The sequence below is a fragment of the Netta rufina genome (assembly GCF_964035555.1).
Source record: "Netta rufina genome assembly, chromosome: 1".
NCBI lineage: Eukaryota > Metazoa > Chordata > Aves > Anseriformes > Anatidae > Netta > Netta rufina.
In genome coordinates, this window is record NC_140123.1 from 68,407,851 (window position 1) to 68,541,563 (window position 133,713).

At 39.5% G+C, this 133,713-nt stretch overlaps 1 protein-coding gene across 4 annotated transcripts; it reads right to left on the bottom strand.

The window, feature by feature from the left end:
• Positions 1 to 205: 205 nt before the first annotated feature.
• TMEM131 (transmembrane protein 131) lies at positions 206 to 97,200 on the bottom strand. 4 transcript variants are annotated; one of them, XM_084287113.1, is made up of 42 exons: positions 96,983 to 97,200; positions 77,626 to 77,687; positions 66,371 to 66,411; positions 58,638 to 58,706; positions 51,145 to 51,268; positions 50,143 to 50,259; positions 49,188 to 49,310; positions 47,956 to 48,036; positions 45,017 to 45,167; positions 44,873 to 44,929; positions 43,824 to 43,885; positions 38,320 to 38,428; positions 36,214 to 36,322; positions 35,702 to 35,855; positions 35,429 to 35,599; positions 34,953 to 35,063; positions 34,732 to 34,866; positions 34,179 to 34,283; positions 32,914 to 33,000; positions 28,010 to 28,162; positions 27,790 to 27,865; positions 27,573 to 27,690; positions 25,495 to 25,633; positions 25,243 to 25,352; positions 24,807 to 24,873; positions 23,712 to 23,857; positions 22,903 to 23,045; positions 21,792 to 21,978; positions 20,489 to 20,674; positions 17,654 to 17,692; positions 17,398 to 17,556; positions 16,272 to 16,867; positions 12,256 to 12,431; positions 10,918 to 11,045; positions 9,306 to 9,430; positions 9,003 to 9,161; positions 8,085 to 8,259; positions 7,632 to 7,753; positions 7,432 to 7,528; positions 6,220 to 6,317; positions 4,760 to 4,923; positions 206 to 1,290 (listed from the first exon to the last, which is right to left on the bottom strand). In XM_084287113.1, exons 1-42 carry the CDS (start codon positions 97,161 to 97,163, stop codon positions 997 to 999), a joined length of 5,706 nt encoding a protein of 1,901 aa, XP_084143239.1. In that variant the 5' UTR covers positions 97,164 to 97,200; the 3' UTR covers positions 206 to 996. The 4 variants fall into 4 exon arrangements, with proteins under 4 accessions (XP_084143239.1, XP_084143238.1, XP_084143241.1 ...); XM_084287112.1 differs by having other exon boundaries at positions 23,712 to 23,863; XM_084287115.1 differs by lacking the exon at positions 28,010 to 28,162 and having other exon boundaries at positions 23,712 to 23,863.
• Positions 97,201 to 133,713: the final 36,513 nt, after the last annotated feature.

Sequence of the window (133,713 nt, forward strand, 5' to 3'; positions counted from 1 at the left end):
TGTGTAACCCTGAAAACAATTTATAATTCTTACATGCTATACAAACCCATGCTGCTGAGAAACTGGGTTTCAGTTGCAGTGAAGTTTCTGTTAATATAGGCGCTGTGCACAGGAGATTTTGGCCTCAAGGCTACCACCGTCAAGTGGATTCATGCACACACAAGCTTAGAAAATAGTTGGAGAACAGAACTACAGTAGACAGATCTTGAAAAAAGCATTATTTATTTTAAAGTACAACCCAAAGTTGTATCCCTAAGAAATGCACAAGGTATCTTGTTTCTTCCACAAGTCTTGGCTGTGTGCATTTCAGTTCAACTTAAAAATGCATTCAGGTTTACAAATGTACAAACAGCACAGAAAGTGTATTACAGTCTTAACAGAATGCTCTTACATTCAGCCATTTTACTCTTAAGGTTTTGTGTTGTATTTTTTTTATTTTTTTTATTTTTTCCTTTTTTATTTTTTTATTTTTTTTTACATTCTTAGAACCTGTGTTAACAAAGACAGCCTTATTTTAAAAAAATACTCTGCATTTTAGCACAAAGTGCCTTTTTTTTTCTTTAAATTAGAACTTGGAGGGTAATACTGGAAAAAATTTAAAAACCAAAACCGGTACTTTCATAAAAGTATTGCATGCCAGGACCGTTTTATAGTTCAAATTGTTTCCTAAATGGAAGTGGCAGATGGTAAAATATGAAACCAGTGAAATTGTTCAGATTTACAGGCTTCAGCTGCAGTTTGGATTTGTGACCACACCCAGACTTTTTCAAGCTTATCTGCAATCTCACACTACCATATCGCAGGACAGACTTTAAAAACGAGCAAGTGGTGAAAGCGTGACTGGTGGGATGAAAGGGAAGGGAAGGAAAGGGGCGGGAGAGAAAAAAAAGAAAAGCAATGACCAGCAACAGCCTGAAAACGATGTTTCAAAAATCCGCATTCAGAATTGTTTCATGACCTGGATGAGAGTCCTTTCCTTTTGCTTGACTTCAGATTTCAGTTTTCGTGAGGATAGTGTGAATTAGACCAAGGATCTGAACTTCTTCTTCCAATTGTTGGGCTCCAAATTCTCCAAGGATTGTAGGTCTGTCCCATGTCTTCAGCAGGATTGGCAACGGCGGCAGCAGTGGGTGGAGGAGGAGGAGAGGAGTTTTCACTACCCATGAGATCAATACCTGACAAGGCGTTTGTTGGAGTGGTGAAGGGAAGGCCACTGTTGAGATTACTTGACCAAATGGAACTGCTGAATGGAGTGGTGGACCACAGGCCGCTTGGGTTGCCAAGGATCGACTGCAGTAAAGACAAGAGCCCAGTGAGTAGCTGTCAGGTAACCTCTATTGTCACCACTTTTTATTTATTTTTACAGCCCCCCTCCAAAACAAAAGTATCTAAAAAAAAAGCAAGTCCGCTGTGGAAGCCCTTCCATCTTCACTGCAACGTGACGTTTTGAGGTTCCTCTGGGCGAACAAAAAAGGAATCACACTACTAACGTGTGTCCAGTAACTGATGGGCCAAAGAGTGCAATTACATCACAGGCTTTTACACTGTTTTCATTTGAGCTAATACATCCCCATATCATACTAGTTTAAGCACTACAGGTATTCAAGCTTAAACAGACAAAGGCCAAAATGCTTAAGCTTAATTAAACTAGTTAAAACAAGGTAGATAAACATGGTTCAAGTCTGGAAAAAAAAAAACAACAACACAATTCAATTGGAAGTTAGCAGTGAAGTTTATTCCTTGATCCTTTTTTGGCAGTTTGCAAAGCTGTCTCCTTGTATTCATACATAATCATTAGAAAAAATTATAGTTTGGATGACCCTACCTGTGTTCAGCCCCACTGTATCTCCCCATATTCTCAGTATTTGCTCTTTTCTCCTATCCAGATGGAGATGAGATAGAATAACTGGCCGTTTGCCATGGAGTTCAGAGAGTCTGTCTTGGCTTTCAAGACAGGTCTCTCTGACAAGTGGTCATGGTGCAGACACAGCTGTGCTGCTACATGTCACAAATGCACTTAGGAGGCATGGGAGAGGTAACAGCAAGCCTAGAGAATGCACACAGACATGAACAAGGCCCAGTTTCTGTGAACTGCTTCATGACAGCCCAAAGAGCGGCCAGCAACAAGCAGGGGAATCTAACCAACGCTGTTGTGGAAAGTGATACTCAGAGGCAGCCAGAGATGGCAGTGAGGAAGGTTAGCCTAACTTTCGTGCTAATATTAGCACAGAACCTGCTCCGTGTAGGCTTAATGCACTACACACCTCAGTGCCAACAGACTTAGTGCACATATGCTGTAAATTCAATTTGCAAATATACAGTAAACTTGATACAGCCAAAAGGCAGCGGACTTGCTGAGTACGTGCTGTAAGGTACCAACACCCTGATGTTTGGATTTACTGGGTGGAGAGATGGCATCCCTTCCCAAGACCTCAGCCCTCAGATAACGCACACTGAAGGTTAACCAGTGGCAGTGTACTCTGCATCTGAACACTAAAATCAGAGTACTTTTAGAAAAGCAAACAAGGTAAACTCTGATTTTTTTTTACTTATTTATTTTTAAATCTTTTCCCCTGGAATGAAGATAAATTCAACCTAACCGTATCCAAAACTGGTTGGACACTAACACATTAGCAAATGGCCTTCATACAATTTGATACACAGAGGTGGATAGGAATTTTGAGCATCTGAAAGGGTTAAACCAGGCCAGCATCATTAGGACCCTCCAGTGTCACTGAGATGTTGAGTTAAACTGGGGTCAGAGTTTGTAACCATTACATAACTAAATGGTTATATTTAAGCTATGCAAGCATTAGACTATGAAGCCTGCAGCAAGAAACACTCATTCTGCTGCTCAGCCAACATCCCTGACACACTAAATCCACTCTATTTCTTGCTATGGGCAAAAGAGCCAGGAACTATTCCTGTGTATCCCAAAAGCACTTGGGAGAGTCTGATAGAAAGGCGATTGCTCATGAAGTAGAAGCAGCCACCAGGTAGGGGCTGGCAGAGAAAAACACCTTTGATTAGACAGCTCCTCCTTTTCAAGGCTTGTGGAGGGAGGTGCAAAGCAGCCCACACACAGAAGTGCACATATGGAAAATGGAGGGAAGATGAATAAGGGGCTGTCATTAGAAAGAAACTTGGGGAGAAGTAGCACTAATGCAGCAAGGCTTGAGGGGAGAAGAGACGCAGAAGTCAAAAGCTGTTTAGTACAAAAGTGAAGAGTTATGCATAAAATGGGAGAGCAAAAGGAGTAAGGAAGGATAAAGTCAACTCCCCAGAACCCTTCCTAGAAAAGAGGATAATACAGAAGCCACTATATAGCTGCTGTTTGCAAGAAGAGATCTGCCTCTTGTGCCAGAAAGAAGAAAAGCACAGATCCTGGTCTGGTACCTGCTCCCTTATCTAGAATTTAGCTTCAGTGGCAGGAGTAGCAGTTTGCCTGTTCCGGCTCACCAAAAACACTTGAAAAAATGACTAAAAATTATCATCATTAAAAAGGCTCTGAACATTTCAGTCTATTTCTTGCTTTCTTGTTTATCAAGTGATCTTCTTGAATAAAAAGGAACTAAAACTATTCTAAAATGCTATTTTATTTTCAAAGTAGAGACTAACAATTCCTCTACACCATTTGTCTGGCTTCTGTCTCAATGCTTCCTGCAGCACACTTCTAGGTATTTGTCAGAAGTGGCCAGGAAACAGGTTGAGAGCTGGAGTGTTGTAGTTATCCTTGATCCCTCCTTCCATCACTTGATGAGAAATCTGCCCTCCATGTACCCAAAAATCAAACATTTCCATTTGTGTATATTGCACATAGCAATATACATAGTTTGACACAGCAATGTTATAGCTACAGTTTTAACCACGTGACAAGGGATCAGCAAGCACGCATCTTTAAGAAGCTGTGTGATATTCTCTGGATTCCCCTGCCTGCCCCCACTCCATCTGAACTGCTTGCTACCAGGTGAAGTAAAAACTGCATCTTATTCACTGCAGAAATATTTTCAGAGGACAAGATGAAGAACAGTTTCACTTGGCACTGAAGACAACTATTGTGATATAAATTTTATTCTGACATAAAGGCAGAAGGACGAGAGTGCAGTGCTACACTCTGTGTAAAAGCCTTTTTTTCATTTTTGTCTACACAGCTCTTTTGTCAAGATCTTCATCAAACTTAGTCAATTTAAAGACTTCACCTTATGCTCAGTCCCCTAGCATTTTTCTGATGCTGAAAAGCACACTTGAGTTGTTTCGTTGTTTTTTTTTTTTCTCCTTTTAGATTATTATTATTAGGACTTCTGATAATTTACAGGGAGGTGTCACACTGGATTCAGCAAGCAGAATCAAAATCTGAAAGTTATCAGACATTTGTTTTGCAACTGTCCATCAAATTGGAAGTGACAGCAGTGGCATTCAGCCACAGCGCATGCGCAGAATGTCTCCTCACAATCCTCAAGTATGTGGAAACAGAACACGTTTTTGCTAAGTGCTGTATGACACTCTCATGATAAGTTTTATATGAACTAATTGACATGGCTTTGTTATCTGCATGTGAGGAGACTAATCACTTTGGCCAATGGCCATTTCAACTTAAACACATAGAACAATGAATACATTTAATTTTCATTTTCCTTGAAAAAAAAAACAAACAGATGAATTTTAATCTATATTAAAAATCCCCTAACTGAAATTACATGGCAGGTACAGAACAGGTCGGTAACGGTAACAAAGCGCTGTATTTGCACTGAATACTTACTGCAGTTGTATGAGTTGGAGAGCTCGAGCTTGTTGGCCAGGAGGGTACAGAATCTGTAGCTGAAGGATCCCAGATGGATGACGGAACATTATTGAATTCACTCCAGTTTCTTTGAACATCCTGCCCATAAGCAGATCGAGCCGAACCAAGTTTGCTAAAGACCTCTAAAAATAAAATGAAATAAAACTGAGTACATGGCTGTTCCTCCTTTTTCAAGAACAACTGCAGACTAATATAGTTCACTGTTACTTCCCACATTTTTCTAGTAGGTCCTGGTGCAGTACAAGAACTGAGATTAGAAAAGGCCACACACTAACACAGATCTCATCTCACTTGCCCTGTATCAGACACTGGCTACAAAGTTGAATCAAGATTGTGGCGGGGAAAAAACAAAAGTTCTACACTTACTGTGCACATTTCAGTATCGAGCTGTGGAACTGATTTTATTCCAGATACTGATTGCACAAGGCCAAATAGTCAGAGAATCTGGCACAAGCACAGCGATACTGAAAATCCTGCTGGTTCATCGTAACAAGTGAACTCCAGTTGGAGTAAGTGATGGTGCTGAAGCAGCCTCTTGAAAGCACAGCGCTCCCTTCCCAGGTAACTTCTGGTAGGGGACACGGCACTGGCTGTGCCCCAGCCCACCCAGACCCCAGCTCTGCTAAGGGAAGGAAAGGGCAGCACCAGCACTTGTGGTTTGCGCAGTCCCTGCACACAGAATTAATCCCAGGAATCTTACTGCAGTCCCTCAAGTCACTGGTGCCAGGAGTTCTGGGATGAAGGTGAAAGCAGACCCCCAGCATTTTTCAGCAAACATACAATCAAACAGCTTGCAGACACCTTAAAAAATACCACGCACTCCCAAACATCATATGCAAATCTACGTTAAATATGTAGAACATTTGTCCCCTACAATATAGCTTGCCTGCATTAAGGTTTCATCTTATTAGCCACTTACGGAAAGTTTACCTAAATATTTATATATTTAAATGCAGGAATTAATTGCTGGTTTTAATGTGCATCAGTTCATTATGCAGCCATATGAATGCTAGAGGAATACACAAGAGGAAAGCAACGTGAGGGATGGACCATTACCTCATGTATATAGCAATGGTTTTATGCAAGCGTGAACTGTTCAGGAAACCACAGGCTTAGTGGCACACTTCTGAGACTTACTGTAAAGCTTTGGGGGAGGGATGGAGGGGAGGAAAACCAACACAGAAATGTTTCTGAAACTGAGAAACTTCAAAGCAACTATTTTCAGTGCAACAAAATCTGAAAGTTTCCACTAACACTCTCTGGGCTGAAACACGGAACGTGGCACCAAGTTATAACGCATTTTCCTATAAAGTCATCCTTTTTGGGGTTAGGCATGGAGGCAAGGGCCCATACTTAAAATGGTGTCACGGAAACATTTCTTTACCTGTATTTGGAAATACTTGAAAAGAAAACCTCACCTCCAGTTAAGTTAAAAGAATGTCCAAACGCAGAGAATGAATTGAGAGGCGTGAAGTCAGGACTGCTGGGATTGCTGATAGGACTCCACAAACCCGAACTGAATATTAAGGAGTAATGGGAAAGAAATACACAACTCGTTAAAAAAAGCATTACCAACAATTAACAATTGCAAATACATATATATACACAAATGTGCGTGTACACACTCATACACACTTATAAAAACTAAAATGGTAATAAAGAGTTGGAAAATTAGCTTAATTTCTTTTAAAAAAATGATTACAGTAAAACATCATTATTCTGTGTATACATCCACTTTGGAGCAGCACACTCCTCTAGATATAATAAATAAATAACTCCTCTTTAATCTCTATACTGAACTCCAACACAAATCTGAGGACAGCTCTTTTGCTCTGTTTTTCAGAACGCTTGCAGACATAGTGTAGTTTTTTGAGAAGCAGATAAAATTTAGAACTGCTCAGGAGCTGTAACAAATGCTCACACTCTAGCTTGTGGGCTAGTTTATCGAAAATACAGATGGGCTAACTGGAATCAGTGATAAACATTTACAAAAACAAACCAGAAACCCACCCACAAACCTTGCTCAGAAAAGCAACTCCGTTGTGTATTAGAACTTAATTTCCAGTCTCATTCCTATTCCAGAAAGGCTAACAGACACACGCTGCTCTTTACAGACATGCACAGCCAAAATATATCAAAAAAGACACTGTGCACTGGGGAATATGACTGAGCGCAGCAATATTCTGTTTCTACATGTGACAAAAAGGACAGTTACTGTTCTGGTCTTAGTGTTAAAATTGGGAGTGACAGACATTGCTGTACAGCAGTGTGAAAATCTGTCTATGAATTATTTTGAGTCACCCTGGTACATACTCCTCAATACTGAAACAGCAAAGCTGATTTCTCATTTGTTTGGATGTCCAGAGAACACAAAATTAGGAATGAGGGGGGAAGTTCCTATCATATCCAGAATATTCTTTTTTAAGATTTTAAGATTTTAAGTTCTGGTTTATTTTTATTTTGTAAATGAGAGATGCTGTGCCCGAACTTTATATATTAAAAAAAAAAAAAAAAAAAAAAAAAAAAAAAAAAACACACAGCAGAACCAGAATAAACTCTGCTCACTACCTTCAAAATGCTATTAACTGCTTTCTAGGAGCCTAGATATTTTCAAGGGGTATAAAGGTTACCTGTCAGATCCATCACTGTCAACAACAGCGTGGGAAATGCTGATATTACTGGAAACATCCGTCTTACTTGGTGAAACCTTTGGTAAACCACTGCCACCTGCAACAATATATCTAAACTGAGCAAAAAGTAAACCAACCAACTAAATAGAATATTCAGGAAATATTCATAGGTATTTAGTATGCCAAGCTGGTTCTAGTACCTGGGCTCTTGTCATAACCAGCAGCTACAGCAGCAAAAGTGGGGTTACCATTCCTGCCTGGAAGAGAAGCTGCCTTTGCCAGCTTGTGCTTGGTACCACTAGGCTGCTTGCTTTTCATTTCGCTGAAAGGTAAAAGAAAGAAAAAAAAGGTTTAAGGTTTTGGACTTCAGCACTTTGATAAACAACCAACAATCTAATCTGGTAGTCGTGAAAGTGTTAACAACAGTTCAACAGTTTCTCTAAGTGCACTTTTCTCTAATCTACCAAGTTGTAACAAACCCCAGAAAAAAAAAAATAGCATGGTAAGATATGCACAGTAATATCTGCAAAAAGGCAGTTTCCATGGGAAGAGGAAATGGGTACAAGAAAAGGGAGATGAACCATATCGAGCACATCGGTTCCTCAAGTATTCTGTGCTTGTGACATCAGGAGGAAGTACAGATTTGAACTCACTTGCTGCCGCTGCTGTTCACAATGCTGCTGTAAGTGCCTCCGCGTGACCCAAAAGGTAAGGATGCAGGAGGAGGAGGAGGAGATGGAGAGGCAGGGGTAGGTGAGGGCTGTCGTTGTTTCAGGAAAGCATCTGCATTCATGGTTTGTAGAGAGAGTTTATAAAGGTTGTCCGTAGCTATAAAAAGAAGCATAAAATACCTTCCTGTAGTATTTACTTTAAAATGATGGCTACTCATACTCTGCTATTATTCTGTTCAAATTGAGGAATTATTTCAAAGGCTCTTCCTGGTTACTGAGGAGGTGGCTCCTTCCCTGTATTCACCTACTGCTGATCAGGTTTACTAAATACTGTGAGACTGTCCATCAGTGAAAGCACCAACACAAACAGATTTGTACAGAAGAAAAAGAATGAAACTTTTAACTTTTCTAAGTGAGCACTGTGGAGAGAGATGATTTTATGATCACATGCAACCAAGAGGAAGGTGACTTGGTTCCCACAAGGGGACTTACCATGCAACCAAAACTTATAATAGTGCCCCATGCTAACCACTGCAATAAGGTGTTTCCAATGTGTCCTCCCAGGGAGGGATCACTTAATTAGTTTAAACTTTGGCTGCAGCAGACTCTAGCAAACAAAACTCCATCTGCTGCAGAAAATACATTTTGTTTTCAAGCGGCAGTTCTCATTTCCTCAGCAGCTTCTGAAGAATTAGTCATCACTGAAGAACTATGGAATGACCCATATGGTCTTCAAATCTCCCGAATTGTACAGGTTGCTATTAGTATTAGGCCTACAGCAGAAAATGGGAGCACAGCTACGCAGTGAAAAAAGGCTAGGCAGGCTTAATCTGTTTATAGATCCTCCTACAGATATTCATTGCAGAAGACTAATTCTGTCATCCTCTACTGACTACTTACAGCTGCCAGCTTTGTGAAGTGGCACAGAGTCCCACTCCGGTGGTGGAGAATCCTTTTCGCCTTCTGAGCTGCTGGTATTTCCTAGTTCATGTCCAGAACCACTGGGGAGAAATTTTGCTAATACTGATGGCCTGCTCTCCATTAACTTACTGTTTGGACCTATTAAAACAAAAACAAAAGCAAGTCCGTGGATAATAAAGCGAGCAGCCTTATAACACCAAACTGAGAATTACACATTTAGAAGGGGTTACAAACAAACAGAATGAAAGTTGCATGATATTTCTGAAAACAGCCTCATACTACCTCTTGTTTTCGGGAGGTTTCTAGATTTGGACCCGTTTGCCAAGAGGTGCTGTGTAGATATCTTGGATGGAAAGGTCTTGCGCTGCTTGTTTTCCAGTGGGGGAGTATAAGATAATTCCAAGGAACTAAACAGAAATAGAGATCCATTTATTTTTTTGCTCTCTGAAGTGCTGAAGGATTTTTTATTTTTATATACATAAGGTACAATTCATACTTTTTCAAAAACTATATATATATATATAAATACATATGCCTGCCATAGAGTCAGTTTTATGGAAGACTCAACTCCTGTGGCTTTCTTACGTCAAACTTATGCTCACTTCAAAGCTATTCATGAACATAGTTTTGCTGTCATCTCTTGTATTTCTCCTATACGCAGCTCCACCCTTTCATCCTTCCTAACCCCAGCTCATCTCCTTCCCACACTACTGCGCATATGTACTATGGCTCACTCATCTTGCAGGAGCAGCCTTCATCCTGGAGCTCTACAATTACAAAACCTGCTTGATTATGCAGGGGCAACCACGAGATGGCAATTGCTGTTTTACTACTCTCATCCCCCTTGCATGCCCCTCATAAACTACTGCCATGAATGCACAGGATGATCTATTTATCAATGACAAAACTATTCCACCCCACCAGCAAATTTATTTGGCTCTATATTTTTATTTCTCCAGCTATATATGTCTCACTGTAAATTTTCTAGGGATAAACTTTATCCATTTCTTGCAGAAGAATTCCAACTCAACTCTTACTTGAGCCTTTGAATACTGTCACATGTAATAAACTTGTGATGTAGATGATAGAGGAAAGCAGCTAACAGTAAGAAGAAAAAAATTCAAAGGGACTTCGCCTGGCAATGTTCTCAGAAATGTTTTGAAGAAAATGAATGTATACTAACTACTCAAACTAAACCTCAGTCTAGTATTAACTACAGCAACAGGGAAAACAACGCAATATACCACACCTCGGTATGTGGCAAAATTTACTCTTGTGGCACTCTGCTACTGGTCTGACTTTAGAATTTCAGAATGAGATTTCAATATGAACAGGATACAGCAAGACTGAGGTTGTTTGTTTTCTCTACTCTATAAGTTGCAATCAGTTATCTGTCAGTGCAGGAAAGTGATTGACAGCAGCAGCATCTTTCAACAACAGATCCAAGACACTGATTTATTCTGATAAAAATGAAGGTAATTGCATGGCTGTAACTCCACCAAGAGCAACTAAAGGTACTCATGCTAACACTGGCTTACAGTGTTGCCACTAGAAGCTCCTATAGAAATGTTTGCCTTGTTTTGTGTCTGTGATATTTTTTTTTTTTTTTCCAAAAAAAACCTTAACATTGCTTAACCTGATTTTCTTCTCTGGATTTAGTTCTCGTATTATTAACGCACCATACTCCCACCAAATAATTCATTATTTACAAGCTGCAGATATTCCCTGATACCAAGAATGAAGAGGAAGCTGCCTGAAGCTATCTGCTGCTGGCATTAGCCAGACTGGCAGCCACAGAAGTTGAATACAGATTATTTTTTTTTTTTTTTTTTTTTTTAAATCAATCTTCCCTCCAAGCATGATGTCTTCTTACTAATAAACCCGTTATGCTTACCTGGTTTTCACATCTACAGGGATTTCTTTCTTGATACTTGTTAGCAGTTTTTTACTTTTCTGTTTCACTTGCACTGTTTCATTTTCAGTTTTTTCTGGTGTAACTTTTCCCTTTTGTTTTTCAGGTTCCTATAAAAGACATTATAATAGCATATCAACAATGATGAGAAGTAAATGAGAAGTCCCTCTTGCATTGCAACATACACAGTGCAAGTAGCACTGAGGAAAGAATACTAGTTGAAAATAAGAGCAATTTTGAAGCACAGAAGTTATCTTTTTACTTCTTAGTAAGTATTCTTATAAAGCACACTATCCAATTTTTCCTAGGTGTTTTAATTCCTGCTTCTCCAAACAGCAAATTAACACACGCTGAGCAGATCAAAGCCATGGCCTCAAGAAGATTAGCTCTGCATTGAGACCTACACGGCATCCATTGTATGCAGTCCAGGCCATTTATAACAAACTGCTTGATTTAACCAACGAAGCAATGAATAAGTGCACCTTCCCTTTACAATTATTGATTTCTAACTGCACTTCTAAAACTTTCCAAATGCGTGTATACAGTCAAATAGCCATCCTGAAAATCAGAAGTGATTAAATTAAACTGTAATTTTTAAAATGAAGTAGATGCACTATTTTTCCCCCTCCAGCTAGAATGTCCATCTTTTCTAAAGTTCAAATTTAAGACATGCCAAAACTTAGGCTTTGTTTTCTTCTCTCACCAACCACCTTTGCTTTGTTTGGTTCCATAGTACATGCTTTAGAAGAAAACATTCATGACAAACTGACCACTACACAAGTGGTTAAAGAGCTTTTGTTTATTACCTAGAAGCATGTAAGCTCAGTGAATAAACTAATAGTAGAGGTCTGGTTGCATTGGCAGAGGTAATTAATACCTGTTGACAAGTTACCACCAGCAAACTGACCCTTTGTAACCAATTAAACGCATTGTTTTAGTGTACACTAACTATTGAGTGAAGTTAGCGTCCATACCTTGTGTTTTATTCTGCACACAGAATAGGCTAGGAGCATGCACAGAGACGATTACCAAAATACTGCTGACAACTGGTACCTTGTTCAAACCGTAGTCACTCAGGCACTTTGTCCTGAGACTACATGATTCAAGCATGTTCACTTTTCTCTTTTGTAAAGGAAAAAACTGAGAAGTGAAAGCAAGAATTGTGAAAGAAGGTTTTTAACGTTCTTTCTTTGCTAGGTATTATAGTATATGAAGGCTGGGGGAAAAAAAAAGACCCTATTCCCAAGTGCCACGCTGCTCTCTAACAGGTGATGGATCCACCTGCTACACAGGAGTCTCCTTTTTCAAGCAGTGCTGTACCTCTTTGAGAAGTGGTTCTGTATCTGGGTTGGAGGTTTCGGTTGTGGTTGAAGAACTGTCATCATCTGCCAAGGAATCCTTCAGTTCATCTTCCTGTTGCTTTCCTTTCCCTCTTCTGTCCTTTTCTTCCCGTTTCTTCTGTGGCTTAGTCTTCCGCTGAAGTGTTTTCCCTTTCCCTGGGGAGATAAGGATGCTTCAGATTTTCAGCAGCAGTACTCTACGATGGACTAGTTCGTTTCATTTTGGTGGCTAACACATTAAAAATCTGAAGTTAATTTTCTGTTATGATACAGAAACATTTACAACCACTTCACACCAAATGTGAGCAATACCAAACTTGAACTCTTATCACCACTGTTACATTTATGTTCCTGAGCCCTACCTCCATTGCCTCTCTGTAGACATGGGGCACCTGGCTACATGCAGCGCTCCTCTGCTATGTTTCTGGGACTCAGTTTGACTGTTTCACCACGTAAGACTATATTTAAACGAGAACTTCAGAAGTTGGTACAGGCTTTATCATCCCAACAAATGAAGAACAGAAACGTTGAGCATGCTTGTCAGTTAAAACAAAACAAAACCTTACAGTAAGACTAGAGTGGAAGAGAAAGATCACTAGCAGTGTTTGCTTGGCAAAGATGCCAAAAAAAAAAAAAAAAAAGAAAATTGAAAATCTCACACCCAAGTGAACTTTCTCTCCTTGACATGTTTTATTCTTCAGGGTCTACTGTTTTAAGAGCTATAGCTAAGCTGACTGTAAAACAGATTGGCCTTGACACATTTAAGTGTTACTGCATCTCAAGGTAGGGAAAATAATGCATTAAGTGTTCTTGAAGCAATCCACATATAAATAAATAGTGCTACATGAACAATCAATTATGTTTTTCCTGCATTTTCTACAGGCTAACTGAAATGTAGCCCAGTATAAGCTCAAAATGTAGAGGTTTAAAAACCTTCAAAATGAAGCCAGAGGTCCTGGCTTGCAAAATAGAAGGGTATAAAGCAAGCTCCTGGGGAGAAAAGGAAGTTATCGAGAAAAACATCAGTACAGAGAAACTGTGTGTGCCTGTAGAGTCATCATCATCCTACCATCGCCTCTCGTTATTCTCACACAGGATGACAGCATTCACAGTACTCTTATCATATCTTTCATTAGACATAATATATGCCCTTACCAATAAGATCTTTTAGATATTAAACTTCAGACTAAGCGTTTTCATTTATAAGCCATGTGATGCTTGCAGGACAGACTTAACAGTTCACTCCAAGATTCACTTAACCTGTGCTGAATAACTGGGTTCGACCCCTACTGGGATTTGTACCAGCTCACATCCAAATTCAGTTTAGTAGAAGAACAACTGTAGCTGTCATATTTAACTTGACAATATGTCTCTCAGGGACAGTTTGTACCAAAACAAATTTCCCTTCAGTATTTTAGTAAATACCAAGTACATATCAAAGGGAAGTGTCTTCATATTTTCTTTTTCAGACTTAATGTTTTCAGTATCAGTAACAACAAAAACATTGTTGATTTTTTTTTTTTTTTTTTACCATGAATGCAAATAATAGTGTAAATGCAAATAGGTCTGTACATAAATTTTATGGAGGTCAGCATCACACTTATTGGGGGTATTCTACTTTTGCCTCAGAAGGCCTCATTACAAGATTTGCATCAACTGTAGTCTACATTCAGGATTGCTGAGCAGTTTAATGCTCATCATTAGCAAAAAGGAATCTGAAGTGCAGTCATAAAATAAAAATGTAACATGAAGTAGCTGTTCAACAAAAAATCTAGTGTAGCCTTTGCAGCAGTCTACTAGGACCCATGTATTAGGAACGTAAAACAAGACTAAAATCCTGCACAAGATATTCTGACATAGAATTTTAGTTCAAAAGCTGCTGTTTCAGCAAATGTCTGCAACTGGCTCTAGCTATTTATCTAAAGAAAAAGATCGGTATGTGTATGTAGATTCAGACAGATATGGGACTTCCCCTACAGTTTATATTTTTGAAGAGGGCCAATGGAAACAGGCACATTTTATTTCATGTGTTGAGCTTCTCAAGGTCTAGTTATGGTTTATAGATAATGCTGGGGTTTCATATAAAGCTTACCCAAAGAGAAGTCCACGTGAACTTATCTTATTTATTGATCTGAGGTGGCAAAGAAGTCAAAAAAACCTACCTGAATTGCAAAAAAATCTCATTATATATTTTGCAATACATAACATGTTTAAATATTCAGCATAACACCATGCTAAAACACAAATGATGAAAAGGCTCCATAATAGGAAGAAAAAAGTGAATTTACCTGAATGCATTTGTGATCAGGAGAAAGTTGGAAAAAGCATAAAAATGAAAGTTGTGCCAGAAAGTGATTTCCATATAGATTGATAAAGAAAGAAGTATTTTATCATTTTTTAGAAAGCTTTCCAAACTGATAGACAGATCAATAGAAGCATCTATCTCAAGAAAACGTATTTAAATATGGTTGAAAAATGTAATCAAAGGTCCATCAAACACTTAGGAGCAACTACTCGCTAAGACAAGTTTCCAATACATAGACTGCTAGAAACTGCTGTATGTGCAAAAACGTTAATGTAGGTATCTAACCCATGTTACTTGGATCAGGAATGTTTCTGAAATGAAACTCAGTTGTCCCCACATACTGTGTAGCAGCTCCACTGTACAGCAGTCTTGGAGTGCAAGAATCATTTTTTTTGGACTGAACTACAAATGGAAGATCCACTCCTCAAACACTCCCAACCCTCCCTAGCATTCGAGTACATGGACTGGACCAGTCCACTGTAAATCCCCTCAGATGTGCTCCACAAAGATGTTGCACCCTCTCTACCAGCCGTTTTGCTCTGTGGAGCCCCAGTACTGCACTATTTGCTAACGTAGATGCTACCTATGAAACCTACCTATAGTCATGTAATTAGTTGGAGTACCATTTAGCCCTTACGAAGGGGATACCTGGCAAGCTGGTTTTATCTCTCGAGAGCACTTTTCTTTAATTCCTCCTACCACATCGCTCAGCTAAGTTAAAAAACAAAACACAAAGTAGCAGCATGCTTCAGTAGGACCCCAAAACCTCTTGTCACTTCAGTGTCCCATTTGAAAGTCCAAATGCAACATCGTATCCTGCTCATTACTAAAAACAGTGAAGCTTTCTTCTGTTGTTGTGCATGACCATACTTCAGGATGTACCTTCCCCACCTTTCTTTTCTTAATCTGTAATAAATTAAATAGTACCAGTACCGTTTCTGCACAACATTGCTAGGATCAAGTGAAAAATTATTTAGAAAGAAATACATTAGGATTAAATTTGTAACAACATAACTCTGGGTCAACTAAAATGGCTAATTCAAAAAAGCAGAGTAAGAAGTTATACTCTAACAAAGTGATTATAGTAACATGTATTTTTAAGATATGAACATATCTGATGTATGAAATCCAATAAATTGCATTAGACAACTGAAAAGATCCATAAAGAATTAAAACTCAACTCCAACCTCATACAGAGATAATGGTAACATATTAATTTGCTGACCACCTGACATCAAGGATTTTCTAAAACAACTGCAAGCCCGAACATGAAGAATTCCATTCCTGAACAATACCACAAAGATTTATAGATCTCTTCTCCTCTTTCTGTCCTTTCCTCAACCCCCAGCTCCAAGTACAAAAGTTGGAGGTGGGAGGGATTGATGCTAACCCCACAGGGGAAGGGGCTGCAACCAAATCATTTTCTTCTTCAGAGGGTCAGATGTCTAAATATTCACATTTGCTTTCATCAGAATGTTCCAAAAAATGTGCAGGAAAATCTAGCACTACATGGAGAACTTCACTGCTGTAAAATAGAAAGAGGAAGTGTTTCAACACACAGATGCATACAGAAGAGTAGGGAAGAGCTATTACCTTCCACACTATGAAAACATGACCTTTACAGTTGATTAAATCTTGTTCTGTGGCTTACATAATGAATCATCCTGTTAAAAAATACAGAATTGTATTACCTTTGTTTTTTGCTAGCGGAGATGGGGGCTGCTCTGTAAACACATCTGGGGATGGGGTTTCTGGGTGGTCAAAGTCTTTTTCCATAGTTTCTATGAGCCCAGTGAGATCTGAGTCCTCTGAGCTGTGCCTTCTGTTGCTGGCACATTCGACATGAGGTGTGTTGAGAAGCGGTAGCTGTGGCAAAGCACTTTCAGTCTGTTGCTCTTGCTGCTGGGGCCCGGATGCTGGGGCTTGCTGGAGGGGCTGCTCTGCCAAAGCTGGTGCCTGCTGTTGCGTTGACTGCTGGTTCTGCCTCGTGCCCTTGGCTCTTTTGCCTGCAGCATGAGTCTGAGATGTGGCACCTGAATCCAAGGTAAAAGGGCCTGTTCTGTTCACTGTTTGCATGGAAGCTGCTTGTGCTGAAGTCCTATTAGGTATGCTTGAACTGTTTTTGGATTTAATGTTTTCAACATCAGGTGCACTTCTATTGCTGTGAAGGTGTGCTGTTGCATTGCATTGTTTATGATTTCCTGCACTGGATCGTGAAGATGAACTGCCTGCTCCATAGATCCCTCTGGACGAGCCGTGATTGGAATCCGATCCAGATGCATTCAAGCTGAAAGAACAGCAAATGTTTAAATGTACTCCACAATGTTTCCATTCTTCCACATGAAAAAAGAATCATTATGTCCAAAAGAAACCTTTAACTACACTGTTCTTGGCAAATAATCAATAAAAAGGTTGAGAACTTGTTTGACAAGTCAGTAGTTTTTACCATTTCCTGTTCACTTGCTCACTGTACATATGAACAAAAAAAGTAAGATGGCATTCAAAATTAATGGAAGAAAAGAAGCCTGCCTTTAAAAAAAAATTAGACCCCAAAGGTAGGAAATTCTGGCCTGCTTTTTTCTGCAGTTTATACCTCCCATTTTTCTAGAGCATAACCAGAAAAATTTATGGGGTTTGTTTTTAGAAAGAGATGAATAATCCTCTCAACCACAAAGTCCATTTTAGAACTCATCTTCCACCCATGGGAGACTAATAATTCATTCATCTGTTCAAAAGAACGTATTACTTTTTAACTGGCCTTATAACTGAAGAGGAAAAAATAAAAAGGCAAAAAGAAAAAAAGAAATATGTACTTACTTTCCATCAGATGAAATTCCAACTATTCTCCTGAGATCAAGTGGCCTTCCCATATCAAATGGTGGGCTTGAGGCCTCAAAAGACAAGCGTCTCCTAAATGGCTCCCAAATTCCTTGAGCTTCTAGATAGGCTGTTCCAATTACCAAGAGAAAGAGCACACTGCAGAGTAGAGAGGCAGTCATTTAAGTATTTCTATGTTTTGAGTATTTTAAGGTTAATGACGTTAATTACACATGATGAAAAGTTTGTATCTTACATAAAAAAGCTGAAAACTGCATCCAAACCACATTTCTGTCTAAAAGAAAAAAATTACAGAAGTCTAGCATAATATGCACATCAATAATACTGAGAATAAAGGTTAAAGATGCAAATCTGATATGAAGTCCCCAATTATATTAACCCAAATTTTAAAAAAGATACAATCAAAATATTAAAATGGCATCCAAGTGGCCAGCAGCTCTCACAGACCGCTGGTGTAATTCTGTTTTAAAAGCAGAGATCCTCCATAGATAATTGTGCTGCTGTTCAGAGAACTAAAATTTAGCATTATTATGTCAAGTTTTACAACTAATTGCATCTGCTGCAGTCGTGTTTAGGAGCTCTCCACTTACATAACACACTGCAGCAAACTGTATTTCTGATGAAGCCATAAAATCACTGCGGAGACATTCAGCACAGCGCTATGGAGTACATCTTCTAAAAGGTGGGAATTTTGGGGTGATGGTGGGGGTATGAGACACACTGTTGATTACTAAAGATTGACTTGCCTATTACCCTTGAAGGTTTATGCAAAGATAACTTCAAATTAGCAACTTCAGTTTCTGTTCTCAGTTCTGACTGCTGGTTTTTGTAAGCCAAATGTATGAAAGAGCATCAGTTCACAGAATAGGATGAGATACCTCTTGCTTAACTTTAGTTGTCTACAAGAAATTTAGTCTAGATATCATCTTAAGTTTTAACTGTCAGCAAAATGCAAGCAACTCTGGAGACCAACTCAGCTGGTTATAGCTGGTTATCAGTGCTTTTTTTCCACCCCAGGAATGAATTAAAAAGGATCACAGACATATAACCTGACAGCAGATGGTAGGAAATATAAATTTAATCCGAAGTGTCAACAAGCGACAGAGAAGGTAAAAAGAAAAAAAAAAAAAAAAAAAAAGGGAAGTTTTCAGACAAGCTTACACAAACTCCTACGCAAGAGAGCGACGCCTGCCTTGGGTGCTATACCATCAAACATACAATTACTTTTGGAATATAAAGAGTAAGGTATGACCTCATTCACTTTTAAAGTATAATCCATGGTACTATCTCAAAGCTTCATGAGACTGATACCAACAACAGTATTACATCTCTATAGTGCCATACAGACTCGAGATGGAGCACACAGGGGTTTCATACCACACCCCTCAGTGTACCAGTGCTGATCCATTCTGGATAAGAATCCTACTCCCTTTGCGTTAGCAAACTTTGTTGTTTTCAAACAACTTTGAAATTAAAAAAAAGCCACAGAACAAGTCTTGCTTTGTGGTCTTTTTAACTGCACTTTCCTGTCTTGCTGTGGTGGCAACAGTCCATTTTTTATTTGCTTCTTTGATTATAATAATAGAAAAAGATAACTAGCCTAGAGTGTTTATGTCATTTAAACTGGTGAAGAACACCATGCAGTGGGGAATAACATGTTCTAGACACAGTTGTTGGTAACACCTTTTTTCCCTCAAAGTTTTAGCCTGGGGCAAACTATGCATCCTTAGTAAGTTCATAAATAGGACTGGGTCCTTCACACAAGGCCTATCAAGTTGGACTTGAAAACTTGGAGCCACAAGTATGGTACCAATACATGCCAAGCAGTAATTTAGGGAAGGCACCTCAGACAATATTTTATTAAAAGAGAAAGATGAACTAGACAAGCTCGAGTTGTTAATTTCTAGAAATTAGGGATAACGGATAATATGGAACTATGTTAGTGGCAACAAGCAAAACTCTCTATTATGACTTCCTGAAAGTCAGAAGCTATCTGTGCACCCGATCCTTGGAATATTATGAAATGATCACATTAGGACTCCTCTCATTTGCTGAGTTTTGCAAGGAAAAAAAACAGTGAGTGAAAGGATTATTAGTATTCTGTATCATTTTGTAAAGTCTAATTAATAAATACAGTACACATAAAATTACAAACTACACTTAGGAGCTGGCAAACATCATTCACTCTATCAATAAACTAAGCAGATACATAGAAGAAAAATAAGATAAAAACACTGCATTATTTTGTAAAGTGCTGAAGAATAAAAAAGAAAAAGAAGCAAGCTTTATCTTCTCTATTTCTTTTATCAATCCCTAGACAAGGAAAGAGCTTCACCAAATATTTATATAATGCAGGGCAGCAAAATGGAAAAAATAGTATCTTAATCTAAAAGAAACACAGGAATATTACACCCCTGATTTGCTACAAAGGCTTTGGATAATGCTTCAGATTTGCAGCACACAGGAAAACCACTTTTTCGTCACAGCAGCAATTCATCACTCACTAAAATACAAGTTTAACACTAACTAAACAGTAAAAACACTTGTTGCCACTGATTAACTTTTTATTCTATGGTTTTCTCTGGATAAAGGCAGTGGAAGACAGTGTCTCTTATCCAGTAGACAAGTAGGAAAGCATTGTTTCTAACTTCAGATTATTCATAACTTCAGACTAAAAAATAGACAGGTAGAGGTTAGGCTAGGAAAACACAAAGGAACTTTCAACTCAAGTTTCAACCAGTCATAGCAAACGTGTCACTGAGGGGGGAAAAAAGTGCACCAATACAATGCCCTTCAGGTTCTCAGAAACTCCATTATTAGTATCACCAGTTGTCTGTCACTTGCAAGTGGCAGCAAAGTTAAATTCATCCAAGGCATCTGCTAAGCTCACTGCAGTCATTGCCTCATATCTTTCTAAAGCACAATACTCAAGAAGGATGCTTCAACCTGTACACAAAAAAACGGTTAGCAGAGCTCTAATGCCTGATTTGATTCAAGTTTGGCTGAATCTGTATTCAAATGGTGGTACCTCGTGCACATATACTGATAAGAACAAACATATACACACTACCTCATTATTCCTGAGGTAAGGATGTACAGTGCCAATTCCCAGTTGGGCCTGGGTAGCGCTTCTGCACACGTTGCTAACATATGATATGGAAGGGATGCATTCAAGATAAATACGAATTCAGAGCCTCCTGCAGTGATGAATTTTAATTCACGAATTACTCTGGAAGCTGTGAAATCGGGTGTAAACCTGAAAACAAAGTAAATAATGTTAGAACTTGTCATTTGAGCAGCACAAAAATTTGAGATAATATTCAGCCATTTAACAACCCCCACCCCTGCAATTACTGTCATGACTGGGATTCCATTCAAATATTTACAACAAATAATCCTAGCAGTACAAGTAATAATCATCCACACAATTAGCTTACAAATACTTATGAATACCTTTCAAATACTTCAAGATGCGTTCAAAGTTCATAAACACCTATGCTTAACACATCTGATACTAAGTTACCCTGATATACCATAGGAAAATATAACTGAAATCAAGTTTTGACCAAATCTGCTAAAAAAAGAGCTATAAATATAGTAAAAAAAAAAATAAAGAAAAACAAAACCACAACAATGGCTATAGCTAAGCAATGGAACTGATCATTATGTGAGCTATAAAGTTTTTAAACATTTCACTTTTGAATCAAAATTGCATACCTTTCCAAAACATAGCTACGTTCCTGTCTCCAACTAAGATTGTTGCAGAAATACTAGCGAAGTTTCACTGCCTGCAATATCTTGTATGTTCTCTTGCATAACAGTACCATCTCCTGAACTATTTAGATACTGTATTATGAACAGCTAGCTTTAAATCGAAGCAATGTTAAAGAATAATTTTTGATGAAGATTTTTTTTACAATAATAACTGGCAGAATTAAATAATTGTTGTCATTAAGATACCGGATATAATATTTAAGACTGAAATGCTGTGCATTGTGATGCTAACCCTTACACTAAAGGCACTTTTGTATCTACTGCAATGCACCAAAAACATACATAAATCTCCAGCTCATGTACATTCGTAACCCAAATGAAGGAAGCGTATAAAAAGCTGTATATAGCCCTTTTCCAATGCAGGATAATATCAAAAATAATTCTATAGTCAGTCATGAAAACTTAAGTTCTTTAAAAATCAAGTAATTGTTTGCAAGAAGAGAGAGAGGTTTCGTGTTTTGTGTTTTATAGAAAAAAACAAAAACAAAACACTCAAAGCTTAAGTAAAAAACCTTAGAATTTAACTGACACTCACTTCCTCTAAAAACAGAATTTCTCAGGTATGACTATTTAGATGTAAGAAGAAAAAAAATACTTACAATATGACAATGTCTTTAGAGGCATTGGCACTTAGTGCAAACTCTTGACAGTTAACTACTTTAAATCCATATCCTTCACATGTATAGCCACTGATTTCCATGGTTTTCACATTAATCTGCAGCTGCCCTGTATTTTCCACTTTAAATGTTCTTCTCAACGTGAAATTTGGTTCCTTGTATTTCATTTCTGGAAAAAACAGGGAAAAATAATTAATATTGTGCTAAATGGATATCCTTGACTATGCACATCTTCTACACCAGGGCCTATGGAAACCTTTACATAAATGACAGAACAGATATTTGTTACCAGACTCTTGTGCATTCCAACTCATCAGGGAAGAAAACAAAACCCCCAAACGTGATAGCGCTACCTCAGGAAAAAAAAAAAGAAAAACATATCTCAGCTGTAAAGTTCTGTGACGTACTGCTTAGTGTAGTAGTATTCAGTGAAAAGTCTCAACACTTGGAGTATTAAAACTTACTTTATGTGCCTTAAAAGTGAAATCCATTGTTGAGCTACAACAGCAAAAAAAATCCCTAGCTCACAACATGACTAAGTAATGACTAAGCTTTACTTGAAAATTTTATTTATTTATTTTTTTACTCATCCCCTCAAAAAAATTCAAACTAATTAATGGCATATCTTGTAAATACACCTGGAAATCTGTAAAGCAATAAAGCAGATTTTAATATCAGATAAAAACTACACTGCTTTTACCAGTTCCTTTAGAAATACAGGCACTCTTGGCCCTCTGCTCAGAAGCAAGCCTGGGGCATGGAGCAGAAAACCTCTGACCCCAGAAAAAGATTTTGCCTGTGATTTAATTTTCATCAAGGAATCAAGGAACATCATATCCTTCCCTTTTCCTTGTTAGCCATATGCATGCAGATTCTGAACATTTTCAGTTTTTCTAATTTTCATGTTAAAATGAAAAGATCAAATATACCATTTTCTGTCTAAATTAAGAAGCAATTTTAATGTATTTAAAGGTTAAAAAATTCTGGCACACTAGAACAGGGAAAAAAACATTTCCACACATACATATTTTAAGTTGCACATGTAAAATGTCATTTATTTTCTGTTCAGCACAGTAGTTCACGAAGTACTCACTTTCTGAACAGTCTTTTAATAGTGCTTCTGTGATTTTAAAGCGTAAAGAACTTCCAGGACCAGGAGGTTTGCCTGCAACCTTCAAGCTCTCAGTCGTTCCCTGTCCTTGTACCATTATGGCATCTATTACAGTCAAATTATTTCTGTATGCAAAAAAAAGGGGGGGGGGGGGTTGGAAACACTCATGAAAGGAATATGCAGTCTATTGCTTCTGCAAGCTTCTCTACAGAATACAAAGCTATATCCTAGTCCTGAAAGACAGAAATATAAGCAGTTCCACAGGTGATTCCCCACCATAGAGAAGTACTATGAATTGCCATATGTATAGCATTTGAAAGACTAAAGCCTAAGAAAGCATACAATTAACAGAAGGAAGCATACAATTAATAGAACAATGACATATTAGTTTGTCTTTGATCATCATATCAAAGTATCACATGATACAATAGGTAAATAATTATGCAAACTCTTAAAGGGAAAAATTCCTCTTAAAGGGAAAAATTGAAATTGCAAACTCACATTGCAAATGGCATCTATAAGAAGATACTTTCAAAGCAGTACAGGATGTATTTAAGGAATTGAGTCAAACTATAGCTATGCTAATATATCTGTATTAGCAAGTACATACCAAATACAGCTTAACTACTGCAAAACATGTCAAAATTACATTTAAAGTAAATTTTTCTCCACACACGATTCTACAATTAGTCTCGTAAGAGTGATAGTTTCTTATAGACAGTAAGTAAGTTTATATAAGTAAATAAAGATGTATCAGAAACTCAAACTCATTTCAGAAATATCTACCATACCTGATAACAATTAACGATGAAACAGTTTTATTAAGAACTGGAGTGAATTTTACTTTGACGGACTTTCTCTCACCAGGTTTTAATAATAGGCTTAAAACTGAATGACGAGCCAAGCCCTTTGTAAGGCCTACAGTGCTCTGTAATGGCTGGACCTTAAAAGAATGGGGAAAACAAAAGCAACACTTGAAAAAAAAGGAATTTTTAACACATATTTAATAGAACTTTTATTTAGATAGAAAATTATGTTATAGACAAGTGTACTACCAAATGGAACACACTGATTTTTGTTTTTTTAAAAGAAAAAAGACTTTTAGCACAATAAATTCAATATTAGTAAATCATCTGCTTGACAAGCGGTAGAACGCAGCAAGATAGAATGGAGCTAAACTATACACATGTGGATTCATAAAACTCTAATACAGGGAGTTGAGAAGGTTTTAAATGTATAGCTTTAAATACTAAATTAACATTAAGCCATTATGTAATATTTTCTACCTTTAAAATGTCCCACTAGTAAAACGTTTTTAAAATATTGTCTTTCCAGAGTAAAGAAAAAAAAGGAAAAAAAACTTATAATAGAAGATCTGTTGAAAAAAGTATATTTTGCCTAGTTTGCTTTTAGATGCATTGCAAGCATTAAATTGCTAACATAAAACTATTGCTAATATAAAACAAATGGAGGGGAAAGTGTCTATATATTGGATAAGGAAAGTATTCAGGATGTGGCATACTCTATACAAAAAAATGCATTAAGTTGTACACAAAATACTAAACAAATATTTTAACAAAGAACAGAACAATGGAAAACTCAATACCTTGCTAATTTTAGAACTACCAAGCATAAGACTGAATAATCCTGTATCAGTAAGAGAATTAATAAAGCAATAGTTTCCTGCAACTTTTGCAATTCTGTTGTAACACAAGCAAAGTTAAAATGTAACTTATATTTGAAGAAATATTTTTCCCATTTCCCAAGTATATACAATGTGGATACATACAAATTCCACACACATCCTTCTAAAATTCAACACATGTATGACTGAACTCTTTTGAAAACAATATAAATGTATCCAAAGAATGTAATGAAATACTTACACAATTTCTGAAGACCTGGAACTCTAGAGTCCTCAGATTGAAATTAGTTGGCTTACTCAAATTAAACCTGAAACACATGGGAGTTGTTTTTTTGTTTGTTTGTTTGTTTCCCAGATAACTGAAGATAGCAACACACTTATACTAAGTACAGACTTTAGCACAAATCAATAGCTTATGGTAGGACTCCAAATGCAGCTGACAGAATCACTTGACTTACTTTATTTCCCCCCTCACCCCCTCAAGTTAAAGAAAAAAAAGTAAACATTGTTTCAGCTCAGCAAAAAATATATTCTATGGGAATTCACCCTAGATTCATTTCCCAACTGGACTGATACAAATTCTAGAAGTGGACAACACTATGAACAGTTTGCATTTTTTGTAAGATGCATTTTGCTGTACAGTGAAAATACCCTTTGCACTCTAAGACAATACTTACCGTTCTAGCATTTTATCAACAAATGTGGATGGGTTAGAATACAGGGCTACAGGAAGGAACTGAACATACACAGGAACATCAGCTGGATTTTCTAGAAAAATTTCTTCTTCCTAATCAGAAACAGAATTTTTTGTAAAGCTTACATTTGATTAACTGTAATTAGAAGCTATTAAAAATGCAGAAGCTATTAAAAAGCTATTAGAAGCTATCAAAAATATTTTTTAAAATGGTACTACCAACAAAATAACTTACTGATGAACTGTTTGTATTGGTGAGTGGGAAGCTTAACTCGCGTGGTGAACTGAGTATGGAAGGCCAGGCCATTTCTGCTGTAATTTTCAACCGGACATCTTTCTGAAGGTCTGTGTCAACTTCAAATAGAGCATTCAGTCTGGAAAAATAGTTACAAAGCTTACTTTACAGGAGTAAAAAGGCAAAAGCCTGGATAAAAACCAACATGTAAAAAGCAGAGTGCTTAGGAGTACCCTGAAAACAGTATTAGTTTGAGAAATAGTATATCACATTTGTACACAATCAAATAAATTTAAACTCTGCCCATATTTACTGCTATTAAAAACTGCAATAGAAACCCCCAAATATGCTCCAGGAGATGAAGTGAAAAATTCTAAAGATGTTCACAATTTAAATATTGTTGTCAACATCCATCTGTTCTGAATTCTATTAGGGCCTATTTATGGATAAAGATGAGCAGAAAAGACAATAGGACTTCTGTACCGTATCTCTAATCTTTCAGTATTTCTCTCACATTAGTAGTCTCTAGACAATTTTTATTGTTTGTGAGAAAATGTCTAGCTCTTACTAATGCAGAAACAAGTTTTGAGAATATGATTGAGATTCAGATCATTAAACAGAAATAACCCCAAATATATTTTAAAAGTTTGAGAGAGATTATGTAACAGTGGTTGACTATGACAGTTTGCAAAGGTATAAATAGTAGAAAGGAAAAACATCAGCCCTACTACAGCGTGTTTCTAACACAACATTCAGATATCCAATACCCAGAAGACATACTGTGCATCCATCACACTGTACAAGCGTAAAGTACGGTAAATCTGATGTATGTTAGCTGCAGTGGAAACCATGAAATATGTGCCTATACTCCCATCTAACAAATCTTAATGAAATCTTAATGAATTAGCCACTTGGTGTAAGCTACAATTTTCACAAGTGAATGAAGTCCCTTGCTGTTAGCCAACCTGTACAACAGACTTGACTCCTGTTCCCCCAACAAGCTTTCCAACATGAGCTGAAACAAGACTAGTAGTATTGAGCTCTCCTGTTAGCAAAAGAGACCAAACACTACACTTCAAACCTAGAGACGTATTTTGGAGAGACTCTAAATACTCAAGTCAGAAACCCTCTGTATTCAGAAGCATTTTCTCCTGTGCTTGGACAGTGGGTTGATTTTAACACTCTTTTTAAAAAAACATTATATATTCACTAGAACTGCAACTTAGTCAGAAGTAGTTTTTAATAGTATATTCCTTTACTGTCTTCTTACTCCAGGCGATAAAACACTCCTGTAGAGAATTCTGTTTACGTCAATTTTATTCATGTGTTATTAATATATCAACATTATAACAAAAAAGTGATAAAGGAAGTATGTTTTTGTTACTCTATTTAGTTACATAGTCACTTTGGTTTCTACAAATATGTACACATTTTTTGAAATGATAGCCTAGATGTTATCACCACCAAAGACACTTGCTGTTACAGTAAACATCTCTTGAAGTTTAATTGCTTTACATATTAGAAAACAGATGTTTAAAAAGTATATAGAAGCCTACAGAGTTTTCTAAAAAAAATAGATAGCTGTTATTAATGACTTTTTATTTAGTATCTCTCAAGGAGAAATACCAGACGATTTGACAATTCCCTGAAGTGATCTCAGAATAGCAGCAATAGAAAACCTTATGAAATCCTAAAGGGATATTGAGGTTACTACTTTAAACAGATTAAACAGAGATACTACAGAAACACTATAATCTCTTTTAGGAAAGTTTTTGCAGAATAGAGACTGTCCTGCTGTTGCCATGTTTTAAAGAACTGCAGCATACTCCAGTTAATAGTAACTTCTAAGGGTTTGATTGACTAGAGGAAATTATTATTATGAGTAGTAAAAAGTTAAACATACATGTTCTCTTTAAGGTTTTGCACAGAAGGCCAAGTAACTCCTTGACCCTCTCTCATAGAGCACCACAATATATATATATATATATATATATATATATATATATATATATATATATATATAACAGAATTATCTAGTGATTTTACATCTGAGGAAGTAACAGGCATAAAACACTTACCTATGGCTTGAGTTCTCTTTTATTTCTGTCCATGCTTTGAATAAATTCTCATGCAAATCCCAGTCAGAATCCCACACATCATCTTGCATTGATATGCTGTGCTGAACTTTAGATTCCGCTTTAAAAACATAACATTTTTAAACCCTTCATGTAAAATCAATGCTTAAGCAGGAAACAATTGTTTTTTATTTTCATTAAAAAGGTGACAGTTACTTACATTTTGATAGAAAAGGCAATCCTACGTAACAATGATCCCCACATTGTAAACCAGGATCAAAATAAATATTCGCAATCTGCAAAACAGGTAAAATCAGACCAATTAAGAAACTGCACAATAAATCTGATGACCAAAGAAAGAAGGAAGAAGATTTGACTACAGGACACTTGTGCTAAAAACCAGAATTCGTGAACTTGTAGAAATAAGGCAAAGCACAAACCTTTGATTTTTTTCCTGGCTCTAAATCTTCTTTATTGCTTCTTAGCCTTTTATAATAAAACCTTACATCTTCAGACAGGGAGCGTATGTGTTGTATTTTCACTTTCTGAGAGAAGGAGTTCATAATGTTCAGGCTCTGGTGAACTACTTTCCCCTAAAGAAAAGAAAGGATGAAAAAGGCTGCATGGCAAGCATCTTCCCTAGCATATATATTTATGTAGACTGGCAAAGACCACAGTAGAGCGGCAATAAACTCAGAATTTAACTGTGCTTTCTTAAAAATGCTATTTGTAACTTTATGGTAGGTTTCTGTGAGTTAGACTTCTTCCTTCATCTGCTTTCAAATACAGTTCATCTCTCTTAAAAAGTACAGCTTAAGGGTTTTGGAGAACTAGGACAACAGTTCTTAATCAAATCATGCTTTGAGAGTGCCAGAGCAGAAACATTTTGGTTTTCTGAGCCCCCAAAAGAGAAACAAGCTTCTTTTAACAGATCTAGGACATAGTTACTACTAGTTAGGAATTATCTTAACAGAGCAGATGAATGAAGCTCCAGGTTATAAATGCTCCAGGTGAGAGACCATTTTAAAACACCCCTTCCTTTCCCAATGAAACTAGGACACTAGGCACTGAAACTACAACATTTAAGAGGAAAACAGTGCATGTTTTTTCCCCACCAAACCCTGCAACTTCTTCTAAGGCAAACATTATTTTATCTTTCAGATACAGAATGTAAGATTTCATAGTTTATAGTATGTCATGACCAGAATCATTGCAATGCTCAAGCTTTATACTGCCCACCCTTTTTAAAGCTCACTCCAGTGTGACCTCACTTGTAAGTCACTGATTCTGTAACCATATTTTTCCTCTTATCTCAAAACCAGCCGTGACAAGTATATGGCAAACAATAAATAAAAGAAGTGAAAGGCTACTCAAGAGTGGTGACCGGTTTTCCAAACTGCATAAAACAAATAGAAGATAGTCCTAGGCATTTAAATTTGCTTCTAACAAACGGGTTTTAATGTTCCCCATAAACCAATATTCCAGTTGTGGTTTGTTGGTTTTTATTTGTTTTGTTGGTGGTGGTTTTTGTTTGTTTGTTTGAAATAAATTTCTCAAGTGGGAAGATGAAGAGATGAACTTTGCAGGATCAAAATTAAACTGTGGTCTCAGGAAATAATCACATACTGAAACAGTTCTCAATAGCAACAACTGAAAAAAGAAATGAGACAAGAATAATACTCTAAACAGTATAATCCTGTTAAAATGAATAGGAAGCAGAAATTATTATGCCTGAGCTCCAACTACAGAATCCTATGAGTAACCAATTTCCACCAACTGGGCAAGATAAAGGTTCACTAAACAATGTAGAACAAATGAAAAGTAGTATACTGAGACCCTTACACAGAATATCAGCAATTAGACTTAGGTGCAGATACAATAAAATTATAAACAGAAACAGACAGCATGGGGAACTGGGCAGCCGCAGAAGAATTACTTTTCTATTCATTTCTAGGACGTAAGTGTTACTAAAATTGTAGCACCTAGCTATTCCTGGATGTTATAACTGTCAGATTTCTCTACCAGAAGATGGAACTAGAAGAACTAATTCTATTTTAGGCTTATTTTCATAAGTAATAGAAGTATTAGAGAACAACTAGGTGCAAGAGTATCATGAACTCAGTGATCACAAGTTTAGTTTGCCTTTTTCTTTTTTGGATTAATTGCAATCTGCTTTCAGTGTTCTCAAATATCAAAAGAACTAAGTGATCAACTAACAGAAGTAGTTGGGGAAGCTAACTGCTCTGAGAAGCTTGAGGCCTGAACTCAGAAAAGAGTCTAGAATTTTGTCAAAGGTGATAACACTCTCTGAATTTATGCTCTCAAACAAAATGCAGGAGCTCAAAGGCCCCCTGAATGAATCATCTTGTGAAAATCTAAGATAGATCTGTAAGTTACTTAGTCATTCTATAAGGATGAAACAGAAGGTTAGAAAATTACTCCTTTATGACTCCAAATTTTTCAGACCAGTTTATTGCAGTATTCAAGAAGAACAAAGATATTGACAAGAATTAGTATGTATTAACTAGGATGCAGCATATAGAAATTGCTTAGTCTATGGTGAAAGAGAAATGAACCATTAAGTTATTTTTGTTTATCAAAGACTCATGGAGCAGTTGATGAATGAAGTTAGAGATAGAAAAGTCAGTGCAATAAATATCCAGATAATGGTGAGGCTGTACAGTAAAATAGGACACACAGATAAAAGATAAAAAGTGACAAATAATCCCTGCAACTGTAGGCATGACTGTTTGACCTTGAGAGTAACAACAGACTTTAGAACAATTTGTGAAGCAGATTAAAAAGGGAGATGGGCTGGGTAATGGGACAAATGTAGCGATGATTTACTGAAGTCCTGCTGCTTAGCCTGTCTTCCCCTGATGAGCCCTATTGCATTACTTTTTCAAAAAGTAATTATTTATCTACTGAACAGGAGGGAAAGCACTTGATAAAATAGCACTGAAAAGGTACTATTTACGAGTACACAACCGGTAAGATCAACAAAAGGTGCTATTGGAAGAAGAGGTGATGAACAGGCAGTGTTCTAAGAATGAAAAAAATCAGGATGAAGTAACTCCTATTTACTCAAGTTTACTAAATACTGGTCAATGAATATCTTTTATTAATTGCTTTGATACCAAAAAGTAAGAAGAGAGAAAAGTTTATCTTGCAAAGTTAAGAGGCATTTTCAGAATAGGAGGAAGAGCAAGCTGGCATACAGATTGACCTACTGAACTTGAGTAGGGAAAGTAGATTGAATTCAATAATTGCAAATATGAGATTGTGAATTTAGAACCTCTCTGTTCGAAAAGGCAAAGCAGGTAGAGGAGATGAAGGCCTGTATCTGGTCATGGATCCCACAATAGATTAAGACTATACAGGACAGACAAGGAAACAAAACCATATTTCCACCAATATGCGTTACCTGAGGTATACTCACTAGAGATAATTAAGACTTGCAAAAAAGAGTGTGGTAAAACCATACTCAGATGACAATGTACAATAGTGATCACTCGTTAAGAAAAGAGACTGCTGAAGATGAAAGATTAGAATGATGAGCAGGGAAAAGCACAGCCTGTAAAGCAGAAGAAAAAAAAACAAACAAACAAACCCTACCTCATGGCTTTTTAAAAAAACAAAACTATCAACAGGAAGCCACAGCAGAAGCACTGCTCTATACTAATGTCAAAAAAAAAAAAAAGAGGAGGGAACTAATTAAACTCAAGTACAGGGATGACATGGAATCAATGGTTACAAAATGACAAGGAGTAATTGTGGGCTGAAAATGCAGGAATGTTTGCAGCCGTAAGTGCAATCCAGGAGTAGCTTCTTAGTAGGAAGAAGGAAGGCAAGTGCCATTACTATCAAATAAAAGAAAGAGTGAGAACCTTAAAATACTGTAAAAATGCTTAAAGAATTAAAAAAGGGCCAGAGGAGATCTATACCCTTATTTGAAACCAAGAAAAAATGGGAAAAAAATTGTCCTGACTAAAAACAGTGCTGTGACAGTGGGGTTACGCACTGAAGGGAGCCCTGAAACATATGCTCTAAGCTAAACTAAGCATGAAACAGAATGTGTTCGCATAGACAAGTCATGTGAGCAGTATACAAGAGACACCTGTCAAATAGGCACCAAGCCAGACATTGCTTCAAGTATTTGTACAGTGTAGATGTGACCAGTCTGTTCAGGAAGGTGCTGTCTATAAGACGTTGATCTCAAAGTGACCTGCAAAAGACAACTCACTACTGACTGCTTGCTGGAATGGGTTACCAAATACAATTTAAAGGTACAAACCCCTCAGATTCAGAATATAGTCAGACAATAGGAGCTGTTTTGTTGTTCTGCCATAACACACTCTCATGTCAAGTATTTTTTTCCTAAACCTGCACAGTAGTCACAGCAAAAACACTGGAGAACTATCCCTTTTTTGTATTGCTGCTTTTTCAAAATATATTTAAAGTAGTTCTACTATTTCAGAAAATTGCTCAAGTAGTATTTCCATCCTGCTGTCTGTAACTCCTTTTGCTACTTTTCTTTTTTGGCTTTCAATCTCTCCCCATGATTTTCCATCATAGTATGTTCCCTACTCATTATAAAGTCACGTGAAGCTCTGACTTCAATGAAATACCAATTCCAAAGTCAACATCACTCAATTCCCCATGCATCTATGGTGATGCTGAATGCCCCATAACAGAAAGGTATTATCTGGTTAATAGCTTGGTGTCTGTAACCCTTGGAGTCTGTAACCCTAAGCAAAGACTCTGCCTTCAGCACTCACTCAATAACCACTACTGCAGGAGCAGGGATGAGAACAGCCTCTAGATACTTTTGCAGACAGTTGTAGACCCTCAGAGTTTTCTTGCTTTCATGTTTGTGTACTCCATCACATACCTTCAAAGGTATCTACTTTCAGTGTGGAAACAATACAATAATGCCTCCACAGAGATCAAGGAATTCTTACACTGAAACCTCAGTTCATTAGCTAGCTTTGCTCTTTGGCATTACACTTCAGAAATCTGGAAAATGTCTTTACGTAATTTTCTCAGTCTTTGTGCTAATACACACAGTAACCACAGTAACTTTAGAATGAAGCTGCAAAGAAACAGTTTTGGGATCATAACAGTATTCTAAGATCTCATTCAAGTGCTCAGTAGAGGAGAAATAGGGATAATTCATGCTTGGGACATGAGGGGGAAAAAGTGACAAACAGAATCATAAATAAAAACGAATCTCTCCAGTAATTTGACATATTCAAGACGAGAAGATCTCATTCAAGACGGAGATCTCTCTTGAAAAGATAAATAAAAATATACAATAAGTATTTAATGCTGTGACCTATCTTACCGGAAAAGAAGGTGGAAGAAAAACATGTTTGGGGGAGCAAGTAAGAGAGCCTACAGCAATCACTGCCTTCACCGGTATAGTTAAAATCTGGAAGAAAAAAAAAAAAAGGTAAGTCGAGGAAAAAATGTTAATTTCAGCTTTCAAACATCTCTTCCACTTTTAAATTGCATAGAGTAGCAAAACCTGAAATTTTACAATTAATACAGCCTAGGCTATAAACACCTTTAAAACATGGAAACACAGATCAGGATTTCAACATTTTTGAAACAGTCATTTCATACTGTCAGGGAGCACGCCTTTGCTCAGTCATACTTGGCATCATTCTATGTGGAACACAAAAGCAAAGTTAAAATAAAAGCTCTCCAATGGGGCATTACACAGGTCTCACCTGAGTGGAGCTCACTCTCTTGAAAAGCAGCAGGATGACATATTTAAACTGCATTACTACAAGGGAAGAGAAACTTCCCCAAGAACATTAGAAGTCATGATAAGACCTTGAAATAGAAGTACACTTAGAAAAGGGAGAGTGGAATAATAATAATTAGCAATAATAATATCCTTACTGGGGATGGTTGAAGCTGAAAATAGAAATAGAATGATTTGCAGGGAAAAGAAATAAAAGGCTTCAGGCTCTAAAACTGGAGAGTCACATACACATGTGGACACAAAGAAAGTTCAAAAATCTCAGTTTCTATTACGTATTGGAAGCACCCTCTCCTACAAAAAAAATAACAGGAAAGGGATATGAAATTCAGGATTAACGGGCTGTTCTTCTCTCCCTTACCAACTTCAGTTCAAGATCTGTTTTCATCAATTGTCAGCAAACTGCAGTTTCTCCAAAGCAATTTTCACATAGGGTTTTGACAAAATCCCTTCAAAGTTATAGCTCAATTTCAGTTACTGACAATGTACTAAAAAGTAAATTATAAGTATTTCATGTAAGAAGGTTCTTGCCTTGACGCTCAAGAACCCCATACTGTAAAGCATCAGGTGATACTTAAATGGAAATTTCTGAAAGCCAGATGAAAAGCTTAATATAAGTCATTCTTGTTCCTTATGGGAAGATACAGAGTAGCTACAGAGTAGCATTACTGTAGTTCCCTGCAAGAGTTAACCTGCAGAGTTAACTTGACCTCCAGATGTTCCTTTCAGCCTTGGATTCTACCTGATATTACAATCTGTCCATTAATACAACACTTCAAAATTCACACTTAAAAATTAAACACTCCATTTGGACAACACCCATGAGTATACAATAAATATACCTCATAATCTGTTGTGATCTGTACAGCTCCATCATGAATTCCTTCAAGTTCTTTTGCTATTAATTTTACTCTAAACACAGCATAATAACCTGATGTTAGTATCACCTGTAAATGGCAGAAAAGAGAGTCATCCATTGTATTTCATTAAAAACAAAAAGAAATTTCACTAAGAAACACATCCAACCATCACTTATTTCCTTGAACTGAATCAAAATCCAATTGAAACAACTTACAGTGGTAAAAATAAAAATTCAGACACAAATATTTCTAGTGCTGATAAATTCCACTCTTCCCTAATTATAAGCATCACTGAGTTTACAGATATAACTCTCTGAAATTCCTTTCAAATTCTTACCAACCTGAAAGTAACACTATCACTTGAAATATATTACTAATAACTTCAAAAAGTTTACATGCTATATCTTACTGAATAATTCTTATGTAATAATTCTTATTCTCCCTATCCCTTGCTAAAATTAAATTAAAAAAAAATGCACCTTTTTATTCCCCTCCAAAATCTAGCTTTAAGCAATATATTCAAAGAATTACTTACTGAAGACTGATCAGATGCAGTAGCATTTTGTAGTTCATGGTGGTTTGCGATTATTGTTGTTCTGTTTCCCTTTTCAGTTGTTAGGAGTTCTATGGCCAAACCATCCCCTATAATATGCCAACTTTTTATAGCCAGCTTAAAGAGAACAAAAAGGTACTGTTTCAGTAACAAGACCAATGTAAAATTTTTAAAAGGCAAGCTAAAAATAAACCCATCCTTACCTCTATCGGATTGCTGTTGATGACTGCAAATAAAATGCTGGTAGCTTCTGTTGCACTCAATATGCCAAAATCTATAAATCGTTCCTCAGTTTTTGGAGGCAGTACAAAGTACTAGAAAGATTGATAAAGGTATTTTAGCATATGTTAAATATAAAATATGCTCAAACTGTACTAAGCTCATTAACAAATTAATAAGTCAAATGCAGGAAGCAATACTGTGATAACCTCAAAAGTCTATACATTTTCTACGTATAACTAGAGGGAACAAATTTTTTTATTATTATTATTTTTTTATTTTTAGCAATAACAGAAGTTGCTTAAGGACAGATCTGGTGAAGTGGGTGACATTTTCCATATCTTTAAAATCTGTTGAAATTAAAAAAAAAACGCCATCCTCCCATAGAAGCAGAATAAAGGAAGTCACATGAAGATTGCCTCTAAGTATGCTGGAATAGCTAAAAAATGAAAATACTTACATCTAAAAATCCTGTGTATGCTCGGACAGGTAGGTGAAATTTAGAAGCATTGGTGATAAGTAAAATATTGTTATCTATATGAACAGATGATGTGGAAGGCATAAAATGAAGTGTAAAAATATATCTGGATTCATTAGGTGGAATTAAGACAGGTTTGCTGAAGTTCTGGACCTAGATCAGTGAAGAATGAAGATCAAAGTTAAAATTTAACAAAGTGCAGCATGCTTAAACATTTACTACTATGTTAAAATGTTCAACCAAAACAAGACTTACTTTAAACATTGGTTTTGCTTCTTCTGGTAACACAACATCATGTATAAGGACTGCAAAATTGAATGTGTTTGTTAAATAGATTGGCCTTTCCACGGACTCAGAAGCACTGTCACGGATGTGGAAGAGTGTAGCAGCATGATCAAATCCTAAGTACCTATTAAAAGAAAACAGTATGAAAAAAATGAAAACTTCAAGTATGTATGTATTTTTAAAATACATATGGAAAATTCAGGAAAATTTCCAATGTCTCATCTAGTCTTCAGCTACTCTGAAAAACAACTCATGCAGGTCACTATGAATCCAAGCCTTCAAACCAGTTTGTGTGTTACTGAGACTACCTCAATTATCTGTGTAAAAACAGAAAATTTGTACCAGTAGTTGTAGTTCTAAATTAGCTCCAGATACAGAAAACACAGGTACCACCTCTTTATATTCCTTCACTCCCCAAAAAGGCTGATTTTACCTTCTATATCAGCGTTTAGTTTTTGAACAATGTTTAACTGTAAACTTACCCATCCAATACTTCTGCCTGATATGGAATTTCAAGCTTGGAGTAGCTCTTCTCTTTTGCTTTAACAGTTATCTTCCCAGAAGACTGTGATGCCTTTTTTGCTTTTGATGCTGTAAAAGAATATAAGCCATCCATCAAGGTAGATTAGCATGAGTGAAAAAATAAAAGCAAAGGACTAGCCCAAGTACCACAGAAGAGGAAAATGGATCTTAATGAAGTTTCAATAAGCATCTGACATGGAGTGAGTCTTGGAAGTAAGAGATCTGAATTCATCCCCCTTATACGAGTTAGCTGACATAGCTAAGACATTGCCCTGGTTTTGTCTGGGACAGAGTTAATTTTCTTCCTATTAGTTGGTATGGTGCTGTGTTTTGGATACAAGACGAGAATAATGTTGATAACCCCTCAATGTTTCAATTGTTGCAGAGCAGTGCTTACACAGAGCCAAAGACTTTTCACTTTCTCGTGCTGCCCTGCCAGCCAGGAGGCTGGGGGTACAGCAGGAACTGGGAGGGGACACAGCCAGGACAGCTGGCCCAGGCTGACTGAAGGAATATCCTGTACCACATGCTCAGCGATAAAAACTGCAGAGAATTGGCTAGGGCTCAGCAGCTCAAGGACTGACTGGGCATTGGTTGGCAAATAACACAGTAATAGAAAATATTACTATAGAACACAGTAATAGAAATAGAATCAGAATCCATGCAAGAACCCAGACCACACAAGTGCCAAGAACAAAACTGACAGGTCTCTTCCAGTATCACAGAACAAGCAATGTTATCCTGATGGCAACATCACCAAAAAAATCAAGATTCAAATGCTGGTTAGTAAAAATCTCCAGCCCCTAAAGCCCCTGTATGTAGTAGGACAGCTGAAAGAGCAAATATTTATAGCAGGCGGCTTCACTGAAAATAATGCAGTGAGCAGTTTGACTGGACTTTTTTTCCACCTAACAATCCTTTCAAAAATCTACCATGTGTTAGTCAGTATGTCCTCATACAACTATTCCTTGCAGCTGCAAAATTCGGACATATTACCACCTCAGGTTGACAGAGCTCAGCTATTTCAGAATTTAATATTTTTAGGCTAAGGCATATTTAACTCATCTAATAAACTGTAAGCTATTCAGACTCTGAAGTAATAAACAAAAGTGATAAATCCTTTTGATGCATACAAATTCTGAAATTACATCTACACAATTCCTACTGCATCTATACAATTCCATTTTTAAGCAATCCAGGCTGAGACTTACAGCACCAACTAGTTAACACAGTAGCACCTGAATAGGTCAACAGCATTCTGACAGTTGATTTAAATCTCTAATGAAAATGGAGGTCCCTTTCTACAAAATGTCAGCATAATATTTACAGTCACACTACGTAGGAAGGAAATGAACCAGCACTTCGTTCATAAAGATGTAAATGAAAGTCGGTATCAAGATATCTATCTTTGTAGGAAAGGTAACAGTGAGAGGTTTTGCCACCCTCACCTGCCTTTTTCTTTAATATGAATTCAAGATAACAAATAAAGCTAGCGTTCACAGTAAGATGCTCAAGCATGTGACAGAACCCTTTTTCTGTGGGCATTACAATATTTATGGGGAGAGGGTGGAATAGTATATTGCATTCTTCTTTAAACTTTGTAAAGCTTGAAGGGTAATCTCAGGGATATACTGTCCTTTAATTTACATTACTGTGAGGAATGTGTCTTTGTTAGGATTTCTCAAAAATACGTAAACAGGCATTTTAATAGGTTAATAATACTTTTTTAAAAAGGGTGTCTTAACATAAGAATACCACTTATGTTAAATACAATCTGATGTTCATTTTTCATATACGCACATATAGGATTGCTTAGGAATCCCCATTCTTCTCGCTATTAGTTAGTTATCAGTCTAAGTTACCAGCCAATTGTGACTTCAGAAACAACTCTTCAGAAATAATGTTGGAGGAGATGTAAAGAGGTAAAATTTTCCAGAGAGGAAAATTCCATTTCCTCCTCAAAACAACAATTACCATTTTGTTAAGGGACCGGAAAACAATTCATGAAGTTTCAGGAAGTATAAGAAGCATTTGATGAGTTGTAAGAGGAGAGAAGCAGTACTTACCATCAAAGCTAATACTTGCGACTTTGGTATATTTACTTTCAGAGGCTTTCAACGTAACTGGCTTGAAATGTACTGTTATAGCTTCATTCTGTGGTGTAGGTCTAACACTCTGTAAAAAGAATCAAAATATGAAGCACCTTTACATTTATCATTGTTAACACACTGTGTAGCCTTCAAGTACCTTTCAAAGTGATACAACTGCAAATAGTTTTTGCACAGTTACTACAGGTCTGTCTTCCCTATAACAAAGCCCAATTACAAGAGGTTTTAGATACTTTTTTTCAGGTCCTGAAAAATCACTCAATATTCAGGAAAGTGGGCAAAAGAGAACTCTCCTTGGGAACACTGGGTAAAGTGGCAGTATAGCCAGAAACACAGATGAAACAGAAAAATATATATATTTTAAAGTTAAGGTTTATTTTTCATTCTTAATGCCACAGGGTACAATAGCTACAGGCTATTTGTTTCTGCTTCATTCATTAACAAAGCTGTTAGCTGACTTGTATAATTACTGGTGATACATTCAGCTCGTCTCAGATCCCATGCTAAGTCTGCAAAGCTGCCACAGGAATAAAAAAAAGTATATCTATACAGAGAACAGTTTTGTAAATCTGAGACGATGTTCACTTTATAAGAAAAGTTTTACAACATTGCCTTTTGTAACTGAGAATTATTGTTTTAAACTAAACGGAGAAGGCAAACTGGGCTGCAGCAGGATTACAGATTTTGAGTATCAATATCTGAAGAGTCTATGCTGATTGCTAGCAAATTTTATCTAGATTCCATGGACAGAAACTGGGCACAAAGCACTTAAATGCTCTTATTCTTATTTTGCATAAAATTGGGATGGCTGCCATGATTCCTCCTCCCCAGCTGTCGTCTTCTGCTGTAAGAACAGCTCAGCTGCTCATGTAGCAGCTGCTAAGCTACCGCAAATTACAAGACACTGCACTAAGGAAAGTGAAATGAGTGCTGGTTTACCTTATGCTACGCTGCAGAGGTTTAGCACCTGCTTCATCAGCAGCTGAGCCCTTCTTGCTCAGGGAGGAGAAAGGCAGAAAGCTAGTGCTACATGCCAGTTACAGTTCTTCCAGTTAAACTGTTCTCAATTGTAAATTAAAGTCATAAAATTTTGCATACATAATTAACTTCTGCTACATTATATAACTAACACATGACCCTTAGAGGAAACAAGCTGCACTGCTCTTGTAGCTAATGAATAATCTCTGTTTGCTCAATTAGAGGATTTTGTATTTTGGATTTATAGCACTGACCTTTGTCAACCACCTGCATACGCACAGTGCAGATATTTGATACCTCTTGTCATGAGTTGATTTATAAATATCACAATTTCTTTTTAATGAAATCCATATTACAAAACTGAGATCTTGAGGTATATTTAAAAAAAACTTAAAAGCAGACAAAATGGAAGTCGCGGTCAAGTTCATAATTTTTGCATGGCTGAAAGGATAACCATTTTATAGCAGCTTTTTTCATACAAATGGCTGTTTTTGAGTTATTAAAGTTTAAAAGGATGCTGATTTCATTTGGCAAATCAAATAGAAGATACTCAAAAGGATAGCCTGTTGTCAGAAAAATGACTAGTTTCAGAGGTTTATTTCATAAAGTCACAAATATAACAAACCTAGGTGGATTTACTCAAAATATCCACAGCTAACGAATTTAGTTAAGGAAGTAATTTAGCACTGTTTTGCCAAAAAATTCTTAACTTTATCAGCCACATTTCTTTCTTGCTGCTTGACTACATGCTACAAAAGAGGGTAGATTTAGATTAGATATAAGGAGGAATTTCTTCACTCAGAGAGTGGTGAGGCCCTGACATAGGTTGCCTAGAGAAGCTGTGGCTGCCCCATCCCTGGAGGTGTTCAAGGTCAGGCTGGATGGGGCTTTGGGCAACCTGGTCTGGTGGGAGGTGTCCCTGCCCATGGCAGGGGGGTGGAACTGGGTGATCTTTAAGGTCCCTTCTAACCCAAACCATTCTGTGATTCTATGATACTATGAACAGAAATACAACACTACGACAACTAAGGGAAAAACAAACTTCCTTAATAATCCTTCCAACTTTTTTTCCTCAAATTTTACCCCATTTCATATAAAGCCCAAGCAAAACTTGTTTCCTGAGATGTGCCTTACGAACCATCAAATATGGACTCCTAAACAACAGATCATGAGAAAACATGCAAAAAAAGTTCCACTGAGAATCTAATACCACCAATTTTCTCAGAAAATCTCCAATCAACTTCTGCACAGAAAAATTATTTCAAATACATGTGCTTCATCAACATATGGTCCTTTCATGAAGTGCCCCAGCTGAGCTTCAAGACCCTGTTTTATGAAAATACATTCAATATCTAGCATAACAGTGGAAAATGTGGACCTTAAACTTTCTGGATAACATGAAATATGGGGGAATATTTGTGTAAGTGCTGGCAGTTACTGGGGGAAATTTATAAGGTTTAAGGGCTCTGGGGTATACCCATTCTAGTAAGACAAGAGTATGAGCTGAAACGTGTTCATCATACTGTTTACCTGTCAGCAAGCTCCCAAACATAGTTTTGCCTCATCCACCTACCATATTGCTCTAAAGACTGAGCAGGCCATACAATTTGTCTTACAGATAGTCAAAACAAGACCACTCCGGTGCAAGAGGAAAAAGGGCTGTAGATGCAGGCAGCACTCTAAGGGTGGTTCCGTTAGTATCAGAACAACCTCTGTGCTGTTTTATTCACTTTCACAGACAATTACTTTGTCAGTAATAACCTGGCCTTCAGTTTAAACGGGGACATGACTTAACTTCCACAGGAAATGGAAACAGAACCATAAAGCAGCCATCCAGAATTGCCGTGTGCTGAACTACTAGATTTTAATCTTTGAGGTAACTTTCCCTTGATTACTTTGAGATGCATGCACTCAAGCAAACAGACTGAAAACATATCTCTGAAGTAAACTATTCCTCAAAGGTTGGTAAGAGCAATAAAAAACCTATCCAAGTATTTGTGATGAAAGTAAATACTTTCCTATAGAAGCACTTTTATTATCGAACTGATAGAACTCAGCTTCAATATACAGCTCACAGCTGTCCTCAAGTTCCTGCTGCTTTATGCATGAACATGATCAGCAGCTGGAATTTTAAAATGGGCCTTTGCTTTTAGCAATCAAATTGGCTTAAACTGCCTCAAAGGAACATAAATTTTTTGTTCCAGAGAAGGGAAAAATTCACATGATCAACCGTCTAGATTTATTAGACTTTTGACAGCATGGCTTAATTGTTGCAGCATGACAACAGTTCATACATGAAATGAGCATGACGCTCCTTAATAACATAGAAAACTCTAAAAAATGCAAATAAGGAAGTTCTTATAAAGAGTTCTAGAACTCAAAAAAGAAAGTCAAGTGACTCACTATTATTTTCCTTAACCAAATTGTTGGAACACAGCATGACTAAGTACTTAAAGGCAGAACTACAACTCTGGCAACACTATTAGCAGTCTCTCATACAGATGACCTGAAGATATTTAGTTCCTCCAGCAGCCAGATTAAATATATGCTAAATATAGCCCTGGCCTTTTCTTCTGACATTAAGATGAAATCTGTGACAGAACTCTGCCTCACAGCTTTTAAACTGTAGCTCTAAAGGGCCAGAAATCCATTTAAGCCTTCCTAGAAATAAACCATTTGCCAGGTTCTTTCCAAAAATGCTTTACTCTTACCTTTTTGAAACTATTTGATTGGCACAGCAGTCAAAGTTCACACAGTGCTTTAACTACTAGGAAGGTTACACAGTTCACAAACTTCACAACAAAGTTGTACCTTAATGAGAAGAACAGTCGACTTGGATGTGCCATATGCAACACCAAAAATGCATCATATTTGTACTTAAATGAGGTAACTTTATCATCACAAAATTAAGTCCTAAAGCCCTTCAAGATCTCCAAATTCACCCCTTTGATACACTGTAACAGAGTAATTCATCCAGAAAAAAAAAATATCTGTCATGACCTGTAGAATGGCCTACAGTCAATAGCCCTAAGACTATAGTTTTAAAAAGTGTAGATTTATTTATTTTTCTCTGGAGAAGTATGATTTAGGTTTTAAGTTATCAGATATCAGAAGTGATACTGGTGACTTGAATATAAAGTTATTTGTGTTGCACTCGCAAGTTATGTTAGCCACTTTACAAAAAACATGGCAAATCTATGAACATGGGCATGATATCAGACAGCATACATCGCTTGAAAAGCTGCTTAATGAATTCACCAATCCTCTGATTGTAAGAATTATATAGAGATCTTTTTAGAGGAAAACAAAGACAAACTTTTCAATTAGAACATATTACCACACTCCATTGGAGGGTAGTTCATAGCTTACAAGGCCACAAGGGACCATATAGGATCATCTAAGCCTCACTAATGTAACAAAGAGCAGGACTTCCATTAATTAAATTCTCTTTGTACTATACTATGAATTTGTCTTGACTTGAAAATTACCAGTGAAAAATAACTTAGTAAGCATTGCAATTGACTATCACTTCAGTGGAAAGCTATCCTGGTTACTAAACGGGTGTCCTGTTTCTACTGTAAATTTGTCTCACCTTAATGTCCTGTATCCTGTTTTATGTTTCTGTTAGACCTCTACCATTAAAATATCATTCCCTACAGTTATAGCTATAAGCTTCAAAAACACAGTAATGCTCTCCAAGAGCTCAGTAAGAAACCTTTGCCACTCCTTCAGTCATTCTTCTGGCTCCTTTGGTTTCTTTTCAACACTTCAACATCTTTTGAAATGCACCAGGACAAGATATAGCTAACCATACAAATAAATCTGGAGAACAAGGAAGACAGGAGGAAAAGGAAGAATAACTGAGAAAAATAGAGGACACAAAATTGCACGGGAGAAAGGCATGAATGAATGAGGGTGGACCATGAGAACACAGCCAAAATTCTGTAATAAAAACAGAAAGCAGAAAATCCCAAAACTGGAATTCTGAAACTGTCTGTACTTTATATGCAGCTGCAGTGATCTCACTGGAAAGGGCTGTAGAGTGTTCTCAGGACTTTTTCTTATTTTAAGCTACAAGAGAGATGGACTTAAGAAAACAAGGGCCATTTCACAGTCTGCTTCTGAAAGCTACTCTTTGCTTATCTTAAAAAATTACATTGGACCATCACTTTATACACTCTCATAGAGTCTCAGTTAATCTCTCACATGCTGAGCTGAGTTACTACTCACAAGCAGAAAAGCTTCAATAGGCTACGGTATTGTAGACACAACCTATTATATGCTGTTGAAAGAAGGCTATGAAGCAAATTAATTTTACCATGCATACACATTATTTCTAGTCCTACTAGTAAGTTATATTTTAAATCACACATCACCTAGCTTCTAATTCTGAACACCATATGATGAAACTGGAAATTATCAGTGTTTAGGAGAGGAAGTAAATCCAAGTAGAAAGTTTCAAATTGAAAGGAAATAAAACTTACTGTAATTGGCACATCTTTTGTTCCTGAATTTAATAAATGCAGATTTAAAATTTTTGGCAGATCTGTTAAAGAACAAAAAACATACCTGGCTATTAGGCTATATTAACATGAAAACCTTATACAAAGTCATCTGCACTAACTAATTCCTCATGTAAATCCACTGTTGTTCAGTGTTTAAAAGTGAGATTAACATGATAGCACAGCCAGTCAAAATTGCTAGCACCAAGAACCTGACACACTTTAAAACTGTATTTTTGTATATAGCAGGTATTACATGCTTCAGTTAACCATTCTTATTTCTAACTCATTAAGAAATGAGCTGGCTAAAAACACTAAAATGAATGATTTTGCCAGATGCACCCATGTTCAACATAGACTAATCTTATTTAAACTTTACATGTTAACTAAGCTGCATGGAAAAGTACTTCAGAGGCTACCTTGCAGTGTTGTGTTTTTTTTTTTAAATGATATAAATGGACTATTTTTCATCAGTAGTGGCAAGCCCTTTTACAGCTTCAAAAGATAGCTTCAGTTTTTACTATTTTCTGTCATACACATACAATTTTTCTGATTTCACTAAATATTAACTTACGATGTAAAAAAAATTTAAAAGTGCTGTTTACACATTTGCACCAAAAAAGATCAAATCATAAACAAATGTAGTCAAGTTCATACACCTTTAGTGTTCCCTGTGTCTGAAAGTTAAAACTTATGCAGATATAAAGCAATCTTTCAAAAAAAAAAAAGTTCACAAAGTAAACTGACAGCAGTTTTCAGACAACATCATGTGTAACTGTGTAAAACTAAGGTCATTATTAGACTCATAACTGGATGTGCAGACTGCTGTTTGCTTGTACTCATCTCAAGTGCACTCGAAGGTGAATACATTTGTGCACAGTTGAAATGGTATTATCCTATTTTTGAAACTGTCTCTTAAAGAAAAACACAGTATCACACCACAATGAATCCTGAATAGTACAAAGATAACCCATCTTTTTTTCTCTCCTCCCTCTTTACAAATACTGTTAAGTGATGAAGTATAGTTTTACCTTGTGTTCGTAGTGTACCAAAATCTAGCATTTCTGTTGATGAATAGATTCCTGGTGCTTTAAGAAAAAAAAAAAAGTTAACTTTAAAAAAACGTCTTACAAATTAATTAAGCTGAATAACTTCAAAAATGCTTTTCTACAAACCTGTTGTAACCTCTACCTCAACAGGGAGAATGATAAATTCCGTGCTGTCTGATGCATTTGTTTTTATTCTAATGAATGCTGTATGATTATCTGCTTCTCTTGATGAAAAGCTGGCTCTCATCACTCCTTTTGTTTCATAGGGAGGAATTTCCTAATAAAATATTCAAAGCACATCTGTGAGCATAGTAATTACAAAAATTGCTCCCACACCAAAAGAATACAACTTAAGTATAATTGTATTAAGAGAAAAAGCTGTAATAGCAGCAAGAGATAGGCTGTATGTCTTTAAAGTAACCATTACACTTAGTTAGGAGAGTTCTTTCATTTAACATGACACTGATTAAAAATAGTTAAAACAAGAGGACTTTCATGCCCCATTGGTTTAAGTTCTACTTATTAAAACTCTGGCAAAAGGACAGTAGATTAAATAAATTGACAGAACCTATCAATAAGAAAAATCCAGTGACAAAAATGTTTTGGAGAACAGTAACATCAAACGTTGCTTTTACACATTGTTTTTTCTCTAAAGCAGACACGAGGCATACACGGTTTCATACACATATAGAAACACATGTCAAAACCATCTAGCTAAACTCAAATTAAAATAGTTTAGAATTGCAAGTAGCCAGAACCTTGTGGAGTTGAAACACTAACACTGCATGCTGTTCCTCTCCATATTACGGAAGGGCTAGAAAGCTCAATTTTTTTTCCAATAGAAGATGAAAACCTTGATTTCAAATTTGAAGCTCCCTCCACTTCAAATGCAAATAAATATAGTAGAAAATTTTGATGAGTAGCCTTTGCACCATCTGATCTTTCTTCAGCTGACAGCTTTTTTCTTTTATGTTTTTGATAAAGGAAACTGGACACAATTCATATGGGTGCTGATTGTCTTACACATCCCTTCTGTGCTTTCTGTAGTACAAACTCATTATCAATCCATTGAGGAGGTCAAGCCATATTTTGCATGGCATAATGACTGTAGATGTATTCTTTGGAGGTGTCAAATATCAAAGTAAGTACATCTAACTACTACTATTTGATGAGGCCTTAAACTAAAAATTATACAGACCAGTCTAGCTCTCAAGTTGTTTCACACTTATTCAGAGACTTAACATAATGCAGCAGTTTATTAACACTTCCAAGGGTGTGATTTGACTCTTTCACACGCGTAACCAGCAATCCAAGGTTTGTCAGATCCCTGAAGTACCTTTAAACAGTTATCACAAAAACACCCCTGCATATATGGACTGCTCTGTCCAGTCACTGAAGCATTTGGCATCAATGCAATTTGACACAACAATGCACGCCCATATATCAAACTATCAGCATCATATTTCAAATCATTTCTTCTACTTTGTGGCTTTTTCTTACTGCAATGCAGCTCTTGACATAAGCGATGCAAACTTTTTTGAAACACCAATGGTTGATATGACAGCAAGGGGATTAACGCCGAATAGTACTAATCTGTCTTTCTATGCAATACACTGGTAGCTTCCACATGCGTGCCAACACTTGTTTTAACTGGCAACCTGGCCTGGGGAAGCTGAAAAAGACACTCGCTCAAGAAACAGAAGTAGAAATACAGCAGGCATTTTAAAGTTTTCTGTGCTTTCACTAGTGGTCCTAACCACCAAACTGGTATGTTAGTTACCTACTTAATGACGACTACAGAATTCAACATTCCCCTTATCTTTTGTCAGTGATCTTTACAAGCAATGTCATTTGACTAAAACTGTGTCAAAATATTAGGATTTAAAAAAAAAATAAAAAAATAATGTTTACTTGTAACTCCCAGCTTTTGTTTGATCCTTCCACTAAATTTTTAAAATACTTGCAATCTGCAATGCCTACTCACTTGTTTGTATTTTCTGCATCTAAAATTAAAATGCTGCCATTATCATAGACATCCTCCAGAAAAGTCAGGAATTAATTTTTGTAATCTTTCTTCTTGACTTACTTGTAAATATCCTGGCCTTACTCATTACAACAGATATAACAGTCAGTAACTATAATGATACACTTGAGGAAGAGACAAGTTTTGGAGGCCAATGACTTTCAGACACAAAACAGATGTCAAAAAAAAGCGTAACTTTAATCACAGAGGAATATAGGTTTCATCTCCAGTTGGTTGTTGCCAAGTTTCTGATATACAGCACAAAGCCGAACTTCACCTTCAGAATGCTTCCAAAATTTATTTGACTTGAGGATATCAGTATGTGCTACTTCAAAACTACATTAAGCAAAGAATGCAACAAAATAGTTTTAACAGGCCAGACCAAGTGTCCATCCAACCCATTATTCTGTCTCCAGCAGCAAATATGTAGAATAGAGTAACTGCATGGCATGCAAAGAAGAATATCCTGCAGAACAGTGTCTGGACAATTTTGACTCATGATTCAGGGATTTATTGTAGCTGGACACAATTTGTTTTATTTAATAGTCCTCAATAGGTTCTTCTTCCTTAAGTTCATCCAGCTGATTTTTCAACCCATGTAAATATTCCTAGCGATTTACTGGAAGGACTTCCTCAGTTTAAAAAAAACAAAAAAACAAGTGTGTTTTCTCCATATTTGGCATTTTTCCTGTGGGCTAGATCCAGCTCACAAGCCATAGGAAGGACTACATTGCCCTGTATGTTCAAGTGGGTGTAATTAATCCTCTCATTTGAAAAAAGAGCTTAATGCAGATGACTTCTTGTAATTCTTCCTTCAATTATTCTTGTAATTTGTGTATTACGTATTATTCTTGTAATTCTTCCTTCAATTCCTATTACTGTGCAATTAATAGACTATGTTATTGTTTCACTTTTCATGGGCTACTTTTAACAATTACGTGACAACAAACAAAGTTGGTAAAAACAAACAAATCCTAACAGTGTATCAAAATAAAACCTCCTCAAACACCTGTAATAGATTCTGCAAGACATTACTACTCACCCATAGTTTCCTTGTACCTCCTTGTTGACCTGTTGGAAGCTCTAAATGGAGATCACCTCCACTGGAATACATTTCTACCACCTAGGGTGGACAACAGGAAAAAATTTAACACTCAGTGTTAAAGGGAGCCTGTTTTAGCAATCAGATATTATGATGTGCAATGTTTGGCATTAGCAACTATTTGACCATCGCAGTTTCTCATAAGTTCCCTTTCAACTATGATAAAGCTACTGCTACACTTTATCTGTTGTCTGTAGCCTTTTACAGTTTGTAGATCATTTACTGAACAGAAGCACAACTTCATCAGCAGATTATTCATTTACTTGTTTGGTTAGGTTCAGACATTTCAGACATTTATCCTGCTTAATACAACAACTCTTGCCATTGCTACACTGTAAAGACACACTGTACTATAAGAAATTATAAATCATAGAATGGCTTGGGTTGGAAGGAATGTTAAAGATCATCTAATTCCAACCCCCCTGACATAGTCAGGAATGCCAGCCACTAAATCAGGTTGCTTAAAACCCCATCCAACCTGGCCTTGAGCACTTCCAGGGCTGGGGCATCCACAGCTTCTCTGGGCAACCTGTGCCAGTGCCTCACCATACTGAGTGAAAAATTTCCTCCTAACATCTAATCTAAATCTCCCCTTTTTTAGTTTATAATAGTACTATATTGTACTTTGCAGCAAAGTCTAGAGAGAAATTCATTTTGTTGTATTCATGTCACCGGTGAACCTTTCTGGCAGTATTTCTCAGATCAAGAGAACATTCTTTATTCGTTGATTAATGATAAAGCTCATCACTAATAAAATAGTGACAAAACATGGATGGCCACAACAACCACCTCCCTATATCAATGCAAAACAAGCAAAAGGGAGCTAAGAGATATGCCTGGATTGAAAACACAAAATCTATTTTACTTTGTTTCATTATTTTTCTCAATTACCAGTGAAGTTTAATTCTTTGTCTTGCAGTAATTACAACCATTTTTAAAATGGGAATTTTATAGTAAAAACTCAATCCATCGAACTAAGGAGATCCACGAACATAACCTATAATTTCTAGAACTGATTTACATTTAAACAGAGAAACATTTATATAACCTATAAAATTTTAAACATCCACAAGTAGCTTTACAGTTCAAAGAATTTTAAGCAATACCACAATAAACAAAAGTACAGTCTAATATTGTGAGTATAAATGAGCGTTTCCTGCTCTTAGGCTCACCTGCAAAGGCTCACTGTGAGGGTTATGTATATTTATTATAGGAGAAAAACTGCTATTTACAGGAACTCGTGCCCCAATAAAGGGGCGCAAACGATAGGGGTTCGGTACTCCAATGCCAAACACCTGGTTCAAAAAAAGAAAAAACAAGCTTCAGTAGCTGCATGCAATTGTCGTAGCACCTATTATAAATGCCGACTTTAGTAATCTACCTCTTTTAAATGAATTTTATAACATACTTCTAACCGAGCACTTAAAATCAGCATCATGCTAAAGCACTGAAATAAAACTTGTTTCGTTTACAGCAAACAAGTATCTCTCATAGCTACTACTTACTTACGCTGACATATTTAGAACACAGGAAGTCAAAATACCACATTTGTTTCTGATACTCTGAAATAGATAGCAACTAAAGGTTAAAAAGACGTGAAATATCCTTTAATGATACCAACATGGAACAAACTACCCATATGGGAAGGGTTGTTCCTGTAGTTTTCTGAATTTTGCCATGTAAGACTTATCTTTCAACAGCAGGATTTCTCTCATTTTTCAAACTCTTTCATCTGCATGGTTTATCTTTTTGAATTTCAAGTGAATAGATTTCTTTTTTGCCAGCTTAATGAATAAGATTGTCTTGTCATTATATCAGATGAACACAGAGCAGAAGAATGAGCTAGATCACTGCAATTAACTGCTCAAATAACACACAAAAAAAGCTGTTGGAAGGATTTAAAATCCTATATAATTCCAGCGATCTGGCTTAACAGTACCGCCCTACAGATATTTGCTGTGGTATTGCATTACAACAAGCAGCTGGGAAGAAAACTTCTTCAACTGGGCTGAAAAATATTGTTGAGCAAATATCCTTGGGCAGTTAAATACACAGTAATAGATACAGTGGAGGCTGAATCACACTTTACAACTTTTTTTCTGAAAGAATGTTCTCTACTTCTCTTACCTGATAAGTAAATACCCCATGGTTAGAAGTGTTAATAAATAAAGTATTCTCTACATTTCCCACTACTCTTGCGAGGAAAACTACATCGAAGGACGTATTGCCTCCTGGAAGAATTTTCTGGAAAAAAAAAAAACAAAAAGAACAAAACCGTTTATTGAGATCATTGCACCTTGCACATGAATAAAAAATTTTGTGCTACAGAAGATTTCCATGTGTTCTTTATTGAACACTGAACTTAGAAAGCCTGTTAAAGATTAGGAGAAAAAGCATGTAATAAAGAAAACAAAACAGTATTTTACAACTAATGTCTAGTGCAAAATTATATTTAACCGTATTTTTAAGCTGAACTGTAAATTCAGAATTCAATCTTGCACAGAAATATTTTGGACTGAGTTTAGAGAACATTGGAGAATGGCAATTACAACTGAACTTTATGGAACCTGCTAAACCACAGGCCCTACATACAAAACTGAAACTAGATGACTATGTCTGACATTAACATGGTTAAGAGTTAACCCTACTGATACCAAGCTTTTCAACTTGCAAGTTCCTGTGACATGACTGTAGTAGTTACACCTGCATTAGGGTGACTGCTTCAGGCTAATGGCACCTCACTGGACCTACAATTTTCACAAAGACTCTAAGAGCAGCATGTTCCTCTACATGTTCTCAGGTACAGTACATTTAATCGTCACTTCAGCAACAAGGGATGTCTGCTGTTAAACTCTGTGTGATAGCATATACTTCCACCTCTGACAGCACTCCTATAAAATATATTATTTCTTCTCTTCTACTAGGGTTTGCATGCGTTTCTACACTCAGGTCAAATTTGCTTGGTAACAGTTTTGAGATCAAGAACCAATGCATCTTAAACGCTTTAAGGTATGTAATTATTGCAATAAGTAGCAATAAGTAGCTCTGTTAAAGAAGCAGCAAGGCAAGCAGGAATCAAGTTCACTTTCAGGAAAAAAAAAAAGAATTGGAAAAAGCAGAATAGCTTACCCTATTTTGAAAAAATGACGCATGAAAATGCGATGTTGTAGCAGATATTGATACTAATGTAATTGTTTCTTCTGAGCTAGGGTTATGTAGGTAAACTTTTTCCATTTTTGGCATTCCAACCGGCCTGTCAAAAAACAAAACGTTTTAGAGTTAGAATTCTGGAAAACAGAAAAACACAACACTGGGCTTTGCCCCCTTAAGGCAGATAGGTACAAAGCAATCATAAACACTGATAATAAAACTTTGCATTAAATGTTGGTGTTTTTTTTTTTTGTTCTTTTCTTCTGAAGTAATATGCATATTGAATCTTAAAGACTTAGTTTTTCTGTTCTCTTATGGATTACTTTTTGTGAAGGTCTACTTAACACCTTATAACTTGGTATTTATCCAAAAATAAATGCTGTTTTTCAGGTTTCTATTTCACAATCAAAAGAAGCAAAAATTTCTATTCCTATGGTAGAACCTTCAAATAATCCTCTTACTTCAAGCATTCCTTCAGTGACATCAGTATAGATGGACTTGAGCATTTTATCTGCTTGGTAACTGAAAGAGTCCCATAAGCCAGCAATTTCACAGTTAATTCATTGTTTAGAGAAACCAATCATGCCTTAAACAAGTACTTTCTGATTCTACTGACAGAAAAAAATTGAATGAAATGAAACAGCTCAACTCCTCTGACACTGAAGGAGGCTCTTTCAGCCTCTCCTGAGGATCAGCTCTCTGTTCCCAATTCTCACTGCAATTTCTCATGCTCTCCAGCTGAAGACAAGTTCCCAGCACCTTGTTGCAACTCTCGCTTGCCATAGTGCAGTTTCTCTTCCCCTGACCATGCTCAGGAAGCTTTCCAAGAAGGGGAACCCATCCTCTTCCTCTATTACATTGTGCTCCAATGAGTCTTCATAAGAGGAGCTTAACAGCCAACACCAAAACCAAAGCAGAATCATTCCAGCCAACAACAGCAGCAGGAATTGACAGAATATGAGGTAGATTTTGAGCACTGTATTACTTAGGAGCAACCTACATGATGAGCACATCACCTGTGCTCTCAGCAGAGAACTACCTATGTACAGAAAACCTAGGATCAGAGTTGATTTAAGTACCACTTTTTAATGATGTGTACGTAACGTGTGAAATAGCACAAAGCCAAGAGAATCGTGTTGAATGAACTGCTAATACTGTTCCTGTCAGAAAGGGAGTGGGGAAGTAAAACCCATTATTCCTGGAAACATTCCAAGTGCTAACAACCTCTTAAGGCCTGATCACTTTTCCTGTGCTGAGAAGAGGTGAATATAAGTCATATAAGTATATTTGAGAGGCTAAAACCTATAAAAACAACTGGTAAGCAAGCAGTCACTTGACAGACACCACAGTTCACTGAACTTCAGATTCCAGACTAAAACACCACATTATAGGTGAAAGGCAACAGTCATTAAAAAGGAATTCTATTGCCAAGACGACCTTTTATTTTACTGTTTTGTTGACCATTCTGATTTTGTAACAAGTCTAATACTTTGTTTTCCTCAACTGTTGCTTTCCTTGTGTACTTTAAGCTTGATGTTAGCCAAATATACAGAAATATGAAAAACTTTGCTTTACCTCGATTTTACCATGTCTGATAGAGGAAAAAACTGGCAATGTGCTCCAGACACCTTTCATGAACCTACATCCAAGGCAAAAACCAGCTAAGGGATGCTCTCCAGGCACAACCACCTGCACAAATACAGTATTACCTGGTGCCAAGTTTTACAGAATTTCCTGGAGCAGTCACAGCTAGCACATTTCATTGCGAGAAGCTGGTACAGACACACACCTTCAGGCAAATGTGAATTGTCAACACATGCAAGATTTTGCTCCTGATCTTTTGTCTCTGCAAAATGCTAGGTCCACCTACACTGATAAAAAACAGATACATCAACCTGATACATTCAACGAGAAGATGGTAATTAACAGTGCTGAGGTGCCTGTTCAAATGGGTAAATAAAATAAGCCTGTGTTGATGTTTGTTTTTTTTTTTTACTGCTGCACCTCAGCTCTTTCCAATATTTGAGTTAGCATCTGCAGTACACTGTAAGGACGTCTTTGTAATGGCATTAATTTCTACTCTAGGGATCAAGAGGTAGATTGCTTTAACTAAAGGAAACCAGCTACAGCGAGAAGTTGGGGAGACAAGTCCTTGAGCTATTGGATCAATCTTAACGTGGAAAAATATCTAACTACTCGTTATAAAGCAAACATGGATTGAGAAACTGTCCTTTTAAAAGAACGACTACCATTTTTTCTTATTGCATATAGACACTTCTATAAAAACAGCCTAACTTACAAAAACTGGTACCAATCCATTTGTAAAAAGCAAATGAAGGAAGTTCAGCAGATATATTCTTTCTCTTCCATCTCCTACTCTTTTCAATGAGACTAGAGAGAGAAACGAAGTCAACCAAGAGCTTCCCACTTAGATTAGGAAATGCTTGGAGTTACCCCTGGAGACTGAAAGGGAATGCCTTCTGCACCCTGCTGTTAAGAAAATGCTAGCTCCTCACATGAAGGAAGCCTGTGCGGTGTTCAAGAGTAGGGAATTAGTGAATAGAGCACTCTTCCTGTTTGACACAGGACTATACACATCGCTGGTTGAGCGACCCATGCATGCTACTTCACTAACTGAAGTTAGAGTAACTGAAGCACGGGAGTTTGAGAATGCAAATACGTCTCATTAACTGAGAAAATCAAAAGAAAACAGAAGGGATCTATATACTAGCCTATAGGCCAATTGTTTCTCAGCTACCAGATTATACCACCTTATAACAAATCAATAAAGTTCTTTTCTATTACACTTGACAAAAAAAAATGCACCTATGTAGCATACAAAACAAAGCAAATGCCCCATTTTATATTAGGAATGCAAGTCTGATCCCATTAGAAGCATCATGATTTTTCCAAACAGTTAGCAAAGCCCTGTGTTCAAAACACCACTAGTTGAATCCTAACCAGGAATGTCACCAGCTGTGATTTGAATGAAGTTAGTAGCGTAATAAGCTGTTGTTTGCTTTGGCAGCATTTCTACGTGCAAACAAAAGCAGAGGTGGATCTGGACTAAATGGCAATTTACTGTCAACAGTTTCGTACATTTAACCAACTCCAACAGAAATGAAAATTTATTTTTTTTCAATGTTGCAAAATTAATCTAACAATCTCAACTTCTCGTGAACTTGAAGGATATCAAATGTACTGTATAAATGCTTGGCTGCACATTATAGGTACTTTGTAAGCCCTTTCACCATTTATAAATATACCTGTTTGAAATATAAGAAACAATTATTACTTACGACATCTAATGATTTGGATAAACACTTCAGTTGATAAAATTCTCTGCTATTTACTGTTAAGAGATGAGAGTTCTTGAAGAAAAGAAATCAGTTTACTGATTTCCCAGGTTCTTTTTTTAATTTAAGCCATACACTTGCAGGAAAGTCTCAAATATTCGAGCACTGCCAAACAATTCCTTTCAAGGCTATCTGAAGCATTCAAAGACGAAACATCCTTCCAAGTACTACAGCTCACAGGTGTGAAAATGCTACTAAATCCCCCTAAGCAAAATATTTTAAAGAAAATGCAAAACAAGATTTTTGATAAACAGAAAGCTGAAAGACAGTTTTTCAGAATACTGCCCTACAACCAAGAAAACTTTGAGCAAGGTCCCATTCTACAAACAACGTGAGCACTGCAAGAATGCCCATCCACCACAGAAGCACACTAAAAGCATCTTTTCACGTATTACCATTCATTACTCTGAAAAGCAGAGGTAGCAAGACAACTTCAGCTTTAAAGTAATTTAACATTTAAAACCTTTGATGGTAAGCAGTTCTAGCTTATATTGCTAGTATCATAAACTTCTCAATACCCAAATACTCCATTATCAGAAGTTAGTTCTGCCAAAAGTTAATCACGAAGAACTTATTAATTTTTACTTTTGATATTGTCGGAGTTGAATTAACTCAGATGAAAGCAATGTATCCAGATTTATCAAGATTCAAGTTTTATCACAAAGCCGGTGCAAGATCAGAGTGCAAGCTACCCAGCATCAGTAGTCTTCATCTAGATGGGCCACCTGCAAGAGCTCCAATATGAAGAAGCATGCCAAACAGAGAAAGTCATATAGGTAATGACTGTCCTGCCAAAGCAACCAGCTCACAAAGTTATGGAAGACAACCCAATGGTTACTCTTTTCACAGTAAAAAACAGGAAGTTCTTGTATTAAAAATAAATCAAAATATAAATCAAGTATTCCACTTAGTCTAAGCAGTTCCCTGGAGCACTGATCTGAAAGAACTTGCCTCAGTCCCACCCCATTCCCAGAGGCCTATTGTATAACAAGAACATTTGGGATCTTCTGAGATGAACTAAAGATTTGCTTATCGTAACACACAGTGCACATTTCCTTTGATAAATTTGTGATTACCTGGACTGTCTCCAAAAGGGTAGAATATTGTATTGGTTGTTTTATATTAAAACAGCATTTAAAAAAAAAAACCACACCAGTTATAAAACAGAAGTTTAAAGCCACTGAAATCTCATCTCCAGGTGGAGCACAGGATGTGTACCTACAGCATCAATTTATGAAGTGAATACTGATTTTGATTTTCTATGATCACTACATAAAATAGCTTTTAATAAATATCAAGTGCTCATGTCGGCATGGTTTTGAAACATCTGATTAAACCCAAACAATATTAGCAGATGAAAAATGTCACAAGGATAGGTTTATTACCTTATGACTGAAATTAAATAGTGCAACCTTATTTAGCCTAGAAAAAATACATGTTGATAGTTCTACATTAATACAAACTTTGAACAAGCTTACTCTACTCAATGCTACCTACTAACAAAACCCTGTTTAGGCACAATTCTTACTAAGAAACTAAAGATGCATTTTATGCCTTTTCTATAACCCATTATTAACACAAAAGGAAAAGACAGAAACTGAGCATGAAAAGGCTGCCTAATTTAAAGCTATTGGCTTTTTGCCTTTAAGTCTGCATTATATGACTTCCAAGGTGGCTGGCACCTGCAGTTTATTCACACCATAAAGCTGAGTTACTCAGCATTTCTCCAAGTTGGTTCACTTTTATTTTAATGCCTAAATATATATTTTAAAGTGAACTGTGGGGCTCCAGATAAAAACCTTTTCTAAAGCTCTTTTTGACATCTTACTGAAGTTTTAATAAATTAGAAGACGATTTCTGCATGAAGTTATGATGAAAACTATGACAGCTAACTGAATGATCATACACTTCTAGATTTAAAAAATAAAATGAAAAATAAAATACATGAAGAACCAAGGTCTGACACACAGGTTTCCCATTTTAACTGATAATAATTAGCAATCCCCTGGTACCGTTCTGTATTTATTGTACAGAATTGTTTATATGCCTTTCCTGTGTAATGCAAATCAATTACTTTTAACAGTGTACTAGAGCTATACTATTTTGGTGCTTTCAGCGCCAACAAGAACAGCTTACATAAAAAGCCAAAATATAATGAAGAACAGATAAAAAAAAAAGGAAGCATTTCTGGAAATCCACAATAAAAGCACATGCAGCTTTCTTCAGAGAAGCAGGTAAACTACAGATGACCTTTAAAAGTAACATACTTCAAACTACATCAAAAGAATACTTTATTCATATCCACTTAGAATCAAAAAGCTATATAAAATATAGTTTTAAATGTCAAATTCTGTAATTATATAAGCTGAAAACAATTTTAAGAGAAATTCACTTAAAAACAAATCAATAAGCAAGTTTTTACAGGATTCTAGTTAAACTGCTGAGCAAACTGCTGTACAAGTTTGAGTCTGTACTGCACTCCCCATTATAATTTAACTATAACATAATGGTGTTTGTTACAGCAAAGATGCAACAGACCCAGGCTTACCACTAGGTATTTTACTACTCAGTTTAGAACCTCAATATCCTCTTAGCTATGACAAGTTACTGACAAATAAATAAGAAAAAAAACATGAAACGCTAGTGGTTCTGATACTTTGAATAAATAGTAAGGAGGGGAATAGAGTGATTTATTATGTTGCTTTTCTAGTCAGAATATTACAAGTCCATGGATTATTGTATTTCTGTCAGACTGAAATACAATAACCTCTATAAAATGAGGCATTTCCATATAGCTTTACTATTTAGTGACATTAAGGTGTTTTTTTGTTTGTTTTTTTTCTTTTGTTTTTTTTTTTTTTTGGATAAAGACTATTTCTGGAAAACCACTGTCTGCAAACAATATTATAGTTACAGCTTTTCCTTCTTCAGAAATGCCTAAGCATGTGCTGTATCAACACACAGGAGCCTCCTTGCATATATGTATAGTCACTGCACCGACCATACATTGGTATTTCCTACAGACAAGGAGTACTATGGTTTTTATTAATAATTTGTGGTTTATTTGAAAATAAAACAGCTTTTCATCCAGAAGCAGTGCTGGCTGGAGATGGTGGAAATTTGTGTCACAAGCAACACTGCACTAGGGCATGCCTGGGCTGTTTTCTTTCTACCTTGTTGAACTGTTAACAAAACATAGGAAATGTCATCACTTCACTTTACATTGTGACAAAATACCAGTCAAGCACAGAAACTGCTGCACCTCTGCACAGCAAGGCCGGAACTAATTTCAGCTGTTAACAAGAAAGCGATGGTAAGATTACAGTAACCATACAGTAACCATTCACTGGTAAGAAAAATCTCCATAGCAGTTCTCATGAAAAACAATTACAGATGGGTATCTCTTAAAACAAAAACAGCCTTCCTCCTCTCCGTCTTCTACCTTTTAGAGAAGTCATGTTTGCTGTCAACCATTCAATTCATCCACTGAGAATCAAAATAGCAACTAGGTGTGAGATGGAACACGGGCCCGGTCATGGAGGAGCCTCAGAGCTGCATGTTCACAACTCTACATCACTGTTCTAATAACTGCAGATCTATTGACAATTTTTCTGTCAAAGTTTCTTTTTGTACTGGACCATTTCACAGCTTACAGGTTGGTCAAACACTTAAAAGAGTAGCACCAAGTGTGTAAGCACTCACAAGAGCACTAGAACAAGCCGTGAGGATGACAAGAATATTGTGCACCTTTCAAGTTGCACCTGACACACTGGAGTACCAGCTCTCTGAGGTAGGGTATTTATAGGCAGAAAGGTAGAATTGCTTCAGTATGTTAGAAGTCTAAATTGAAAACTGTTTCCATTCTTCAAAGCAGTTGTACAAGGACATACTCCAGCCCTGGGTACTCTGTGGAAGTGATTTCTACACAAAGACTGATGTGCAGCTACATGATGTTTAAGACCACATACACCAGCTCTCTTGAATGTGCAGGTCAACTACATGTACAGATGAGGTATCGATGCAATCTGTATACACAATCTTTTCCTCCGGTTTTAAATGTTCTTCGGATTTATTCTATTTGTCTAAACAAATTGATCAAAAGATTTGTCCACTTACTGTTCATGGAAATCTAGCATTGGTGGCTCGAACCGGAGAGGTCGGCAATTTCCCCGATATAGGGATACACTGCAAGAAAAATGAAAAAGCTGTAAGAGATACTGTAGATGATACATTTTTGCTCCCTTTCATCTTGAATTGCCCCGTCTTAGCAGAAGATTTATGAATACTAATAACAGCATAACTAATTCAACAGAAGAAACAGACTGACAAACTTGCCCAGTCAGAATATCAATTTTACCAATATTACATGAATATGTCATGCCTACAAGAAAGACTACCCAAGAGTACAATTTTTGGAAATGGATATAATAGAAACATCAGTCATCACTATTTAGAGGAAAACTAAGTATAACAGTAAATTAGACAGGTTTACATATTTTTTTCATAGCTATATCCAAACATCCTCCTCAGAATACATAACAAAGACATTCACATGCACATCATAAGTTTCTCTACTTACAACCACACTAGCACATAAACCATCCTGGACCAATTTGCTGGTCCTGAGGCCATATAGGAGAAACCAGCCCATGTCTCTACTGCTAAAATCTCTTCATCTCCAAAGTACAACTACTTTGCTCTAGAAACATTCCTTGGCTTTGCCTGTTCTAACCTCCTGCTGGTAACTGTTCTGGAGAATGCTAGCAGATGAAGGCTAAAACTTAAATACCACCCAAACAATCCAGCAGTAAAGACCATAAATTATCTGGAAACATTCTCTGGTACTGCTTATTTTACCAGAACAGTCGTAGTCAGAGAGCACAATCAGTAAGCCACAACTTAAGAATACAATGGCAGTTTAATTGACAGAAACATTTTCTCGTTCACAATGAAGTGACTGCAACCACACCTCTGCATCTCTGTAACACTCTGTCTTGGGCTGGGTAAAATTAATATCCACACAATGAACATACAACAGAGGACAATGTAAAAGAAACAAACAGGAAAGGCTAAAGATTGGCTAAAGATCAATGACAGCTAAATGGCTCAAGATCGATGGCTCTGCTTTTTCTTTAGATGCTTCTTTTTCTGATAGTAGAACAATACTTTGCTTTCTGATCCTTGTTTTCTGACTTGGCATTAACAATGACAGACTCCCGAAGACTGAATTGCAACCAAGCATCCTGAGTAAACAGAGCTGCTCCACGAAGGCCGCCAGGGCAGCAGAACCACCCAACTCTGCTTCCACAGAGAGAAAAGCAGAGAGGTAGGAGATGCCTTGTGGTTGGGCTTATGACAGCTGAGGTCTTAAACTTGATCGATCGAAGTCCATCCAGCACACTTCCAGGAAAACGAATCATCAGTCAAATTCAGATGCCTTTCCACAATTCAGAACCATTTAAAGAAGTTATTTAGAGGAGTAAAACTTCAAAAATGGGTATTAAATCTTCCCTGTATTCTCAAATAGCCTAGATTTGAGCAGTGACAACACCACCATATTTTTATAACAAATTCAAGAACTCTCCATGATTCACTCCACTATTCTATAACAGAATCTTTCCGCTTCAAGTATAACACATGTGGAATAGGGAGGTCTACTTATGCTGATTGTTATACAGCTCTCCAGGTTTGGATGTTGAACCATTTTCAATGCTGCTTAGAGCTTAGCCATTGAAAATAGCCTTATTCACATGATAAAACTAAAACACTGTTTTATACTTACTCTTATCTCAATAGACAGCTTTAGTCACACACTCATCTCAGAACAGTAAAAGTGAAGGTGCAAGACAAACAACAGGAAGAACTGAATTCAAGTTTACAGAAAATAACAATTCTTGCTACTGTCAAGTGCTGCTATGACTTGGAGTATTCAGAGAGCACTTGGGTATACCTTCTCAGTCTAATACTAAACCTCACAGGAACATGTGCTCAGCAAAACATAAGTTAAAACGACAATTAAGTTGGAAAATTATATTAGCATTAATATTATGAAAGGATAAAATGAGTTTAGAACAAGTCTTCGAAGTGACCAACTCACTTTTCCACATTTATTGTAAAATTAAAAAAAACGTTTTGAGTGCACTTTTTAATTGAGAAGGTTAAAAAGGCCATGCACCTCTATTATCAACATAGTCCTAACACTAAATGGAACTACTTTCTTTCTAGAATGATTGTTAAATCAGTTCTTTCAGTAATACTCTATAATTTCTCCCTATTTTAAACCTCTGAATAGTCAGCCATGCAGAACCTCTGTTGTCGTGTTTGGTTGTTTTAACAAAGAACATATTTCTTGGTAAAAGGAATTAACTAAAAAATTTTAAAATTATGATTTTAAAATCATAGTCATTATCAGAAATATTTATAATATTTACCAAACTGATTGCAAAGATCAGTATTTCAAATGCATTGAAAATAGTCAAGAGTCACTTAATCTAATCGCAACAATCAGGACATACGCAACTCTTCACATACATGTAGTTTAAGTATCATTTTCTCAGAACTCACAGCTATGTTATCCCGAAAAACCACTTAGCACAGAATTTTTAAATGGCTGAATTTTGGTAATGGCAGCTACATCATAACAAATGCCAATTATAATAAAAGTAACTGTAATAACGTTCAAATGGGAACAAACAATATAGGAATTCCCAAACTTTGTCTACTGAAAGGCCCAACATGAGTCAACTTGCAGCAGACCTACAAAACGATGATAATGTCTGCTCTGCTGGGCACTTGCTCACTGAAGGCTGGATACACCCATGGGTAGGGCAACTTTACAGCATAATGACATTTAAGTTAATTATTATGCATGCATGTAGAGCTATTGCTTGCTTCCCAGACTAATATAAGAATTTAAACATTTTTTGTTCCCTACCCCTCCAAGTTGTCTAACCTTCAAAGTGCAAAGAACATGAAAAAAAGATGCAACTGAATGAGAAAGAACTCCTGACATCTGCCAACAAGCTCCAGCAGACAAGAATTAGCTGGAAGTCATCTGAGTCTACGAAGTTTCAGGAAAGTCTAGTTCCTCAAAGTGGTTTAAGATGGTCCCTACACTTTTACCCTTCTGTGAGAATTTTAACTTTAAAAGTAAGACTTGAGAGTAAACTACAAGCAGCCTTGGAAAAAAACATTTCCCTCACTGTACCATCCATTCTGTCACCAAAGCGAGAAAGCAGCATCCTACAAGATGTGATTGAGGAAAGGTAACAAACTCCCAATAAGTTTGATCACAGATGCAGTTATAAAGATGGTTAAAATATCAACACCTGGGAAGAGCATAGGTGAAATGGATATCCATCAGTGCCGAGATACAGTATTCTATTATCTGTGGACATTCTGCAAAATTTTATTAAAACATTTTGCTGCTTATCATAGCATGCTACATATTCAATTTTAATCACCCACGCACACATCTGCATTTGGACAAAGTGTTTGTCAAACATAATAGAGTTCTGCAAAGTTGGGCAGTAACTGGTTTTCTGTATTCTTGCTTTACCTTTCTAGCTGTTCTGGGATTTCTGGAGGAGGTCGGTGCTCTGTGGAATCTTATCTGTACCATCTTTAATTGCTACTGAGGAAAATTCAAATCTAACATTACTCTACATGTATTTTTCCCACGTTACTTTTACATTCGTTTAAAGGGTTTTACTTCCTTTCCTGTGCCATAAATCAGCAATAAAAAGAAAAAGACAACATCATTAAACCATCAAATGGCAAGAAATTTCATGATTTTAGCAACACTTAGGCTCTTAGAAAGCCACTACTTTGTTATTTCTACTACCACAAAATAAAATGAAAATGTCTCCAAAAATAGCTATGTGAATTTTTAAAGTAACAAACAGCCAAATTTCTCATTATGAGTACTTTTTATGCCAGAATGTCCTTGAAAGAGTCACCTAAAAGCAGAACATTTTTGGCTAAAATAGTAAGTAACCAATCACATTTCCCTGACCACATCCAGAACTTGTAAATGTTTAAAAAAAAAAAAAGTAAGGTTGAGCAGCAAATATCAGAAGATGTATTTAAATTTTTATAGTTAAAAGGATTTTAGAAATATGGGTATTAAAAGTAGCCTCAGGGAGAATGTCAGCTCCCACAAAACATTTGACCCCTTAGATATTTGGCAGTAGCCACAGCTATAAGCGCAGATGAATAAAGAACACTAGCAAGAAAGGCTTCTCATCAACTACATCCAGCTAGTGGCTGCCTCAGTTATGCCAACATTAACCCTTTATCAGGAAAACATACTCATAATATCAAAAGTTAAAATCCAAAGTTTTCTTCCTGAGGGGTTGTCTGGGGAAAGGGTGGGGAAAAGATGGAGAGAAGCTTGAATAGATGCACTGTAGCCTGATCACAGGCAAGAACAAAACAAATTAAATGGCTAGGTCGTTTCCCTCCTTCCAATTAGTGGTAAAAAGCCAATCAAAGAAATTAATAAACTGCCTAGGTGGGGAAGATCTACAAGCCATACCAAGGATTATAATCACTAATAAGGACTGTGAAGGATAAGTCATCTATAGAAGTTAAGCATGTGGAGGAGACACTCAGGAGATTTCAGTAATGCCATTTAAAAAAAATCACCTAGAAAGAAAATACCTATAAAGAAAAATGCATGCAAAAGCAGTAATGGGAAGGGTGGGGGATGGAAATTGCACATTCACTTTGCAATATGGTATTGAGAAGTTTGCAATGCTGGTCTTTATCACACTGCGACCGAACAACAAATAGGCCAGTGATCTGAAGTGGAATGGGCAGTTTGTATGTTTCTTTTATAATGTGAAAATGAGGAGATTTTTCAAGTCTGCAAAGCCACTGTTTTTATTAGAACACACTCTAAACCACCACAACTTCAAACACAGAAAGCTATCTTCTTGGACAAGAAATTAAAAACAAAAAAAAAGAAAGTGGAAGATCTGTGGCCTAAGCCTCTTTCTCAAAGACCACTAAGAACAGGTCTAATGAGAAGGGAACTGGGGATGATAAACTCAACATGAGTCAGCAATGCACGCTTGCAGACCAGAAAGCCAACTGTATCCTGGGGTGCAAACCAGAAGAAGTTACATTACAGATGCAGTTATAAAGATGGTTAAAATATCAACACCTGGGAAGAGCATAGGTGAAATGGATATCCATCAGTGCCGAGATACAGTATTCTATTATCTGTGGACATTCTGCAAAATTTTATTTTATATACAAATATAAAATATTTATATACATATATAAAATTTTATTTTATATACAACTGCATCTGTAAGGAATTACATCCCTTGCCAGCAGGGCAAGGGATGTAATCTCCCCCCTCTACTCTGCTCTCATGAAACCCCACCTGGGCCCTGCATTCAGCTCTGGTGGCCCCCAGCGCAAGAAGGACTCAGAAATATTAGCATGAGTCCAGAGGAAGGTCACAAGGATGATCAGACGGTTCCTATGAAGGCAGGCTGAGGGAGTTAGGGTTGTTCAGCCTGCAGAAGAAAAGGCCCCAGGGAGACCTACATTATGGCAACCTTCCAATACCTAATGGGGACCTACAGGAAAGTTGGGGAGGGACTCTTATCAGGGCGTGTAGCGATAGCACAAGGGGTAATGGCTTTAATCTAAAAGAGGGCAGGTTTAGATTAGGTATTATAAATACATTCTTTACTGTCAGGGTGGTGAGGCCCTGGCACAGGCTGCCCAGCGAAGCTGTGGATGCCCCATCCTTGTAGGTGTTCAAGGCCAGGCTGGATGGGCTTTGAGCAACCTGGCCTAGCAGAGGGTGTCCCTACCCATGGCAAGGGGTCTGGAACTGGATGATCTTTAAGGTCTCTTCCAATCCAAACCATTCATTGATTCTGTGACCACAAAGTTTCATTGATTCTTGGGAGACAAAAAAGTTGCACATAATCCCCAAGTCCCAGTAAAGGCACCTTCTTTTTGCCATGGAGGCACAATGATTTAAACAAGATATTATTCCACTTAAACTCCATAAAGACTGACTCTACATAAGATAAAATACATTAACCACAGGTCTTATAAGTTCCATCATTATTCCTTGATTCATGTTTTCATCCTTGCAATCTGACATATTACAGCACTTATAACTGTAGCATACGTGGAAAATTTATGCTGCAGCATGAAGTGAAAAGATTAAACTGAGAGACTTCACAGGCAAGAAATGAACAGGCAGAAGTCCTGAAGGGCAGAGAGAAGCCTCCATTGTTGGGGAGGAGGAAATAAGAAAGATGTAGGGAAGGTGCAGCAACAAGAATTTTCAAGTTTTATGCAGACTTTTTTGACTAAGTCAAACTTCTTTAATTAAAAAGCAAATGAGAAGTTAGGATAATACAAGTTTGACAAAATTTACATTACCATAATACAGAAATTGCCTCAAGCTTCAGATTAAAATATGCAGTAAGTGCCTTATTTCAATACATAACATTAACTCTTCTCTTTTACATTATCACAGTAAAGATAAAGTGAACTTGTATTTTAATTTCATCTGAAGTGAAAGACTTGCCACATCCTCATAGATTTTTCATGTTCGCTCTTTCCCCCTATTACCCTGCTTTCCAAGTTCACTTAGAAATCTAATACAAGGTAAGCCAAAACTTACAATATTTTCATACAAAACAGAAGATTTACATCACAGAATTTATGTCAATGTCTAATCAGGAGGCAGCGGAGTCTTGCAGCAAGTGATACAAATAGAATGAAGGCTTTTTAGGTATAAATTGAAAGAAGTAATGTTCCTCCCCCCCCCCCCAAGATTTTTCAAAACTTCTTGCAAAGAGATGCTCTTAAACTCACACTTAGGCAACCTAGATCTATATACATACCAAAATAAGAACTTTTCATTAAATCCTCTGAAATTAAACAGTTTAGTCCTTCCCCTAGATTTCTTTGGGAAGAAATGGAAACACCCTGTGAAAAAGTCTAGCTGTATTTCTTTAAATAGCTATGTTGTACATCCCATCTTGTTGAATGCTATTGTATAAGAAAAATGCTTCATTATTGCCATTCAATGCATACCATTAAATGCAAGGGAGTGTTTGAGGAGTCTCCAGAAAAAAAATTAGGGATGGGGGGGAGGGGGAGGAAGAGGCCCCTTTTGCTTCTCTGATACTACACATGCAAAGTTCTTTGCAAGAAAAAGAAAAGTATTGGAAGTAACATCAAAATTGTTCCTCAAAAGGACCCCAGAACTTTAGAAACAGGCAAACAAACCCAATCCTTTCTTAAGGAAAGTTCAGTAAAATGATACAAAAATCTACAAGCAGTCTCTGTTTATCTCCCCTCTTTATTTACTTAAAACCACTCTGTGGTATGTATTATAAACTGAATTAAAGAATTGAACTTATTGATTCTTCAATTTCTTATTTCATATGCTAAGTGATTTAGCTGTCCTAGCCTTCTCAATATTAAAAATACTATTACTCACACAGATACAATGGGTATTTTCAGTGTAATAGTGGAGCCTCCTATTAGCAAGAAAACCCCTATCAAGTATGAATAAACCAAGTGAATCATATTATATGCATAAAAGGTGTGTCCTTCCTCACACATTCAAAAGGACATAAAATGAAATATCTAAGCAGAAGCATTTTCTCTATACACAAGGACTTTAAATGTAAAACATTTTCTAATATTTTTGTTTTTAAAATTTTCTCTGTACAATACAAATAATTGAAAGGTTACAAGATCTGTACTTGATTTTTGTTTACACTGCTACTTCATTATTCTTACAAAAAATATTAACAATCTCACAATAGGATGTCTGCATTAAACTTTCAGACAATTATGCTTACCTTTTCTGTTGATATGAACTGAGGCCTATAGTTGTCTCAGTCTGTAACAGAAAAAAAAATAATTGAAGAGACTGACAGTATTATACTTCCTGGGGGGGGGGGGGGGGGGGGGGGGGGGAAGCAACTGTTACAAGTAATTAGATCAGATTTTGAAAGACAAAAGAGGAAGTTCTGATCTGGAGCAGAAAATGCAAATTGGCTTTTTTACACTTAATTACTTGAAGAAATTAAGCCATCAGCTTCTATCCAAAGACAACTTCGCCCCAGATGAGAACTACCCACAGTTCCAGTGACAGGAACTGCTACAAACTGTGAGATAAGCAGTAACTAAAAACATGAAAATTGAGAGAAAGAAAAAAAAAGACAACTAACGAATAACTTACCATAGACATAATAAAAATATTACAAGAAAGACACAAAACAAGTAACAGCCAAGCAATTATCATACTGATGTAATATAACAAGCTAGAAAACAAAAGATATTATTAGGAAACTTAAATGCCCTTTGCAGCTAACAATCTTCTAGCCTTTCTTCTTCATACAACTTTACCACCTCTCTACTGGACATTACAGTTAACTACCTGAAAAGAAGGAGGTTAGGTTTTCTAAGAAATTCCAACTAGTTTAACCTTACTTGCCTAAGAAATCCCAGCTAGTTAAGAAGGCTGTGTACGGAATGTCCGCTTTGAAACATTAAAATCATAGAATTGAAAAAATCACAGGATTGAAAGGGACATTGAAGATCTAATTCCAACCCCCATTCTCCCAAGGGACACCTCCCACCAGACCAGGGTGCCCAAAGCCCCATCCAGCCTGGCCTTGAACACCCTCAGGGATGGGGCAGCCACAGCTTCTCTGGGCAACCTGTTCCAAGGCCTCACCACCCTGACAGTAAAGAATTTCTTTCTAATATCTAATATAAACCTACCCTCTTCTAGTTTAAAGCCATTATCCTTGTCATATCGCTACACTCAGATGCCTTCTTCTTTCCTTTAGGCCACATTTAAATACTGGAAAGCTGCTATGAGGTCTCTCTTCTCCAGGTTTAACAACCCAAACTCTCTCAGCTTGTCTTCATCCGAAAGGTGCTCCAGCCACCTGATCATCCTCGTGGCTCTCCTCTGGACTCACTCCAATACATCCATGTCCTTCTTGTGCTGGGGGCCCCAGAGCTGAACGCAGCACTCCAGGTGGGGTCTCACAAGAGCAAAGCAGAGGGTAGAGAATCACCTCCCTCACCCTGCTGGCCACACTTCTTTTGACATGGTTCAGGATACAGATGGCTTTCTGATCTGCTTCTCATCAACCAACATCCCAGGTCCTTCACCTCAGAGCTGCTCTCAATCCGTTCTCCACCTAGCCTGTATTTGTGCTTACAATTGCCCCAGCCCAGATGCAAGACTTTGCACTTGGCCTTGTTGAACTTCATGAGGTCCACGCAGGCCTACCTCTCAGGCTTGTCAAGGTCCCTCTGGATGGCATCTCTTCCCTCCAGCATGTTGAGTGCACCACACAGATAGTCTTTTGCAAACTTAACTGAGGGTGCACTTGATCCCACTGTCCATGTCACTGACAAATATGTTAAACAGTGCCAGTCCTAATACCAACCCCTGAGGAACACCACTCATTACTGATCTCCACCTGGACGTTGAGCCATTGACCACAACTCTGAGTGTGACCATCCAGCCAATTCCCTACTCATTGAGTGGCCCATCCATCAAATACATGTCTCCCCAATTTAGAGAGAAGGATGTCACATGGGATAGCGCAAAATGCTGTGCACAAATCCAGATAGATTATATCAAGTTACTCTTCCCATGAAGATACCTACTTTTAAGAAGTTCTGTCTTGCCATAGGGTAACAAAGATCAAATTTAGGATTTCAGTCCTTCTCAAAAATGCCATTTATGTTTAAGCCCAAGAATATTAATCTTCTGGGAGAAGGAAAGAAAGGTTACAGGTTTGATAAATGCCTATGGTGCACACCTTGACCCACCTGACACAGTTCACACTCCTAGTAAAAGGATATCTGTTCTCAAGGGGAATGGGAATTTTTTCATATTGCATTTCAGAACTGAAGTCATAGCCCTTGGGAAGTCATTGCCCTTGGCTGGGCCACTGACTTCTATTTCAATTACAAATTACACTTTCTGTCCTTCTCTTTGCTAGGAAAATAAAAATCCTTTAAAAAATACCAAAGCGTGAAAGTGTAAAAAGACCTACAATTAAAGAAGCTATATTTTATTTTGCTTTTTGGAGACGCTTAAGAAACTTTACAATTACTACTAATAATAATTTACTTCACAAAAATAATGCTTGATTCACAACAAGGACCAAATCCTTACCAGTGTCCTTGAAAGTGCATTATTAACCCTAATTAAATAACAACTTCCTTCCAATAGTTGATTTTTCTTTAGAAATTAAGTAAACTTCATAACTAAAGCACATCATTAAACTATTAGCACTTACCTAACAGTCAGACGACGGAGCCAACAGGCTCAGATCCTGTGACAGGGCAATCAAAATAGTTGCTACCAACACTGCCCCATCCCTGACAACTAGCTTTGGCTCTAGCAAGAGAGCATGTTTTTGACTATTTGGGAGAGGAAGTTGTCTGTTATCTACTCTCTTAAGCATTGTGACTGGTGGCCACTATTCCCTAATACTAGTCTTAGCTTAAGACCCCACACAGGTCAACTTTTAGACAGAAAGTAGTGGAAACTAAATTTAACTCAAGAACATAGAGGAACAAATGGAAATACACATCATTAACTACAGCTCTAGCTGTGCAGCTATTGTTAACTATTGGGAGTTAAATTCTCTGGCTGATTTTACACACAAGTTTTCCCTCCTATATTCTGTAACTACAGATCTGCCATGAAAATATTAGTCTGTACATCAAGTTTAAAGTGACAAATCATTTTGGCAGGGCATCTTAAGTTTGAAACATTTCAAATATCTTCTTTAAATTAGAAGCACGAAGTAAAAATATACTGAAGACTCATGCTTATGAAGCTTTTTTTTTCCTTAAAAATGTCTGTTAAATACAACAAAATGACAAATTGATTTCAATGACTTTTTGGGGGCTTGAAATCCAGGTCAATCAAGAGCAAAGACACAGCATACCAACTTCAGCAGCTCATCAGCTTAACCATAGCATCATGGAACTAAACCAAAAATAAATCTCATGTGGCAGTTTCTATAATTATCACTCATTTTTATTACATGTCAATCTTTATAGTCTTGCAGTAAACAAAAACATACAAATGCGCTGCATTACATGTTTTAAATTACTCTTACTTGATATTCAAGCAAAATCATGGATTTACTATGTTGCAGTCTGGCACGCTATGTTTCCTGTGTGAAAACTACACCCCCTTTCCAAAAACTGTTAAACAAATACCAAGAACTGAAACAGTGAATCAGATCAATCCATTATATAAAGTGTATAAAGTGAATGTTTTGTTGAGTACTGCTGGTTTTTCAGGTAAAAAGAACTATAAATTAACCTTTTTAATAAATACAGCTTTTTCTTTCCTGCTGCAGAGGATAGACCTATAATACAGCAGTACAAGAAAGTGATTTATAGGAAAAATATATTACATCTTATCTGTACAGGAGAAGCACTACAAATAATAAAACAGTACCTTGCAATGGCAAGCTTAGTACAGATCCAGAAAGCTGCATTTGAACACTATTAGTATTTCAATGGATCTTATAAACTAAATTATAGGGGAAAAATACAATTGGAATAGTTTTCAGATCCAGCTGACTGCCTAACAACAAAAAAATAAGGTCAGCATGAGAAAAGCAGTAGAAGATATACAACTGAGTAGGATAATGAAGTGGGAGAGGGAACGATCAGTACTGTGGGCTTTGAAATCCTCCTACCCCAAAAAAGCCTGCGTTCAAGTCTTGGAAATGGACTGAAAAATTTGAAGGCATTGATCAATGGTTTCAATACTTGGAACAGCTTGCCTGCAGGGGCTTACACCCTCAAAAAAAGATTTTGCACAGAGAATCTGTACCTGAAACCATGCCTTCCAAACTCAGTAACAGTTGTGGGATGATCCAGGACAACTGTCTGGCATACAAAAAGAGTCGAAAAAAACAGACCTTACAGCCTGAATGCTGCCTCTAAACAAGGGGGTTAACTGTAGCTGGAAAAACAAAACAATCAACAAAACCCAACCACCACCCAATTTTACTATCTCACCGGGTTGTTATAACTGCTATTCTTCAGTTCTTGGTAAGAGGTCACATTACCTAACACTACATTCAGTTATCTAAACATAGGCCTCTGCTGCCGCTGGAGATCAACGTCCCATGGCAACGTGCCTGGTCGCAGGCTGACAGTCCAGAAGGGTGCCCGGTTTCCCCTATGCCCTGTGCCATTATCTGCCACGTCCACGTAGATGTCCTGGATAGTCCAGGGCATCTCAAATAGCACCGGTTACCTATGTTTAGACAAATGAATTAAAGCCCTAATGTCTTGAACAAGGTTAAAAAAGGGTGAAGGGGGGTAGGGAACGAGTGGAAAAGAGCTCTTGATCAAGACCTGAGGTTTCTGGACACCAAATGCATTTCTTTAACGTGAAATTCTCAATTACAAAACCTTTCTGTATTCCTACATCTTTCCAGGTTCCCTTTTCCACAAAGATTCAAAATAATTTTATAGTAAGGCAGGTTTCCACTCATAGCAGAGCTACGTGCTGATTGCAACTAAATGCTGAGACGACTACAAAACTGATACACAGGTGGCACCTTAAGTCTTCATTGCTGCATTCATCATCTCTATGGCAAGTAGTAGGATAATTAAAATAAAATTATTGATGAATATCTTGCTTAAGGTAATGTAAAAAAAAAAAAAAAAACAACCACAGACTGCTGTGATATGGGAAGTAGCTGAAAGTGGACTGAGCATGAGTCATTCCTGCCATGCACTTTCATGACCCAAACTCAGAGAAAGAAACAAAAAGCATCAGTTGACTTTAGCTGATGCAACACATGCCTATTGACAGTGGCTTTACAGCAGTCACTGGCTCCTGGGCTGCAATTAATGATTTTTTAAACTAAAGCCTGTGGAGCCTGGGGATGGCAATTCTTCCTGCACAAGAAGAAACTGCTTTTTTTTTTTTCCATTAAAGGAGCAGAGGGACATCAGCTACTCATAAGCAATGGTGAAGAACTGAGATGACGGCTGTTCTTTTTGTAATATCACAAGCATTGAAATGGAGCTCCAGAGGCCAGCTAGTCCAATCCCCAGCTCAGAAGAGGTCCAGTTAATGCAGGTCACTCACAGCTTTTGGCCACTGGGTTGTAAATATCTACAAAGACAGAATTCCTACGATTTCTTTGAGTAACCTAGTCCAGCGTTTGATCAGCCTCAGGAAAAAAGCCTTTTTCCCCTCACATCAGTTTGGAATCTCCCACGCTGCAACCAGTGTCCAATGCTGCTCATCCTTCCACTGTGCAAAGTCTGACTCTGTCAAGTGCACGCTGCCCTTGTGGGGCAGCACGGGGGAAATCACATCCCTTATCTGCTGGCTCCCTTTTTGTTCATGCAGCAGGCAGTTGGCCTTCTTTTCAACAAGGGCACATGGCTGACTTCTGTTCAGTTTGCTGTCTACAAGGACCCATCCAGTTGCGTTGCATGGTGTTATTCCGTTCCAGCTGCAAGTCCCTCTGAATGGCAGCCCTGCCTTCTTCCAGCGTATCAACTACTTCGCACAATTTGGCAGCATCCACAAACTTACTCAGTGCTCTCTCCCCCATCATCCAGGTTGATGAAGACGATATTAGGCAGCATTGTCGTAAATATCAAGCTCCAAGGAACATCACACAACTGACTGCCGGCAGAACTTTGTACTGCAGATCACACTCAGAGAGGTCAAGAGTCCAGCAAACTTTCCACGTGCTTTTTTTTGTCCACTTATGCAGCCTCTATCTTAGCAGTTGGGCTATACGAATATTAATGCAGATCATGTCAAAACCGTGTTTTAAGTCAACATACGATGTGAAAATCTGAGGTAATAAAAAACATATCTCCACTGTACACCTGAATCTAGTCACCAACATGCCAGAACCAAACAGTTGCCACTTCTGTTGAGGTGGTAATTCTAGATTTACCATGTCATAATGAATGAAGTACAGATCCTGCAGAAAATATTGAAATTCCTCCAGCAAGCAATAGCAATGCTGATTTCCATGCATGTAACTGAGCCCCTTAGTATTCAGCTTCCTCATGTCAAAGCCACTGCAAGTCACATTACGGTTCTCTCTACTTGATTTTAAGGACAGTTGTGCTTCCGATTACCAGCTTTTGTGACTAACAGTTCATAGCAGTTTATCAAATTAACAAGTTTAGCAAATACGTATTAACAATATATATCGCACCATTCTCTCTTGCTATCTCAGCTATTCCACAATACGAGTAAATAGCAGTAAAAAAAATTCTAGGAGTTAACCTGTAAAAAAAAATAAAATAAAGTAGGGGCATTTCATATCCTTACTGTGATAATCTTAAGTATAACGAATGAAGTATTTCGTATCAGACAATTTGAAAATGAGAGTTCTACCATTTTCCTTTTTCCTTGTAAGAATATAACAAGAATTACTTTCCAAACGCTTATCCTCAGTGGAAGATCACTCACTATTATGCTGGAAATGTGAGATAACTATGGCAAGAGATCTCATGATAAATAGTTCACAAAAGGCTGTTTCCCAGGTCAATCTAAGAGCAAATGAAAACTTTGTTCTGAAACATAAATTTTGCATTACAGTTTACTTTTCACAATACATTCCTCAAAAAGCTAGGCTGTGTGTTACCTTCACATGAAAGGATAACTGCAATTGTTACTTTTAATAAGTTATATCAGCACTCCTAATATTTGCAGATGACATCAGTCAGAGGGGCTGGAAGCATCTGTCAGGTCTGGATGAGGCACTGAAGGGGGGCCTGAGACTGACAAGGTGAAATTCTGCTGAAGGAGAGCTCAAATATAAAACTGGGAATAACTGCCTAAGCAGTAGTTCTAAAGAAAGAATGTGTCTGAACTCAGTGAAATGCAAACTACATGAGCACACAAGATGCTGTTGAAAATGTACATCTCATTTGGAATTATTAAAACAAGTGTTATTATGCAGGGAAGCAACTACTCTGTCCTTTTGCAAAACCTCAAATCATTAATGCCCTGATTAAGTGCCGTGCCTCAAGTACTGGATTCCTATTTGCCTGAGCACTAAAGAAAGCGACCCGGTGTTTTTAGAATTCTGTATAAATAAGCTATAGGTATTTTTAGTACAAAATGACCATAACAAAGAGGCAGGAAAAAAAATCAACTCAAATATGTATTAGAAATAAAAGAAAAGCAAAATTAACTTAGGTATGAAACATATGTACTTAGGGAAGCCTGTGAACATTACTTCACTGGAGGTTTTAACAACAGGGGAGAGAAGCATCTGCGCCAAGGGCAGTCCATCTACTCACAACACTACCCAAATAAAGTACCAGGTGATCTCCTGAGGTCCACTTCAATGAAATCTACGGCTGCGAAGTGCCAACCAATTAAACAGACTTCTGCAAATTGCCTACTACTGAAGAAACCTCCGGGTATAAATTAAGGAGAATCTTGTATTGAGCAGAAGACAATTTGCATTAATAAAATTCTTATGCAATGCTCCGGATCTAAATAAATTACTTCAAGAGTTCAAAAAAATTGTTGGGTTCTTAAGGGGACTGAATTACGTGAACCAAAGATGGCAGAAGGAAGTTCTCCCATTAGATCCATAGGCAGAAGTAACAAATTTATTCAGACATAAACCTTTAAGCATGTATGTTAGAGAATACAGTTCTTGCTATTGCTCTGTTAAGGCTACTTGGTGGAATATTGTGTTCAACCTGAATATTGTGCGCAGTCTGGGGCCCCTCACTACAAGAAGGTCACCGAGTTGCTCAAGTGTGGGCAGGGAAGAGCAGAGAAGCTGGTGAAGGGACAGGAAAACAAGACTTATGAGAAGTGACTGAGGGAACTGGGGCTCAAAAAGAGGAAGCTGAGGGAAGACCTCATTGGTGTCTACAGCTACCTGAAAGGAGGTTGCAGTGAGAAGGATGCTGGTCTCTTTTCTCAGGTACAAGTGATAGAACCCAAGGAAATGGTCTCAAGTTGTGCCAGGGCAGGTTTAGACTGGGTATCAGGAAGAATTTCTTCACAGAGGAGGTGGTCAAGCATTGGAACAGGCTGCCCAGCAAAGCGGTGGAGTCCCCTTCCCTGAAGGTATTTAAGAGACATATAGATGTGGCGCTAATGGACAGGGTTTAGTGGTGGGACTCGGTAGATGGTTGGATTTAGTGACCTTAAAAGTCTTTTCCTACCCAGATGATTCTGAAATGGAGAACTCTAATCCATGTACTGGTAGCCCACCCTCAAAGGTAGTCTTCACTTTGCTACAGTTACCCATTAGCATTAACTAATGACATTTCCTTTGCCACTTCATTTTTACTAAATGCAAGTGATTTACTTAAATATGTAAAAGAAAAATACCTTTTCAATAACTTGAATCACTTTAAGTCAGTCTGGTCAAGCACAATTTTCCCAATACATTTTGCTTATTTTTGAAAAGAGAAGTCTAAAATGTGATTGGTTTCATAACATGCAATGAATGTTTGACAATAGTACCTAGTTCCAGTAAGTACAGAAACAGTATCAAGAGGATATACTCTTAACTGGAGAGAGGTGACAGCAATTCCTAACAAATTATGCAGGACCCAGCCCTTGATTAGAAAGCCCCTTATTTAGAAAACAATTCCTTCAAACAAGAAGAAGGCCTGCTTTGGCTGAAGGGATACCAAATTCTCCAATGATAGAAAAGTAAACCAAGATTGGAGATGGCTTAGATGCTATCATTTATTGAATATTATTTGCTTTATGCACAATTATTTTTGATATTTAAAAAAATAATTTGAAGGTCACATAACAACTAGACAGTAGCTGATGTCTAATAGTTACTAGTACGTCACTGTATTTACTCTGCAATGATGGATGATGTAGAATCAAGAGACATTTGTGAGAAATTACAGAAAGACTAAAAAAGAAACATTCAATGACATGCAGTAGGATTAAAACTTTAGGAACTGCTGTTCCCAATATATAAATCTGTTTTTACAGCAACAAATTTGCTCTGGTCTTATTTCTTAACTGCACTAGGTAGTCACAAGAGGTCACCATCTTAAAATTGACAGAAAAGGAAATAAATTGTAAGCTACAGAAAACATGCTGTATCATTCTGTTTAAAAGGAACTGGCTTTAATTATGTAAGAATTTTTGGCCTAAAAGCCGTAAGTAATTAATAACATAATATCTAACATATGAACCAATTATTAAATTTTTTGTCTCTTGCTGTGTTTTAAATTAAATATTCAGTGATGTATTAGGAAAAGTGGAAGCCAAATGCAATCCAAAGCACTGCAAAGTTTACACAGTCAGTGTTTGACTGTTCCACCCTCATATTTAAACTAACTTTTCACTGTTGCAATAAAGTCAGAACGATTAACAATTCATTTTACTTTTCCTTCTCATTTTTAAATCAATTATTGAGGTGGTTCACAGCAGCACCATCCTAGTTTTGAGAGCTACAGCAATTAAATGTGCTAATAAATAAATAAATTTCAAAATCTGTAAGATTAATTTTAATTAGTTAAGTAAGGAGTCCTGTGGAAAAAAATGCCTAAAATGTAGATAGCTGAATTAACTACATCCTTTTCATCTCAAAAATTGGGCCAACAACTGTCAGTCATTTTTATTAAGCCACTCTTGTCAAGCAAAATATATTCTAATCAAGTATGCAACAGAAATGCAGCTAAGCCTAGTGATTTTTTTCTTATATATTTATACTGATATGTGATATTTCCATGCAAGTTAAAGAAATATTGAGTCAAAAATGCAGTAATTGAGACCATAACCACTGTTTGGAAAGTTTCCACCATTCTACTCTAAGTCCAAAAATAAGCCTATGTATGTATCTAGTAGAGAATGTATTTAGTGTGTGAGAGATAACTATTTGATTAGGGACCTGATTTTGGGGTGGCTTTTTTGGTGATGTTTTATTTTTTGTCTGTAACCTTTTCAATTGTCAGTTTGGATCAATTTGAAGGATCTTACCCTTGCACAGTATAATCTTAAAACCTGAAATAAGTTATTTTTGACTTACTAATATTAAAGGCCAAGCAGAAGAGGAAAAAACCCCACAACTTAAGAAATTAGATGGGGGTGTGGGGAGCCCTCACAACTCCGAAATAAATAATCACATCATGAACCCAAAACTACACAGCTTTCACAATTGTAGACTCTTCTGGACTAGACAGGAGGTAGGAACTGTAAATCAAATACTAACTAATGAAGTTAAACACAGTCACCTGACTGACACATGTTAATTGTTTAAACAATTACTGTTGTTGGCTGTTCTCCCCTCCCCATAAATCTTCTCTCCTCCCTTTCACCTACCACAGCTAACATCATCAAGGAATTTTAACAAAACATTCTCGCCATACATACTATCCACAGGGCGTACTCATGAAATTCTAGTCAACAGAACTTCAAAACTCAGTAACTCAAAAGCATTAAGCCATGCTGCTATGTCTTTCAACCCAACATTTATCACCATCTCAAAGTTTTAGTACATATTCTATTAAAGTTATGTATTTTTCAGGTGTAGTGCTGCCATTCTTGTCAGCTTTCTTTTGGCACATGACAAAACAGACAAGATAGTATTTGCAACAGCAGTCACCTCTCTTCATTGATGTGAACTTTCTTTAAACCTGGTGGTGACTTGGTGCCAAGGTCTACATTTACATTAAGGAATCCTGTAATGTCTCCCAATTCCTCTACCTGCACTATCCAACTGAATCATGACTTTATATCCAGATGAACCTTAAACACAAGGAAATATCCAGCTTTCCAGGGGTGGTGGGTGGAATTAAAAATAAAACGGAAACCTGAACAAGCTGACCAGACAAAACTTGTGGTAAGCTCCACCAGTTTCCTGACATAAGACCAGGGTATGAGAGCCTCTGGACACACCAGTGCATACTGTTGAAAATAAACCTGGAAGGCCAAGAAGTTTTTGGACTAGCTGAAGTTCCATGTTTATCTGTCTTCAAAAAAAAAAAATGCTTACCCACGAGTTTCAAAAAAACAGCCATCAAGAAGGAGATGGTGCAACACTGTTAATTTAGATCATTTACTCTGAATACATACCTGCAATAGGTCTCCTTCATCAAAACGTAGCATTTCTATTATGCCATCCGACTGGATGAAAGCTATAAAGAAAGACAAAAAAAAAAGTTACTTAACAGAAAAAAAAACATCTTGTTATTAACAAGAATCACACATCTAAAATCTGCAGTACCTTGTTTTTTAAATAAGATCAGAACCATTAAGGTTGGAAAAGCCCTCCAAGATCATCTGGTCCAACCCTATCACCAATGTCACCCACTAACCCATGTCCCTAATCACCACATCCAACCTTTCCCTGAACATCCCCAGGGACGGTGACTCCACCACCTCCCTGGGCAACCCGTCCCAATGCCTGACTGCTCCTTCTGAGCAGAAATGTCTCCTCATTGCCAACCTGAACCTCCCCTGGCGCAGCTTGAGGCCATTCCCTCTAATTGACGACCCAAAATACGAATGCAGAGTTTAACAAATCAGCAAACACAAGCTTATGATACTAATTATCTGAGAGCTCCAAGATGGTCACATTAATAAGCAACACACTTTGTAGATCAGTCTTTTAGCACAACAATGCTTAACTTCAAAGTGAACAATTTCTTCTAGGTTCCCTAAAAAGATCAGCTATATGATGCCAATTCAGTATTTTGGCTGGTATGAACGACGGGGTACCTAAAGAAGTTCAATGCACTGAAGGCCATGCTGAATTCTGACACTTAGAAATGGCATTTCAGTTTCATAACCCTTACATCTAAAAGTCTTAACTGTACATCTGGAAAACCTTGTTCACACTGTTTCCTAATCCTCGAGAAAGCAACAACTCTCCCCATCTTGACAGTAACATAATAAAGTTTGAAAGTTTAGAAATATTTGTACCAAGAACTTCCACATGACTCAAGTCAATGGAAAGCTCATGCCTCGGTCACATATAGGATACACAAATTGAGCATTCCTCCTCCACTCACTTCCTCTAAATGTTTGGTTAAGTAATTGTTCTCAATTCCTCTGAAAAGGGAATGCTCAATTCCTCTCTGTAGGGAATGCTGTTTTCTTTGAAAGACAAAGAAATAAGGGCATTGCCCTTCCTGTAAAATATAATAAGCTGTACAAGAATGAACATGGTTAGAGAAGAAAGCAGTTCAAAGAGATCCCAGTTTTACCCCTCAAAAGACTATGCCCCTCACATACAAATCACAAGTCTTTGAGATAAAATACAGTAACAACCTCAAGCCAGAAAAGTAAAATAAATAAATAAATAAATAAATAACCCCTCCATATAAATAACTCATACTCTCTTCTACCATCCTTTTTCATAACTGTCTTTAAAATTAAGTTTGATGAAGTTTAGAGAGCGAGAACACACAGCTCTCTGCAAAGAGGCACAGCTTCAACAGGAAGAAGCTGAAGGTTTCCACTTCACAGAAGCACACTGTGTGCTTCCAGATGTTACTGCAATCACAGCCCAAAAAAAGGGGGATTTGAATCTTCATCTCCCCCTTTAAAGTCAGTGTTCTAACAATTACAATTATAAGGTCACCAACATTGCCACTCGTCTCTGATATTTTACAAGAAAAAACAAAATATGCATTGTTTTCAAATGCTACTTAACATATCCACGTTTGCACATCCCATTTCAGGTCCCTAGCTCCTCCCGTACTCTGATACATCCTCCTAGAAAGTACACGGCTCCTGCACCTTGATTTCATATGTTCAAAAGTAAAAGTTAGCATCAACCAAAGGTTGCTGCTGCCATCTCCAAGCCTCTTTTATGCAAAACAAAAGCAAAAAAACAATGCCCCAAAACAACATGATGCATTTATTACACGTTATTTTTCAAGCTTCGGAATTGTGAAGCTGAGTGAGGCCATGCTGAGGACGCAGCCCCAGCTCATGCCGAAGGGTGAAAATCATGGTAGAGGGAGAGGCGGGCTCTGGCTATGAAGGAATGCACTGCACACCAGGCATATAACAGTGGCATGAGCAGGACTAGTCATCATGTCAGCAGCAACTTACAATTTTGTGTATTTATCATTACCTTAATAACTTTCAAAACAAACAAAAGGCATCCTTAAGGTAAGAATTGGGGTATTTGTCAATCCTTTATATTGAAGAACTATACAGAACGCAGGGGTGGGGGGAAACCACACACACCAGAACAAAACAGCATTTTAACAGCTGTTATAATATCAAGTCCTAGAGTTCATCAAGATCTGGGCTTTTAAAACTTAAATTACTGGAGCAGATCTGTCAGTTTAAAGTTTAATCTGAAAAACAAAGAACAAGAGGATTCTTCTACGTGCACTGCCGGTTGAATTGACATTTATGTCACTGTTTATATTTGCCTTTAAAACCACCCAAAAATCTACACAAGAGTTGGATCACAGAAAGAGTGAAGCTCTGACACATTATGTTTAAAACCCAAGTACGACAGTTGATCGGGATTTCACAGAAAAGCCATGCCCATCCTCCGAGCAAAAAATCCAAGCTACGGATTAGCTGGTACAGAGGGAAAATTCTCCACTTTTAACTTAGGGAGACAACCAGAACGAGCTGATGTTTTCTAATGTACAACATTGAAAATAAGTTTAACAGTGACAGTTTCATAAAATATGAGCACCCCTTTCCTAATAGTGAACAGAAATTGTACCTCTGAGGTTGGGCTTGTTGGTATTCCTTTAGTTTTCTAGCTTTCAGCTCCAGAGATGAGTAATACGCAGAATGTGACTGCGACTTCAGGTGGGAAAACTAATAATTAGAGAACAGCTTTTTCTATTCACAATCTATCATCAATCAGTAAAATTCAAATAAGTTACTTCTTCATACGTACATTTTTACATCAAATTACAAATTCTTAATATTTTCTCTTAATATTTTCCAGGAGGATTTTTTCCCTCTATTTTAAATACGATACACTGTAGGTACTACACTTGAGCAGCTCGAATGCAGGCAGCCCTTCTGCAAACACTTTTCTCAGCCACTCCACTGTTATTTCACCTTCGGTGTACCTTACGAACAAAGCAGCAGATGTTGCAGACCATTTTGAGCGGATGACACTGTTAAATAGAAGTGCCATTCATCATTGTATCATTTGAGAACTGTTTTCCTAGGGCAGGTGACGGTGCCAGGTGAAGTCAGAGGCACTGCAAAGCTTGGCTGCTGGCCATTTCACAGCAGTTGCTTCTGAAGGCAGATCACGAAGCAGTTTCTGCGGTTATACCTTTTACTTTGTTTTAAGCTAACTTTCAAGCTTCTGTTGGTACTTTATCAGTGATTTCATCAGAGCAAGGAAACGACACGTAAATACCTTCACCTTCGCGAGATGAAAGCTCGGTTTTGCAACCGACTCCGAATTCAGGCTGAAGCAACAAGTCACCTCATTCAAATGAGGCAAAAACAATTACATTTTAAAAAACCTCCACAGGTGAGTCAAAGGATCGCCCAAACCCCAGCATGAGCAGCTCTCAAACTGCCCGACATGGCCCACAGTGGGGACAAAGGCTTCTTCAGACATTTGCCCGAGTAGCAGCACGCTTCCTTCTGGGTACGTGCCCCTTCCAGAATTAGAAGCAGCTGCTCACCACTTGGACTTGCAATACCTGAGCTAAACAAGTTCGCAAGGCAGTGGAAGCCCAAAAATAGCCTTTTCTGTCCCTTTATACAAAATATGTATGTCACCAGTGGAGAATAGGCTATTACCAATGCCAAAGGACTCTGCCAGCAATTAAGTGTGAGATCATCTGGGCACGCTGCATTAGGTGAACCATTCCCCACACTACAGAGGAAGAGGGCTGCTCCTACAGAGTCCTCGACAACTTCTCCTGGAAAAACTCCTTCCCAAAGTCTGTGCTGATACCATTGCGCCCCGTAATCAGCCTAATATCGCAGCCAGTCTCTAATACAAAGGCAAACATATCCTACTACTGTGGCAGAGTGGACTGCAGCACGATAAGAACTGCTGACTGCGCCTCTTCAGCCACCCCTGCCACATGCCTGGCAACTGCTGTGAGAGGGGCACAACATAACATTTGGGGTAGGAAGCATTTCAGCTGTCACGGCACGATCCGCCACAGTGCAAATCAGCAGCCAAGAAGCCAAATTACGCATTAGGAAAATCATTTCTTCCTGACCCTCCAGGCAGCTGAAGCCCTGAAGCCTGATTAATAGTTATTAGTCAAACTTAAGTGTTATTAGCAGGTTCAGGGCCCAAAGAAAAAAAAAGGATGAATATTCACATCCATGTATTTCAAGGCCAGAAGAATCAGTCTCCTTTCCTCCTTGCCTATGCCAGAGTATTCTCTGAAAGGTAGACACAGATCTCTCGACACAGACAGCCTTTATCCTTTAAAGCACCCCAGAAAGCAAATTTAAGGGATTCAGGAGAATCCCTTACAGTATCTGTCACTCTCACTACTAGGACATGACATGATTGCAGGGTCAAGCTTTGCAGCTTCCAGCTTGTGGATCCTGTTTTCTTCCTTTCAGACAGTAGGTTAGTATTGACTGAATAGATAAAATAAGCAACAGCAAATGCTAAAAATACTGTTTCATTTTCTGTTTCCAGTTTACAGCCCTTAAAATGTCAATTCTTTGCTTAAGTTCGCTTTCCTATGAAAAACCCATAAAAAGATATCATAAAATAGAGACTATGAACATCAGTCTTTCCACTTGCTCCAAACGTCCCTTTTTTTTTTTTTTTTTTTTTTACAGAGCCTTTATTAAGCCTTTTCAAACCCTTTAAAAGAAAAAAAAAGAAAAGCAGAACAAAAACCCACTACCACAGCTGTACTCCTCCTCCACCCCAAACCACAGTTTTCTTTAACAGAAAGGCGCTGTGTAGTCGTTATTACCAGTAGATTTTAAAGTGTTCACCCCTTTTCAACAATACCATAGCACCTGACGATGCATCAACACCTGAAGTAACAGAACTGGAAACATCACCTCGGCCAAAACGGATCCTGAATTCACTTAATGTTCCTAAGTTTGTATAGCCAAGAGACATGTTTGGCTTAAATACACTCATATTTTAGTTGTCTCTGGTTCCAGCATTTTGTATTTCAGCTTAAAGTGAAAAAACTTTAGAGACCTATCGAGTATCACATAACAAAATCCTAAAATCCTGCACTTCTCCAAGGTAAGATGGAACTTGGTATCAAAATCCCGTTAGCCAACATCGATCTTTAGATATGCCTGCGTTACATACAGCAGAATAAATTTGCATGTAATGCGAGACCACTGCATACAGCAAGACTCTCGGTGCGTGACGATAAAAAACATTCTCCATGGTTCATAGGTTATGAGGCCTACTTCTGACTGAGATCTGATTTTTAAGGTGGCATTGCACGGTTTTCTTTCATTTAGCCACTGACAAACTACTTTGGTTCAATAGGAATGTATGTTCTGGTATATAAAAACACTATTCTGAAACATTAACTTAGTTCTGCAACGGCTACTCCAGACCAGCCTTCATTTGTTTTTACATTAAGCATCATTACCTATGCTCTTAGATGCTTGTAAGAGTTAAGGGAGAAAATACTTCTTATCTAAACCAATTTTCTAACTCTTTTATAAACTGTGTTTATAGATCCTGGTATCATCTACTCTGTGGATTTTCTCCAAATTCTGCAAATAGTGTCCTAACTTACTAAAATAAGGCCAGTTTGATTATTTAAATCTCTCCTAGTTTACAATAAGATTTTTTTTATTATTAAAAAAAAGTCCAACTTCTAACCCCTAGTCTCAATGACTAAGCTCACTTCAAGCAAAGTGTAACCACAGGAGCCAATTACAGTGTGCTAAATGCCATGCACCTCTGTCTACGTAATTGTAATTACAGCATTTGTATCACCACCAGTTAAACAGCACAACTGGAACTGGACAAGTTGGTTTTGAGCCTTTGACTATGAATTAACTGCTTATGCACAACCACACAATTCCAATCATCCATCCTGAGCAGTGGAAAACTGAGCAGCACATAAAGTACAGGCAGTTGGGTATATAATGATAAATAACATTATTATGAAAGAAAAAATCACATGGTAAAAATTAAATACCAGACCGATAAACAGCGTTGAGCTGTAATGCAGGCGACCATTTTTATTGGCTTCAAGAACATAAAGGTCTGGTGAGCCTCAATAAACACACTTCAGTTCAGCATTCAACACTATAAAAGCTGTTTAAAAAAAACAAAGCCATCTCTCCAAGATGGGAGAGTCAGTGTTCTTATCAGAGAGTCAGTGTTCTTATCAGTCTGAGCATCTGCCTGCATCCTAACTGGTGACAGTTCACTGGAAAGGCGAAAAATCGTTCTCTTATGTGCCAGTGAACTGCAGGCAACCTGCTCAGAGAGACTCCCCAGCCAGTGTGCTTCCTTTCCAGGACAATCCTCTTGCAGTTCCACAGCCAATTCATTTGCTTCTTTTCCAGTGGTCCATAAGGAAGGGAAATGGATCTGTTTTCCAACAGACCTCAGGAAGAGCCATCACAGCCAAGGCTGTAAATACATGCGAAGCAGTAGAGATCATATACAAAAATAATTTATTTTAACTCCTTTTATATAGAAATATATTCACTCTGTTATCATCCTTTAATAAAGCCAGCTTGCTAATTTTGTTTGTTTGTTTCTGTTGACATATTAGGCAGCTGAAGTAGGACTCCTAGATAATGCACTTCAATCATCATGTGTTGCTTTTTGGTTTTGTATTAACCTAAGTAAAAAAAAAAAAAAAAAAGTAGACTATTCATTAAGAACACCCTTTTGTACTATCAATTATAAACATTCGTTTTTATGACTTCAGATAACAAACACTCCAATAAGTGCTTATGCACAAACCTACGCCCAAGTCCATACAAGCTAAACCAACAGAGACAGGAGATCACTTGCACTGCAACACCTGAGTGCATGAATCTCGATTCCACAAGAGTGGGGGAGCAAACAGTTTGAATTTTATTGCACACAGCAGCACAAATTTGAGTCTGCACACCCAACTAAATCTGCATGTAATGCTTTGTTAACTTGTTCGTGTGTCTTTTCTGATTTCATTTATAAGACAAGCTGCAGGCTAGTTTTCTTCGTACAGCCAAGATCTTTCCTAGTAAAGCTGTCACACTGAATTCGTCCACTCCTCTCTTTCCCACTTGCTAAGACTGATGCAGATTTTTACTAACTCAGTTATCAGTTCGGTTTTAAAAGCCAGCCACAAAACAGAAAGTGGCAACATAGTTCTGATTCATAATATAGGCCGCAGAAAGACAATGAAGGTACAGCTTTGATAAAGGAAGAAAGTGGTTCTCTGCCCTGAAGACAGCTCACGTACTTGACTCACCACACTTGTTTCATGTTTTAGAAGATGGTGCAACTGCTTCACGGTTTCTTTTAAGGACAGAACAGGAGCTTGTACTGTCTAGAGGTGTTGTGTAATAGAAATATGCTTCCAAGAATGCTATAGAAACATACGTAGGAAAAAAAAGCTGACTGAAGAACATATACTATACCCGTCTGATTTTATTTTTAAGAAAATGACTCTAGAAAGACAGAAAAATAGAATCACAGCATACTCAAATACCCTTCTTAAACACTTATTCTGTACTCAGCCCATACTTCCACCTTACAGAAAATGTTAATTTTCATCACCGAGAGCAATATTTCTTTCAATCTTTTTCTGTAATGAGTTTAAAACATCACCTGCCATTGACCAAAACAGTCAATTTCAGATGACAGAGATAAATATCGTAAAACCCCATTTTTTAAAACTTCAAGTGCTACCTTAAAAGATGCTAGATGCTTTAAACTGCCTATTAAAAACATCTTCAAGTTGGTGCTTTACTTTTAAAAATTTCAGTCTTTTCCCCAAAGACACTTAACTGCTGGCTCCAAAATACTCCTTACTATGAAATAATATCCCATTCTGTTTTTTCCAATGAAGAATTTCATAGAAGAGCATTAGAACACAGATTTTAAATAAATAAGTAAATCTCTCATCTGAAAAAAATAAAAATTAGATCACATTATTTTAAACTAAAGAGAACAATACTTCAGATACTCATGGAAACTTCTCCCAAATCATTAAAAGGGAGAAAAGAATGTTACATAGAAACCCAACATCTGAAAATAACTTTTTTTTCCTAGCTGTGGGCCATACAAATTGATCATGGCTTTTTATTCTTTCAGATGATGGTGATTTTAAATGTTTTACAGCTTCAATATGCTAAATTAGATTATAACTCTACAAATTTGTTGTAACTGAGCTTGCGCAGGCACAAAATTAATTGTAACTAGCTTCAAAAACAAGATAATCTGGCCTGCAATGTAAAAGGGAAAAAAATAACAGTCCTCTAAACTGTCTGTAATCTTCATCACATTCTCTTAATTTAGTTCTCAGATTTTAGACAGAAATCTCTAACTGTGGCAGTAAGTTTTGCCACTCACCTAGCACTGCAAATTGATGTGGGCACAGAGGATTTGGCCCTACTGGAATTCTAACCTTCACAGCACATAAAAACATTTAATATCTAGTTTACAACAAGTGACAGACAGTTTATAGCTTCTGCAGCCTCAGGAGAACAATGCATTAACTGACAATAATTGTTTATTCCTTACATTAACATCAGCCTGCCAAACTTACACTCCTATGAAATTAAGCCACCGAGCAGACCTAGGAAGCCCACTTACTCAAAAAATGGATTGTGCCATCGCAGCGCAAAGAGCTGCTTAAGAGATACATCCAGGCTGATTAATGACCTTAATAAGCCTAGGTTTATTAAACAGAGATCAAGAATTGTTCTCTGTAGAAAAGAGGAAGGAGGATAGGATTTTCATAGTTTCCAAAAAACCAAAGCCACAGAACAGGAAGACAGCACCATGCAGACACCTCCCGACATCTAAATGTTTGCCACCAGTGGGAATGCAATCAGAGAAAAGCTACAGCTATGCTCTGTGACTACTGATCAGCTTTTAGTTCCTACCTCTGAATCCTGAGGTGCTACAGAGGATGCTTTGCATCACTAACCTCAACCAATATAATCGCCCAGGAACAGTGACCTAATGGGCAACACAGTTCTGCTCCCCTCTCCTGATGCCCTTCTCTTTTTTATTTATTTGCAGTTATTTATCAGGGTGTGAGTGATTGAATTCACAGAACCACCACTGAATTGGAAGACATTAATTTACCTTTTGCTGCATAAGACCTGCAACATGTTTAGGACCAGGCTGCAACTGGAGAGAGCTATTAGGAGGGAGGAGTGCCACACCTCCACCCTCTCCATGCTCATGTGGCAACTCTTACCCAAGTGTCCACTGGAAACAGCAATTAAGCCTGGAGGACAAGGAAAAGAGCAGCAAGATAACACTTAATCAGCTACCATGCAAAGCTTATAAATACAGTGATCGAAGGTCAAGAAGAGGTAGAAGCAGCCTTAATGTTAAACCTCCCGTGCTAATGATGTGGCACCGACAACAGCTATTGATTGCTCAGCACGGCATTCTGTTCCCTTGCAGCGTGGAAGCGGAGCCACAGGAAACAGCTGGCTGCAGCGCCCGATAAAACCAGCAAAAAACTGGGTGGAGAAGAGCTGCAACAAGTTCTGAAAGGAGATAATAACACGCAGACCGAGAAGAATGAAACAAAATAGAAGAATTGCAGTCTTTGGGGGGAAAAAAAAAAAAAAGTCCCAAACTGTTACTAAGGAACATCTTGGAAGCAGTTACCCCTCGTAAGTAAATAAACAGCCTCCTCCGCTCAGAGCCTTTCAGAAACTTCTATGCCGATCTGGGTCGACACCCTGCGTTACACAGACCACAATTTCACCCAGTATTTCCAACCCCCTAGGCTTAGCTGCATGACATCTTTTGAAGAGACATCCAACTCTACTTCGAAGACCGCGAATAGCTCCGAACTCCCCACATCACTGAAGTGCCCCTTACCCAAAGTAACGGTGAATTATCTTCGCTCCAAAATACCTCTCTTGTTTCTCCTTTGATGTGTCTAGCACCAAGTCTCAACCTAAATATGCTTGATTAAATGGCCCTTCAGTATGACAAGTTTTCCCCTGGCATAGGTACTTTTAAGGCATAATTAAATTATGCTTTATTGTTCCAAATAAATAAATCACACTAAATCACATCTATTTCATTTTTAGTACCTTATTCTAAAGTCTCTCTCCCTTGAGAAATTCAGTTTAGGACTCACAGTACTCATCAAGTCCTGGAGCTCTGATAAAATTTTCTTTGATAACTGGAAATTTGTTTCAGTCTTTGCTCCATCCGATAATGATATTTGGTGGTACCAACTGGCAGAGCAACTCCCCCTGTGAAGATTCAATCTCTGTCAATGAGAATGACCTCTCCTTCAGCACCAGACATAACCAGGCTTCCCCCAAAACCAAGAAATTTATTCATCACTTCATTATTTTGGAAGATACAGTTTAGCCCAAGCAATTTGGGCAGGTCATGCCCTGGTTAAGCCATGTGAAAGGCAACCGACAAGCCCTGTGAAGATATAAAAGCAGCTGTATGATAATATGGAAGCTGCACACACCATCCTCCCTCCTGTATGACATTCAGGAACAATAACTTGTAGGACAAGGAGAATCTTAGTGCTTCCCCCCACCTCCGACAAAATAAAGCAGCTGGAGAGCTGGTGGCAAAGGCATTCCTGACAATGGTTGCTCCTGGCACCCCTACACATCCCCCTGATGGCTCCCCAGCCCGCAGAGCCACAGGGATGTGAGCACCAGAGCAGACACAGGAGAAGGCCATGGATTCCCTTCAGGACCCAGCCCTCCGTGTCCCCTGCTGTAGGAACAGAACTGGCAGACTGGCAACGCTCCGAAACCAGACTGCTCGGGGTCTCCTCAGACACACAAGCTGCATGGATCATTTGTTAAGTATTGCTTTAATGTCTCTCGTATATTAACATCCCAAGCACAATCCAATTCATTGTCATATTACTAGCAGCTGGCAAAGATGGAAAACTAATGGCTATATTGTTCTTCACATGAAAGATGGGTTTTTACTGTTTTACTGTTGAAACAAAATTTTAAAAAAAGAAATAAAAATTCTACGATCAATTTCCTTCAGTGATGCATGTGGAAGTTTCTGGATCCAATTATAGCTCAGCTTCTATCTAAATTTTATATAAATTACTACCACCATACCACCGATTTCACCAGCATGCAGGATTCTGCTGAATTACAAATATTTCCATCAGCTGTGATTAAGTTACAATGACTTCCAACTGAGTTTTTAAGGTTGTGAGGGAGGTCCAACCACAGAGTTTGGGGTGGACCTTAAGATCATCTAGGTCAACCTTCTGTTGAAAGCATGGTAAACACTGAATTTGGGCCACATTGCTTAGGCTTTTGTACAGGTTGGTCTTAAAAATCTTCAAGGACGGAGATTCCCCAACCTCCCCAAGGAATCTGCTTCAGTGTCTGACCATCCTTATAGTGAAAGATGTTCTCGTTATGCCAAGCCAGAACCAAGCATTGTAATGACCCTGATCCTTGCATACTGAGGCATCAGCTATCCACGTTAGAAATGGCCTGAACAAGTCCATGCCTGTGTTGCAGTCTCAGGCTGGCCTTCAGGCTCGTGCTGTGCATACCTGCTGGCTGCACGGTAACCTCAGCCAGCTCCATGTAGCAGAGGCACCTGCAGCAGCCCCCACCTGGTACAGGCAATTCTGCCACCTGGGTGGCCTCACCTTGATCTACAAGCGCAACAAGAAGTTCGTGCATGAACATCCTTTGTTCGACAGTAGAGATTATGAATAGAGTCACAGCACAAATTATGAATAGAGCTGTTTTCGTGTAAGGAAGTCCTATAATAGCTCAAACAACCAAAACGGGATAACCCTTCCTATGGACAGGGGCTGCACAGTATGTTGCGTGCAAACTGGAGCCTGTTCGATGATGCACGACTCGGGCTTCCCAGCATCTGAAGGGATATGAGATTACCTGTACTATTATCTCTTTATAGCATTAGCTCTGATTCAATGGTATTTTACAGAGTCCATATGACTTTCTTACTCGACTCATCACACACCAGCATATCCTGGCACAAACCAACCCTTCCCTGTTTCGATTTACGACCACTGTCCCTCAGCCTCCTGCCAAACATCTCAAGTCTGGCTCCCTTTTGTTGAGAACCACTATTTCGATATCAACAGGCTGCCCCTGCGTCCCTCCAAAGCCCCACCACCCCATGCAGCTTCCAGTCCCTCAGCCTCTCTCTCTGCATGACCATGTGTCACCTTTGTGGCCTTCCAGCGGGTCGGGGGGGGAGCAAAACTGGATGCAATGTTTTAGACGTGGTCTACTAAATGCTGAGTAAAGAGGAACAATCTCTTTGTTCCAGCTACCAGCTACGCTCTCCTGGGATGCCAGGGTACATTGCTGACTTGTATGTAGCATTTTCAGCTTGCACCCCCTGCAAATGGTTATTCTGCCTCAGATGAAGGACTTTGCACTCGTCCTTGCTGGTTTCCATAATGGTCCTGTCATCTTGTTTCTCCATCTGTTTAGGTCCCTTTGAAATGTAGCCCTGAGCACACTGACTGCACCCCAGACTCAGCACACTCCATCTGCAGCACAATGACAAAGATATTAAGTACGAGAGGTCCCTGAACAGAGCCAGGAGGAACTCCTTGTAGCCATCCTCCAAGGCAGAGCAAGCATTAACCACTGCAGGGAATAAGCCAAAGCCAAACACTGTACAGTTTATCAAGTTGCCTGGATGATTTTTACCATTATCTACAAATTCTGCCCGTAATTATTTGGGGAATATTTTGGTGCAGATCACTGATTCAGTAATTAAGTCTTTTTTTCTGTATTGCTGGATGATTTTTTTTTTTTTTACAAGCTTCAGATAACCAGCTTTTAAATCCACTTAACATATACATCAACATTTCAAATGGGAGACAAAAATCCCCTGGTGGAAGCAGCTACCATGAAAACCAGCCAATTTCTTTACTCAATTTCAGTATCTTCTATCATCTTTAGTCTGAGTCAGACTTTTCAGCCTACAGCTTACCTATTACAAAAAGAAAGGAATTTCATAAGCCATTCAGATCAGACTAGGCTGAAGCCATCCAATTTCACACTGAGAAATAAACTATCTCGAGACGTTTCCAACACAGTATGCCTGTAAGGAAAGGAGAGAACCTTCAGCTTTTAAATGCTAACATGCCCTTTTTTTTTTTTTTTTTTTTTTTTAACTTCCTCTCTGTCAACTTTGCTCAGCCATTTTTCTTTTTCACTACCACCCTCCTCTGCAATGACCCCTTCTACTTCATATCCGTGGACCTAAAAAGCAAGGCTGATGCACAGGGGCCATACAAGGAGGTTCAACAGACATAAGAGTGACAAATTATTTATATCAGAACCATGCTTGGCCATAACTTTGACCACTATTCTCACTCTCTGAAGTGGTGATTGAATCTATTTACCACCATCGTTAGCTATACTTCCTGACTCAAATGGCTTTAAAAACACTCAAACCAAGGTGTGGGGCTTTATTTTTGGTTTTGTTTGTAAGTTTAAATAACTTTTAAAAAGTCTGCCTGCACTCTGTTACACCAAATATGTACGGTCCAACCAAGATCTGGATGTCCAGCTGAAAATACACCCAAATAAGCCTCAAGGCATCCTTGTGAAGACAGATTTGTTTTATGAAGAAAATCTAATGGATACATTGGTAAAAATAACTTTAAAAAGTCGTGCATGTTATAATAGAGCTAAACAGTTCTTTGAACTAACATTTTTAGCTTCATACAGGACACAGACAGAAGTAACTGTTAGTTACATAGTTTCATTTCCTGTGTATCTCCTCCCATTACATTTCATTCAGGTGTCCTTAAAACCATTTCAATGACTATAAGAAAACTCAACCTGCTCTCAGACAGTTCTCTACTGCTATGCACGCCAGGCAATAGGAGAAAAGAGGTATTAAAAAGGCCTCCAAGACAGTCTCAGTGAGAAAAGTAGCATCGCATTGCAATCCTTCAGCTCTTTATGACTTCCACTGCTGGAGGGAGAAAAGGCACCTGAATTTGTTCATGTAATATACCAGAGTACAAGTTACCCAAGCCAGTTTATCAGAAAATGTTGAGTTTTTAAGCAGATACCGCATCACATCTTTGCTACAGTCAGTAGGTTTCTAATTATTCCATGCAGACATTTCAGAAAACAGAAATAACTTATATTTCTGCATTGCTATTTAAAATGTTACCAGCTGCCTCTGTACAAACCGGTATCTGACACTTGTATTTATATCTAGAAAGATAAATACCTCCCCTTTAACTCTAATGGTCACCGATTCCTTTGGCTTCCTTGATCATGATTTTAAATTACAAGCCTTACAGAAGGAAAAAAGGGAAAATTGCGGCAGGAGTTACTGCCACCAGATCTGGCCTTAACACCCAATGCAAGAAGGAAATGTGCATCCACCATCTTGGCATTTAGTCATCAAAAATGTTGAAATACCAACACTTTTTTTACATGGAAAATAAATAGCTTTTCAAATAACTGTAGCTCCGGCTCTGATGTGGTGAGTACCGCAGATGAAGGGCACCAGCTGGGTCTGAGCCGAGCGCCCAGCATGCTCACCCCCTGCAGCCACCACACACGGCGGGCTGGGTGTGAGCTCCAGAGGCCGCTGGCCAAAAGCAGGTCCAGTGAGAGCAGGCCCACCAAGGCGCTGCACAGCCCAGCTCCCAGCACCACCACAAAGAGCACAGGGCTGCTTCAAAAGCTGCCTTTTAAATGGGGAGAGAGGCAGGGCCCCCCCCACGGCCCTGCTACACCCGGGTGGGCTCCCGCTGTGGAGGCACCACAGCGGAGAGCAGCTATGAGCAGAAGGAAGACCCATCTCCACTGCCTTTTATCCTTGCCAAACCCACAAACACAGCAACGAACCAAACTGGTTCTAGGTTGCTCTTCTGTCACAGGACTTTTACTGCTGGTTATGCATGAACCACAGCATCCGCCATTTACTGTCCGACTCCCAGCGGATTCACCAGCGCGCAGCTTGAAGGCCTCTTCACACTTGTGAACTCGGTCAGTCACGCCGGGGAGCCGTGGTATGCTTATCTTTAAGCAGAGCTGAAGTGGCTAGGTTGTGAAATAAAGTGATACGTAGCAGATGATTGAGCTGTACTGCAACCAGCTGCGATTTTAAAACGCACAAATGTATCCAAATGACTCAACTCGTATTGCAACGCTGGCAATCAATTACAATTACAACCAAAAGGCTTGAATCAACCAGGGCCCATAGACTTCCTCATCAATGCCCACAGACTTCTGCAAAGTTTGGAGGGACCTTATCACGTCGGGCACTGCCCAAGTACACAGTACATTTCCCCCTGCGAGTGAGGGAACCGCAGCCTGCCTCACACAAACCATGTAGCTGGATGCTGCTAGGGGAAAAAGAGATGCAGAGGAGGGAGGAACAGCTACTTCAAGATTACACACAAGGTCACGGAAAATACGGGGCCTGAGCTTCCTGTCCGCTGCCTTACAGTATTTGCTTACACTTAATTTCACCCAAAGATCCTGTGAATGAGTTTGAGACCTTCCAGTCCCAGCACGTGGTCACTACTTATCACTCATGAAGCAAAGATACAGCGCCAGCCCGACCAGCTCTCCCAAAGTTAAGCTGCAAAAACACAGCGAGACAGCATGGACAATTTTTGTTCTCACGGACCTTTCCTCACACCAAACATGATTTTATTTCACGTGCTACTTCAGCTACTACAGTGTTTTCAGGTTGACCGAGGTCATTCTTTCTGGATCACAATTTCATTTATGTCAGGGTCAAAACATTAGCATTAAGATCGATGGTAGGATGCTTTACATTAGTTCTAACAGCAGGATAAGAGAAACAAGCAGAGTACGAGAAGAGGTTTTTTAATGTTATTTTAAGCACATAAGCTGTCTCCCACATCACCTTCTTGCATTAGTTTACTTTTGATACTCATATGAAGTATCCCAGGTTACTGTTTTAGATATAAGCAAAAAGAAAGAGCTACCTGTCCCCGTTCAGACAATGATAAAAGCAGAACCACCCCAGCAGCCCAGTGCACCGTCCTAACAACAGGAACACCCTTCAAGCTCATTATATTAGCGATCATTTACACTCGGTCGCTGCCTTAGTTTCATAGATATTAGTACAAAATATGTCAAGCCTTAGAAGAAAGAACATTCATCATTTTCACTGATTTAGCTGGTATCAAAACTTAGATGTGTAAGTAGAAGTTTTTCCCAGATTCAGCACTAGGATTTGAATTCAAAAATTACAGCTAGGGATTGAACCTAGCCTAAATATCCATCTTGTATCACATTTGTGAACAACCTGTAGGGTAGGTAACAGAACTATCAGAATAGTTTCAAAGGACTTTCAGTCAGCTCTCCAAACAAAAAGCAGCAAAATTCTCAAAAGCAACTTTCGTATAATATGAAGATTTTTTTTTTAGGAAGTTTCACACTGAATAGGAACAAAGGAACAAGCACAAAACAATTCCCAGGTTTTAAAGCATGCTCATGGCAGACATTTGTTTTCAAAACATAATACTGACCCTGGGCTTATGGCATTACTACAGCCTCCTTCAACCTGAAGCCCACAAGGATATTTTGACACCCCCTCAAAAAAAAACAACAAAAACCACACGCTCATATATAAAAATTGAAAGTTGTCCTCAATCCAAGTGGCAACACAGTATATGGTAATTACACCAGGAAGGGATGAGTCTACAAAAAGCCTGAAAATCATATGTATTTGCAAAAGAAACTCTTAAGTTATATTTTCGCTCCTCCCAGATGGCAGGCAGCTCTGAGACTGAAAGCACCACTTTCTTCCTGTCATGTCATTCTTCTGCTACAGGTTCACAGATTTCCCAAGTGACAGAACCAAAACAAAAAAAATGTAACAACTTTCTTCTCAGTCTTACTCATTCCTCAGTAATACGGGGTCACTGAGGACCCAGCTAGACAAAGAAAAAAGAAGTCACACATCCGTATTTAGTCTGAAATTCATGCTTATATTTTTTGGCCAGTCTACATAGTTTTCTCTGCTCTCATGTTTTTTTCATGTACTTTCAACAAGCTCTATTTCCCTAACACAGAGCGAGCATACAGCAACACCACTTTTTCCTCACGAGTTTGATTTACAGCTTGTATACACAAAGGATTTGAGTTTTGCTTTCTGCTGTTAGACAAATGGCAAAGCTGTTTATTTTCCATTTTTACTCCCAAACTCTAACTAGGACTGGGGACCAGAAGCAGCCACGTCAATCTGAAATACGCTGGCATCATTATTCTTCTTACTTGTCACAGCTCCACAAAGGACGGCTTGCTGCTCCTACTCCAGAGGCACATGAAGCAAGCATTACTCTTCTGTGCATCGGCTCTGTCCTTCCCCCCGCTTCTCCTCAAACACATGCACAGTAGAAGAAAGCGTTCTCCTCCTTCATTTTTCACTCTGTTTTTGTGATATTCTGCTTTATTATTCTCTCAGGTCTGTCATCCACCTGAGCGCCTGCTCTTTTTTTTTTTTTTTCCTCCCTGCAGCATCTTCTCTGGAATTGTACTGCACCGAGCCTTCCTACAGTCACCTTCACCTGAGCGCTGCAGAAATAGGACGGGAGCAAGAACACACAGCCTCGGTTCCACCTCCTCTCCACAGTTTCCTTCCTGCAGCTGTAGTAAAACACATACATCCACGTTTGCGGGATGGAAAGGATATTCCTATTTTCTTACTTCCTGTTTTTTTTTTTTTTTTTTTTTTAAACAGTGTCTTACTATGTTTAACTTGACACAACGTAGTAGAAGCTGAGGTGCCAAACAACAGAGGCAGAAATGCCCTCCCCTCCCTTCCTCCGAACTACCACTTCATCTCGAGCTCCTACCTACTGTCCAAACTGGTCCTTCCTCTTCTGAGCTCAATCACTGCCCCTTGCAGAATGGCACTTAGATTGCAGTTAAGATCAGCGGGACTGGATCTCACAAGCCATCATTTGAAGAGCCTTACTTTAAAAATCCACTGCTTCTTATTTTTGTTTCGTTTTGTTGTTATCTTCTTTCCAGGGCTACACACGTGCATTGTACTCAAGAAAACACTGGAGACAATATTTTTAAACATATGATCCACAAACGCAGGCCATCAAAGAATCATTCTAAAGAATCCATGAAAGATGAATTTAAAAAACAGCAGAAACTCAGGACACCCAACAAAGACTTATTCGTAAGCTTAAACATACTACTTGGAGTCTGCACACAAGGAATACATTTTAAATAACGAACTGTATTAACACAAGGAAATGGGATCAGTACAAAATCTTCCATTTTCATGAAGGGCTTCAAGCATATCTTTTGAAACTCTGTGAGCCAAAAACTGCCTTCATTTATCCAGGAACACCAAGGAAGTCCATAGAGAAACAGCAGTCTCTCTTCCACATATCAACAAAGCCATGCAAGGAAGTCCGTAGAGAAAGAGCAGTACCTCCTCCACAAACCAACAAAGCCATGCCACAGCTCTAGCTGTCCCAACTTCCAGGGCATGAATCAATCCCACGACATTGGCATATGACATCTCCGACGGCTCTCATATACTCACGTAAGCTATTACACGTGAAGGAATGCCATCAAAACCAGAGTTAAAAACACACGTTTCTGAGGCACCTGCATTTGAGCTATTCTAGGAGCACGAGACGCTACGGACTGAACCGAGAGACTTGCATGTTTTTGTTGCTGTAATACCGAGGCTTTTTTACGCTGTTTTCTACACGCTGAATTCTCTGAAAACGACGAAACGGAGTGGACGATGCGAGCCAAAACTGATCGCTTTTAAGACTGACATCATTGCATTTGCAGAAAAGGGTGTCAATGAGGAATTCCTTGCACCGAGACGTCCTTTAGGGAAGGGAAGGGTTCCGTATCCGTGCCTGTGCTGCTACCTGCACTGTTGGGATCCTCATGGCTCGCTCCAGAGGCACTGTTAGGACAATCTTTGCCACCCCCTACCCCGTGCCCTTCCAGCTCTGCCTCCTCACCCTCCTACCCCCCTCCAAGCCCTCTCTCAGCGCAGCAGCTCGCAGGCAGCGCGATCCCTGCCTCCCCCCATCCCCGGGGCTGGCCGAGCCGGGGGGCTGCCTGCCTTTATCTCCCCTTCACCCCCCTCCCTTCCCCTCCTTCCCCTTTCCCCCGGCCGCCCGCTCGCCCTGGCTCGCTCCCCGCTGGCCGCCTGCCGCCGGCCCTTTTTTGTCCTCCCCTCGCCGCGTTTAAAGGGCAGCCTCCACAGGAGCAGGGGGCAGGAGGCAGAGCCCAACTAACAACGGCCCCAACGGCTGAGGATGAGGAGGAGGAGGATGAGGAGGAAGGGCAGAGGGGCGCTCACCTTCCTTCTCGGCCTGGGCCGCGTGGAGCAGCACGGCCAGGGCGAGGCGCAGCGCGGCGCCCCACCACGACGCCGCCGCCGCCACCCGGGTGCTGCCGTGACGAGGCGGGGAGCGGGAGCCGGGCACGGGCACCGCCGCCGCCGCCTCCTCCATCCCCGGGGCCGCCGCCGCCGCCGCCATCGCGCTGCCGCCGCCGGCCGCGGGTCCGCCGCCTCTCCCCCGGGCCGCGGCGCGCGCGCGGAGGAGCTCGCCGAGGGGGCGGGGCCTGGGGGCGGGCACCGGGGAGGGAACGGAACGGGAACGGGGCGGGGAGAGGGAGGAGGGAGCGGGCGCCATTTTGGGTGAGGGCAAGGCGCCCCCTTCCCTTACCCGTAGGCCCACGGAAGACCCTTCTCATACACACGTATTTTCCCTTTTAACGCGACTTTACGCTTCCTTTAATATCTGCTCTCCACGAAAACCCATCTCTTCATTTTTCTCCCCTCGAAGCCTCACGGCTCGCTCTCATTATTCCCCCCACCCCCAAACCGTGTCGACGGCTCTTCTGCCCGCTCTCAAGATGGCGGTGGCGGAGCGCCCGTGTGGAGGCAGGGGGCTGCCCGCTGAGGGCGTCCCTGCATGGCGGCCGCCGCCTGTTAACCCCCTTTTGTCCCCCCCCCCCCCTGCACCCCTGTCGGCAGCCCTAAGAGGATGGAGAGCACTGGGGGCCCTCCCTGCAAGGAAACAGTCTCCCAGTAGCGTGGCATCAGCATTAAAACCCTAGGCAAGGGGGCTGTTGCACACCTCGCGCAGGGTGTGAGGAGTGGTGTGATGCCAGCCATGTGTAGGGGAAAGGCAGAAGTCCCCCTCCAGCCATTTTAGCAATGTGCGGCATTTCTGCCTTCACAAGACATGGGATGGAAAGTGCGGTTGGAGGGCATGTGCCTTATTACAAGTACAGGTTGCACATCCGTCAGACAAGGTGGCTTTGGGAGCTTTGCACCAGCGATGAAAGGAGCCCCGGGTGTCCGCTTTCCAAGGTTGGCAGGGATGCTGCCAAAGCCATCTCGGACAAAGTGTCAGAGGGAAAGGGCTGTGGTACAAATGGTTTGTGTTCATTGATGAACTGCCTTAGGGTTTTAGAGTAAAATGCTGCATGCACCAGTGCTCTCCAGTCATTCATTTCCGTACAAGGTCAGCATCCCATATCGGGTCTGAAGTTCTTGAACATGTGGTCATGTTTTAGCTTCCACAGCAGCATAATGGATTTGGATAGCATAGTAGATCCAGAGTCTCAAAGGAACTCACTGATGCACAGACTAAAAAAAAAAAGTGAGTAACATTTATTATGGCTCTTACACAATCATACTATACACTGTTCTTTATTGTCAAGAACACCCCAAAGAGACATTGAAATCCTGTATATCATAGCTTTCTTGGACTATGGCCACAGCATCAAGTAGGTTTATTCTTGAAAATGGAAAATTAGTAACACTGGGTCGAAGGCTTCCGCAGCAACAGTGACCATTTCCAGAAGACATGTTGTATGAGAAATCAAATTAAAGGCCTCTATGTAAATATTCAAGCTGCATAATTTTTTGACCACTGCACTGAAAAAGCATGTATGTGAATGAGTGACTGGGGATCATGAGTCCCCGTTAACGTTTCTCAGAACCACCCAAACCACAGTGAATATGAAGTCAGATCAATGCTGTGAGCAGAAGCCCACATGTTGACATCTGTGGGGAATAGGTATGTACATCAAAGAGCACAAATTAAGGACTCAGAAAGACAAACAGCAGTTAGTGCTGCTTCTTTATCCCAGTGGATGTTGCATGATCTTGATTTTACCTTCTTAACTAGTCTTCTACTGTACACACATCACTTTTCTGGGAAAAGAAGTCAGCTTTTTTTCTGTTTATTCTATTTTAAATCTGATGTTGCACAACTGAGCAACCAGGCTTTCTCACTGTAATTCATGCTGTAGCGCGTTCCACAACTAAAATGAATGGGAACTCTAATGAAACTAAGATGTAAGGATGGCAAAATCTGCCTCAGAGTAAAAATGGAAATACCAGCTGTGTTATTAAAAAAAAAAAAAAGGCTATGAAATAAAATGAGATAACAACTGCAAGTCCTACCATTATGGTATGTATGAATCTTAAACCTTACAGTATAAAAATACAGCCAGTTTTTAATTGTTCTGTACACAGAATGTCTTTCTCCAAGGATATTATTAGATGTGTAGAAAACAAATAGCTCACAGTACATATTCTCCCTTTCATCTTTGTCCAGAACTCCCACTGTTTTCAGTCAAGAGTTCTGTGAAGGAAAAAACAATACAATATGGTTCAATGTCTGTAAATGATAAAGCAAAAGGCATTCTGTTAATTTATTTCTGAATTAATCTGGGTTATATTATTTCATACATGTTTGAGGCTCTTCAAGCTGCTTGGCTTATGCATGCAGGGCATATGAATATTAATATTTGGATATTGCAGTATTACTTGAGCCTATTGAAGGGTTTTTAAAAATACACAGTTCTTCTACTAAAAGAAATAAATTATGATGGGACATAGAACATAGTTCTTATGGAAATATAATTCCACAGATGAACAGAAACTGTGTGAGTACTGAGGCACTGAAGTTCAACAACTGATTAGTCATATGAAGGAACACCCACTTCTACTGGAGAACGTCAGAAATACTTTGAAATGGGCAGTCATGACTCTGTAGTTATTCTCAGCTTTGTTACAACGATTGTTAAAAAATGTTAAATGGAACACAAGAACGTACAGTCAGTCTACCTTCAGTGTTGGCTACCTTCAGTGGAAAGTTGTGTTCTTAAAGACTGCAATATTTACTGACCTATGGCAGTTTAAAATATTTCTCCTCTGCATACCCAAGTGTCAGTTTCCAACTGTCATGGAAGTTACCTACACTGATAGTTTAAACTCTTTTTCTAGGCAAGGAACAACCAGAACTGCTGAAATACAAACGTGCAGTTTCCATCCTGACATCTTTGCAATGGAGGCAAAAGCTTTTCAGAGAGTGGTGGAGCAGTTAGTTAGAAGCCATAGCTTTGTCAGCTGCTGGTATTCATTAGGGGTTGTCTGTCAGACTCCTAAAACTGTAAATGGATGTTTGGACCACCTCAGAGGGTTACCTCTTCTGTGAGACACTGATCAAATCCAGTTGATGTTGCACTGTTCATGGGACCCCTTTCACAGGTGCAGCAGGGAGCCAGTAACTCTCAGTCGGAATTGTGGACTCCTAAACTGGCATGGAGATTTCTGTTGTCAGTATACCCCAGGTTACCTTCACTTTGCTTTTAAAAGATGTTGAAAATGGTTTAAAATATATCAAGAAAAGAAAGAAATGGGGAGACAGGAAGCTGTTGAACCATCCAGTCAGTTTCCTGCCAGTGGAGACGTACTTCTGGTAGATCATTTGGAAATATATTTCAAGTTCATTTTAAAATGATTTAACTCAAAGAATTCCTACCACTTCCTCAAAAAAAAGAAAAAAAAGAAAAAAAAAAAAAGAATAATAATAATTGCATAAACCCTGGCTCTTCATTGCCAACAAAGCTTTCTGATATTCAGTCTTTACCCACCCTCTTTTCCTTTACTCCTACTTGTTCCCATATATATAAACCCAAGATTTTCTCCCCATCCTTAAGGTTTACATTACTTAAGCATTTGCCAGCTGGAGACATGCTTCCGTCTACCTCTGCTTTAAGATGTATTTAATACTAGATGTATTTAGCTCTTTTAACCTTTTTGTATAGCACAGCTCTTCCGGATAATTCTTGCTGCTGTTCCTTAAATTGCCTCATTTGCCTTGGAGTTATGATGGATTGCACAGAAACGCTGCACATACCAGCATTGAGTCTGCTAGGGAAAAGTTGTCCTTTCAGAAACGTTTCAATAAACTTGAGCTGCCCAAATGAGTTTGCATCACTTCGGCATCTTGCATCACTTGGCTATATTTTTGAGCTAGTACCAGGCACCCCGCAGCTGGGTTTACTGCTCTGGGAATCTGTGGCTTGTCTTTTACTTGCTGATACTTTGCAGCTCTGGGTACTCAGCAGGACCTGTGAGCTAAAGGCAAACCCTGCAACCAAGGATGAGCGGCTCAGGGCTCCCTCCTGCTTCATTATCCATGGCAGCTGCAAGTCATTGAAGGACTTTGTTTCCAGCATTTTATTTATGGCATTGCGAAACTGGTGCCTTGAAGAAAACAGAGGAGATATGATATACTGGAATTTTAATATTCAAGTTTGTCTACAAGATTTATTTGCAGTGAACCCTTGTTCCTTTTTTCTTCATTCCATTATTCTCTAGATAAACAGTGGTAAACTTGCTTCTTTTTTATCCTTTGTTTGATTTTAATTTTCTGTTCAATTTATCATTCATATGACCATGCACCTAATTTAGAATCCAAAATGTCACATCATTTTTGTGAACCTATTGAGAGAAAAAAAACCTTTCTTTCTTTAAGTATTTTAGATTTTATGAACTAAATGCATTGATCCAGAAAAGACTTCCTCAAAGAAGGGGGTGAACAACTTCTGGTTGGTCTTGGTATTTATGACAGCTGCTTGTGCTGTGAGAGCTTCCTTTCAGCTTTGTCATGATAAAGACCACCACGCTGTGTGATTTGGGCCTACCAGTTTCCTTTAATGAAGTAAATTAGACGGTATTTTAAGGGCAATAGTAGTAGCTGTGGTAGCTCTATGGTGAACTGTGATGTGAACTGTTGCTGTGGATATGACACTTTGGAGGGAAGGAAGAGACCTCGACAGGCTTGAGAGGTGAGCCTGTGTGAACTTCATGAAGTTCACCAAGGCCAAATGCAAGGTCCTGCACCTGGTTTGGAGCAATCCCAAGCACCAATACTGGCTGAGTGATGAGTGGATAGAGGGCAGCCCTGTGGAGAAGGATTTGAGGGTACTGGTGGATGAAAACTCAATACGAGCTGGCAATTGTGTGCTTGCAGCCCAGAAAGCCAACTGAGTCCTGGGCTGCATCAAAAGAAGCGTGGCCAGCGTGGTCAAAGGAGGTGATTCTCCCCCTCTGCTCTGCTCTCATGAGACCCCACATGGAGCCCTGTGTTCAACTCTGAGGGCCCCAGCATAAGGATATAGACCTATTGGAGGGGGTCCAGAGGAGAGCCACAGTGATGATCAAAGGGCTGGAGCACCTCTCCTACAAAGACAGGCTGAGAGAGCTGGGGTTGTTCAGCTTGGTGAAGAAAAGGCTCCAGGGAGACCTTACAATGGCCTTCCAGTACCTAAAGGGGACCTACAGGAGAGATGGGGAGGGAGTCTTTGTCAGGGACTGATAGGACAAGGGGTAGTGGATTTAAGCTAAAAGAAGGTGGATTATAATTAGATATTAGAAAGAAATTCTTTACTGTGAGGGTGGTGAGGCGCTGGCACAGGCTGCCCAGAGAAGCTGTGGATGCCCCATCCCTGGAGGTGTTCAAGGCCAGGCTGGATGGGGCTTTGGGCAACCTGGTCTAGTGAGTGGCATCCCTGCCCATGGCAGGGAGGGGTGGAACTGGATGATCTTTAAGGCCCTTTCCAACCCAAACCACTCTGTGATTCTGTGATTCTACACATATCTTTTTGTTGCATGCAATGGGCATTAACCTTGTTCATTTGACCACGGCTTTATGTTTCCCTGGTGCTGAATCTGTGTCATGCAATTGCCATAGCACAGCCCATCTCTTATGTTGTGATGCCTGCACCAGAGAGACTTGGTTGGTCTGATCTGGGGTGACCCATGGCATATAAGTTTGATATGTAAAAGGTGAAGACACTGAGAGGAGCCTGGCTAGAAGTGGGTATTGCACAGCTGTACTACAGTGACATGAGCTCTCAGTGCTGAGTGACTGCACGGATCACTGCTATTTGACCTAACTTGTTATCAGTGTCCTCGTGCCCTACTCATCCCATGTGGTGGTGTGCTATGGGGACATAGTGAACCTGGGAGATACAGCACAAAGGGTTCAGTCCTGCCACAAAGTCCAACACAGCAGAAGACTTCAACACCAGTTTAGTTCTGTGCTTAAGAGTAGTGTCAGAGAAGGGAACTGTTCCCATTTGACCATGTCTTTGTCGGATGTCTTACTGGTACGCTCCCAGCTTTCCAGTTTCAGTCCCCAAGGGTGCAGCGACACAGCCCACTCGGGCTGCCAGCACAGTTGTATTGCCTCCACAACGCTTGGCAACCTGGCAAATTTTCTTTTCTGGTGGTGTAGCTGATAGGTGTTCTGTTGTCACAGCAAGGTATGTGATATTTATTCCTCCCATACGCTCCACTAATACAGCAAGGCTGGAACTTTGTAGCACGCAACTCCTCTCAAGACTGGCCTGGTTCTTTGCTGAACTGCAGAGAAGAAATTGAGGGTTGCTGACGTGTTATCATAGTGTGGTACCCACAGAATCATCCTAGATGGGTGCTACATGTGCTCAGTTCTGTTAAATTTTCTGCTGAAAGAGAAGGTATTGAGTGCAAAACCACTCTTGCATGCAGAAGCAGTCTATTGATGCAAAAGAAGGAGAGAGCAAAGAGGAAGAAATAGAAAAGGAATAGTCCTGATCTGAGTGTGACCAAGCAAATACCCTAGTCAGCCCAAAGATACATAGATGACATTCTTAAATTCCTAATGCTTTTCTGAGTGTTGAAACTTCATTATAAACCTTTTTTTTTTTCTTTGAGTTAAATGGGATTCCACCAAAATGGTGATATGCTCAGCTACATGTGTGTTTTCTGGTGAGCACATCCAGGTATGCTCTACCGAAGGATATCTGTGCCTAGGTGAAAAGATACCAGTTAGCTACTCAGACTTGGCAAATACAAGTGATTTTAATGGGAAATTGAAAACGATCAACGTGCTTGATCATTTATCCAGTTGTCTCCGTGCAGGTTCAGAAGCCCAGCTAAAGACACCTCCATCTGAAGTTCGTGGACTGGGTTTATTCACTCCCAGACTAGCTGCCAATGCACGTAGAGCCCAGACATCCCTACCAGATGTCCCTAGCAGGACGTTTTTGTGAGATGCTGTTGATTTCAGTTCATCAGGTGAACAAAGCAATACATGAAGCATGCAGAGAGGGCATACATCAGGGGCAGTGTCACCTGTGGATTCTGGTTACTGTCTGGGCCCCTCATCCTCAAAGAAGGAGACAAAAGTCATAGACATCTGTGCATGGAGATGAATTTGCGGGATGAGGCAGGATGAAATTGTGATGATAAGATTTGATTAAATGGCCTTAAAACTTGAAAGCAGGTCTATCTGCTTGTTTCTGCCTTCTGTGCTTGTGACGTCTCTTCTCAGCTTTTAAAACTCTCTTCTGGACAAGCACGAAGAGTTTGATGATTACCTCCTCCTTGCCCTTCAGACGGCTCTAGATATTTTCTCCATCTAAGCTGCGTCATATGCTACATGATATGAAGACTGAGTAGGAGGATGTCTGGATTTTCCTGTCCTTTCAGGTAGCCTGTTATAATTCAAAGTGGCATTATGGGTATACACTTTGGGTGTGCACTTCTTCTTTTTTGGTCTTCTGCTGTCTCTTTCATTTCTCTTTCTGGGTTGGATTGTATAAATGATGGTTCTTCACTGTTGGCTGACTTCCCCTTTGCTGCTGTGGGTAAAGATTTCTTTCAGTTCTGCAAGTTAAAATAGAAAAAAAAAAAAAAAAAAAGAGAGAGAGAGAGAAAGAGCAAAATCTGGGGTAGGCTCTCATGATGCAGCTTTATAGCTTTGAACAGGCTTTCACTGGTATTTTATTGCTATGGACTGATGGACATCACTGTAACATGTCTCCAAGCTCATCCTCTCCCATGCTGGGGAATAAAGGCTCCCAAGGAGAAGCATGGCAATATTTATGGACTGGAGTTAACCCCAAGGTCTGTAGACTGCAGTAGTGACATCATTTGAGGCTGGCTTTGCCTTATTTGTGACCTCCCCATATTATTTTAAAATATGCTGTGCTGTCCTTTTTGTGCTGTAGGCTCTGGGGGAAAGAGCGGGGTCTGCAGAGCTGAGGGAGGGAGCTCACGAGTGTCATCTCCTCCCCTTCACCCTTCAGAGGAGATACCAGGTCTGCCAGTGCAGACAAAAAAGCGGTGGCACCAGCTGGGCTGGACAGGAGTAACGCAGCTCCTGCAAGAGGCTGCATTTACAGCGTGGGGCTGAGCTGTCTACGAGCAGGTTGTAGCAGGTGCTTTGGGAACTGGCTCATCCTAACTGGGTTAATGTGTGCTTCTGTCCTGCAAAATTGTATCTCTCAAATCCCAGATGCGCATAAGCTGAGAGGTGGTTGAGTGTGAAACATCCCAGTCTTTTGCTGCACACGGGAGTACAGAAAGATTCAAAAGCACTCACTTGGATTAGGAGCTGCAGTGGATTACAGGGACAGGGAAGCTTGTCCTGAAGCTCCTGAATAAGCAGTTGATTTTCTTAAGAATGAAATACTGAATGTTGAATTTTCTTGAAGAATGGATTGTTTTGCATAAGAACCAGCTGCTCTTCATCCACATCCCACCAGCAGAAGAAGAGCTGTCAGCCTTGCCTGTCCAAACTATAGGTGCCTGGGCACACATCAGCATGGAGGTGCAGTTGCTTTTAACAGAAAGAATGGGGGAGAGAATGGAGAGCCACAAAAAGACAGCGTTAAAGGATCCTATACGTACCTGTAGGGTTATGTCTAGCTGGATGAGTGTGGGTCATTGCTTGTCTACTCTTTTGCTTTGAGCTACCAGGATGCAGGCCAGCTCTGATAAGAAAACTGAAACCACAGTGGTGTGACACTGTGCTTGCATTTACCATAACCACTCTCCAAGCAGGGTTTACCAACACAGCTCTTAGCTTTCTGGTCAGTGCAGCTACCTAATATCCAGACCAATCTGGCTTGCATCCAGCCAGCTCAGACCACAGGCAGCTGCATGTAGTGCCCTGCACAGGCACTTTATCCTCACTTACATTTTTCTTTGGCTCATTACAGTTGTCAGCTATCACAGTGGCTTCTGCAGCAGTCGTGCATGGGCAAGAGCAAATTGTCAGTCCTTCTCTGAACTGCTCTTGCGACAACAGCATTCTTGGTATATAATTTCATCTCTTTTGGATTGTTCAAGTAAAATGTAAGAATGAGAATGTATTGAGGCCAAAGAGGGGAAAAATGAAAAACAGAACGGCTCTAAGCTATTACTTATTTAAAGTCACTTTGAAATGAAATTAAGCTTTTCAAAGATGAATGGGTTTCTTATGACTCCAAAACAAGCAATGAGCAACAAAATCCAGACTTGCTTGTGCAGAAATGATTTAGGTGGTGAATGGGGAAGAGATGCTCCTAGTGGGCTGAGTTGCACAAAGTACACTTGCAAGTTCTTGAAAAACCCACGTAGGAGGGAGTCCCACAGCAAGTTTGTAAACTGATATGACTCAACATCATCCAGATAAGGTTTTCACAGGGGAACAGAAGACAAAACCTCTGATCTTGGTTGCTGTCATAGAAGACAGGGTAGTAAATGGTCCTGTTAGTGTCTCAATCATAGCTTACGCAGGCCGTTGTATTGCCGACATTCCTTTGCTTCGTATTGTACCAGTATTGTACTTTGACACAGTGCGGCTGTGTGAGTGTTTCAAGGGAAATCGATAGTTCTTCCAAGAGGAGGCCACCAGGGCCGGGTGTGTCAGAAGAAAGGCACAAGATGAAAAGCCACCGAAGGGACTTCCTGGCCAGGAATTATGCAGCAGGCCGTCAGCCTGCTTTCGTAGGAACAGAAGTAAAAGAAACATCCTGAGAGAACTGAACCATCCAGGCAAACAGTGACAGACGGATCTGGGAAGTCCAGCTTCTCCCTCAAGCAACGTCTGCTGGTGCTGGAAATACTCAGAAAGCCACGCTGCGCTTAAAATGAAACAAACAAATAAATCTACAAGAAGGAAACAAACAAGCCAAGATAACGAATTAGCAGACAAAGTACACGCTTGCTGTGATAAAATGGCATTTTGACAATAAAGCTGCATGAAATGCTCCCTTGCATTTGCACAGTGTCAGCCATACAAGATAGAGAACAAAGATCATTCAGGGCCATAATCAGGAGTCTGAGCCCTACCAGTTCTGGTCTCATCCAGAACTTGCAGGTAATAACCTCCTGGTCCTGCCCCCAAAATGTTTATTTATCATCCCTTCTGGTTTACCTGCATGTTTCTCCTAAAATATGCAGAATGCAAACCACTTGAAAATATCAGTAAGTGAAGCTTCAGTAGATTCTTGTGTGGTTTGTAACTTGTGATCCATTCAGAGCCAAGAAACAGAGATGCTAAATGGTTACACTCAGAAAGCACAGAAAGGCAGGGAGAGGGAAAACCATGGCCTTGAACCATGTTATTTATATAGAAGACCTATACTTTTATAAATAGATGAGAAAGCATACTTTTTAAAAAATGATGTGCCTAATAAATAAAAAGTGGTGCTACAGTGAAATTATATGAAGTTCTCAAACTTGTTACTACACTGGATCATTGATAAATAAACGTGTTGGTACCCTAGTGGCTACCTCTATAGAAAGCTGTAGTAAGCTTCTGGAGCACAAGTGAAAACTGAATTATTCATAGTTTAGCTTGTCATTTCTTTTCATGCTTCATATCTTTGAAAACAGTGTCATTTTTAGCTCTTCAAAATACATAGGCACCAGTGTCGTTTTTGCAAAACTATGTATTTTAAGGAGGGTGTTTAAACAGTGCTGGCAACTTCATCTTCCTAAATGTTAGTGTTCTGGTTTTCATCTATATAAAGAAAGCGGGTTTGCAGTGGAAAACCAAGTTTTTAAGCTCAAAAACTATGGTTAGAAAAAATATTTTGAAAATGAAAACATAAATGAAAAAATAACTGTGTTAAAATCGGACTACGATGCCTGCTGCAATATTACTGTCACTGGTGCAGTTGCTGTGGAGAGCAGTACAGGTATAAAGGCACAGGAATTGACTTGTAGCTATTCCAGCAGGGCAGAGCCCCATGAATCATCCTATGAAGCACACATCAAATCCTTTTATGTAAACATCATACCGGGCTGGCTCTAATTCCCCATGCACCCTACGAGGACTGCTGATGTGGCATTCCCCAAGCGCACATTTGCTTTGCGTAATTGTGGGCAGTCGTCCTCCGGCACCGTGTGCCTAAGTGTAAGCTTCTACATCGCCTGCTATGGGTGAGCAAAAATAGATGGGGAAAAGCAAACTCTGAGCATGGCCACGTGCTCACCAGGACACCTCCTACACCTCTCGTGGCCATGGCTCCCCCAGGAGACAGGATACATCCTGTGCACCACAGTCCCATGCCTGGATCCAAGCCCATGGAGACCCAGACCATGTCCTGCTGGGTCTGCATCATCGTGCAGGGGCTCCAGAGCCACGTCTCTGCCATCACCTGAGGCTTCCCAGCAGCCTTCTGCTCCAGTACAGTCTGCTGAGGGCCCGTCTGTGTTCACAGCAGTGTTTAATTTGCTGAATCAGGACTCCGCGAACTGATTCAGACCTAGGTTTTGGTGACTAATGCCAGGCACTCCCTTCCTCCTAGGCAGCAGTAGCTACTCAGTGCTCCCGAGCCCTGTTCAGCCAGGCAGCTACAGGGCTGGAGACCAGCTGTGCTTTCCACCGTGTGAACAGGTGGTGACGGATGAGGCCTTACTTATCCCCAGGTGGTTGGTTTTTATTCATGCAAACGTGTCAATTAATAGCCTGAGCTTTTTTTTTTTTTTTTTTTTTTTTTTTTTTTTTTTTAAATCTGTGTAGTTGGACAATCGTAAAATATAATCCTTGCACACCCTATAGTTTACAGGACTGCTCTTCTCGAAGAGAGAGCCTGGGTGGGGTACTGTGAAACTCCTGTTGTTGCTCCTCTCAGACAGCTGGGATCGGATGGAGAGTAGAACAAATATCTTGGGAATATTTTTAGCACTGAAAACTGTATGATAGGCACAGTTTTATCTGTGTAAAGCTGTCTTCTACCAGGTTGTTTTATCACTCTCATGTAGAAGCCTAAGATTTACAGGAACACTGAATGAAAGCTCTGGCCCAACTTCCCTTTGCCTCTCCTCATCCATCAAGCATAAAAAGCATAATAAAATATAAACGCAGCAATTTCACACTCCGATAACCATACAGCTCCAGGTGCTCTCTGCACTCCTGGTGCAACTTTTCCCCTATTTTCTTCAGCAGGGATTGGAAAGCACTAGCAGTTTGGGCATCGCTGCGATCTCCGTGGTTCCAGGAAGCCCACTGGTCCTAACAGGCTTTGGTGTGGGGCTGCCTGCTCAAGTCTGGGGATACCCCAAATTCTTTATTCTAGGTCTCTCTATTGGTGAGATCACAATATTTGTTCTGCTGACCAGGCTCATCCATTACATGCAATTTGTGTCTTGAGAGCTTCGATGTGGTATCAATGATACCCCCATGATCTAAATCAATCTTCTGAAAAAGCTGCAGAGTTTCTTTTGCTTGGGCCAGATCTTCTTCCTGTGGGTTTTCTTGGGTATCTTCGGTTTTCATATCTTGAGCTAGATAATTTATCATCTGCTGAAATATCCTTGGCATATGCATGAATATGAAAGGTGCTCTGTAGAATTTGCGGTGGTTTTGTGCTCTGCCTTAATTTGTCAATGTCACCGTAATTGGATGACCCAGACTCCAGATCAAAACCAATAAGACGCTTTGCTCTTGACTGCAGGAAAGTGGGCCACTATTTGGAATTACATTTCTTGTAGTTATTGCAAAGCTTTGACTCAGTTGGGGAAGTCATTGATTTATTTATTTTTTTTTATTTTTCCTTAATAGTTTCACTATGGGTAGTTCAGGATGATGCAGATGTGGTCAGGCCACTTTCTATCACCCAATCTAATCCCTCACAGTTAGGCACTATGACAAGAAAAAAACATAAGGGCGTATTGTGTTGTGTCACCTTATGATATACCTGTCTGTGCTGCTCAAATCCTTGCAAATTTAATGAAAATGGTTTGTATTAGAGCTTTAGCCTCCGTTCTTTGTCTTCTATGAATGCTTCCCTCAACTGTATACCAAGTGTGATGTTTCACTTTTCTTTTCAATGACACGCTGTGAAACATTTGGCTATTGTCATTATGGTTTGGTATGTCAATTATGTTTTGTTTTGTTTTGTTTTGTTCTCACTTAGAGTCCCAGTTCTGATGCTGTGTGAAGCAGCGTACTGACTAGGAGAAAACCTGACTGCACAGCTGTAGTTTCAAATCCTCCAACAGGTTTGCTTAGGAGCAGCATTGCACAATGACCTAGTTTAGCGCTATCATGGGGAGAAATTCATCTTTGCATCTTCATACTTATTCAAGAAACACCTGAAGCCTGGAGAACTCCCTGGAGCCATATCTTTGCCTTCCAGCTTTCAGTGGGGGGCTTCGACACTGTTCCAGAGCCCATTTAATCTGTCAGGTACCCCACAATCCCATCGGGGCCCTCACATGAAGGTGACTCCCACTATGGTAGCAGTAGAAAAACTGATCACACAACATACTCCACTGAGTTTCCATAGGTTTAATGGAAGATGAATATGAATTTCCAGATTTAATGGAAGATGAATTTGTGTTTGTGCCTGCATCAGGCAATCATTGACAGTTCCATGTTATTCTGGCAGTATGTTTTCTTCCTCTTTGGCTTGTGAGTATTTTCCATGGATCACATTTTCACCAAATCACAGCCCAACAGCACTCTGCCTTTTCAGCTATTGACCTCTGCAGAGCACAGCAGGTGCCTGGACAGCTCATCACATGTGTTCTTCCAGTCGTTGCTGGTTGTGTGTTGACATCTCCGCAGCCCCTGTTTTCCTGGACGAAGCTTCCCTACATTTGGGCAAGTCCCCCTGCTGTGGCCTTTGTCTTCACCTCATCTGCACGCACCATCTGGGCTGGGATCCCCCCAACAAACAGCTTCTTTCATCTGACCCATGGGATGCCTACGAACACATTGCGCCTGGGCCTCCTCCAAAGCTTTAGTCACTTCACTAGAAATGTTTCCTTGAAACGTTGCATCTGCTCTAAATGACTCACCCTGAGGCTGGGAATTCACAGCTGATACTTTTGAAAATCCACCCTAAATTTCTTCCTCTGTGATTGTATCTCATTCCATAGCCTGTCCATTACATTACCACCAGTTACATTTTCTTCCTCAGTGAACAAACTACTATTTGCTTTGTTAAAACTCTTTTCAAAGTTACACAAGTAATACAAGAGTTTCTGAAGGCTTCCCCCCTCCCCAGCACGTGGTCCCTGGTATTACTCATTCTGAATTCAACAGAGTAAGTTCTGCTTCACTTGAACCATTTTCTGACCCTGGACATACAGGGAAACCCCCTGCAAAAGCTTCCTCAATGCAAATAACCATCTGCCTAGAGGTTGCCCCATTTCTGCTCTTGGATGTGCTGTTTATTTGGCATTTCCATGTCCATTTTTTTCCTTCCTGCAGCTCAAGAAAATGTCTATAAATGTCTGTTTTGCAAGGTGCACTGCCTGCACGTGAAAATTCGTGGCAAAAGGCTTTGGCCTTACCATCCAGAAGCCTCCAGATGCTGTCCTGTTTCCCTTTACCTGCAGTGAGCAACAGCTCGGTGACTGGAAAGCCCTCCTACTCAAGGGCAACACATTTCTTGGAAAAAATGCTGCTTCTATTCCGAGCCCACTGCCACGGTTACAAAGTAGAAAAAAAGCTGGTGGGAAAGGCAGTAACACCCCAGCCCAGACAGCAGCGCTGGTTTCCTTTACGACCACTTGCTCAGAGGCAGCAGTTATATAGTAAATATAAAACTGCATCGTGTGTTATGGAGAAAGCACAGCACTGTCTTTTGGAGCAGCTGCTCTTGGGACTGATCATTTTAAAGCATTCATTGCTTTGACTATCTGCAGGGGGCTACGGGCTGCAACCTGGAGGCAGCTAGGGAAAACTGCCAGAAAGTTAATGGTAGAGATAAAACCATGCAGGTTTTATTCGAGGAAGACCTAAATCAAGTCAAAGCACTGATGAGAGACTCACATGACTCTCCCAAGCCTGAATCTGGCTTTGGGCTGGGACCTAGACCTGAGGAGTTTTGCTTTGAGGTGACCAGGCTTGTTGCTAAAATACTCTCCTTGTTGCAAACAGCAACCGAGGCACTTTGCCAAACCATCTTGTCCTCACTGTCAGCATGAAAGAACATTGACTCATCGCTCTGCCAATCTGGTTTATGGTTGCCGTGTGGTCAGAGATCAGGAGGGCAATGTAAGGCACCGATCCAGGTGGGTTACCAATCCCTTTGCAACAAAACGTTTGCTCAGAGCAGACATTCATACACGGGCAAACATCAGAATTGTACATCATGGCTTTTTTTTCCCCCCTTCTTTTTGACTTTTAAATGGAAAAGAAAAGCCTGGAATAGTTTCTTACTGCGGCGGCACAATCTCACTGAACTTTATAAGCTCTGTGCCATAGAATGACTTTCACACGGCACAACAGCTGACACATAAAGATAAACAGCATTATTTTATCATTTCTGTGACTCACCTGACATCAGGCCACGTTTAGTCATACTTCAAGGAGCTTATTGATGGGTAGGGAAATTTGTTTTAGTTATCAAGCAAATGAATATTTTAGTTAATTTTATTTATGGTGTATATCTACCACTGTAATAAAATCAAACTGAGAGCAAAAGTCCTTTCTGAGGCCCATGGCTCGCAGCCTCAGATTTGTAGACAGCAGAGAGCTTATTTATTCATTTGCGTCTGCCTTTTTCTTTCTCCCTGAAGGGGAAATTGCTTAGTAAGCAGGGCCTTCTGGGCTCAAGAATAGTAATACTAGATGTGTGGCTGAGAGCCCTCTATCCGTGCTTGGCTCCTTGCTGAGGGAAAGCCGGGTTGCTTCATGTTTTTCTCATGAAGGGTGACTTTTTCCATCATTCTGAGCATGAGAATGATCGACCCCCCATTGCCAAAGATATCTGAGATCTGCCCAGCCATCTGCCATTCCTCTGGGACCGTGGTGCTGTGCCTCCCCTCCCTGCAGCGTGGATCCAGGGTTTTCCTCTCGCAGAAGGAGGGAGATGAGGGTACCTTGGCAGCCTTCAGCCCTGATGCCTCCAAACCTGGCACTCTGCTAACCCAGCATACCATAAACCTTTTCTTATCAGTAAAATGCTCTGATGAAAGAGGAAGCCAGGAGGTGACATAAAGAAGAAAATGACCCACTATAAATGCACTTTTCTAAGGTGATCAACAGATCACTCATTGTTCCTCTTACTCATTCAGCCAGCTTCTAGACACTTCTGCAAGGAGTATTGACTATATAAAACCAATATGTTGCAAAATACTTCATTCTGCTGAAAGGCTGATTTTTGTGTTTTTCAGTTCTGTTCCATTCCTATGAAGGCAGGAATGAAAAATAAAACTGCCTGTATTTTAACAGTATTAAAAGAAATTGCTTAAACACAGCTATTTGAAATGGAGGAAAGGATACTAGCAATGGAGGAAAGGATACAACGGAGATCAACTTTTTCTGGCTGCTCCATTGAGAAGTCCCTGCTAATACCCAATTTTATTAGCATTGCTGAGACACATCATCAACTGCAGCATCAGTCCTGCCCTAGGTACAAGTTGAAAAATAAAGCTGTATTTTCTGCTCATTTTCCTGTGATGATTTTCCATATCTCCATTGTCCCTCTACTTTTTGTGCTCGACTGCTGAACAGCTTTTGGGCACAAACTTCTTTTCACTAAGCAGATACAGCTGAAGTTTTCACAGTGCCTGCATTCTCTAATTGGGAAAACCTCAAGACAAATAGGAGAGGCTACCAGATCCCTTCCTGTCATTTGTAATAATTTTCAAAGAACACAGAGAATGGTATAGTCTTGTCAAATTTTCAGTAATCTCAGAAAAAGACATGGGAAGATCCTAATGTAAATACCAAGTTGTGGATGTTATCTATCCTGGGAGGACATCTTGCCAATCAAACTAAAAATATACCCTTTAGTAGAAAACTGCCTGAAGCTCTAATTAGCTGCCTTTTTTTTTTTTTTTTTTTTTTTTTTTTTCTTTTTTTCCTGTAGGCAGAGCATCATATTTATCAAAGTGTAAGGCAACCTTCAATGTAAGGTGACCTCTCCTTGTCTGATTGAGCAGAAAAAGTATCAAATGTTGCATGCTGAAAATTCCCTGAATTATCATTGAAAGCCAGAAGGATCCTATGTCTCACCAGCTACTTCTAATGCCCCACAGAGAGGAGAGAATGAATGTGGAGCAGGAAATGTGCTGTCTCAGACTGCTGCCTGTGAGAGCTGGGCTTTGCTCCTGCATGTGGCAGTCGCTGGTTCCATGGGAAGTCAAGAAAAATCCAGTTGGTTTGAAAGAACCGGTAAAAGTTATACTTCTTGAAGTCTTGAAGGGTATTTCCAGGAAAATTTCTAGAGAGAAGTGTATAGAAATGACAGTAAAGACTTCTTCAGTAAAGAGCGTGTGGTTTTGCACCTATGATACATGGATAATGACATGAACGCTACATGCAGGCAATTATGTAGCTTATGGGATTCTACAACATAACCCATACAGGGGTGGAAACAATTATATCAGTAATTAAAGGCATGCCTTATGTGTAGATCCTAGGATCAACATCTGTGGGAAACCACAGCAGGTTCAGTATTGTGTTTGGTAACCAGGTAGTAAAAGAAGGAACCATGAGCTACGGATATTCCTCGCTAGCAGCAGTGCCCTCAGCTGGCATTTCAGGATGCGAGTGTGAGCGGTGCTACCATAAGTGATCCTTTTGAAGTATTTTATAAAGTCAAAAAAAAAAAAAAAAAAAGTTTTTGTCCATCTTTATGCAGGAAATGGGTACCTGGAGTCATCTGTGCCTTTCAGTTATTCAGCCAGCCAGATGCCTGGCAGAAGAGCTGAGCTGCTTGCTGTTCCTGAGCACTGCTTTGCTCTCTGTGCCACTTCCAGTTGCAATGGTGAGGCTGAATTTGTGGCATAACAGCTCAGATCGAAGCTGTACACACCGATTCCAGAGGTAGGCCAAAAGATCTCAACATGGTACATCCATCTCAAACACTATACAGGCTGAACACTAGAGTCTCCCATGAAAATTACTTCATTTACTTCAGTTGGTTTATGATTTAGGCCTTCATTTCTTTGGGGATCAGATTAATGCTGGAAAAACTCTGAGGGCCTAAGTTTCCAAGGAGAAGTCTTATCTCTTGCTCCTTCTCCCTAACACTGGTTCCAAAACATGGAATTAAAAAAAATAATAATAATAATAATTAAAGGTTTTTAGATTTATTTAGCTGGAAAGAAGCATTTACTGTACATAATAACACGTATGAACAGAAAGAGAACTCCGTTTTTAAACATCTTAAAGTTCTCATGTCAGACCCAAACTTCCCAGAAACTGCTCAAGATACCCTTCAGACCTGTGGTTCTGAGCAGCACGTGGTTGCCTGGATTTTAGCTGTAGCATTACAACTTTGAGCTTACAAGAAGTTTGTTGGGGGGGTGATTCACAAACGTTTCACTTCACTGAGCCAAGCAGAAAATGAGCTGTCCTCTAAAAACAGGGCAGATTATAAGAAATGGTTTTATTTGGACCTGCATGCTGATGTTGCATATAAAGTGCTTAGTGCTGTGTTAAAACACAGCCTTATTCCTGGGGAGAAAAGTCACGGCTCAAGGATGTATTACACAGCCGTGAGGACTATGTGGATGACTTACTGCTTACAGATGCTGCAGAGGAACGCATTTCAGGAAGGCCAGAGCTGTAGATCACTGGCTGGGATCTCTTCAGCCTTGTAACCCCTTCTTTCCGGGCTTGGGTACCAGAGAGGACAGCTGTCACGGGTGGTTTTGCACTGTGACTAAAACTGCTGGCTTTCCAGCAGGATGATTAACCTTCCCTTCCATTTACTGGTGCAGTCCTGAATCATTACACGGTGGAACAGCAGGGTTAAACACCCTGCCTCAGGAGCATGTGTGTGAGCAGAGAAAGTGCCACTCATCTCCCCAGCATCACGGCCTCACCTCCAAGAAGGTAGGGAGAGCCCTCATCTGCAGTCAGGGGCCTGGTACACAGAAAGAGCATGAAAAGTTCACTGTCCGCTTTGAACCTAGCAGAGAAATTTTCTATAGAAAAGAGTGTCCCAGGCTGCAGTGCATCTTCTGCTTCATTTCCCATGCTGGAGAAGCTGCAGGAAGGTCTTATGGCCACACAGTTGTACCAGAGACATGGTTCTCTGCTTCTTGGAGATTGACCTGGGACAACTCCTACAAATGGCAACAAACCACCAGCTAGGGATCAAACCTTAACCTGTAATTGCACCATATATATATTTTTTTCTTTTGGTTAAATAGTTGTTAGTCAGTTATTAATCTGAAAGATCAGTAATACTCATATGGCAGTTGCCTAATGACACAGAAATGCCAAGTTTCTTACTAGCTGCTCTGTTGCACTAACAAAAAATGTACCTCAAAATATAAAAGTCTAAAGTGGAAAATGATGTGAACATTGCTAACTCATGCTCTGGGCTTGCTTCAGTCACTGCCAGTGCTCACAGGTTCTTTATGAGTTACAAGTTTTTGCTTGAATCCCAGCTTGAATCATGAGCTTTTTGAGATTTTTCACTCTTGCCCTTCTCCTCTCATAGGACTATGCTGGCAGCCATTGTGGAAGTACTTGAAGCTGTAGGCTTGCTGAGGGCTGAAAAAAAAGAGAAAGCAAACAAACCCACCTTATGTGTGTATATACATACACTTGCATACACCCGTGAGTATGTGTGTACACGGTATGCATGGGTGCGTCTACGTCTATCTGTCAGAACAGAGGGAGGGAGAGAAAGAAAGAGGGAAGGAGAAAGAGAGATGTAAACATAATTTCTAATAACGTAATTTCTAACCCCATGCTCTTTGTGAAGGCAGGGATTTCACTTTTTGGAAGGCTGTCGCTGGCAATGCCAGCCCTCTAAAACAGAGCATAATGAAAGCCTGGAGGTGCATGGCTGGTTTGGAGAAGACTCAGCATGCTGCCAAAGGAGATCCTTCCTCAGACGGTGCACGTAGGGCCGGATCTCGCAAGCACTTGCTGCCTTTGGGCAGCTTTTCATCTGGAGGTGGAGGTTATAGGAAATTGCAAGCTACCGGCACAAAAAGAGCACAGGAGCTCTGTCTCTTCCAGCGAGAGATCCCAACACCCTGGCATGGTGAAGGCTTTGCCTGCACTCCGTTTTCTCACTCGTGGAAGCCAAGTTTGCATCATGCTATGTGAGGTCAGAAGCTAAGGATCCAAAAATTATATTCTTCCTCATGAGTAAGCTCTAGCATGATCTAGGATGACTCATCAAGTTACAGAGTTGTAAGGCCAAGCCATTTATGAAAACACGCTTTTAAATGCTGGCTGAGTTTCCCGAGGAGGAAATTTTGTACTGAAAAACATGAAAAATTGCATCCAGTAAGTGTCGAGCATTCGAATACATTGCTGGTCAAGATTTGTAAGTCCATGCGCTATAGACTTCCTTCCTTATTTATTTTTTCTATATGCCAAAATAAATTTTAAATAACAAAAGAAAGCCAGCAAATATTCTTACCACCCAGTATATTCAGACTTTTTAAATTAACTTGTCAGGCTTGGTTTTTACCTTGCTCTTTCTGTGGCTATGACAAATTATATCTTCCAGATCTGATTATTCATTAAATGTCTGCTGTGAATTTCAGGCTCCCTAATGCCTAAAATGCAGTGCATGTTTAATGGAACTAGGAATTAAAGCATGTTTCTTAATTTTATTTAATTCATGTCTAAAAAACACCGAATTTAAATGCCAAGGACGGTACAGAACACATCAATTAACAGTACTGAGCTAATTAGCTTTTATAATAATCTTTTTGATTGCAGTACATAAATTTTCAGTCCTGAAAGAAATGAATGGACAGTTTATTACTGATATTAGCTTAGGTTTGTTTTGTTTTCAGTGGTGGGCACATCTTTATTCCACTTTTGAAGTACATAACGAGTGGCTGTACGCATTGCATTCGTTAGAAATTTCCAGTGATGACATTAAACATTATTTTGGAGTATTGTTTCCCACTGCTTCTTCAGTGGCATAATATGGTCTTTGGAAGCTCACTGCAGGACTCTGAAGACATGAACATCTCACCGCTGTGCTATGGGGACTTTGCTCTCCTGCCTTAGGGGAGCAGGATCAGAGTTTGAGTTCTTGGTAGCTGATGCTCAGAAACCTGAGCCCAACACACTCTGATGTACATGGGGAGATTCCCCAGATTCCTATGGATTTTGCATTAGAGCTGTGTTGCACAAACTGCAGTCTGTACATTATTTTCAGGTGCCTGTTTTGCAACAGAAAGGTATTTTATCCTTTCTGTCGCAAAGATGATATATTGCACCTCCTTCTTTTTTTCTTTTTTAATTTTAATTTTTATTATTATATTTTTAATAAACCATTGTCTCTGTATGGATGACTTTATTTTCCCTTTTCAAGGCTATAGGAGAACCTAAAGCACAACCTTGTGCAAAATTTGCATGAGAAATTATTTGTAACATGCAGGCAGCCAGCGCTCAACCATATTTATCAGAAATCCCCTCCCCTTTCAACACAGCAAAAATGTAAAAATAGGTCTCAGTGTTCAGAGCCTGATGTTATCACTGCTGTCTTCATCAGCTGCGGTCTTGTCATTTATGACAGCTGAGCAGTTTGCACAGCACAAGTCTTTACAGGCTGAGAATACATTGAGAGAAATGCAATATTTGTGAAAATGCCATTAGACTAATAAGCAAGAAGGAAGACATGGTGTGAAAAACAAGTTTAATGGACAATGCAAGCATGCCAGACTCATCCTGATAAATCATTTCTACTGTCTTAACTGGGGTGGTAAATAAGCCCTGGATAGACAATTTGCCGAAGGTTGCATCTCCTTCACAAGTAGGCTTAAAATCCAAATGAAGCATTTTTCCAAAAGGCATTTTCTACTTCTGCTACAGCTACCACAGGCTGTGTTAAGAAGACCTTGCTGACTCTTTCTGAAATGAAAATCAATAAATCTTTGTAGGCAAACACTCATCAGGAAGATTAAGATTTAATTTCAGGAGGTTAAATTTCCTGCAGCCCTTTCATCAATGATTTCTGTGATGATACTTTTTCTCCCCTTTTCCCCCCTTACACCTCTGTAGCACTTTTCTCCGTGGCATCCTTTTCTGCATGGAAGAAGCCTCCTGAAGTATTCTCATCCTCCCGTAGAGCATTTTCAAGTTCCTCTTTTGCATTGATGCTTGCAAGAGAAGAGCTGCTCCTTCACAGCTCAAGGAAGGCACTTGTAAAACAGCAGTCACGTTAAAAGGGCAAGAAATTATAATAGTTTTCTGCATATTTGACAGCCCTCCCCTCTCTGAAACCATTGTGGTACTTGTTTTCGCAGATTCTATTCTATGAAGGGTGCTTCAGGTAGGACATGGAGCACTAACAACCTGCAGGAGCCACCGTAATGTAAGCATTAATTAAACACGTAACAGTACCAATGCGCACGCCCGGGTTACAAAACCCTCCCGTCTCCTGCAGCCTTGCTGCCGCTTGGCTTTCTTCTCCTCTTGGCAAAAAATAGCTGGGAAATACCTTGCCCTGCTCTGTGCAGCTAGCCCATGCAGCTGCCAGTAGTCACATGAATAAAATATTGGCTAGCTGGGTTCCAATTTTACAGTCTGAGATGGAAAGCCCGGTCGTAGCTGTAGCAGGAAACAAACCCTGGCTGGCAATAAAATCCTTAAATGCTAGATCTCCATCAGCATCAGATTGAAGGGGCTCTGGCTAAGGCACTGGCTGGCATTCACTGCCTCCAGCATGAATTTTGCCACTGAATTTATGAGGAAAGGAACTGCAGGTAGAGGTTGTTTCAATTGAGAGAAATCAGGTAAAAAATTGGCAGTTTCTGCCTTCTACCCCTGGTGACTCCTGGTGTGGCTACACGAGCCCCTCACACCTATACGTTTTCCTGTGCTTGTGGGAAAGGCAATGGGCAATGCTCTAATTCGATGCAAATTAAAGGGATTTCCTAGCAAAGGATGGTAATTTGCACAGCTCTGCAGGTATGTGAAAGTGCTGGATGGTAACCTGGGAGCAGCGAGAGAGGAAGACCTCCGCTGAGGCAGAGCTGTAATCACCTCTTGCTTTCAGTAATTGCCAAGAGCCGGCTCTCTTAAGTACCGTATGATTTTTTATAAAATCTATTAAATTGCTACCTCTTGGCCATTTTCTCCAGCCATTTATACCAGCCCTTGTTATCTCCTGCCATCAGGAGCAAGCCTTAGAAATGAATGCTGTTCCTACAGCCCTACTTTCATTAAACTGATTGTGGTATAGAGAAACCCCTCTATAATGTATAAAAAGGAGAGAACTGCTCTCAACAATGTAATGAAATGGGCTGTGGACCCAGCTTTTCCTCCAAAATCTAAACCAAGAATTATCTTCCACACACAATACCTTGCCTCAGAGCAGACTCTCACATATCTTATAGCTGATATTCCATGCCACGGGGGTGCGCACAGATATTCCCATTTCCTTTTGTGCAATGTTTTTCAGCAGACTGATCAACTAGGCAAGTTCTCAGGAATGGAAATATGCCTTTATTTATTTGTGATAATTATTTAGGTTCCTCATTCTCAAACATTAAACTCTTGTAAGGCTTCCTTTTGTCACTACTGTGGGTCTAATAGAGCATGCGTCAAAAATGTACATATATATCAACAGGGGAAGCATCAAAGAGTGCACAAAAAATTGTAGTTAGCTTAAAAACATATTAACATCTTAATGACATCTGGAAAGTTCCTCAGAAATATGCTAAATGAACCCATCACCACGCTTCATAAAGTTTTGCCTGAAAAGTGTTTTTATGGAGGGTTAGTATCAGCATTAATTCCCAGGGCTGGTCATTTTTATGTTAGTTTTACTGATTACATGGAGATGAGAGAGAATGATGACATAAGAAAACCATTAACATTCTCAATGGAAAAGGAAATATTAAAAAATCAGCTATGTTGTTTTCACTCTCCTTCAGAAATGCTACAAAAAAAAGAGAACATGAAGGTCTATACCCTAGTAATTAATAAGCATTTAATTATAAATGCATGATTTGATGAATAGTTTTCAAAAAATCTGCCACTGATTTGGGAATGAATAAATAAAAACAAGAATACTCTCTGGTGCCCTTGTCTAGCACGTTCCATCTTGCTGTGCTTTGCAAATATTAGCTGGAGAGTAAATCTGACATCAGCCTGAGACGAATGTAAGCGTGTTTCATTCCCATTAGCGAGAGGGAAGCAAAAACAAAGAGGGGTTGGGTGATCTGCATAGAAATGTCCCGATACACAATTCCTTTCCTTCCTATGTGAAGTCAACAACAATGAGCTGAAAAATAGTGTCTGAATTGCACCTGCATGTACATCACGTGTTTGTCAGTGTGCTATTTTCTCCTGAACGTTAGCACCAGCCAAGCCATACAACAGGCCATGCATATAATGTTATTTTTATATATGCAAAAGTGCAAAGTAATAGTAAAAATAAATAAAAGTAATTTTTCTTTTTCTTTTCTTTTTTTTTTTTTTTTGTATTACATTTTAAACTACAATGTGCTTATATATTTACCAAACATATCTGTCAGAAATGAAAACATGCAATGAAAAAAAATCAAAGTTACTCAGTTTGATCTGAGTAATCAAATCAAATCAAAATTACAATCAAAATAAAGTCAAACCAAAATTGTTTAAATGCTATAACACCTATGGCTGTCACGACAAAGAATATTTTCGTCTTACAGAGCAAAATATTCTTTAGCTTTAGGAAAAGGAAAGCAGGTGTTCATATAGAAGAAAAGCTGCTGGATGGACGTAATCTTGCATGTTTTCAAAAACCTGAAAGCTATTTCTCTCAGGGAAGAAACAGCCTATGGCCGAGTTAATCTTCAACCTGAAAAATAACACTCTCTTTCAGTGAAAGTTTGGATCCTTTTTGCATACCTGGAATGAATGCTCACAGTTAGCAGTTGACCCCCAAAAGGTAAAGCAGGAAAAATGAAAGGCTCAACTTTCATCTTTTATTACTGACTGCATTACAAAGTTGATTGTTTGTCACCAGTATATATAAACCAGTTAAACATTTACACTTCTGTAGCGTAGACAGGATACCAGTATTTAACTCTAAAAGGAACAGGGTGTGAAAAATACAGTGGAGAATGCCTGAGTTCCTTTCTCGGGCAGGGAAATCCGTATTGTCACTGCAGACTGTTTTCTCACACTCACTATATTTTACTTATGGAATTACAATTACATTGTTTGTTATTACAAGGATGTTTTACTGAACAGCAAGTAAAAATAGGGAGGAAGAAACGAAGTGTGTGCTTTTCTGAATCAGAATGGTGAAGTACCTGCTAATATGAAGATGCTAATGGGCTATGCTGACTTCTGTGTTTTTCTGTCAAAAGCATTAGCCATCCCCTGCTAGTTGCCTAAATCTCTTTCTTTCCCAGGAAAATCCTATGACATATTTATGTATTCCAAGCATGATTTCTTCAGAGTGATGGAAATTACAGGACAAGGTAATGTCCCTGCCCTGTAAATGCAGCATCAAAGCAAGTGCAGCATCAAAATAAGCTGAAGACTGTTGGAGCAGTGCAAAAATAATTCCATTTTGCTTGCTACACATGCAGATTGTTTGAAGCATGTTGGCTGCAGCAGGCGTGGAACATGCATGTGTCTTGTTCTGAACTCTTGGGCTCTGTGTTCAGCTCATCAGTAGCAATCTCTCGGTTCAGTGTGTTTAACTAAGGCTAGAGACTGGGGCATCCTGGCTCCTGGTTTCCAGGGTGCTGATAACATCTTTCAAAACTAGATACTTTCTGGCAAAATTCTGGTGCTGCTCATTTACGCTTTGTGTCCAGAAGTGGAGTGGGGGTTGTTAGGGCAGTGAGATTTGTTCTATTTCATTGAACCCACCCTGGGAAGACCCAGAAGGGGAAGACTGACAAAGTCTCTGATAAGACTCTTGACAAAGGAGTCAATTAGGGAGAGCAGTTTTCTACAGCAACCCACTCAAAGAGCTCCTTGTTTGCTCTTGGAGGCAACAGCATTTTCTATGTTTACTATTGTCGCAGGATGACGATATCAGAAACATGAAGCTACTCAAAAGTTGTCATGTATCTGTCACCCTGTGCTGCTTTAAATACTTGCAAATAATTTAGCAAAAAGAATAAGATCTGTGAGGGCCAACACCATTTTGCTAGTTGGCTACATTTCAAACTGCTTTTGGTACTCATTTTTATGACTAAACTAAAAACTTCTTTGATCTTGAGACTTCTTATTTTATTGTCACAGGCCACTAACTGCAGACATGGTGTGCAATCACAGCTTTATTTAAATATTCTTTTGCAATACCACTACAAGACAGAATTTAACTGCATCTGAAGTGCTGGTAGATGGCTGCAGGAAATGGAGTCTGATGGGATTCATGTTTGCAGATGTGTTGTACTGGGTACACCGGGCATCCCTTGATGGAACAGGTTTTCTCATTGAAGTGGATCTTTGTTACAGGATTAGCAGCTTTTAGGTGCAAAACTGCCTTGTTACAGTGTTTCCTTAAGCAAAGCAGAATAAAAACCAAGACATATTATCTCTCTGTTGAAGAATAATCATCTTGGGTTACAGCACGGACTTTCAGATTGGTTCTCTTCTCCTTATTTCTTTCCTGAAAGAAAAAAGTGCTTTGGATAATATTTGAGTAATGATAAACTGATACTAAACTTCTATGAATTAAGAAACAAGACATAAAGTTATTAATTTTATGGATGAGTAACAGCTGAATCACAGCTGACTTGAATTGGCAGACTCTTAGAATTTCCATTCTAAGTGAAATTCCAAAATAAATAGTCATTCCAAAATGAAAAAGAAAAACTTCAAGATTTCCCATGGAAGGAGATTTTTGGCCTTTTTTCCAGGACAACATTCTGGATGACTTATTGTTTGTTCCTTGCAAATTTTTCCTTAAGGTCTTTAAAGAGCCTAGAGCTTTGGCTCTTTACCATGCTGTGACGTGGGAAGTGTATGAGCAAGGAAATAGAAAAAAAAATCTGATTTCCTCAGATTTTTGGACTGCTGAGAAGCCCAGATCTTGGAAGACCTAGAAAAAAACTTAATGTGAGCATCTCGTTTGGAACCTGGAGCTGGGTTATTGTGGGATAATTCATGGGACGACACAGACTAATCACGAGGGCCTTGTCATTTAAACACTCCAATTACTTTTTTTCTGCAACAGCTTCTGCTCCTGTCCACATCCCACGGCACATTCCAGGGCTACCACATTAATTGGAAGCCTATTCCTGTGCATGAAGTGGACTTTAATTAGCACCTAAGGGGTACATGCTGGTGTCTTGACTCAGGTGGCACGGAGATAAACCTCTGAGTGTCTCCATCACAGCCTGTGGGGCTGCTCGTGAGAAAGAGGTGTCCTAGCCTGGGAGAAGGCTGGCTGGGATGCTCCGAGCCACCTGGACGGGACAAGAGGCTCCCCTGCCTCGCCAACATTCAATGCTGTGGCCTGGGGCCCTGTAAAACAGCAGTTGCACCAACTCTTCCAATTATTTTGCTCAAGTAATGAGTAATATGAGTGGCTCCAGATTTTAAGTCTGTGAGCAATGTAGGAACACTGTAAAAATTGGGATTGTAGGCAGTCTTGTAACAAATTAATAACTTTGACTATTATGTGACTCATCCGTAAAATGGGCCCCGAGTTATGAAGACACACACCAACTGTGGGGGTATTATGGAAAATTGAGACTAATGTGACATAATACTACTTCAATTACAATAGAAGGACTGCAGCTGGAAAGATGGGAGAAATGGGAGGGACCATAGCTCCACTGATTCGCTTAATTACATCCCCACACCCTGTTTCCAAAAGCAGGGTGCAAATCCATCTCAGCAAGGTACCAGCACCTCCTGCTAGCCTTCACAGCCCTTACAAGGTGGCGTAAAACATCCCCTCCACCATCAGCCCTCTTCTTCTTCCTCCTCATCCTCCATGTGTGCTGAAAACCCTCACCTGGAGGACAACAGGCATGGGTGTCCCTCAGTATTGTTGCCTTGGTGGTCAATGCATGTCACTGTCCTTGTCACAACAGGTCAAAGCCTACGTGATGATCCAAGAAGAAGGGACCTGGCCCAAATTATACATCACCTGGGCAGCATCCCAGCCATGCTGGCTGTTTCAAAGAGTTACATCCTGCTCACGGAGACAACTTGAGATTAAAATGTCAGCATGTACATCATGAAAGTTGTTATCTGTGAATTACTTCATGACTTTAATACATACTGGTGTATGTAGTAAAATATGTTGTGAAGAGTAGTTGAGAATTATCTTAATTGTGCTCAGACGGGAAAAATAATTACAACGTACTGAGGCCACTGATCTCTCCTGAAGGGGCTCAGTGGTAGCAACACTTCTTAAAAGGCTTTAAAGAGAGGAGAGAGCTGATATTATTTAGACACAAAGTGCTGTCTAAAAATATCCCAAGCAACATGTCCATCACAAACATAGCACAGATATATATGAAAAGTAAAAGGTGAAAAGCACATGTATCAGTTGCTTAACACATTTCATTTCCTGTATTATCAAAATAGTAAGCTGGATTTTACCATCAGCAAATCTATGTTATATTGTTAAAAGACAGTATAATGTTTTAAAATATAGCATCAATAGTTTTAATATTTCCTGTAGAATCTGATATAACTCATACAATGTGAGGGGACTGTATGTCTGCCGATGAAAAGAAAGCCAATCCTTAAATATTATCCTACACATTACAGATTATACACTAGATACTTTTTCTATATGAAATTAGTGTCCCACGTATATCCGTCCTACTGGGTAAAGATGTCAGCTATGATATATGCCTTTTGGCCAAATAACCCCAGCATGAACTAACGTAGAGAAATTCACTTACTGCTCACAGCACAGGCCCAGTCAGAAAGCAGCCCAGTGAAAATGTTTTCAGGAGCAGTATTTATCATCTCTCGGTGACTGTTACACTGCACTGACAAATGGAAACAAACCATTTTTTCCCCTTTAATTGCCAGTCCCACAATCTTAGTTTAAGATGTAGGAGTCAAGTCTGAGGTCAAGGACCACAGGAAGAACACAGAGCACTGCATAGGAAAGTGGCATCCAATCCTACTGAGGTGCACGAAGGCACATCTGCCCCAGCCACTGTGCAGGTCCAAGTCCACTGGTGCAGGCAGACCTGCCAGTCACTCACAACCTTTCCAAAGCTGCAGAAACCACAAAGGTTCCCTCCCTGGCAGGGTGTACACTCAGCCTGGGCAGACAAGACATGCCTAAGGATGCAGCTGCCTTACTCTGCTGACTTTTCAGCAGGTCAGGTGATGAGCTGTGATGAATCACCTATTTCATCCATGACTGGAGTCACCTGAGGCAAATTCCCGTCCTGTGGGGCTAAATGACCAGCAGCATGCCACCTCCAGGCCTCACTTCAAAAAATGAGGTAGGCTTTTTGATACCACTATGACATTATACTGTACATGTAAGCAAATAACTCTATTTAGTTTAAATAATTTTTCAAGCTGATGCATTCCCCTTTGCTGTATGTTTATGGTTGAAGACCAGACAAGTCCAGATCAATTTTTTTCTAAACTGAAAAATGCTGCTTTCCCTGTTCTCCAAAAGAAGATGGTCTTGGTAAAACTTCCAGCCTGGCCGACACAAGGGCAGCTCGCTGAAGTTTCATTTGTACACGTACAGTGTTGAATTTGTTGTTCTTTAATACTTCCCACCTTGCAGGAGGGTGCTTGCTTTCCTCCGCAGCTGCCTCCTGCTCAGCCTCCACCTGCAGCAGTCACCGCTCCGGGGGCTTGGGCTTCAGCACACCCGTGCTACAGTTTTGGCAGCAGTACAATAACATTGCAATATCTCTTGTCTAGGCTTGATTAGAAATCTTAACATGCCCACTTTGCTGTGAAGTTCCTTTGTTAAGTGCTATGCAAGGTAGACAACCTTTAAACAAAATATTTGTTTTTAACATTTAATGGCCCCTTTCTTTCTGGCACTCACTGTTGTCATAGGCTTAATCACTGTAAGAGGGATTTTTAGTGAATCCACATTACTCTACAGAAGGCAGTTAAGGTGACAGAGATGTATGTAACACACTGACAAGCACTTAAGAAAAAAAAAAAAAAGCAGTAACAGAATTTCTTGTGCATGCATTGATGGTTTAATTTGAGCATGAATGGCGGGGTTAAGGCACAGCTAGATTACTGTGGATGCAGTGTAGCTCCAGATATTTATTAATAAAACAGCCTGGCTTTCATAAAGGGTATTTTCATTATGAATGAATGTCCTTTAAGTTGGATTCAGCCTCTAGATACTATCAAAAAATTGCCTCCAACCTGGCTGGAATCCAAGGGACTCTGATGCCTCTTGATGGCTTTGTCATACATGACCTCTCTCTAACCTTCCACATCAGATGCTGCCAGCAAAATTTCTTTTTTTTTCTTTTTTCTTTTTTTTTTTTTGATGACACACACAGCATTTGCACAGTTCTCACTTATTATTGCCCTGCACTGAATCAGTTGGTATCCATAAACCATCTTATGACTATCGCTTTTGCTCCATAGTGCTTATGAAGAGACAAACCTCCCCTTACTGGAAGAAACAGTTCATTCTCTATCTTCCCATTGCATAATGAACTTTTAACTTCAGCTTCTCCCAGTATACTCAGTTTGCTAAATTATTTGCTAGCTTTTGAACATTTCTGTAGAATGTTAGATTTTTGACCTCTCCTGGCACCCAAATAATCCAAGCCACTTCATTATAAACTTCTTTCAGTATGTGTATGTGAGCTGTGCCCCAAACGTCTCTCTACATTCAGTGCTGTAAAAGGAGTGTAAACTGGTGTAAAATGAGTGTTTGAACCCAAAGTAAATTTTAATAAATGTCTTCTTTGCTCTTATTCCAACTCCTCCATTGAAAGTTTTCCTTCCAATGTAAATTAATCTACTTCCTCATTCCTTCTCTCACTCCTCTCTCTTTACCCCTCTCCATCATCTTTTAGTTTAGATCTTGGCATTTATCATTGTTGCATGTCTGTTCCTAAGCACAGATGACTGGGCAGAACCTCCTCAGTCGCTTTGGTCCTAAATGTTTCACTTTTGTATGAACCACCATCTTAAAAGAAGACAGTGTCCCGCTGATACTCCAGCTTTGAGTCTGTTCCAGGTCCTCACTATTGCCACATTAGGGAAATTTGTTCTGTTTTCTAAACTAGATTTATTAATGTCTAGCTTAGCCTCATCTGTTAGTATGTTGTACCAGAAATGGGAAAAACAAACAAACAAACAACAACAACAACAAAAAAACTTATTTCTCACTTTTGCCCTCTATGCTTCCCAGCATCTTTACTTGCTCTGACTTTCCACATTTCTTACTAAACTGTTTCTAGACTACTGATGCCTATGATGTTCAAAACACTTTCCAGATCTTCCAGAGTAGACATGCTTCCAGAGTAGACATGCTTCGTCCTAGGCGTCCATAACCCAAAAGAGATCAGCAGGCAGATGTTCGTGGAAGCAAGTGGGGACTTTCTATCCATGTCAACTGGAATCAACCTTTGAGGGAAAGATGGAGATGGGAACACAAAGGAGAGACAGACAATGGCAAACGTGATGAGGCATGCTTTTCTTATTCCTTGCTGAAATAAGAAATCAGTTCCCTTTCTTCCATTCACCTTTAAAAGAATGCCTTGTTTTGCAGACAATGAATAAACAAGACTCCAGAAAAGGGAAGAAGCACATAACTGACCAGGGACTTGGGGAAAAACAAGAACTGTGACAGCCTCTCCTTTATTTGACAAGGCAGACAGGAAGCACTTCCATGCAGCACACACCTCATATTCTTCCTTTCAGTACAGTATGGGCACTGTGCCTGCTAGGTTGCTTTTGTGCTTGTGCAAGCAGGCTGCCTGGGAAGAAATGTATGTGATACAATTAAGGCAAGATCACCCTAGGGCGGTGAGGAACCAGCAGCATTTGTATCTTTCATCCTCATTCCAGAAGATGCAAACACTGTGGGTGCCAGAAAGTGGCAAACCTAGATGTGCAGCACCTTTCTTAAACACAAAGGTTGTGGAGCACTATATTATGTCATTGTTTTTGTTTGTTTGCTTGCTTTTTAATTCTCATTGATTTGTTCTGCACTGTCCCGGGTACCTTGGCCTCTTCAGTGACAAACTCAGCTCCACTAGCACCCAGCCATGCCGCTGGTGGTAACTGGAAGACAGATATCTGCAAGGAAGGAGAAGCTTTTGTTTCCTGTCCATTTGGAAACACTTCTATTTACGTATAGATCTAAAGAAGATTAAAGAAAATTAAAAAGCAGAAAAAAATAAAAGCCACAAAATGTCACACACATCTTCAGCAACCACCCTCCTTGCAGTGCCACTCAGGGACACAGTTCATCCAGTGCACCCAATTTGTTATGCAGATTGTGCATAAGTCTTTAGGTATCACTCACTATGCCAGCCCATCCCTTCCACATTTCCCTATTATGTACAGCCATGTCTTTAACACAGATCTCAATTTTACAGCCTGAAATCTTCCTTCTCCCTGACATCACATATCAGTCACAGGCACCTGAGCCCCCTAGCTTTGTCCCCTGAAGTTTTAGTTTATCCCCACTTGCCCTTTCCCATGCCTTCTTTCATTCTCCACTCTCTCACTAGACAGTCCCATTTTTTATCTTCATATCACCTCCGTACCATGTCCTCATCCACTTTTTTTTAAGGAGGTGCTTAAAGGGTGAGAAAAAGTTACAGTTGAAAGGAGTATGTAAAATACTGCAGACCTCTGGCTTGCGTTTTACATTTTGCCTGTGCCTGATAAACTGTATTTTCAGTGTGTGCATTTTACGTAGCCAGCACTGTAAACAACATAAAGACAGCATTAACTCAGTTTCAATCCAACTTGCTTTTATTTTTTTCCTTGCCCCTTGCAACTGATTCCTGCCTCTCTTTGAGAGGGAGTCAACAGGAAGTATGACACTGCAGGTCAGGATGTGTGACAGCCTTAAACTTCCTGGTGAGGACCTATTCCTCATAGTATCATAGCCATATGCATCAGTGCCATGAGCATCCTTACTAACCCATCATGAGAGACTCCGTCTCTTTATTCATACAATAGCAGTTATGCTGGGTGAACCACTAAGGAACACTTGTATTTATATCTTTTAATGAAAAAAAAGGGGAAATGCTAAAGAGTTTTTTTGTTTTGTTTTGTTTATTTGTTTTTAAGTATGATGAGACTGGAAGACAGAAAGAGACTGGATTATCTTTTGTTTTTGTTTGAATAAACGTCATCATAAACACCATCCAAACAGTTCCATGTTGTAAGCACTAACAGAAAGGAAATGCTGACAATGCTGATTTTCAGCCACAAGAAAAAAAAAAAAAAAAAGAATACTTTTATTGGTAGGCAAAATGTCCTAAAGTTATGCTCCCTAATGCAATCCCAGTATGTGTTACACTGCAGTCGCTAACGAATGACATAACGACACGCATTCCACCCATCCGTATCACTGCGTCATTCAGCCTAAAGGTCAGATGACAGAATGGCTCAGTGGTTATTTTTATCACCCCTGTGCAAGGAGTGAGTTCCCACTTCACAGTTACTTGGATCTCTGCCTCCTCTATTATCCAGTCTTGCCTCATCCAGCCGGCAGCATCTGGAGAACTCATTCCTCCTCCTCCTCCTCCTCAGCGTCAGCTGAACGGTGAGCAGCAGCCGGGGCAGGGCTTCCATGCAAACAAGGAGATACGCTTATCTGATGTGCAGAGAACATCTTATTTTCCGGCCTAGGAAGAACATTACCTACAAAACCACAGCAAGTGGATCAGGAAACTTGCCGGAGCTACGAGTCACTGTGCATTTGCCAGCCTTTGTCCCTGGGCCATGTCAGGCTCTTGTACAAGCTAAGGAATGTTTTCTTGCAACCCGTAGTGTTTAGGGTAGCCAAGCCCAGAGTGAAGGTTTTTGGCAGACATAGACATTTACAGCACATATAATCACTTCATTTTAACCCATAATACATTTACCGATACTTAGACATGAAGATAGACTTTCTAATTTTATATAATGTAGAAAAACCTACCCAAGCAAGTCATTTTTGGTGTTTGATAAAAAACTTCCACTGCTGGAAGCAGCAAAACAAACCAAGAGATTGATTTGATTGATTTTACGGTGCCTACTTATAAACCCATTGCACTTGCACTTTCAAGAGAAATTTTAAAAGCACCCTCCCAAAATTCTGGGTCTGTAAAGCATCTTGTGCTACAGCAGTTGCAGTGTCTGACCTGATCCTGAGAATGTTTAGTACACTATTTTTAATGATCTAATGGGAAGCTGTTTCATGGCTGAGAAATAAATGCCTTTTCTATACCTCAGGGGAATAGTTGTGCAATCAAGAACGACTCGTCATGTCCCGGCTCGTCTTTAAACCCTTGCTTCCAACTGCATGAGAAACGGAAGCTCTGCTTCCAACCAGACAGTAGCGTCGGCACCCGAGCTGTGTGCCTTATAAGGCACTTTTCTTTCCTATCTCTGTTTACGACGCCATCTCACAAAGCTGAAGCCAAAGCTTCGGCGTGTACGGAGTGGCCCTGGCCGTGCGCTTGGGTGTGGATTTCCATCTGAACATGGGTACAGAGATAAGACCGATCAGTCAATCCTCCAGAGTAACCTATCTTTTACTGCTTTGTGATTGCACGGCAAACAAAGGCAGAAGAGAGAAAGTGTGCACTTCTGTGCTGTTTGTTGCTTTCACGGAAACTGTGTTCAAAAACATCTGCGACCCAAACGCTGTGTATACAATACATGTATTGCTGGCATTCTGGTGTAAGCTGGAGCTTTTTAATAATGAGCTCAGGTTTATGATACACTTTTTTTTTTTTTTTTTTTTTTAAATTTTTTGTAAATTTTACTACACTAGAACATTTTTTAGTCAGGCTACCCCAGAAGCATGCTAATTCTGCTGCAGTGTGTATACAGTTATGCTGGTTTAAACAAAGGACATGTGGGTGCTTTTAGTATAGGTATCGCCAATTGCTCAGTCTAAATTAAGAATTAACAAGAACACATGACTCTGACCCACTAAACATAGATTTCTGCGACTCTCCCAGTTGGCGTATGTACTTTTGGTCCCTACAACACCAAGCGCACTTTGTTGTTGTGGCATCTGTCAGCAATGAATTTACTCAGCATTTTCCTCTCTGGCCACAGGTCGCAGCCGCTCCGTGCCCCCACTGCGGCTGAAAGCTTTCCTTTGTGCTCAGTCTCTGCCTGTTTGATGTACTGCAGCAACCCCAGCCCACCCTTCCTCCTGTTTTGGAACACCTCGGATCAATAAATAAACACACACACCCCACGAACACAACTTTTGGAGCCTGAGGGCCCGCAGCAGCGTTTATTGCTCGGTGACCCGCGTTCGGCGCCTGGGTGCCGGGGAGCAGGAGTCGCTCCCCGGCCTCTCCCTGCTGTTTGGGCGGCTGCATGGCAGCGGCACCGGGTGCAGCAGCGCCCGCCGCCCGTCGGGAGGGCCCTGCGGGACGGGGAGGCCCGGCCGTAGCAACCGGGCGGTCTCCAGCCCAACGGCGGGGCGGCGGCGCCGCCGCTTCCAAGCGGGTGGCTGCCGGAGGCAGGTGAGGGCCACCGCGGGGAGAAGGGCGGGTGGCAGCGTGGCCTTGCTGCTCCCACTGCAGGCATGGCCCTGAGCAGCTGACCCCAAAGCCTGGGCCCCATGGGCAGTGGGTTTCCTGCCCCACGCAGCGTGTCTCGGGGCACGTTTGGGGTGGCAGTGCTGGGCGCTGACACAGCTGCTGGTAGCTCTGGTGGCACGGGCTTCACCCCATGCCCGCAGCTCTTCCTCTGGCCCCAGGGTGGTTTTGCGATGGCACACGCTGCAGGGTTTCCACAGAAACCCCAGCCTGGTGCTGGGTTCAGAAAGCACCCAGGGGCTCGCCCTGAAGCTCCCAGCTATGCGGGAGAGGTCACGGGCTCAGCAAACACCGTGCACCTGTGACAGGCGGGGTGAACCTTACAGAAAGTTGGCTGTGCTGGCCAGGGAGTGGTGGTGGTGCTCAGACGAACTGGTGCTTGCCTTTTGAAAAGAGTGTATTTTGGTTCAGGCTTTGTGCTGACCATTTTCCTGGCTGCCATCAGCTTGCTTGCCTTTCCCAGACTTGAGGTAAATTTGCTATTTCCATTGAAGCCACTCCATCTCCTTTCCAATGTGCCTTTTCATATGGTGCCAGCACTTCACGTACAGATGCTGTTCAAGTGGCTGGGAGCGGCACTGGGCAGTGAAAGTACAGGAAAATGTGCTGCCACACCTCTGGGCATCTGGAAAATGAGATGGCATCTGGGATTAGTTCGCCACCTGACGTGTGTGTCAGCGTTACCACGAGGGCATAGCGGTACTGCTCCTGCGCAGGGTTAGAAACTGCATGAGTCTCACTGCTCACTACTGATGGGCACTGTCTGCCTCAGCAACTCTGTAGTAAATGTTTAAAAAAAAAATATTGCATTAACACCAAGTCCCTGCCAAAGGGGTGTTCGTCTGCTTGCAGGCGTCTTCTGCTGAATG

Excerpts from the sequence above, each read along its gene's own strand:
- TMEM131 (XM_084287112.1), bottom strand. The coding sequence starts at position 97,163 with ATGGCGGCGGCGGCGGCGGCCCCGGGGATGGAGGAGGCGGCGGCGGCG. Across the intron at positions 66,412-77,625 it reads ATGAAGGAGACCTATTGCAG|ACTGAGACAACTATAGGCCT; the intron begins GTATGTATTCAG and ends TTTCTGTTACAG. Across the intron at positions 58,707-66,370 it reads AGTTCATATCAACAGAAAAG|TGTATCCCTATATCGGGGAA; the intron begins GTAAGCATAATT and ends TTTTTCTTGCAG.